Source organism: Macrotis lagotis, chromosome 6, assembly GCF_037893015.1.
Source record: "Macrotis lagotis isolate mMagLag1 chromosome 6, bilby.v1.9.chrom.fasta, whole genome shotgun sequence".
NCBI classification, from domain to species: Eukaryota; Metazoa; Chordata; class Mammalia; order Peramelemorphia; family Peramelidae; genus Macrotis; species Macrotis lagotis.
Genome location: NC_133663.1, coordinates 49,643,183 through 49,751,586, shown reverse-complemented (window position 1 = coordinate 49,751,586; position 108,404 = coordinate 49,643,183). Strand labels below are relative to the sequence as shown.

Below are 108,404 nucleotides of genomic sequence, written 5' to 3'. Positions count from 1 at the left end.
GCACCCCACCCCCCACAATACTCTCCCTTTTTCCCCACTCTGGTCTAGAGAAGCCAACTGACTGCATTTCAGGATCCTAAAAGGAACTGAATTATGAATTGCCCAGGATATACAGCTCATCTAGCCCCCACTCCCCATACCATTTCACTGGATTAAGAGTGCCTCCTCCAACTTCATTCTCCCAGAGTTCTGCTAGGATGGCTTTGGTTTTCTGACCTTCCCCTTCCTTCTACTATTGTGAGTCTGGACATGCCAAAAGGACATGGGTAATTTGAATTGATTTAATTTGAAAGCATTATGTTAATTAGGCAGTCAAGGGATTTTGTAATTTTGTTATGAATTTCTTAGGCTGGTCAGAAACTTATGTGCAGCATGAGTAGCATAGGTCAGTGTACATGTCTTAAAGAAGTTTTGTAGTTACTGGAAAGGGGTCAATGAGAAATTGGAGGTCTTTGAGGTAAGCCCCCCTATTTGGGGAAAAAAATAAGAATTTAAGGGAAATAATTGCTTTCAAAGTAGTGTGGAATTTTCTTATGTGCAATTAAAAAATATGTAAAACTTTATATGCATTTCTGAGTATTTTATAGTTTAAAAATCTTTGAAAAACTGCAAATGAAGAAAGTTAATGTAATGGAATCAGCATATTATCTGATAAATCACCACATGGAGATAAGATCTTAGTTTTTTAAGGAGTCAAATGGAGGTAAGCCACATGTTCAAACTTCTTGCTATAGTCACTCAAATAATACTAAATAATTGAAAATATCAATTGAATTTCCATAATAATTGAGAAATACAAGTCTATTTTAAGTAAAACTTAGTAGCATTACTATATTAAGAAATGATTTATTTTGGTCTCCTTTTAAATTAAATTTAGTATTTTTAGTATATTTGGAAACTTTGCGGGCTTTAAATGGTTTTAAATGAAGTTATCTGATTTGTAAAAAGGAAATAAGGGGAACCCTATCCCTGGTTCATAGTGAAAGTCACTTGACTGTATGTATATACACTTGCTGAGTTAAATGAGTTTATTATTTCATAACTCTACATAGATTTTTAAATTAGGAAATGCGATGTTTTGAGAGAATTTTCTCTAAGGAAATGCATTAATTTAGCTTGGATGTGCATTTAACAAAATTTAAACCACCTGATTTGGTAATTTAAAAAAAGGGGGTGGGTGGGTGAAATAGGTTATTCATGACCTATACAACTCTGTATAGACTGCATTTGAACAGGAATTTAAGGTTATTTGACTATTATCAAAAATGTAAAATGCTTAACTGAGTTATTATGGTTACCTTATTTGAGTTTTTACATAGCTATTATTTTTTTATTAAAGATATTATTTGGGTTTTACAATTCCTCCCCCAGTCTTACTTCCCTCCTCCACCCCCCTACAGAAAGCACTCTGTCAGTCTTTATTTTGTAACCATGTTGTACATTGATCCAAATTGAGTGTGATGAGAGAGAAATCATATCCTTAAGGAAGAGACAATAAGTCTGAGGTAACAAGATCAGACGATAAGATAGCTGTTTTTTTCTAAATTAAATTGAACTTTGTTCAAACTCTACTGCTCTTTATCTGGATACAGATGGCCCTCTCCTTTGCAGACAGCCCCAAATTGTTCCGATTGTTGCACTGATGGAATGAGCAAGTCCATCAAGGTTGATCATCACCCCCATGTTGCGGTTAGGGTGTACAGTGTTTTTCTGGTTCTGCTCATCTCACTCAGCATCAGTTCATGCAGATCCCCCCAAGCTTCCCTGAATTCCCATCCCTCCTGGTTTCTAATAGAACAATATTGTTCCATGACATACATATGCCACAGTTTGCTAAGCCATTCCCCAATTGAAGGACATTTAAATGATTTTCTTTGCCACCACAAACAGGGCTGCTATAAATAATTTTGTACAAGTGATGTTTTTACCTTTTTTCATCATCTCTTCAGGGTTTAGACCCAGTAGTGGTATTGCTGGGTCAAAGGGTATGGACATTTTTGTTGCCCTTTGGGCATAGTTCCAAATTTCTCTCCAGAAAGATTGGATGAGTTCACAGCTCCACCAGCAGTGTAATAGTGTCCCAGATTTCTCACATCCCTTCCAACAATGATCATTATCCTTTCTGGTCATATTGGCCAATCTGAGAGGTGAGAGGTGGTACCTCAGAGAAGCTGAATTTGCATTTCTCCAATAATTAATGATTTAGAGCATTTTTTTTCATAGGGCTATGGATTGCTTTGCTGTCCTCATCTGTAAATTGCCTTTGCATATCCTTTGACCATTTGTTAATTGGGGAATGGCTTTTTGTTTTAAAAATATGACTCAGTTCTCTGTATATTTTAGAAATGAGTCCTTTGTCAGAATCATTAGTTGTAAAGATTGTTTCTCAATTTACTACATTTCTTTTGATCTTGGTTACAATGGTTTTATCTGTGCAAAAGCTTTTTAATTTAATGTGATCGAATTCATCTAATTGGTTTTTGGTGATGTTCTCCAACTCTTCCTTACTCATAAACTGTTCCCCTTTCCATAGATCTGACAAGTAAACTAGTCCTTGATCTTCTAATTTGCTTATAGTATTGTTTTTTTTTTTATTACATAGCTATTATAACAGAAAATCTTATTTTAATCCTATGCAAAAGTGTCAAGTTTGTAGAATTCTGGCAGAAACCCTTGCCCAAAATGTGTAGGAATTTCTGGTGATATAGTTAAAGATAACAATATAAAGTAAATTTTAAGGATCTGATGAAATCTGTTTTATAATTGGAATTCTTTGATTAGGTAATTTTTTCTCTCTGGCTTGGAAAGTTGAGCCACCTTAAATACCTTAGTCTCCTTGCCTTCACCAAGAGAAGGTGATACTTGGAAACTTCGTGGTAAAAGACTGTAAAAGTCCCAGTCAATGAAAAATTTTCATCTGTAGGTAAATTCATTGTAATTTTAATCTGATATTGAAAACTGTGTCCAAATACATTAATTAATGAAATCATGGTACTTTATATATTTTCATTGTTAAATTTGCTGTTTTTATTTTGTTTTGAGACTAACTGGCAAATATATTGAAAGACCAAACATACTTCTCTGTGATAGGGACAGGTAAGAGGTGAGAGGTCAAAATATGCAAAAAAATGGGAGTGTTTTCTGAATAGTCAGACCAAGTTACTAGATAATGAAAGGATGAATTTTATTTCAGGGTCTTCCCAACTTTTATCAGACTATGCCTATTCCCCATACTTTGTGAAGATCTTTTAGCATAACTAATGTTGTCACTTTCAATATTCTTTTGGAGGTCTATGATGTGAGGTTTTAAATGAGAATAGTAAATTATAATGTATATACTAATACTCTGTGCAAAGGAATTTGGAAATGTCTTTAATTGAAGTCCTCTTAGAAATAATGGGTTTCATTGTGTTTTGTAACTGCCTGAATATAAGAGGAAATTATATCCATAACTATTTGGTTACCACTTATGAAAATGTAAGTTATTTGAAGCTACTGTGATAATGCTGAAACCTGTAGTTGGTAATTCATTATGGGAGCAAGGAGGGGGAAGTGTCAAAGATCATAGCCAATTTTCTTTATTTTTTAATATGATTTTTTAATTATTTGATTTTTTAAACATCAGGACAAATTCAAACTTGAAAAGAAAGACAAGAAAAATGTTACTTTTTCCCTGTAAAATCTCTTTATATCATTTCAGGACATATAATAAAATTCAATCCCTGGAAGAACCTCTTACTCCACAAAGTTAAAATGAAGAACCTCCTTTTTCTTATTGGCGTTATTTAGAAATTTGATTCTTATGACTGTTTTATTTCAATCAGAATTAGAACTGAAATTTATAATTCTATTTAGAATTAGAAATTATTTAAAAAGGATTAAGAAAGCAATGGTTTGTGTTTCTGTTTTAATCATTATTAATAACTAAGCATTTAATATAAAATTTGTTTTTTTATAAAAAATATGATTCTATATGCAATGTGGCATTATTGTATATTTATATCCCAAATGGTTCAATTTATTATATTTCATTTAAATCACATTCCTTATATGTAACAATGATAAAAATGAATTGTAATTTTATATTTATATCATCCCTGAATCTTTGGTTACAACTGAAGTTGATCTGGCAACTTTTAATAAATACATTTTGTATTAGAATCCATATTTTTTATGAAAGCTTTCTGATATTAGTTTATCAGTGGAAATTCACCCTTCAAGTATAAACTGGTTTTTAATTGAATAATTCCAATTATAAAGAATAAAGTCAATATATATTGGCAGACCAGAGTTGTACAATCACCCCCCACAACATTTAATATATATATATATATATATATATATATATATATATATATATATATATATATATATATATATATATCATATGTTAACAATACTTAAATTAACCTTTTTGTTCCTAACATTTTTTCTGGGTCAGAGTCAATTTTTTACATGCATTCTTTCATGGTTTGCCCAAACCTTTATCCAGCTACATTTTTCCCCAGCATCACTTTCAGACCATCTGTTAAAATGAACATTTTTAGGACCCTGGCCAGAAGAAGCTGTAAGATACTAGACCTTTTGCCCCTAGGATCTCTGCCAGGTATAGGGTGGTTTCTGACAAGAGGTTTGATTAGAAGTCAAGTATATTCTAAGTAAGTGGAAGGAGATGAGGATGTAATCACCTACTATCATTATAACATTCATATTCACCCTAAGTCTTATTTCTTCTTTGTTACTTAGGATTTCGATAGGGATTTAAGGCTTGGAAAGTGTTTTACATATCATTTATTTCTCATAGTAACCTTGTCACAGAGGTGCCATTATGAAGGCAAGAGAAGTTAAATAACAACCAGGGTTGTGATCTTGTGTTTCCCTATATAATTTTTTTTAACAATGTCTATAAATACCCCCTTTATATGTATTTTCAAGGTTCCTCTGAAGTTTAGAAGAACTGACATTAATTATTGTTACAAGACTATGATACACTTTGGGATCATCAGGCATTAAATAACTGTGCTTAGTCTTTTTTCTAAACTTGTCTTTTAAAAATTTGTTGATTTTCTTTTTAAAAAATCTAAATGGACCCCTATTTATCCATGTCAATTTCTTTAGGCATTTCCCCCTTTCTTTCTCATCATAATTGGTTCTGTCTTTTCAAATTTTCATTCCTGAAATATATTTTTCATTAAATTCTGAGTTGCCCTGTAGACTTTTAGTCTATTGTCTCTTGTCATTTTCTATCTGGTTTGAAAATATATTTTCTTTTTCATTTTTTTTGCAAGGCAATGGGTTAAGTGACTTATGCAAGATGAGACATCTAGGAAGTATCAAGTGTATAAGACTGAATTTGAACTCATGTCTTCTACCACTTTATCTAGCTTACCTGGTAATAATACTTTCCAAAAATAATAACAAATAACTAGTTTTTTCTCTTTTCCATCATAGATTTCAAACTTAATGTTTACATTGTTCTTATCTTGGCAATGAATTTCTTTTTGTGGATGAAAAGAATACCTAAAATATTGGTTCATTATCTTTAGAACAGTTTTTTTTTTCTTTTTAAAAAAATATTTTCTGACATGGGCCCCTCTGGCAATATAATGAAATCTATGGATAATATCTAAGAATAATGTTTTTAAATATGAAAAAGAAAATATATAAAATCACTAAGCAAATGACTTATATTTAAAACAACTGAAATATAGATATAATTTTATAGATATATAAAAAGTTCATGGATTACGATTAAGAGCCTCTACTTTAGAAGGATGACCTTAATAAAAACACAATTCAGTAAATTATTAGTTGCTTCATTTGGGGTAGAGATACTTTAGTGGGTAGCCAGATAAAACCCCAAGCTTGTGATATTTCAAAAATTTCTCATCCCCTTCCCAATTCTTCTGCTCAAAAGATTTTTTTATTATACTCTATTTTTTGATTTATGAATCTGCATCTCTTGCTCTGCAGTCAAATGCTCCCCACCATTTAATTCCTTTCTGGTTGATGAATTTTCTCATATGCTCAATTTTTTAAATAAAGTATATTCCTTTAGAGAAATATTTAGAAAGTTCAATTTCACCTGGGAGTTTCAGTTTGCTTTCTTTTATTGTAATATCTAGTTCACTTTCCTTATTAGCTATATTTTGTGCATCTATGTTTAGATGTTTACAGACAATAGACTCGGATATTATTTCCTGTGAAAATCAGAATGTATTTGTTTTTTGAGTTGCAAATTTTAAAAAAATGTTCCTCTTCTTTAAATGTGTGTGCACAAAGACACTATTAACATTTGATAAACTTTTTTCATATTTTGATAACCTTCATATTTTTCTCTTCTCCCTCTCTTCTCCCTCCCCTCCCCTCCCCTCCCTCCCTCCCTCCCTCCCTTCCTTCCTTCCTTCCTTCCTTCCTTACTTACTTCCTTCCTTCCTTCCTTCCTTCCTTCCTTCTGCTCCTTATCCTCTATTTTCTTTCTCTCCCCAACTTTCTCTCCTTTCATTCTTACAGACAGGTATGACATTAACATCCCATCCAGCCATCTATTCAGACACTTGTTCCTACCTAGGTCAGACATTTTTCCAACTAATCTGATGACACTAGAAGTATAGAACCTCTTTCTGATCCAGTCCTAAAACAAGAGGTAAAATGCTTGTTCAGGCCCTCAAATCATATCATGAATTGATTTTTTTTTAAGCATCAATCTACTGGGAGAGCACAATATTAATTGCCTCTGATTCCTATTTTGAGTCACTGTCAAAGCAGAGATTTGAATCTTTATCCTTAGCATTTCTTTTAGGTGTAGGAAATACAAATCTTCCCTGTATATGTTTTATGAGCATGGAATTTATTGAGCATGGAATAACTTTACTCCTTTTGGGGAGACCTTAGAAATGATTTGAACTTAAGTTTTAAATAACTTTCATCTAGACTCTAGCATAGAGGAATAAAGAGTCAAAGAGACTGAGTAAACGACTTTAGTTTTTGTTGTTAGAGGTCATACTATCATAAGAAAGAACTTGGTCCATCTCTATCTGTATTCAGAATAGAGAGTTCCCTTAATGGGAATAACAAATTTAACCAACTCAGGCTTAGGCTGGCATTTGTAGACAAGTTAAAAACATGCTAGAATTCAGCTTTTGGAACAATCCATATTATATGACTGCAAGCTATATAGTTAACCTTCCATTCGAATTTCATATGCAGCTAAATCTCTGTAAAAATTATGTAAATGCTTTAAGTGAAATTAAAGAAATCTCTACATTCAATATCAACACTATAGGGCATTTATATCACTTTGATTCCAGACAAGGGAAAGAGAACATTTGCAGTGAAATTTTCCTGTTAGGGATGCTGTGAATTATTAGAGATGAAATGTTGAGGTATAAATGTAATTACAAATGAGTTCTCTTTCATGTCCTGAGAGTCATGGTATCACATATTTGGAAGGGACCTCAAAGTCTATCACATCTAACCAATGCCTGAAGGTATTCTCCTCTACAATATACCTGACAGATGGCCATCCGACCTTTGTTTGAAGACCTTCCCTCAGAGGGCTTGCATGAGTCAACCCATTCCACCTTTGGATATTTTAATTTTTCCCCTTATTATTAAACTTAAATAAGTCTGCACTGGTCATTCACTTTGCAACTGCTCCTCCTTGGCAATGTCATAATAAAGCACAGATATGGAAATGAGCAATAATTTGAATCTTTGTGGATATGTTTTCAGCAAGCTTTGGTTTGTAAATTGGAGCTTTGCTGTGGAACAAATCCCTGTTTAGTCAAAGAAGGAAGGGATTAGCTCTGTTTTCAACACCCTATCCTTCAACATATATTTATGCAACTTTTAACATTTGATTTAAAAAAATACAAACAACTCAACAGTGATCAGGAAAAAGAAAAATAGAAGAAACTATGTGTGAAAAAAAAAATGGTGTGGGAATACGACCCTTTTGATTAGTAACCAGTCCCAGTACCAGAAAAACTTCAAAGTATTCTCTAAACATTGAATTTTCATCAGTGATGCTGTAAGCCTGAACTCTCATCTTTCATGCTATAACATCAAAAGAGAAAAAAGAAGAATGACCGGATTTCAAAGCAACCTTCCGCTCAGGCCAGAAACAGTGTATTTAGCCACCACACGCACACAAGTAGTTAATTACTTTGTTTAATTATTTTAATAAATTCTATAATCAATATTTTCTTTTTTAAAAAAAGAAAGAAAGGTGATGTCCAGACATTTCAGAAATGAAATGCGGAGCCCAAGGGATTTCTAGAAGAAAATGAAAAAAGAATTAAGTAGTGTCAAATGTGGACATCTTCAAAGGGAAGAGGATCATTTAAAGTCACTTTTTACTTACTGAAATATGGTCTGCATATTTTATTGTTTCTATCATCTTTCTTGTTATAGTCCAGCCAGTGAATGTTCAAAGAACATAAAGTCCTACAAATAAATAAACTGTGAATATGAAGGAAGAAACAAACAGGCAACAATTAAGATCAAACGTTTGACATGTAAACTTTGATTGTGTGAAGCAATTATGTTTTCCTGTGGTTCTCCAGAAAAGTGTCATTTAGCCAAGATAAATGTACTGCAGACAATCAGAAGTTATAAATATCACTATAAACTATAAACTAGGAGTAATTAGGAATACCTCTAAGAATAGTCCAGGTATTGAGGAGGTGTTGGTTCTTATTTTTAGTCATTTCTGCTCACAAATGTCAAATGTAATTCCTGGGCTAACTAAGGTTGCATTTTGTGAAACAATTTCTTACATGAGATATATCTTTTATGTAAGGAAAATTGAAATTTGTGCCCTCAAACCAAACATGGAAGTCTATGACATCACATACACCTCATCTTTCAGGTGGAAAAAAAAAGTTTAGAGATTGATTGTAAGCATATTTGAATTATATATTAGAATGTGCTGTCACAAACTTATTTGAAAATGAACATGGATCCTATATACAAGGAGTATGATACAGGAAAAGTCTATGATTTCAATGGAAGACCACTGATTATGACACAGGATCTGAATCCAAATTTCCATTGTGCTAGGCTATCATAGTAGCTTTGTGACCTTGTGCAAATCACTTAATCTCTGAGACTCAGTTTCTTTCTCTGTAAAATGGGATGGTTGGATTAAATTACCATTAAGGTCCCTTCCAGTTTTAGATCATAATTCAATGACCATTGTGGAAAATCGAATATTGAACCTTCTTCCACTGAGGAGGCAGAGCACAACCAATCAACCACAGAATTGTAGATCTAATGTTGTAAAAGACCCTACAGGCTGTTTAAAAGTCTAATTTCTTTATTTTATTGGTGAGAACACCAAAACCAGAGAGGCTTTCTGTCTGTTACCATATCACTCAGAACATTAATGGCACATGCAGGATTGAAACCCAAGTTTTCTAAAATCAATTCAGGAGTTTTCTGAGGTATACAGAAAATTTGACTTGCCCAGAGTCGCACAGTTAAATGACCATCTGAAGTAGGATATGAACTCAGGTTTTTCTGACTTTAAGCCCAAAACTCTACCTACTATGTCATGCTCTCTTTTTCTGTGCTTGGTTTTCTGTGTAAGGTAACAAAGCAAACAGATAAAAGGGGGCTAGTGAGATCCAGTGAATAAGATATCCCCTAATGCTTGTGGAGGAAGATAAATTAATTCAGTGAAGATCAAATGAAAAGTCTGAACAGACCCTTTCTACTTTTCTACCTTCTCTCTCTTCATATAAAGATGTGTATATATATATATATATATATACACACACACACACACACACACACACACACACACACATATATATATACACACATACAATATACACAGACTATATAAAACACTCTTAATGAGGTTACTTGCTTGAATTGGGCATCAAGTATTTAAGTGTTTATTGTGCATTATTATGCTGAGACATCAACAGAGAAAAAAGGCAAAAACCAGTCCCTGTCTTCAGGGAGCTTATATTCTAATCAAATCTAGACTGCTAATGGGGGAGACAACGTGCTTAAGATGGGGAAGGAGGAGGAAGGGAACAAGTCTTTAATTACTTTAAGTTTAACTAATTTATCTGAATGATCATCTCTTTCTCCCAGGACTGTTATAAGTGCTTTGAAATAGGCACATATAAGTGGCTACATCCAAAGTATAAACCTTAGATGAAAGTTATCTGAAAGAATCATAAATTCTGTGAGTGCTCATTATATGCTAAATGGTGGCAAATACAAAGACAACAACAAAGCAGTCTTTGTCTTAGCCTGAGCTAAGATAATATAAGGATGCTCAGAACAGTATCCATCACCAACCTTCCATTTTGATCAGTAGTAACCTGCACTAATTATTGAACACAAAAATTTAGGAATGATTGCATTGAGAATTATAAGAGGTGACCTTCTAAGTTATTGAAGCCAGTCCTTTTATAAGTGATTTTCTAAGTCATAAAAGCAGTGAATATCATAGTCATGATTTGAAGCCAGGCCCTTAAAACAGGTAAATGATTCAGGGCTCAGATCCCATAGGAGTTTTCTGTTCAGTTCCAAGTGTATCATTTTTGGAAGAGCATCAATTGACTAACAAAGTTGTAGACCAGAATGATGAATGGACTTCAAATCAAATCATATGAGCGCTGGTTGAATGACTGGATATATTTAACCTGAAGAATAAAAGACTTAGGGCCACCATGACTGCTACTTTGAGCATGTGAAAGGCTGTCACTGTAAAGGAATTAGCTTAGGCAAGATAGAATGGTGTGGTGGGAAGACTGAAACTTAGGAGAAGCCTGTATTCAAATCCAGATTTCAACATTTACATGTGCCAATCACTTAAATTCTTTGCATCTCAATTTCTGTATCTGCACAGTGAAGAAGAATAGTACTTACAGTGGGTTATTATTCACAGGGTGTCTTTTTTGTTGTTATTAACCTCAAATGAAATATTATACAATAAGAACTTTGCAAATGTAATAACATCATCTGCAGGTGAGCACAGCAGAGTAGAACTAGGAATAACTGGTGGTAGTTGCAGAGAGAAAGATTTAGTTTTACTTTTTTTTTTTTAGTGTTTTTGCAAGGCAATGGGGTTAAGTGGCTTGCCCAAGGCCACACAGCCAGGTCATTATTAAGTATCTGAGGCCGGATTTGAACTCAGGCACTCCTGACTCCAGGGCCGGTGCTCTATCCACTGTGCCACCTAGCCGCCCGAAAGATTTAGTTTTGATGGAAAGCAATACTTCCTAATAACTTAAGCCATCTAGGTAGAAAATAGAAGGTTCCCCTCACTAAAAGATAATCCAATCACAACTGTTTGGTCACTTGCTGGGTATGTTGTAAAGGAAAACTTATTCTGCTATTGATTGGATTATCAGATCTCTGAGATCTTTGTCAATTCCAAATATTCTTTGTAACTAAATCCAGATCTTTTCCCACTGATCTGCTTTTGCCTGCTAGAACTAGAAGTACATAAAAATGTGGCAGAGTTAAGATCTCTTGGAAGAATTTTTGAAGCTATTATGGCCATTGAGGAAATTCACCAAATATTTATCTTCAGATTGTTTTGAAGGAGTTGAGACAGAAACTGGGAGAGCACTTTTTCTGTGTGTATATGTGTATGGGGCAATTGAGGTTAAGTGACTTGTCCAGGGTCACTTAACAGGATTAAATTCAATGTAAAATTTGATAAACATACCTTTTCCAAATGTAAAAGTGATAGGTTAAATTGTCTTTTTTTCCCCCTTTCAAATTCAAGCTGTCATTTAAAATAGACTTATTTGGATTGTATTTTAAAATTTTATAAAACTGAAAAAGGAGGAGATAGATCTTTTCTTCTACCATGTCTACTCAGGATTTTAAACTTGATGTGAAACCCAAACTGAAGCATAAACTTAGGAAATACTCCTGGAAAAAAATGGCATGGTTTTGACTTTTTTCCCAAGCCTCTTTCCGCTTCCCCTCTAATATTTCCACATGAACAGCTTAAATAGGAATAGTAAGGGTCAAGTGCCTGAGGTCAGATTTTAACTCAATTCTTTCTGATTCTAGAGTCCAGCTCTATCCACTGGACCACCTAGCTGTCCCTGAGAGCACTTTTTAAAATTCATTTCTTAAGTCCTGTTATCAATTCAATAAAGGTCCAAACAAATAAAATTTGTCTCAGCAAAATTAGAGTTGGGAAAGAAATATGACTTGCACTTTTGATATATCAGGATCTCACATAACTCACAAGTGCCTTACTAAAATGAGACCCAAACCGTACCATATCCTTTGGAAGTAGGTTACATATTATTCTCCCCTCTCCCATATCCAATAAGTTCCTAAGGCTTGCAACTTTTTTTTCCCTTTATAACATATTTAGTATATGCCTTCTTTTCTCCTGTGATAGAATTGCCACCTGAACTATTGCAATAGCCACCTGGTTAGTCTCCCTGACTCAAGTCTTTGCCATCCTTCACTCAACTGTCAAGATGATCTTCCTAAAATAGCATATTTTACTCAATCTGTATTCTGTTCAGTAAATGCCAGTGGCTCCCTATCAATTCTAGGATCTAATATAAAATCTTTAATTTGGCTTCCAAATTCCTCCATCACCTGGTTCTTTCCTAACATCCCATTCCTCTTGTACCTCACTCCTCTCCATGCACTTGGTGATGCAGGGACACTGGACTCTTTGCTGTTCTTTTCATAAAAACCTTCATTCTTCTGACTCTGACAGTTTCTTTGCCTAGAATTAATGGGCTTCCTTCAAGCCTGAGCATCAGAAGTCCCTTGTGCAAAGAAGTCTTCCTTTATCATAACACCTTCTCTCTGAGTGATCTCTAATTTAACCTGGTTATATCTTTTTTATTTTGTTGTTTACATGTCATCTCCCCCATTAGACTGTGAGCTCCTTGAGGTATTTTTTTTCCAGTTCTTTTTTCTGTTCATTGCTAAGCATAGTCTCTTACACATATTAAGGTCTTAAGAAATGCTTATTGACTTGATTTCTCTTGAGGAAAAGGCAGGGCAGAAGAGCTGTCTTATTCATGTTCTGTTTCACATGGAGATATTCTGGGCAGCAAATTAAGTCAAAACATGTTTTCCATGTTTTATTGGGGAAAGGGGAAAGGAGAGGAACTCTGAATTAGTGATTTCATCTGTATGGTGAATACCCTAAGAGAAAACTCCCCTCTACCAATGTAGAGAGGCGACTGTTCCACTAATCACACTTGCTTGGGGACATCGAGAGGTGAGGGAACTTGCCAATAGACATATAGGTGTCAGGAAAGGACTTGAACTCAGGGTTTTTTGTCTACCACACCACATCATCAATAATTTATATTTAAGGCAGATCCCAAATCTGAGATTTCCATGATTCAGATCACCAACTCTTCTATAGTTTGTTTGCTTGTTTTTGGCTTCAACTTCTGTGGTACTGAAAGATTAAGTGATTTCCATACGGTTAGTCAACCATTAGAAATATGCCCTATTATGCTCCATGTAGTTTATCTAGAAAACATGACTGTACTTACAAAGAGAAAACAGGCCCCAATCAAGGCTGCTTTGATTTTCACATCTAGATCTACAGGAACATGAATCCCAAAGTTATCAGCATTTGTGAAGACATCATTTACAAATCCTGACCAATACTTTGAAATCTTCCCAATTGTGATCTTTTCATTAATGGTTTTCACCTGTGGAAATCAAATTAAAATTTAAAAAAATGAGAATAAGAAAAGGAAAAGCCATTTGGAAACTCTGTTAAATTTTCCTTTGATAAGTATGGATTTTGTAATCATAGGATCTTAGAGAAAAATCAAGACTAAAGAAGGAAGCAAGATGGTAGAGTGGAAAGTAAAATGCATGGCAACCTGTCAGTGTCTTGATTTCCTTATCCCTTATTTGAGAGAATTGAACTATATTATTTTTAAAGTCTTTTCTACCGAAAAAAAACCCAAACAAAAAAAAGAATTATGAAAAAACTCTTGTATTTTTTCTTTCTTCTATTTATCCATTAATATTGGAGAGTCTACTCTCCAACTTTAAACATATTTATATTTATAAAGTAGTTATATTCATATTTGTAAAGTAATTATTCTATGCAATTCATAAAAATATTTATCATTAAGAAATTTAAGTCATATTTTTCTTGTATGGGAGTATTCCTCATAGCTCTCAGTAAACAACTTCCAGTTTCTGGAATTGAACTGGTGTAGATAGTCTGCCTGGAAGGTGAATAAAGCCTAACTCTGAGGGTTAGCAAATTTAGCATCCTGGTCCCTTTGATCTTACAATCTTTAGATCTTCTTTAGTTGAGTCAGCATTCCTTCATCTGAATCTGATTTAGTTAAGCCCTTCTGGATGACCATTGGCAGCCTTCCTATTGAGCAGTAGGCCCCATAAAATGGCAAGTGTTGACCCCTCAGGTCCTTGACTGATTTCTGACTCTTCTAATTTCTGATTCATTGCACTTACAAATTTATTAGTTATGTTCTTCTTATATTACCCGTAGACCACTCTATTGTCCCCCTCTCCCCCACCCCACATCCTCTCAGTTGGAGAGAACAAAGGCTAAATAGTTTCTTAGAATGGTTTTAGAATGAGATTTTGAATGTTTTTAAAATTTTTTTTTGGCCACGGCTAAAGAGCAGCATATAACATTCAACATTTTCAAGTTTGTTATTCATCCTTCAAAAACTTGATTGGGAAATTTGATTAGAAATACTTGGCCCAACCTGTCTGTTATGTCCTTAACCTGATTCCTACTTTGAGCTTTGTATTTTCCACTAAAATGTCACATTATCTATATCTATATAAATATATACATGATGCATAAATATATATTATGTAATTTTATTGAATTATAGAGAGAGTGGAAAATATAGTAGTTATCTTTAGAAGAAGCTTTAAAAGAAATAATTATCTTTTTATAACTTGATTTATTAAGTTGTTTCCAATTCCAAAATATTATTCCTTGCTCTTAAGTTTTATTGATGACCATTAGTTGCATCTTTATCCCTAGATTTTGGTTAAGATAATATTATTAAGACAATATTACTTACTTATCTTTACTTGTGTCTTAGATATAAATCCATATTTTGAGGCAGATACATGATTTTTAAAAGACTGAGGCCAGCTTATGATGTAGAAACTCTAGTAGCTACACCTAGTTTCAAGTCATCAAAAATATTTTAAACTAGACTCAGGTTCAAACTAAGTGAAGGTATTTCAGTTTAAACTCTTTCTCAGACTTGCTGAAGTCTGCTTTCCATCATTTCTCTTTTCTACGTAACAGTGACTACATCTAAGTATGACATGTCCCTATAAGAAAAATATTAGGATACTAAAGATCAGAATGAATGGGAATTGTGATGAAAGCTTAGAAAAACAAAATCTAAGAATCTTTTTTTTAGGTTATTGCAAGGCAACTGGGGTTAAGTGGCTTGCCAAAGGCCACACAGCTAGGTAATTATTAAGTGTCTGAGACCGGATCTGAACCCAGGTACTCCTGACTCCAGGGTCATTGCTTTATCCATTGCGCCACCTGAATCTTTTTTTTTTTTAAGGTATGTTAAGATCAAGAGGAAGATCAAAGATCTTTTCTTGTTTTGGAGAGAATGGTGATATATGCTAGAAAGGAGCTTTTCAACTCCTATTTTGTATATATATTTAAGAGCCAGAAAGAATGATTTCCAGCCAGGAAAATAGGATAAAATAGTAAATGGGTAACTGAAATACAAAGCAAAGGAAGAGATGATGTAAGTTCAACTTGTCGCTCTCAATAAGTTCCAATCACAATGTCAAAATGGTTCAGTTTTAAAAAAAAGGCACTACTATGATTGCTGCTGTGTGATTTGGGGGGAAATTGTGAAGACATTCTCTACCCTCATAGAAGTCATTTTCTATTATATGTCATCTTTATCATAATAGCAATAAAAATAGCCAGCATTTTCATATTCCCTTATATATTCCATATATATATATATATATATATATATACATATATATATGTATACACACATACATGCTGTCTCATTTGATCTTCACAATAACCCTATGGATAGATGCCTTTTTTTTTTGACTGATGAGGAAACTGAGGTTGAGTGGCTAAATGACTTGCCCTAGTTACATAACTGGGAAGGGCATTTGAGGCAGGATTCAAACTCAGGTCTTACTCATGTAGAATACAGAATTCTATCCACTGAACTACCTATCACATGGACATCATATCAATTTTTCAAGTGATATAAAGGAGAGCGAATAGGTAGCATCTTGGATAAAATAATAAATATCAAAAATTCTCAACAGGTTTGTGAAATAAGCAGAAATTAATAAGCTGAAAGTTAAAGAAGATGTTAGGTATACTTAGTTTTTTAAAAAAATCATACTTTATGGGCGGCTAGGTGGCATAATGGATAAAGCACCGGCCCTGGAGTCAGGAGTACCTGGGTTCAGATCTGGTCTCAGACACTTAATAATTGCCTAGCTGTGTGGCCTTAGGCAAGCCACTTAACCCCGTTTGCCTTGCAAAAACCTAAAAAAAATTGATACTTTAAAACTGGAACTTATATATCATTTTAAATTTATAAATTTACTTTTTTAAGCATCATTGCCCGTAATCCTTAAAAAATCCAAGCAAGGCAGGAAATGAATATTTGATTATCTCCATTTTACAGTTTGAAATATTGAGTCTCAGAGAGATTAAGTGGCATAGTCACATGACTAAGCACTTGCATGATTTTTGGTTCAAATTCAAGTTTCTCTCGACTCTCAACAAAAGTTCTATGTGGTCCAGGGTCTAACATTGTAGTAAGTTTATCAGGAGTCAATAGCAGGAAATTAATTACCAAATCATCTGTCTAATGATTTGAATTGTACAAAAATGGAACAAAATTTCCTTGGGAGACAGCAGATTGTCATTTTTTGGAGGTCTTCTATCAGAGCCTGGACTCCTTATGAGTTTCAGGTATGTTATAAAAAATTTTCCTGTATGAGCTGGATTATGTGCAGTCTGATTTCCTTCCCTTTCAATTCAGAAATTCTATGATTCCTTTCTCCCTATACCTCCCCCCCCCTTAAGAAAAAAAAATGATAAGAGCTTAGAGTTCTAGAAATGACCACTGTGACTTATTTGATTCTGAGTACATGGTCTGATTTAAAAAAAAATAAACTTACAAATAACTTACAAATAACCTTGATTATAGGGCTTTCTATCAACTAAAAATTGGGAATTATATTTAAAATATCAGAATTTTTACTCAAAGATTCTTATATAACTGTTTAGCAACATTTGTTATTAATACATGTGTTAATAGACATGAAGTGTTAACTTCTAAAACACTAAACTATGATAAAGAAAACTGGGCTCTAAAGTAAGGATCGCCCCCCCCCAAATTAAAAAATCATACCTCAAAGTCAACATCTCCAAAACAGCCACATGTTGCATAGGGACCCACAATTTTCAAAATATCTTCTTTGCTTTCATTTTGAATTGTAAACTTTGGCAGGAAAGGGTCCCACTTCTGTACAACATAACCAACTATTGTGCCAGGAGGGGCTTGGATTTCTAACTGTAAGATGACACAAGAAAAGAATCCAGTGAATTAATTCTAACAAAAATATTTTTGGTTGTAACAATGGTAATTTGATATGCAGCATAAGGATTATTATAAAATAATGTTTATTCTTGTTTGAATTATTCTTTTTTTTTCCTTTTTCGCCAAGCTGGGTCTCTCTGTCTTACATAGGCTAGCAGTGTCACATATGGTACTCATTAGCACAGTCACTTTGACTTCTTCATTTTTTCGAGTTCAGTTAGTTTACCCCTTCTTATGTAAACTGGTAATATATCCACTTCTAAGACCTTACCACTGATACCACTTTCTTAGTTCAAACCACTGATAGATTTTAGTCCTACTGAAGTTCAGGACTCCAGAGCTCAAACAATCCACTAAACTTAGTGCCCCCGCCCCAACCCAGTATCAGCATTTATAGGATGCATCATTCTAAGTAAGAATTTTAAAGAAAATAGTTCTTTTTGAATACTTTAAGGATATCATTAGATTCAGGTAATCAATTAATTAACAAGAATTATTAAATACTTACTAAGTTCCAGGCACTCCATTAGTGATACAAAGATTAAAAAAGACAATAGTCCCTGCCCTCAAGGAGCTTCCATTCTATTTGGGAAGCAATATGTTACTAAAATAATTAAAAACTTTTACAAAGGAAATGCAAAGTTTTGAAGCTGAGAAAGTGGGAAATACTAGCTTCTAAGTTTCAAGAAGAAAGTAATGACTAATGGCCAAGATTAAACTTTAATGTTCATATTAAATAATAAATATTAAGTAAATATTCAATATTAAATGGGTTAACAAGGTTCAGGGATTTTAAAATGAAGTTATTTGAAAATGGACAATAGAAAGAACCTTTACCTCTTCTTCTTTAATACCATGATCCCAGACCAGTATATTCCAAATAGAATAAGAATAATAAAAAATCAAATGAGATAATATATGTAAAGTATTTTGAAAATGTTAAGGAACTATATAAACACTAGCAACTAGTAAGTGCCTTGGAGGTATTTAGACAATGATTCAAATACCTTATAAAAATACTTCCCAAAACACAATATAACAAATTATATACAGAGATCAAATTTAATTATTTCTTTGGCCTTCTACCTAAACACTTTTAATTAGGAAAAACAAAATCAGTATGACACACTCTTGCCATCACAAGAACTCTGACACACTAAATTAATGCTTTGAGTTTCACTATCATCTTTCTAGTGTTATTTATACACAATTGTTGAGCTATGGATATATATGAATGAGAAAATAATGGGTTACAAAGCAAAGCAAAGAAGTATCACTTGTTGATTACATTGTAAGGTAATTAATAAATGTTTATTGATTTATTGAATTATTCTTCCAAGATGAAACATGGAAAAATGGAGAGTAAATTCATATCACCTAAAACCACTATGTACTGCACAATTATTTTTATATTAGGAAAAATAATAAATTCAAAGATTTTACTGTGTATAAATTTTAAGATTTCATTAAGATTATTTTTAAACACAATATCCCTGGATATTATTTTTATTATTATTAACAGTATTATTATTATTATTATCATTATTATTATTAGTAGTATGTTTTACAGCTTGCCAATTCAGCAATTATTTATTAAATACTTTCTAAATTCAAGGCATAGTGTGGTAGGTACTGGATATACATTCTATAATCCAAGCCCTTACTTTTTTACAAACTGCTTGGAATCCTCTCTCTCTCATCACCTTTCCTTTGGAATAATTTAGATTCTTCAAAGTTCAATTCAAAAATCAGCTCTTCCTGACTCCAGGACTGGTGCTCTATCCACTCTGCCAAGTATACGCCCCCTAAAGTTTTCTTTTTCTTTTTGTTAGATGTTTTCTTTTATCATCAATGATGGTTGTTCTCCCTATCCTTAAAGTCATTTTGTATCTATTTTATATATTTATATGTATTTTATATATTTTGTATTTATCTGTAGTTTACAAATTATTTCTCCTTGGTAGAACATAAGCTCCTTGAAGGTAGGAACATTTTTATTTTAATCTAACACAGGACTTGGTGCATAGTAAATGCTGTATATTTAATTGAAATAGATAAAAAGTAAAGAACTTTTGCCCACAAAACTTTGACATTCAACTAGAGGGGGGAGGAACTCTTTACCTGTATGATCTCATTTGAATATTTATCTGATAATCTTTCTCTTTTTAATTCAATAATTAAACAATGATTCATATAATGGACCAAAATATCCTCAACTTGTCTGCTAATTTGGAGAAAAACATGGATTAAAAATCAGGAATCTTACAATTAAAATACTAAAAAAAATTTAAAATGTTATTTTTAAAAATATCTTTACCTTGCCAATGACTATTTCCATCTTTTCATTGAGCATCTGAGTGTATTAATACACATCTAGCAAAAGGTAATTTAGCAGTATCCACACAATGTAACAAGAGGACAAATGAAAATTTCTGCCAACTTCTTGCAAATCAGTGTTCATCTCTCTACTGTGAATGTTGATACGGAACCAAAAAAGAATACCACACAAAAAACAAAACACCAACAAAAATCAAGACCAAAATTGCAGACTTTATGCTGGTGAAATAAAAAAAAAAGAGGCCCTGGTCATCACTGTGAATATAGAGGGCAAAAAAAAAAATCAACCCAAAGTCTAAGGAATCCAGAACAGACAGCATGATGAACAATATGGAGTGTTGTTCGGTCATTTTCAGTCATGTCTGACTCTTCATGATCCTATGCGAGGTTTTCTTGACAAAGATACTGGTTAGCCATTTGGTTTTCTAACTCATTTTACAGATGACAAAACTGAGTCAAATAGGGAGAAGTGACTTAAGGCCACACAACTAGTAACCATCTAAAAACCAGATTGGAACTCAGGAAGATGAGTCTTCTTGATTGGAGGCCTGCTACTCTATCTAGTACCTAGCTGCTCTAGTTTATAGGTCTCAAAATTGGTCTCAAAACTCCAAAGAGCTTAATTCTCTGACATTGACTTGTGTTGTTCTGTGCAAAACACCTAGTATCTTGGAGCTTCAGTACACTGATGTCAAGGTCAAATAGACATGGGGACCACTGATATAGTCTGAATGCTGATTTATAAAAGTATATATGTTTATATATATTTTTAAAAATTAATACATCAATATATTAAAATCAGAAAAGATTTACATTTTGATTTGGTTAGACCCAGCAAGGGTGTGGGCTGTCTATATAGTATTTGAAATTTCTGCTGTAGGTAATACTCTATGACCATAAATTGCAAGAGATTACTGCCCATCATTGCTAGAGGAAGTTTTCTCACATGTAAGATTCTCACCCATGAAATTATAGGGTTTTTAAAGGATCTATGGAGAAGTAAAATTATTTATAATGGAATTTTACTATACATTTGGTTGGACTAATATACCATATATATATATATATACATATATGCATATATATATATATATATATAGTTGGACTAATCACTATGATTTCAGAGTTAGTACATGTAAGCTCTACTGAGTTAAAGTATCTTTTTATTTTTTTATTTTTTTTTGCAAGGCAATGGGGTTAAGTGACTTGCCCAAGGACACACAGGTAATTATTAAGTATCTGAGGTCACATATGAACTCAGCTTTTCCTGACTCCAGGACTGGTGCTTTATCCACTATGCCACCTAGCTTCCCCCTAATGTTTTTTTTTTCTTTTTCAAAAGTTTATTTTGAGTTTTGTGTTTTATAATTTTCCCCCAATCTTACTTCCCTCCCCCACCCCCCACAGAAGGCAATTTGTCAGTCTTTACATTGTTTCCATGGTATACATTGATCCAAATTGAATGTGATGAGAGAGAAATCATATCCTTAAGGAAGAAACATAAAGTATAAGAGATAGCAAGATCAGACAATAAGATATCAGTTTTTTCCCACTAAATTAAAGGTAAAAGTCTTTGGTCTTTGTTCAAACTCCACAGTTCTTTCTCTGGATACAGACGGTATTCTCCATTGCAGACAGCCCCAAATTGTCCCTGATTGTTGCACTGATGGAATGAGCGAGTCTATCAAGTTTGATCATCACCCCCATGTTGCTGTTAGGTTTTACAATATTCTTCTGGTTCTTCTCATCGCACTCAGCATCAGTTCATGCAAATCCCTCCAGGCTTCTCTGAATTCCCATTCCTCCTGGTTTCTAACAGAACAATAGTGTTGCATGACATACATATACTACAGTTTGCTAAGCCATTCCCCAATTGAAGGACATTTACTTGATTTCCAATTCTTTGCCATCACAAAAAGGGCTGCTATGAATATTTTTGTACTAGTGATGTTTTTAACCTTTTTCATCATCTCTTCAGGGTATAGACCCAGTAGTGGTATTGCTGGATCAAAGAGTATGCTCATTTTTGTTGCCCTTTGGGCATAGTTCCAAATTCCAGAAATGTTAGATAATTTCACAGCTCCATCAACAATGTATTAGTGTCTCAGATTTCCCACAACCCTTGCAACAATGATCATTATCCTTTCTGGTCATATTGGCCAGTCTGAGAAGTGTGAGGTAGTACCTTAGAGAAGGTTTAATTTGCATTTCTCTAATAAGTATTGATTTAGAGCAATTTTTCATGTGACTATGGATTGCTTTAATCTCCTCATCTGTAAATTGCCTTTGCATATCCTTTGACAATTTGTCACTTGGTAAATGGATTTTTTTTAAAAAATTTGACTCAGTTCTCTATATCTTAGAAATGAGTCCTTTGTCAGAAACATTTGTAAAGATTGTTTCCCAGTTTACTACATTTCTTTTGATCTTGGTTACAGTGGTTTTGTCTGTGCAAAAACCTTGTAATTCAATGTAATCGAAATCATCTAGTTTGTCTTTAGTGATGTTCTCCATCTTTTCCTTCGTCATAAACTGCTCCCCTTTCCATAGGTCTGAAGGTAAACTAGTCCTTGATCTTCATCTTCTAGTTTGCTTATAGGATTTTTTTTTATGTCTCAATCCTATATCCATTTGGATCTTATCTTGGTAAAGGGTGTGAGGTGTTGGTCTAATCTAAGTTTCTTCCATACTGACTTCCAATTTTCCCAACAGTTTTTGTCAAAGAGAGAGTTTTTATCCCAATAGCTGGACTCTTTGTGTTTATCAAACAGCTGATTACTATAATCATTTCCTGCTATTGCACCTAGTCTATTCCGCTGATCCATGACTCTATTTCTTAGCCAATAGCAGACAGTTTTATGACTGATGCTTTATAATATAATTTTAGATCAGGTAGGGCTAAGGCACCTTCTTTTGCACTTTTTTCCATTAAATCCTGGAAATTCTCGACTTTTTATTTCTCCATATGAATTTACTTACAACTTTTTCTAATTCATTAAAATATTTTTTTGGAATTTTGATAGGGCACTATAAACAGGTAGTTTAGTTTTGGTAGAATTGCCATTTTCATTATATTATCTCTACCTATTAATGAGCAGTTGATATTTGCCCAGTTATTTAAATCTGATTTAATTTGAGTCACATGTATTCTTTAAATACTTATTCATTACATATCAGCTTGACTAATATCTAGTCTTTCAAATTATTTTAGTGATTCCCGACTATTTTCTCCAAAAATTTCCCACCCCTTAATTTGAAGTTTCCTTCATTTCTGATTCTGTTTTCGTATAACCACTCTGCATATTTATTTCTATTTTTTCCTATATATATTTTGGTAATTACTTTTTTCTAGTTGACTGAACAAAGTGAGACTTCAATTCAACTGTTTAGGACATTATGCCTTGGTTGATTTGCTCTATTAAAAATGTGGCAGGAGATGGAAGAATTTGAACAAAAGTAGTTTATTATTAATGAATATTAAAACAGAGTGTTTGATTTGTGGGGAAGCAGGAAACATCATGGTATAGTGGAAAACAATTGGTTCTAGAAAGAAAGAACCTAGATTTGATTCATTTTCTCTGAAGTGACACAACCTCTCCTGGCCCCAGTTTCCCATTATTTAAAATGAGTATGATGGGTGAGATGGCCTTTGAGATCCCTTTTAGCTCTAGGTCTATCATCCTAATAGTCTCTCTTAAAGCAAGAAGGAAGCAAACAACATTTATTTTTTCAGATGGATACTATATTTTGTGATCTCCCTGAAGGAATTTTCAAAGTTTATTTTATTACGTTTGTATATTTTATAGTTTATAGAAAAAGAACTCACCAAAATTAGAGAAACTCAGCATTGTAAGTAATATTACAAGCCATGAGCCCAATTATACTTGAACAGAAATTCCTTCTATAACAATCCTGACCAAAGTTAATCCCCACTTCGAGTGAAGGATGGAACCATTAAAGCCAGATGCATTCCCTTTCATTTTTGAGTAACTCTTATCACTTGAGTGGTTATTTTGTTTGTTTTCTTACTGAACCAAATTTCATCTTTCTACACCTTTCCTCCATTAATCCTAGATCTATCTTTTAGGAACAACAACAATAAAAAAAAAAACAAAACAAAACAAGACGGTTTCCACCTACCCTTCACATTCTTTCTAAAGAATTGCTGTATACAACTACTTAGCAGATAATTAAACAGAGGTTCTCCTGACAAAGCCATTATAATAATGAGGTAATATATTTGGTGGGCAGAAATATGAGTGAATGTACTAACAAGTAGTTTTGCAAGCATTATTCTTTATTGATATAAATAGAAAAGCAGCGTAATTCCATCCTCACGGAGCTCATATACTAATGGAGGAGCTTCAAGGTGGATTGGAGAATGTAGTGGTAGGAATGCAGGGAGTGGAGGTGGCCCTTAAGCTCTGAGAGTAGGTCAAATGGGAGCACCGTCTTAGGATGCAATAGCAGCATATACCAAAGAGTGGTCCTCCATCTCACCATAATGATTGCAATAGGGGACTAGAGATTTGAAGAGATGGGCCTTTCTAGTCATCAACTATTCCCAAAGGATTCTGTAGCTATTCTCTCTGTCTCTGTCACTGTCTCTGTCTGTCTGTCTGTCTGTCTGTCTGTCTGTCTCTCTCTCTCTCTCTCTCTCTCTCTCTATATATATATATATATATATAATATATGCATTTTATGATTTCTTTCCCTCCCATCTATATATTTACATAAAGATATAGATATTTATATAATTTATTTCTATGTTTTGATGATATATATATATATATATATATATATATCATATAAATGGGGTAAAACTTTCTAACCTGACTGAAATGATCATCTTTTAAAAGCTGTAACTGACATCATTGACAATCTGTTATTAAAGTCTCTTCTTTATACATAAAAGGACAAAGTTATTACAGGATATAGTAGTCTATACATACAATGTGTATATATATGCATACCTTTTACATGAAATGTGAAATGGAGAAATACAAAAATGTGTGGGGCAGCTGTAGCTTTGACATTGGGTGCCAAATTCAGATATAGATCTGAGAATACTTCACCACTGTACAGTTAAACACTTAGCGAGAAGAATCACTTAAAATGGGAAACAATCATATGTTGATTTGTGTAAGTTCCTCCTTCATATACCTTTCTCCTTTCTTTTTCCCTAACTAAGCACATTAGCTGTCATTTGCCTCTGGTGCAATTTATGGTACTTGCTTTGACTACATAACGTTCCCTTCCCACCAATCTACTATAACTTTGGTTGGAAATAAAAATTCTTAAATACTAATCAGTTTCTCAAATTAGTATGCTCTTCTGTAAACTCATTCAACCTTTCTGGAGAGAAATTTGGAACTAAACCCAAAGGGCAACAAAAATGTGCATATCCTTTGATCCAGCAATACCACTCTTAGGTCTATCTATACCCTGAGGAGATGATGAAAAAAGGTAAAAACATCACTAGTACAAAAATATTCATAGCAGCCATGTTTGTGATGGCAAAGAATGGGAAATTAAGTGAATGTCCTTTAATTGTGGAATGGCTTAACAAACTGTGGTATATGTATGTCATGGAACACTATTGTTCTATTAGAAACCAGAAGGGATGGGAATTCAGTGAAGCCTGGAGGGATTTGCATGAAGTGATGCTGAGCAAGATGAGCAGAACCAGAAAAACATTGTATACCCTAACAGCAACATGGGGGTGATGATCAACCTTAATGGACTTGCTCATTCCTTTGATGCAATAATCAGGGACAAATTTAGGGTAACTGCTATTTAGAATACCATCAGTATCCAGAGAAAGAATTATGGAATTTCAACAATGACCAAAGACAATTACCTTTAATTTAAAAAAAAATCTGATATCTTATTATATAACCAATACAATTTGGTTGTCCAGGGTTCAGTTTGAACTATTTAAAGCTATTTAAATGGGAATATTTTATTTTATTTTTAAAAAAGAAAAAAATGCTTAAATGATGTTGAAGAAGACTAACCTCTTGTAGATAGCAAGGGCACCAGCAGCTGGTACATCTCAGTGGTCTGTGCACTGTTATCACTTCTCTACCAGTGTTATCAGTGACCCTCAGGGTGCAGGATCTTAATGGTGAACAGAAATTACGGTTAAAGCAGATGTTTTCCTCAACCGCAAAGTACACTCTTTGTCCCAAACGGTTTTTAATCTCATATTTGTTGGAAGATTCAGTGCCAAGTATCACTGAGAGAGGGAGAAAAAGTAATCAAAATATTATAATTTAGTATTAACTATATGTAAATAGGAAATCAATTTAATACTTATCTAAAATTAAAAGAAACAAGCTTCTAACTACATCTTTAAATTTCTAATACTTATTTCATATAACCTGAGATTTATGACTTCAATAATGTTTTCTTTATATTGATTCCATCCCTTGACTTACAAGGATACTTTGTAGGTAATGATATGGGATGAGATTATTCATTTGCTTTCCAGATCTATGCTAAATTGGCAATTCCTATAAACCTCTCACACCATTTCACCTTAACTAATAACCAAGAATCTATATATTTTCTAATTCCAATAATAAATAATATACAATGAAGTTAATAATCAATAATAATCAATAGTTTAAATTATTTTCCACTTTTAAAGATTAACAAAGTGATTTTAATCTAACTCTTTTAATGATGAAATTTCTGTTTGGATGACCCCTATGTTTCAGTATGCATTGTAATTATATTTTGGTCATATATTAGGAAACATCTAGGAAAGTGGGAATGGAAACTATTTATTGAGAAAGTCCAATCAGTAGCAGATCTTTTTGTGCATTTTTGAATTGTTAAATCGTTTGTAGATTAATTTACAAACTGATGGGACCATGACATTCCAGAATGATAGCTCTTCAACATAATCAATGATACAACCTTCCATTACTGAAAATATATTCAATTACTAACAAGTCTCAACTTATACTGAAAGAAATGAGTAAATGCCTTATTAAAAAAAAATGACTTTGTTTTGATACATACACCTTTACCACTATAAGGTTTGATGATTTTTCAAATGATACTTCCCAATTCATAATTATTTTTATTAGGTGGAATATGTATATGCATATCAATCAGATTAAAAATTAAATTCTAAGTAGGAAAAACAAGGTGTAGAGGATAGGGAATGACAATCAGGTCAGTTTGGGCTCAGAACTCCCCAGAGTCATTTACAAGATAGTAATGTGACACTGACGAAGTCACTGCAACTAGATTTCAGACAGTGCTTGGGATTGACCTATTATTAGGTCATTGATTACTGAGGATCTATATTTGATGGAGGAAATTCACACATAAGAGTATCCTACATTTAGGAAATCATCATCTCTATATAGGTTTGCATTGAACTCTTTGCATTATCTTAAGAGAAATTTAATAACTAAATTTCTCATCCTATTATTAACAAGTGCCCCTTTCCAAGCAAAAGGAACTTGATATCTTAAATTTCAAGGGGTATAGCATGTCTCATACTTACTTTCAAGTAGTTCCACCTGCTGGTGTATAATGATCAGGTCTAGCTGTTAAAGGATGACATAAAGGAGATACCAGGTTTGTTTACATTGTGCATCTTAGGAAAGTGGGAGATGTTAAAGAAACCATCAACACAAATCACAATGTACATGACATTCATTTTCTTGATTTCCTATTAAAAAATGTTTGGGGAAATCCCTCCTTTTGAGACAAATAAAAGACACAATGAATGTTGTAATCAATTAACAACCTACAAGGTTATTGAAGGTTTCCATGAAATAATTGCTAAGGGGGCAGCTAGGTGGTGCAGTAGATAGAGCAATGGTCCTGGAGTAAAGAGCACCTGAGTTCAAATCCGGCCTCAAACACTTAATAATTACCTAGCTCTGTGGCCTTGGGCAATCCACTTAACCCCATTGCCTTGCAAAAACCTAAAAAAAAAGAATTGCTAGGAATAACAACTTCAATAAACTCTGAATTATGAGAACTAAGGAAAAGAGAGCTTCTGGACAGTACAATTTTTAAAGAACTAATTCATTTTTGAATTTAAAATGAATATATAACTTATATGTAATTGTTGATGTCTCAGATATCCTGAAAGTTCCCACTGCTTTCCATAAAGTTCTGAAACCACATTTTAAAAGTATGATTGTCAGATTTCTTTATTATGACATTCATGGATGAACTCATGACTATTCTCTTCTATTTATTGTTGGAACTCATCTCTCATAGATTTGAAAGGACTTAAACAAGTTAGACTAGTCAGTTTTTGTAAACTTTCTGGTTCATACCTTCCAATGGATAGGAAAGCAATTGATTTAAGTTAAGATGGTCTTTTCACTCTAGTTGATTCATAGTGTGATCCTAGTCATAACAATAAAGAACACAAAGAGAGGAAAAAACAGCCAGAATGGGAAAAAAGTCTGAGATCAGGTACAAGGAGCCATCTGGGTTTATAATATGGCCGCCCCTCACTAATTGTTTGATCATGGGCAAATCATTAAACAAATTTGAGTTTATTCTCCAACTGGTAAATGGAAATAGAAATACCTAGACTATCTAGCTCAATTTTTAAAGGAACAAATGAAATAATTTATTTGAACATATAAAATAATAGCAATAATACTTATTATTATCATTTATCTGATAATTTAGGCTTGTGAAATAATATACATTATCTCATTAGAGCTCGTTTGTAAAACTAAAGGTCCTATATAAAAATAAATATTGTTATTATTGTGGCTGATTGTTGATGTCTCAGATATTCTGAAAGTTCCCACTGCTTCCAATAAAGTCATGCAACCACACTGAAAAAGTATGATGGTCAGATTTCTTTATTCTGACACTCATAGGTGAACTCATGACTATTCTTTGCTATTCATTGTTGGGATACATCTCTCATTTATTTTAGTAAACATTTCCTGATAAAGGGAATTGCCAATAATATAATGTGAATGTATGACTGTATGATTAAGCTCATGAGACAAATAGGTGGCATAGTGGATAGAGTGCTATGTTTGGAGTTAGGAAGATGTGTTAAATCCATCCTCAAATGCTTATAAGCCATATGACCCTGGGCAAATCATTGAGTATCTGTTTGCCTTAGTATATTCTTCTGTAAGGTAAAGATAATAACAGCTCTTACTTCACAGTTGCTGTGAGGATAAAATGAAGAAAACATTGTTTTGCAACCTTTAAAGATCTAGATAAATGCTAATATTATTATGCGTATCATACAGAAATCACCATGACTCTCAGTTCCCCAGACAACTCCCTACAATTATGCAGATGTATAATAAATGTTGAACTGAAATGAAGGGAATTTCCTGTGAGTTTCTTCTGCTTATGAATTTAGAGTTCCAAAATGCACATATGTACTCACATAGAAACAAAAGAACATTTAAAAGATCTGAGACTTTATAAAAGTAGGGAGATCCTGATAAGGAATTTCTCTTAAAAATACAAATCACAATCAATAACTTTAAAAGATTAAGTGACTTTCCAACGGTCACATGCCAGTATCAGTCAGAAATAAGACTTAAAGTCAGAATTTCTGTCTCAGAGAAGATGCTTTCAATGTCATACCATGTGTGTGTATATGTGTCCATGCATTTGTATGTGAATATGTTAATGTATATGAATATGACTCTATGCAAGTCACTTAATCCTGTTTACCCATGTTCTTCATCTGTACAATGAGAAAAGGAAAACAGCAAATCACTCCAGTAACTTGGCCAAGAAAACCCCAGAAAGAGTCAAATGTTTCTGAAACAGTTCAACAGAAACAAAACCATGTGTGTGTATGTATACATACATGCACATGCATGTTCATGCATGTATATACAGATTCAAAATTCACATAAATATATAAACTACAGTCCATATAAACTATATCTGTATATATGTGTGTATGCAAGTTTATATGTAAGTGATGTGCCACAAATATGGTCTATAGTCTCTGTATACAATATGGGTAGATATGAAACTATTGACATATATACACATACATACATATAAAATTTATTGGACACATTGTATTTAATACACATATATAATATACAGTTCAATATAATGTATATCCATATTTATCTACATGTATATCCCACATTCATATAAAAATGTAGGTGTTCAAAAGCACTCAGTGTAATTTTAAGGTACTAAAGATTAAAACTGAACTAAATTTTTTAGGTCATCCTTTATTGCAGAAAAGGACAGTTAAGTGGCTCAGTGGATAGAGCACTGGCCTGGGAGTCAGGAAGACAGGAGTTCAAAACTGGCCTCAGACACTTAAAATACTAACTGTATGGACCTTGGGCAAGTCATTTATCCTTGATCACTCCACATCCAGACCATCTCTAATCATCCTGATTCATATCTGGCCACTGGACCCAGATAGCTCTGATGGAGAAAATGAGGCTGATAGCTTAGCACAGCCCCTCCAACTCAATTCATGTGCTACTCATGGCATCAGCTCCATGATGTCATGGTCTTCAAAAATGAAGGACAAACATAATTATCATCTATTGCAGATCTGTGATTTTGTTAATATAGAGAATTCACATTGAGGAAACTGGATATTCTTCTATCAATGAAGATTAGCAACTGTTCTACACCTTATATTTCATCTTAAGAGAGCTATTTAGCTAACTAAGATAAGTGACTTTCACAGGGCCACACACACAGCCAGTATGTGGCAAAAATGAAGCAAACCATCTATATATATTATACATATATATATATATATATATATATATACCTCTCTCTCTCTCTATATATATATATATATATATATATATACATATTCCATGAAAGCAATAAAGTTAATCTTCTTACATAAATTAAATAAATGCACTATTCCATGTAAATAAGCTCCTCATTTATTTGAGGCAAAACTTCCTTTTTTCAGAGAGATCTGGATAAGGGAAGCATCAAAGACATATGTCTTGACAACTTACTCTGCTTTGACTGAGATGCCTGTGCTTTCATGTCTCAGGGTGGACTTTCTCTCTCTCTTGTACACAGCTTAAAAAGCCTCTGTGTCTTGCCAAGCATGAGAAGTCTGATCAATCCTGAATGGAGGAAGATATGGGATGACCATATGTGGTTATTCAATCCCAGTCCTCTGGCGCTGGCATTCCACTTCTATATTTGGCAAAGCCCTATCTGACAACATCCTCTAACAGCTTGCAGCAGTTAATCAACTCTAGTCAGCTTTTACAGCTGATCCACTTTGCAGATGGAAGCTGGTAGACTGGTTTCCCTAGCTCTTTTACATATCTCCATGTGCTATTCAGTCTCTGAAGTGCATTTGTCTGCCAGTGGGTTCCTGGATAAGGCATCTGCAATTATAAACATTTTCCCAGGAACATATGCTGCTTCCTGCTTAAACCCTATTAGGCATAACAGAAATCTCTTGTACCTTGAGGGAATTGAAACAGAGATTTGATTTTGATAAAGGAGATAGACTTTATGTTTTGAAAGAATGCCAAACAGTCTGGAAACTATAGCAGATGTGCTGATAACTCAATATTAGTGTTAACGTGTGTTCTTTGTAGACTCAGATGTAAGAACTTCCAAAAAAAAAAAAACCCCAAGCTCAGAGGTTGATTGCAGTTTGGGACTTAGGTTCAAATCCCACTTGGACCCTCATTAACTGAGTGATCCTTGCTAAATCGCTTAACCTCTTAAAGCCTTCTTTTCTAATCTGTAAAACTGGTGATAAGAATAAAGGAACAATCAGGCAGCTAGGTGGTGTAGTGGATATAGCATGGATCCTGGAGTCAGGGGGACCTGAATTCAAATCTGGCCTCAGACACATAATAATTTCCTAGCTGTGTGAAATTGGGCAAGTCACCTAACCCCATTACCTTATTTATTAAAAAATAATTCATTTTTTGTGAGCAAAGAACATCGAACATTACATAAATGTGGATCATTATTGCTATTACCATTGCACAAATGAAAGCCAATAAATATTCAAGAACTAGCTAATATGAGACCAAGGTCAATGACCAGTATTGTCTCCTCTTCATCTGTTAAATGATGGACTTCACGGCCTTTCATTTCTAAATCTATGCAACTGCATTATCAGTGTTACTGAGACTAACATTACTACCACTAGTCTGAGCCTAAGAGTATAATAGCCCCAGAAATGTATTTTCACTCTACTAGGAAAAGGGGCACTTCGAGAGAAACAACATTTATAATGTGTTTGCCATGTGCAAAATATTATGCAGCTATTAATTCCTGCCCTCAAGAAGCTTACTTCTATTACATGGGAGAGATACAATATATATAATTATAGGAGCACAGAATTAAAGTTGGAAACAACCTCAGAGCTCAAATTATAGCTGTTCATTTTATACTTAAAAAGTTGAGGTTGCTGGAGATTATGTTAGCAATAGCTAGACTTTTTTGTAGATATGATATAATTTGATTCACACAACCACCTGGAGAAGTAGATGATATTCTTATCCTCATTTTAGAGATGAGGAAACCGAGACTGAGTAAAGAAATTTGCCCAGACAGTTAGATAGCACAGTGAATAGAGCACTAGTTTTGGAGTCAGGAGGAGAGGGATTTGAATACAGTCTCAGACATTTACTAGTTGTGTGACCTTGGGCAAGTCAGTTTACCCTGATAGCCTCACATCCAGATCCATCTCCAGTCATCCTGATTCATATCTGTCCATTGGATCCAGATGGCTCTGGAGGAGAAAGTGAAGCTGATAACAAAGCACAACACCCCTCACTCAAATCCAGTTCTTATGTTTGTCATGACATCACCTCCCTGATGTCGTGTTCTTCTTTGGAAATGATGGACAAACATTAATAATTTGCCCAGGGGGAAGATAGCTAGAAAGCATGGGAGGCAAGACTTCAGCAGAGGTCCCACAATGTTGTATCAACTATATCATGTTATTTCTCACTTTATAATTACATGCAAGGTAGTGTAATGAAGAGGGAAAGAACATATGCAATTAGGGGTGGGATCAGGATAGACTTGAGGGTGAAATGAGACTGAAGTGAGTCATGAAGGAAGACAAAGATTCAATGAGGCGATGTTATTCTGGTTATTGGGAAGGGCTTCTACAAATTCAGGGAGGCAGAAAATGGGATGGTGATTTTGGGAATTAGTTTTCATCCCCCTTAGAATTCTTTTCTCATTCCTTTATACTTATTTTTTTCTGATCCTTGAGATTCAGTTCAAGTTTCATATCCTTGAAGAAACCTTCCCTAGACTATCTATGCCAGAGTTGTCAAATGATATGCAGTAACATTGAAATGCATTGGCTGAACAAAATTAAAATGTAATTGGGAAGTATTTGATAAAGTCAATAAAATATAATGGAACATAGATAACACTAATATGTGGTTTTCTAAGGTAATATGTAGAATGAAGCAACCTTTATTATGGTTTAGTTGCCTTTATTTCTATTTCAGTTTGTTGCACTATGTCATAGAAATTTTCCCTCTCTGATCTCCAATAGCATATAATGTCTATCTGCTACTTTCATTGTTTTATGTCATCTCTCTTTTCTTCTAAAAAAGATCATAAAGTTATTTGAAATCAGAACCAGTGTTTTGAAAATGTTCATATGGAACTAAAATTCTTTCACCTAATAACTATTGAATTTATTCTTGTTTGTGTGAGCTAGTTAATAACTGCAGTAACTAATAAGCTTTATAGTCCAAACATTATGACAGTCAATGTCTCAATTGCTTTACCATACGATTATCATTACTGCTCTGAAAGGGAAAAATAAAAATTCATGTTTTTATTTTAGGGAATTTCAAAGACTCACATCATTGGTAGATTTGCAAAATTGTGGGAGTTGGGATAGTTTTTTGTTTGTATTGGCTTTTTGTTTGTTTATTTTTTGATAGAGCATTCTGACATAGAAGAAAAGTTTTAAAAATCTTACCCTTTGAGACATTAATTGCATTGTTAGAAACATGTTCTAATTATTATTATGATGATTATTATTAATTTGAAGCTACCTCTGCAAAGATTTTTAAATAGTATTTTTTTCTTTAATTAAAAATAAAATTGCAACCAATCTAAATGTCTGATAATAAAGAAGAGGCTAGATAACTTTTTGGGAAGTCTTATAAAAGTATACTATAATGAAACTAATCCCAACTAGTCTGGGAAATATATTTTTAAAAGGAAATAACAACATAACATAAAGCAAAGCAGAAATGACAACAAGAAAAAGAGACCCAAAACAAAACAGAATATAGTAAGAGTAAACAGAAAATAAAGTTCTCACTAAATATGACTAGATAATAGCAAAAAAAAATGAACAGACAAAGAATTCTAATGGAAACCTATAATGATAAAAAGAAACCTATGTAATACTTCAGTTGTATATTGGAAAGGAGTAGCAAGTTGTACACCATAGATTTGCAGTTTCATGTGCAATCACCTTTTTTGTCTTACTATGATATGGAAATCCTTGTGTTATTCCATAAATTAAAAATAAAATTTCACAATCTAAAAAAAGAAAATGCAGCACAACAAAACAAAAAAATGTACTATTTTACACATGAATATTAATTCATTTACATTTAAATGCAAAGAATGCTTAACTATTTTTATATTTAAGACTGTCAACTATATAGCTTGAATTTATCACAATATGTACTGAAATCTTCTCACATTTACAACCTTTCTTAAGTTCTCATAACATTAATTCTCATAAAAATCTATATTTTGATCATTTAATTACTTTTTCCCTTTATGTATTAGTCGATGAAAATATCAATGATTTTGTAAATTATATGTATGGGACTGATATAGAATATCTTATGCTTTAACAATTGGACCATTGATACCTGCATCTGTTTTCTTTTATATGTGGCTAAAATAGAAATTTCTATTTAGTTCTGAGAACAGATCATAAAATTAATTACCCTCAAAGTAATATTGATTTAATAGATTGAAAGACCAATGTACAAATATATTTTCACCTGTCAACCAAAATAAACCAGGAGCAAATGAAAAATAGAAAATAAATTTGATCTGAAATATACTTTCAGAATTAATATTCTATAGTGAAATCAAAAGCACAAACCAAGAATTTGTAGGAAAAAAGATCCCACAAAATTGTATGATTTTTAGGGAAGAATTAAGGAAAACCAAAATATTTGCACTCATTTTATAATGTGAAACTGATTTTTTTCATGGAACATCAAATAAGCTATTGAATCTTTTTTCAATGTCTTAAGCATCAATTCATTCTGGGATGTTGGGGCATGGGGGAATGGAAATCATAGAAGCAGAAAAATAAAACACCTGACTCAAGTATTCTAGACCAGGAGGGAGATTGACAGGTGGTGGGAGAGGCGGTAGTGATACTTGCTTCCTTGAATTCGAAGACACCATGGGACGACCGTGATCTGGGTCAGGATAGCCCGGAAGAAAACCAGGAAGGCCTTGACTTTTCTGATTCTTATCATCTGCAAGAGATGTGAAGTCATATATAATTTTTAAAAGTCAGGACCTTTTTTTTGAGGTTGCTCTTTGTTTTGATTTTCATTTAAATTTTAATGTGTTTGTTATATTAATCTATAAAAGAAATCTCTTGTTGCTTTCCCTCCTCATTAGAACTTCTATCAGGGATCAAAGAAGTACCATAGAGGAGATGAGGCCTGAATTGGTTAACTATACTCTCATTTTTAGTAATTGGATAAAAGGTAAATTTTGTGGTCAGATTACTGTAGAATATTCTCTTGGAAGTCAGAAGTGGCTGAAAAGCTTTGGTTGAAGAGGTATAGACAAATGTAGAGATTATATTGTACCAGTCTTTGGATTGTCTACCTAGTTGTATGGACCAGCTGTCTCTGTTTTCTATCCATGCTCTAGTCCCTTCCCAATTTAGAAAAGCATTTTCTTCCATTCCTTCAAATCTGTTATCATCATCATTGGCAAATTTCATTCCTCTTGGAATTTGCATGTAAAATTTAAAATCAGTATAGTGCCATACAAATGACAAAGAACTTTCATGTGTATTATCTTTGAATTGTCAATGACCAGGTAGACAAGTTGACAGGACAGCCCTGACTTATACCTCTCTCTGGGTGCCTCTTTTTCCCTGTCTTCATCTTCCCATACTGGAGAACTCTCCTATCCTGAGGAAATGCTCTCCTGAATGGTGGCTCTTTCCTAGAATTACCATTTCAGGAAGAACACCAGATTCTTTACCTTCTTTCTGCACTCCTCCTTTTCCTCATCTGCTACATTGCCTACATCCCCCCCTTACCTCTCCTAATTTCCAATTCCTCCTTGTGCATTGTCTTCTTCCATTACTTGTAAGCTCCTTGAATAAAAGAATTCTACTCAAGAAGTAGTATTCTTGCCATGCTCTTTCTACTCTACAGATTTTTTTTTTATCTTCATCAATGGCAAATTTCATTTCTCTATCATGCCACAAGCATATCCTCTTAGAATTTACATATAAAATTTAAAATTCTGTCATTGACTCTACAATGTAATGAATGTTTAAGATTGGAAGGCTCAAGAAAGATATTCTCAGGTGCCATATACTAGTATCTATCAAGGAGCTAAATTCAGCCAGGGAACAATGGGTAGAAGAAGTAAAGAGGCAACTTTAGGCTTTTGGTTAGGAGGAAGTAGAACAAAACAAAATAAAACTCAGCCTCCTAATAATTGGAACTTCCCCAAAGTGTCTCAATAAGTTACTCAAGCAAAGACTAGATAACCATTTGTTGACAATGTCTTTTTGAGATCTTGCTTGGACTAAGTGGGTCTACATTAAAGTACTTTGTAAAGGGCAATAGAAATGCTGCTATTGTTGCTAACATACTCAAAACTGAAGTCACCTCTCTCCAATAACAATACAAATTCTATTCTATTTTCCAAATTTTCTTATTGTCTGTGAACGCTATTACTATTGTCCCATTCAGTCAGCTTTGAAGTCTCTCATGTTTCATTTTGGGCCCTCTTCCCCACCACCTCCCCAATCTGGTCTGACTCTATCTTTATAGCATCTCTGTGATCTGACCCTGCTATTTTTCACTATACTATTATAATAGACCACCTGGCTTGCCTACCTCCAGTCTTCTTTGCAATTCTTCCTTCATTTGGATGTCACCATCATTTTTGTATAACTCAGGTCGGAAAAGTGCCTGTTCCAAAAACATTGGTAACTCCTACTTGACAGTAAGTTAAAATACCATCATACCCTATTTAGCATTTAAGGTCCCCCCCTCAATATCACTTTGCTTTCTTTCATGTCTGCTATGTTTTAGACAAACCTCTGGACACACACTGTTTGTCATTCTCCATGGACTTATGTAGCCCCCTTTCCATTCCTGGAATTCAGTCCTTTCCTATCTCAACCTTTCAGAACCATCCAAACTCATCCTTTCTTCAAAATCTCCATGAATTCTTTCTTGACTAATCTATCTCTTTTATTTCCTGTCCTTGAGGGTTTACTATGGAACTCTCCTTTGCCCCATTACTCCCTAGTTTATATTATATTTATAGCCATCAGAGACCATTGTGAGTATTAGCAATTTGTCTGTTTTTTCCCAGGGGCCTTGGGCTAACTGGTTGTCATTCACTGACTAGCTCTAACCCTAGCAAGAGGTATATTTTAGTTCTAATGTCAATCTACAGGTGTGTGTATATCTATCCATCAAATCACTTGGCTGCTCTTACAGTTGTCAACTAAGTGGCTCTGTACAAAGGATCACTACTTTAATAAGCAGTTTAAATGGATTAAAGTAAAAAGTAATAACATGGGAGGAAATATTTCATATGTAACATTAACTGTATAGTCCATTGTAGTATGACCCACTAGAAGCAAAAATTCTACTTGAATTGACATTCTTTTTTTTTTTAGATTTTTCAAGGTAATAGGGTTAAGTGACTTGCCCAAGGCCACATGGCTAGGTAATTATTAAGTGTCTGAGGTCAGATTTGAACCCAGGTACTCCTGACTCCAAGACCAGTGCTCTATCCATTGTACCACCTAGCCACCCCAAATTGACATTCATTTTCCTGAGGTTTGAGTTACAAGATCAAGGAATTTACCTCTCTTGGCTTCAGTGTCCTAGTTCAGTGGAAGGTATTGGAGTTAACTTCTGTTCCTGTCATTTAACTAACTCTGTGTCCTTAGGTATATACATACATACCATTTTTTGGTCCTCAGTTTCCTCATCTGTAAAATGGACTACATAACCTTTACATTTGCTTTCACCTCTAAGTCCTTTAATCCTATAATGATTATGGGCTTTTAAGTCCTTTTAAATTTAAAATATTGTGATACTATCATTAAGTTAAATTACTCCCAAGAAAGATATAAATTTGTCTCCTAAAAATGCAGGAGCAAATAAAGTCAATAATGTAACCTAAATTCTCAGTTGTAAATATTTAATTAATCTAAGATATTCTATTATTCTAAACCATTTCAGTTGAACAGGGGTCCTCAAGTCTCTAAATAGATTTAGATACTTTCCATGTGCTACAAAATTTCGGCACAATGCAATGTGTTACCAATACTAGAATATCCATTTTCAATTGGAAAGCTTCCCTTTAAGCCTGGAACCTTGAGTTAGATCATTTCCATTTATTTGAATATTCTAGCTTTTTTCCTGGTGGATTGATGATATTTTGATCTTAATCTTCCTTTCTAGTCCCTGCTTCCTTCAAAGTCTTAGACCACCAGAAGAAGAAGGAAATTCTTTGAATTTCCATCTTGCTTTGAATTTCTATCTACTCTTTTAAAAATGTATAACTACCTTATAAATATTTTATAAACTAGGCAACACTTTACCTCACAGGCTATAGCCGTTCCTCTAACTTGTGTTTTATGAAGTTGAGAAGTGTTGGGGACCAAATGTGAATGTCAGCCTTGAATAAAAGTAAAAACCCTTGTTACATCTCCTCCCACTGCTATCCAATACCCCACTCCCTTGTTTGGTTTAAAATATATAAAACTGAAGCACAAACATATTAAAAAATTCATGGTTTCTCTGGTTCACGAGTGTTTTACATTTTGTTTAGTTCTGCAAGTGCCACTTGAGAAGCAAGACTGTTCTAAACTTTGAAGGAAAAGGAAAACTTACTTCAGACATTTGATGTCTAATTCACAAAAGTGATTATTTGATTAGGAATCAAATATAAACAATCAGTAAATAGGTTTTAAGTCAGACTTGGGTGTTGATCAAATTGTGGGTCTGATCATCTCATTTGTAATTAGGTTAGAAATTTCTTACCAAGAATGCTAATTGTACCCTGTCATGATAAAACTTTTCATTAGAGCCTGAGTTTAATAGCTTCTCTTGATAATGAAATGCAAGTTTCTTATAATTTCCATAGGGGGCATAAGCAAAAATATACCTTGTGACTTTACTACCAGAAAAAAATAAGAGCATCCCTTGTTATTTGAAAGGTGCTTCAAAGTCAGAAGACACTAATGATATTTCTATAGTATTTCAGGGACAATGAGGACAAACTTTATTGGTGTGGGAAGGAAAGGGGAAGAAGTTATAAGAGGAGGCCATTCAACACTATTTATCAGTTTGCTTAAAATAAGATAAAAATTTCACTTTGCCTATAATATTTGATGTGTGGCAAAAGTGACAAAAGCTTCTTACACTATACTTTGCCAGCATTATCTGTAGCTTATCAAATGCAGTTGTCACTACCAAAAGGCAACAACACACTGACTTCATAAAATGAACTAAGTCAGTTCTAATGAGGACTTCTTTTTCCTAAAAGAAGTTTCTGTGGTTATTTTTAAAGGATCATTGTTCTTATATTAAAGGCCCAAAAGGATATATAATATATATATTTTTCAAAATTGGAGAATACTCTCAGTCCCACCCTTTAACACTTTCTAACCTCTACATAGAAGGCAGTCTATGAATCCCTATAACCTGGGAACTTCTAAATAATTGGATGTCTTTTAATGTCATGTCATCTAAGTGTTTCTGTGAGAAATCCTTCTTATTAATTCAATACTCAAACCAGTGAAAATATTATTTGAATCTGAACATTTTTCATTTTACCAGGACCAATTTTAGATAACATTGGAACCATTCTAAAGATGAAACAGCAGCTATTTTTTAAAAAAAAGTACCTGTTTCCTCTCTGACTAGCTATAGAAATCTGATCAATTTAAAGAAATCAGGATAGGAGGAGGAATATTTGCTAGAACTATATATATATATATATATATATATATATATATATATATATATGTACATGCATAGATACACATATATCTACACATACACATGTATATATGTACATGCACATATACACATATATCTACATCTACATATGTATATATGTGTATGTGTATCTATATCTATATCTATATCTATATCTATATCTATATCTATATATAACTATACATGTATGTGTATAAATAATCTTCCCCCATACTCTTACCTTGAGAGGCCATGAAGACGTCTGAGTCACCTCTTCAAAGGGAGCCAGGTTAAAAGGAATGGCTTTTCTTGTTGCAGCAATGAGAGAAAACACAGCATGTGTAAAACTTCAGAAGGTGCCTGTCTACCTCTTGTCAGCTTACAAAATAACTGAAGAAGTGAGAGCCTTGCTACAGTTCCCATACGCTGTACTTGATGAACGTGGACAACAGGGGGAGATGATGATGCTATCTTATACAGTAAACATGACTGAAAGTCAGTCATCTGATACCTTGGTTGCAGAGGAAAGAATTCAAAACCCATATAAATGAGGAAATAGTAGAGCACAAGCTACTTCTCAGTAAAAGATTCCATCTTGCCCCACTATTCTTCTAATAATTACATGATGTGTGTGTATTTGTGCATGTGTCTGTATGTGCATTTTTTTCACATTATGAGACTGGAACAATTTTTTTTCTTTCTAATTGTTGGGCTACATAGCTTCCGTTCACAAGCCTGCTTCTTTTTATAAAGGATATAAATGACTCTCCAGTTTTAAAAGCAAATTTAAAATAACAGAGAACAAAAAAAACTGTCAAATTGCCCATATTCTTTTGAATTTTGTTTTATTATGAACTAAATAATTACTCAGAGGCCATCTAATCTCAGTTATACCTCACTAAGAAGTTTATGAACTTCAACCTTAATTTTTTCCCTTTAGAGGAAGATACCATTTCTACTATTTTTAGATTCAGAAACACAGTCTACTTTTTTAAAAATGGCTCATTTGAGACAATAGCAGACACATTATAAAATACAGAACTCTAGTCAATTTACAAATCAATATGTAAATACTCTAATTACCTATATTGTACATCGAAAAAAAAGGGACTATAACCTTGACCTGGAAGCTCATATTTCTTCTATCACAGGTGACTAAGTCACCATGAAGATGATGCTCACCTGGTTTGTTGTACTGAGTAATATGATTTACAGCTGTTGGACTGGGAGGACCCACTGCAATATCTGCAAAATTTTAACCCAGATATATTTCAGGCCATCACTTCAAATAATGTAAGTCAAATTGATATTCCCATATTCTCTCTCTCTCTCTCTCTCTCTCTCTCTCTCTCTCTCTCTCTCTCTCTGTGTATGTGTGTGTGTGTGTGTGTGTGTGTGTGTGTGTGTGTGTACTGTCTCCCTTACATTTAAATGATTTAAATGTAAGGGCAATAACTTGTAGAAAATGCAGAAATTTTACTTCCAAATGAAGAAAAGCAAACTAAAAAGAAGTAATTATAACGATTTATATTTGTTTGAAAGTTTAGAATATAGTATAGAACTTTGCAAATATACATACTTTCATTCAAATACTCTTGAGTAGTTTTAGGCAACCTTGAGTATTGTTTATCATGGGTTGTTGTTTGTTTTTGAAGGAGCATGTCACAACTAAGAAGGCTTATGACTTGTTTTAAGTAGAATTAGTCTTTTAATACCTAGTATATATTGAAGATTAATCAATTCTTGTTGATTAACTGGGCTAATCAACAAGAAATTTTGAATACAAATCAGAGGCTTGTCAACTTTTCTGATGCCAGTACAAAGTAACAGTTCAATTTCTACTGTAAATATTAAAAATTCAATTAATTTCCTTTGAATTCATTTTAATTTAACAAGTGCATATTAACTTTATTATATGAGTAAAGTACTAGCTCTATTGATATTTCTATTACATTGGGCTTAGGCTTTCCTAGGAAAAACTAAAATTGAGTTCAAGGAGCATTAACATAGAGCCAGGAAATATGGAAGCCACAACTCTGGTTCCTGCCCAGTCTCTATCTAGGCTTTGGCAGGTTCATTACCCAGGAAGCCATTCCTGTCAAAAACCCAGAAGGGGCATCTGGTTTCATGTTATCACCTTCCTTGGCAGAATAGGATTCTCTCTCTCTCTCTCTCTCTCTCTCTCTCTCTCTCTCTCTCTCTCTCTCTCTCTCTCTCTCCCCTCCTGCCATGTTCCACTGCGCCACTTGGCTTCAATACTCAAAGGGTAAATTATTTCTTTTGCTGCCTCTTTCTCTTTCTTTCTTTTTTTCTTTTTTCTTTTTTTTTCTTTCTTTCTTTCTTTCTTTCTTTCTTTCTTTCTTTCTTTCTTCTTCCTTCCTTCCTTTCTTTCTCTCTTTCACCTTTTTTCTTTTCTCTCTTTTTCTTTCTCCTTTTCTTTCTCTTTCCTCTACTTTTCTTTCCTCCCTTCTTTTTCTTTTTTCTCTCTTTTCCTTATTTCTTTCCTTATTTCTTTTCCTTTCTTCCTCCCTCTCTCTTCCTTTTTCTTTTCCTTCCCTCCCTCCCTCCTTCCTTCCTTCCCTCCTTCCCCCAGGAACAATGCAACAAAAATTTACTGAATGTAAGTGCCTACTGTGTGCAAGACTCTCATCTTTTTGACTTCCGATTGAAAGAAGATGGGGTCTGCCAAAAAGTCCGTAAGTATTGTGTGACTATGGGAGAAACCCTTGCTCCAAAAACTTGAGTGACTCCGCAGCCTCTAGGCTAAATTACTGATTGGCATTTAAAGACATTTAAAAAAACGACATGATTCCAATCTCCTATTCTTTACTGATACCCTAGTTTTCCTTTATACACCACCTCAATTTATTTTGATTTATTTTGTTCTACGAGTTGTTCTCTGCCCATAAACCTCCACGAGCATAGGAAAGTCTTCATGCTTAGAGCACTCTTCCCTCTCTTTAAGAAGTTATTTTTGGTCAATCTCAACCCGACCCTCCCTTTTAGTAAACTTTCCTCAAATTATTTTTTTTAAAATCCTGAATTTACATATAGACTCGTTACAAACCTCCTACCCTCCCATACCATAACAGATCAGAAAAGATTTAAGGACATGGATTTTCGCTTTTATATTTGCATTCCCATTGCTTTACATAGTTGCTGTAGTTGTTTGTCCTTCACATAGAAGGGGACCAAAATGATATCAATCGTTTATGGTATCAAATGGGACTTAATACAGTCTTTTTTAATTTATCATTTGTGGTAGACTTTGACTGCCAGGCTAAAAGGTATGTATTTCTTTCTATGGGTAGTGGAAAGCCACTGAAGATGTTTAAACTGGAGAGTAATGACTTGTAGGAAAATTAATCTTGATGGGTTTTTTTTGTTTCTTTTGTCTTAGGAGACTTGGATGTAAGAGAAATGAGCAGCAGAGGAAACATTTAGGAGGCTATTGTAATAGTTCATGTGCCTAGAAAGCACCTCCTTTATTCTAATAGCCCCTAGGGAAAAATTATTATAGACTTGTAGATTTAGGGTTACAGGGACACTAGAGACCATTGACTTTCAGTCTCTTATTTTACATACTAGAAAATTAAGGTCCAGGTTTTGACTTGCCCAGGGTCACACAGCTGGCAAATATCTCTGTTATATACTACTTGCAATGAACTAATACTAATATATTAATGAAAGTCATTTAACTTCTTTGAACCTCAGGTCATATAAACAGAATGAACTGAACTTCAGTGGAGGATCTCTATGGTCCTTTCCAGTTTGAAAATAATATGATTCCAAGGGAAATTCATCATTCCCTCCCTCTTGCCCCCTTACCCCACCCTGCCATGATCTCCCTACATAGATTAAAAGAGCAAGTTTATTGGATTTCTTATCCAACAGCATACCATTGCCATACATTCTAGATAAACACTTGTATCTTGTTTATCAGTACTTCCCCCTTGAACTTGAATCCTTACACTGGCTTTCTTTGTTTTTTTTGCTGTTGGTTTTTTTCCCATGTATTCCTAGAAATCATAAAGTTTATCGCACTTGCCAATGGAAACAGTGCTTTAATTGTTAACCATTCTTAACCAAAGACCTGGCAATAATTCTTCATTTTAATAAAAGCTGATATTTTTAAAGTGGTACAGTTTAAAAGGGGTTTCCAAACTCTAGTTCATTTGTACATCATAGGAATGCCGATGATGTAAACACATAGCTGTTATTACCTAAAACCATTTAAAATAGTAAAAATTTAGTGGGCAGCTAGGTGGATAAAGCACTGGCCCTGGAGTCAGGAGGATCTGAGTTTCAAAGCCACCCTCAGACACTTAAAAATTGCCTAGATGCGTGACCTTGAGCAAGTCACTTAGCCTCGTTTCCTTACCAAAAAAAGCAAAAATAAATTGTAAAATTTTTGAAATGACTTGAGAGGCTATCTGGTTTAACCTAAAACAGAACCCCACCACCCCACAATATACCCAGTGGTGTGGTCATCCTTCCTTTGCCATAAAAACCCAGGGGAGGATCTCATTCTACTTTAATAATTATGAGTATTGGGAAATAATTCTTGATGACAAGCATATTTTTTCTCTTTGTAATTTAGACTCACTGTTCTTTGGTTTTCTTTCCTTGTTTTAACAAAACAAGAGGCAACTCTCTTTCAAGTGATAATCTTTCAAATACTTGAACACCTTTATAGATTTTTTTTTCAGGTCTTTTTTGACCCAGACTAAACATTTCCCAGATTATTCAATTGAATCTTTTTTGGCTTGAACTAAAAACCCTTAACCAGTATGGGACATCAGAGAGAAGGCTGAAGTTGGAGTTGGAGAATCTGAGTTTTAATTCAGACTCTGATCATTACAATTTTTGTGACCTTAAACAAATCAAAGTAACCCTTCTGTGCCTTGATTTCTTCAGTTTGTAAAAATGAGGGAGTTAGACAAGGTGACTTGTAACTTAAGGTTTTATGTTTCCTTGATCCTATGACCATCCTAATTCTCCATAAGATACCCTTCAGCTTATAAACATCTTTCCTAAAAAAAGGAGCAGCCAACTGGACAGTATATGGCAGTAGATTCTGACAATGTCAGTGTTAGGATAGTTTATGAAATCGTCATCGCTGTAATACAAAATACACAGATGCTTTAATACTTGACTAACATTCCATGCTACAGTTAATGGCTTCATGAGTTTCTGTGCACAGCCAGATTCATTAGCTAGCATCTGATTGCTGTAAATTTCTCTTCAAATTTAGCCCATCTGGACTTTGCCTAACAAAAATTGAGTTTATCATTGGGTCTATCCTGGCAGCCTTTGCCATATGGATGAGAAGACCCAGTAGAGCTATTGCTTCTTCAAGACAATCTCACTGAAAATGAAATCAAAAAGCATAAAACTGTAACACACCTCCCCACCTGCGTCTACCAATATTTCCTTCTCAAAGTGGTGAATAAAGGAGTGGCTGAATCTGAATTGTATTTCCAAAAGTAGTGCGAAATCTTTCATGGAATTTTTGACTATCTCTCCATGCCATATCTGCAGAATCCTAAACTGAAAGGGATGCCATATATGTCTAAAAAAATCATATATGCCTAAGAACTTGACTTGCCATCTCTCAGATTTATTAATTTGTATGGACTAGCCCTCCATTCCTGGGGCTCTTGACCCTCATCTCTCCCTCTTGATATCCTTTTTTCCTTCAAAGCTAAATCAAGTGCCATTTTCTCAATGATACTTTTCTCATTCCCCTCTTCTGACCTCCCCCCACCACAAAATCTCAAGCTGTTAGATTCTTTCCTGGATTCTGACATTTACTATTTGGAACAAATCAATGAATTATTTAATCCTAGGTTTCTCATTTACCAAACTTTCCAACTTTTGGTCTTTATTATTATTATTATCATCATCATTATTATTATTCATGATGATGATAATGGTGTTATGCAATCATCTATTATTACTATTATTTATGATAATGATGATGTTGATGATGATGATGTCATGCAATTCTCATCCTGGCAATGGGAGGTAAACTTCCGGAGGACAAGGACTTTGTTGTTTTTATCTTTATATTTCCAAACTTAGAACATTGTATAGGAGCTTTAAAAAATATCATGGAATTTGAAACCCAGGTCACCTTCATGCTCAGGGAAGACTCACACAGTGGGGAAAACATGCCAGGGGAGAAAAGTGTTTCTTTAATGGTAAATTTTGCAAATCTTAATATCATAAACTAAAAGATCAAGAATAATCCTCAGGTTTTTAATTAACTTTGAAATTAATTAAATTATTTTTTTAGAATAGAATTGTAATGGACTTCAATTTGGAAAGTCCAGGTCTCCTATAATGATGTTCAAGGAATTACAACTTCAAATAGGTTATCATTATTTTCCATCCAGATTTGTGAATTTATTTGGTGCAAGACTCTCCTAGTAAGGAAACCCCCTTTAGCAATGCAGACTATTCTAGAGAATTATCTAAACATTAAGAATTCAAATGATTTGTCCAGGGTCTGAGTTAATATGTATCAAAGGTGAGACTTGAATCCAGGTCTTTCTGACTCTAAAGTTGACTGAATATCATTCAGTAATTTCCATTTTTAAAGTTAAGGGGGCTCAGTAAAAATTCTTATTCTTGAAGATGGTAACAATAACATTCAAAATGATGGCATCTATCCTAGTGAAAATCATCTAGAAAAGAAAGATCAGATTCAGCATTTTCCCCTTTTCCCTTTCCCTCTTGCCTCAATTGATTAATACTTACAGATGCAGTCACATGTACAGTATCAGACAAAAATAGAGTCACTAAGAAACAAGGGCTGTTAAATCATCCTTAGTTTTCACTGCACAAGGAAATGACACATTGACTTTCCACTTCAACAGGAAAGGCAAAAACAACTGACAGGTTATTATCAAGGACTTTTTATAGTGAAGTTTCCAGATTCCTCTCCTACAATTTATAAAGCAAGCAAAAAATGATTCTTAAAAAAAACAGGTCTAGTCATTTTGATATTCATTTGTATAACCTTGTGCATTATCCTCTTTGTAGCTTATTGTCATCTTTGATTTTTACTACCTTAACAAAACTACTGTCAGTCATGATATTTATAAAGATGCTAAGTAAAATTGAGCTCATCTCTAAACTTGGATTAGGGGGCAGAGTATCCAAGTATCCTATGGACTTATGTTTAAATATTCCTACTTTTATTGCTAGTTAAAACCAAATGTGGCATGACAAAAAAAAATTGGATTTAGTTTTTGTTTTGAACGTAAGCTCAGTCACTTATTACCTGTGTGGCCCTGGACAAATCATTTACCTTCTTAGGACTTAGTTTATTCATTTGTAAAATGAGAGTAATGGATTAAGAGAATCTATAAAATGATGATCTCAGAGTAAATTGTGAAGACGACTTCTATGCAATAGTCTTCCCTCCACTTCAAGTACTACTCCCCTTCTAACATCTAAGATGTTCACAAATATACCAGGCACCAAATGTGTTGTGTTTTACTCAAACTTTTGTTGCCAAGGTGGTGGTGATACCATTCTTTCAACAAATATTTAAATATTTTTATGTTCCAATTTTTTTACTAGGTTTTGTAAGGAAGTACAAAGCCAAAGAATTCATCATTCCTATGTTCCAAGAGCTTGACATTTTGTGGGAAAATAAAGGCTTATGTCTACATCATGAACAAAAGGGAAAAAATGAAACTATTGCTTCTCTAATGTTTTTTTTTTTCATGAAATTATTAGATACCCTTGCTACTAAGCAACAAGCTTCAGCATGAACAATTAGTTCATTAGCCTGCAAGCTCCATGGAGGCAGGAACAATTTTTTTGCCTTCTTAGGAGAATGTCTGACACATAACAGATGATAAATCTGTGTTTTTTTGAGTGACTTTTGAAGTATATAATTTACAACAAAGTTTATTTGACACATTTAAAAGAAAGGTTTTCTTTTTCTTTTGGGTCAATAGTGTCAGTGATATTCTGCAAATGAACTCCCTTTACCAATGAAGAACTGCAAATGTTTTGGAACTTGAAGTTTTAGAAAATTATCTGGAAACATTATGAGCATCACTAATTCAACCAGGGACTCATCCACACCAAGTATATCTGTAAACTAGAACATGAATCCAAGATTTCGTTTTTTGAGACTGGATCACAATCCATTTCTTCATAACCCCTCTTATTTTTGACTATTTCTCAATTCCACATATATTTAATAGTATCCATAATCTTTTTTTAATATTGTATGGCAATAAGTTACGCATGCTACTTGAAAATGAATCTTTCATGAATAAACCTGGTAGTGTCATTGCTCTATTTAAAGTCTACTTTTGTTGTTAACTGAGTAAGATTCAAACTCTTGAGCTTAGTCTTCAAGTCTTTTCAGAAGGTGACATGGCCCTGTTAAATTTATCTCCTTTGTTTCTCTTTTAAGGTTCTTTATAACCTGATCCCAGCCTATTTGTCTAGCCTCATTTTGCTACCCACCTCCTCAAACTCTCCAATGAAGCCAAACCGGATGCCTTTCATATCATACTCCCTTTCCCCTCCCTACTGATTTAATATTTGCCATCCTCTATGCTCACTGTTCTCTTTTAGAATTCCTAGATTCCTTTAATACGCAGCTCAATTACCACAATCTAAATGAAGCCTTTCCTGACAGCCGCCAACACCTCCCAACTCCTACTGCTCTAATTCTCTGAACTATTTTTTCTATTTATTTTTCATTTATTCAATGTGTTCGTATGTCATGGGACTGTTTAGTGTTACTCTTCTGAGGTCACCGTAAGACTCAATCCCTCTCATTCCTAAAATATCTAGAGGAAAAGAAACCCATTAATAGAGAGAACACAGACATTTTTCAGAGTCCTGGTAGAAACTGCCTCATATTGCTGTGGTCATAACTATTACTACAAATACAGGGAGAAAAAATTCAAGATCCTACTTGAGCTATTTAGAAGTCCTAAAGATAAAGATATAGAGGGCATGCCCCATTCCTATGGCTAAGAATAAATACACAAGATTACTATATTTTCCATTACTTGTTCTACTCAGACTTGGATTTTCTTGGCAGAATTGTGAATCTGCTTCTCCAATGCTCGTTTCCTTTAAGTTAGTTTATGGTTCATCACCATTTGGTCTAAAGAAATTAGTTTCTCTGAAGTAATGTGTTTGCTTATTATATTCCTGGCTTAAGTATATTTGGAGGGTAAATGCTGCTGAAAGAGAAGGGCAATAAGTGGCAATCTCTCCCAGAAGGAAAAGATTAGGGAGGTATGCCCAACAAAATAAGACGGCTGGAAGCTAAACTGATGAATCATTTTATTCCTTCATATTTTATAACATCCCAAAGTGGGGAAAGACCAAATGAGTATGGATCAAGCATAATCTAGGCTAAATGACTCTGAATCTAAAGTAGGTTATGTTGGGGGAAAAAAAAGAAAGTGAGATCATCCCTGAAGCAAGTTGCCTTATAAGGGTGTCTTTGATTTTCTATTCATTAATCCTAGTAGACCTAAGATAACCCCTTCCCTTTGAAATGGACTGACAAAATTATTACTGAATTTATTTTCTGGGGTACTAGTTATCTCATGGGTAAGATCTTTAAAAAGGGAATAACCAATCTCCTGCATACAACCTAATCATCTTGTACCCATTTTAACTTCTTTACTTTAAATATGTAGAGTTCTCATTTATTTTTAAAGACTGTAAAATCCTTGAGGGAATGGACTTTCTCTTTTTCCATTGTTTTAACTGTGTCAAGTGTAAAGATTAGTTAGCCATTTATAGCCTGACTTCATCTGGAATATATCATTTCCACCACCACCCTTCACTCCCTCCTTCCCACATTTCTGCCTATCAAAATTCTTATCATTCTAAAAGTTTCAGTCCAAAGGGACCTTCTTTGGAAGTCTATTCTTATTAGTCAGTCAGGAACAGACTTTTCCCCTTCATACATCCATAAGTCATTATACTTTTTTCTATATATTTCTATGTATCATTTAATATTTTAATTAGCTAAGTGTGCATCTTGTCCCTCCTATTAGAATTTAACCCAGATGTATATGAGAACAGACAATATCTTATTTACATTATCTCTTCCAATGACTGGTAGTGTTCTAGGCTTAATAAATGCATATTAAAATGGATCTTCCTTTAGAGTTTTGTTTTGTTTTTAGTTTTTTCAAGGCAGTGGGGTTAAGTGGCTTGCCCAAGGCCACACAGCTAGGTAATTATTAAGTGTCTGAGGCTGGATTTGAACTCAGTTCCTTCTGACTCCAGGGCCGATGCTCTATCCACTGGGCCACCTAGCCACCCCTTCCTTTAGAGTTTTATGTTTGTTAGATGTACTATCATTTAAGATTAGAGATTTAGACCTGGAAAAGATCTCAAAGGTTATCTGATCTAATCTCATTTGAATCCATATTTGACTTCAAATCTAGTTTTTCTTCCTTTGTACCATACTAAGTTTTCTTATCCTATTCTGGTGTTATATTTTCATTTAGGTATTGGTCATTTGGGGCTAGTTTTTTTGATATTTTAATTGTGATTTATTTTTTGTTTGTTTTTTATATAACTCTCATGCCCAAAGGTATCTTTACTAAGGGCTAATTGTTTTAAACTAATATTACACTAAAGTGTAAGAAATAGATTCCTTGGGATGGCTAGGTGGCGCAGTGGATAGAGCACCGGCCCTGGAGTCAGGAGTACCTGAGTTCAAATGTGACCTCAGACACTTAATAATTACCTAGCTGTGTGGCCTTGGGCAAGCCACTTAACCCCATTGCCTTGCAAAAAAAAAGAAGGAAAGAAAGAAATAGATTCCTCCTTCCCCAACCAAAAGGAGAATTGGAATCTGAAAGACATCAATATAGTAGCAAAACTCTTCTGTCTTCCCTCTGTTGCTAGGTGCTTGAAAATTATCATTAATAGAGAGTTCTATTTAAAAAAAGAAAAAATAAGTTCAAGATTTTATTTGCCCTTCTGTTGTCAGAGGTGCAGTGCTTATTGCCAACTCCTTATGCCTACAAAAAAAAGATATTAATTCCAGATACAGGACAACATCAGGGTGAAACTGAGAGAAGGAGAGGGTTCTGGAACAAATATGTCTGGAGGAGTCCCCCATCTACCTAAAGCCCACAGGAGAAACTTGACCTAGAAGGCACTCCCCATATTGAGAATCCACTGAGCAAATGACATCTCCCAGATTCCAGGTCAGTTGGAACTGAGGCAAAGGCAAAGAGCCATGGTTTGTCGAAATTCTCTTTCAATTTAAGATTTATAAATTTCCCTCAGGGGGAATAAAATAAGTTGAATTAGTAGTGTTGAAGTAATCTCTACTTATTGTATTTCTCTCATTTGACATTTGCTTAATTTAACCCACCTAATGCATAACTGTCAGAGTTCCCAACAGTCTTTATTTCCAAAGATAATAGAAAAGAGAGAGAAAATTCTTATATTTGTTGACTAATGTGCATGTACTAGGGAAGTAGAAACAAACAAACAGACAAACAAATAAAGCCATTATTCTGAAAGTCAATGATGAAAGCATATGGTGTTAAGGAATGGAACCCTGAACCATGAGTCAGGTAAAGGAAGATATCTTTTTTCTCTCTCTAGCTCCGCTCTCAGCCAGATTTCTAACCATGGATAAGTCATTTTACATCAGTGGACCTCTTTCCTTATCTTTATACTGAGGAGTCAGATTAGATGGCTGCTAAATTCCCTTTTAGTCATATTGTTATGTCTAAATGTTTAAAGACTCAAAGACATCTTATATGACTGATGTGACTATTTGAAATTCTGAATTAAAAAGTGAGTGAGAAGAATAAAACCATAGATATAGAACAGAAAAGTACTACTAATCAAGTCCTTCATTTTATTATTGAGTAAACTGAGGTTCAAAGGGATCAAGGGACTTGTCCAAGGTCCCAGTAGTAGGAAGCAGTAGAGTCAGGAGTCCTCTCCATCACACCTACTCTTTCTTAGGGAGAAACCTCAGTTCTCTCTCCATCTCTTTCTTGGAACTACTCCTACATTCAGTTCTTTGTGCTACAGCTAAGAAGCAGACTAAAGGAGAATAGAAAACAAGCAAAAAGAAAATTCCCAAGACCCCAGAGCTCCTTATTATCCCCCATTAATGAAAATCTTTTGGGTTTGGAATGTGGCTTAAACCTACTACCATCAGCTGAAACCCATCTCACCTTGGACTTTGGCTCTTGGAGTGCCTTGCTTGCCTGTGGGGGAACTGTGGTCACTGTCCTCCAGACATCTGCCAGGGTCTGCCGGTCTCCCTGAAAGACTGCAGCCAGCCCCTAGCTGGCTCACTGCAGCTCAGTACAGTAGAGAATACAGTGGCTCTCTGCATGAAACTGCCTCCCTCCCTCGCAGCAGCCATATCACACACACAATTCAGATTGCTGCATTAGCCAGACAACTCACAGCCCAGCCCCAAGGACCCCAGGTGCTGGATGCAAAAGGGGTGAATGAGCATGCCAGCCTTCCCTAACACATTGTCCTGGGAGTGGTGACTGAGTCCAGGCTCAGGCTAGTAGCCTTGCATAACTCAGTGGTTTGCACTTTAATTTATAATCTACCTGTTTTTTTTTTAATGGTTCAGTGGATGCTCTATTGGCTGATGGGTATCTCCCCTGGGCTTTGTTTTATCCCTCTATGAGTGGGGCTAGCTTAGTACTCTGAACTCTATGGGTGTCTGGGGAATGCTTATTAAGATGTACTGAGTTGGATATTTTATCATGAAAATACATATTTGAAACTAAGATTTGTGATATTTGGCTTGGGGTGAGCACATAGGATAGAAAAATCTGACTTGATGAAGTGAGGAAAACTCAATCTCCATTTGCAGCTCTTTGAATTCAACTTCATGGTAAAAAGATGCTCCCTTGACCTATATCTCCCGCACCTCTTTCCAGCACCATTTTGTGTTGTCTTCCCCATTTAGATTGTAAACTCATTGAGGATGGAGACTGTCTTTCTCTTTCTTATTTATATCACCAGGGTACTACTTATTTTTTTTATTGTGTTTATTGAATTGGGGGAAACAAATGACTTGGAGCACCCTTGGTACCTGGTCCTCCTTCTTTTCTAGGTCTTTCATCTTCTCATTCCTCCTTTTTTCATTCTTTCACTCCTTTTTCTTCTTTCAACTTCCTCCTCCCTATTCTGCCTTCCTTCATCTTTCCCATGTCTCACACATTCAGTTCAGTCCAATTGGTCAACTTCCCCACCCCCATTCCATCTCCTACCTAGGTACCTTTGTAATGGTGGTTTTTTTTTGTTACTTAGAAAGCAATACTTTCTCTAACTTTGGAAATCTAAATTTTTTTTAGGTTTTTACAAGGCAAATGGCTTTAAGTGGCTTGCCCAAGGCCTCACAGCTAGGGAATTATTGTCTGAGACCAGATTTGATATGTTGTCTATCTACTTGAATATGTTATGTGAGAAAAAGGATTTTTCAGTTTTGTATTTCTATCTCTGGAGGAATTAGGATGATACCCTCCACAATAAGCTTTTTGTCACACTGAAGTCAATAGAATTCTTATTTTCCTTTTCCTCCTCTCCTTTGTATATTTCTTTTGTTGCCTAATGAAGAAATTAATAGTTATTAATGCAAACAAAAACTAATTCCAGGTTGGATAGTTCATCTTCCAAAGATGGCTCTGTTTCAATGCCTACAAAGAAATTAATGAACTCTGAAAATTGATTTAAAAAATGGAGATATTGCTTTTGGCATTAGAGAGGAACCACTCATTCATAGAATAGGTTAGTATAAGGAAAAATACTAGCTCTGGGATTTCAGTGACATAGGGTACTCCCTGATGAGAGGGTTAAGTGCTTTGAATGCAATTTGAGTTTTTTTTTTTTTTTAAAAGAAGACATTTCGTCTCCTAATTGTGCATTTTCATTGACTGTCTCCCATTCCTGGAACTTTTTCCTTCTGCATCTCTGCCTTCTGTATTCCCTGGCTCCTTTCCTGTCCCCTTCTACATGAAAACTTTCCTGATAACTCTTAATGCTTGCACCTTCTTTCTATTTATTGTCTCTATTATTCTGTACATATAGACACACACACATACACACACACACACACACACACACACTGAGTTTGAAAATAATTGTTCCCAAGTCGCCTTCTTCTCTTAGATTATCAGTTACTAAAGAGGTGACATTGTCTTTTCCCTTTCTTGTTTCCATAGTGCTTAATAAATTCTTGTTTCCCAACAAATCAAGTGACTGATGCATTGTTGCTCAAACTTCATTTTCAAAGACAGTCAATTACATCTTGGAGTTGATGAGTTGACTTGTATGTGAATTGGATTAAAGTGAGGCAGAAATGCCCAATGGTCAGCCTCACTTTCCCATTTTTATCAAAGTCAAGTGATAAGATAAAATTCGTAATGATTGGTAATGGTCCAGAGTACAATGGATGACCTTGTTCTAAGTCTGACCTAGCTCTAAAGACTATACCACATCTGCTTCAGCTGCCTTCATAACTATTGAAACAAATTGTGTTCATGCATCTACTACACCAGTAGAAGTCTTCACATACTTGGAGTAGACATCCCTGCAACTCACCCATGTATTTGAGGACCATTAGTTGCTCGCAATGTGGTTTAGGTCATCTGTTGAGACACCAGAGAATGAATACGGTACCACCTGCAGCTTCTTCTTAAAGTTGCAGGAGAGATGCTGGGTGACAAGTGGACACCAAAGGTAGATGAGATATTTAACATCTTTCAGTTTCTGTTTCTTCATTGCAAGATGAGGAAAATAATCATCCTCATTAAAGGTTTCCTCCTTGGAATATTATAATTAGGCTCATTAGTCATCACCCTAAATTTATACTTGGAAATGAGTATTTGGTTTATATCTAGATTTTACAAAAATCCTTCAACCAACCCAATCTGAAGAAAAAACTTACCAATGGGGAAATTTAAGACAAGGCAAGGAATTCATATCTTATAATGGTGTTTCCTAAGGGAATTTCTCATTTTAATTAATTAATTAAAAAGCCATCTTATTGTCTCTAGGATAATATACAATTCCATTTGTTTTTTGAAGTTCCTCACAACCTGACTCTAACTTACATTTCTGTGATTACTGCATGTTACTCTAAATGCAGTTCATTCTTCATAACTGCCATTTTATCTACTGTCTCCTTGCCACTAAACCAACTATTTCCCACAGAATGCCTATTTATCTTACCATTTTATCTTACTATCTCTACTTTTCCTAAGGTCTTTCTTGATCCTCTTAGAAGGTGTTCTGTCCTCCTCAATAAATAACTTTCTCTAAATTTTCATTTATTTTTACTTGTTATTTGCCTCAAATAGACTATAAGCATCAAGAAGGTTGGACTTATTTCATTTTTGTCTGTATCCCCAGAAGCTAGCATAATGCTTGACTTTCAGTAGCTGCTCCATGAATGCTTACTGAAATGATATTTCATCAGTACTGTAACAATGTTTTTTTTGTTATCACTGGGCACATTTGAAAACTTTTACTTTTTTGTATGGAGGGAGATCACAAATATTCAAAAAAGACCTTAACAATGAAGTGACAAGTACCAATCACAATGCACTGGGTCATTCATTAATTACTTATTCATTAATGTTGTTGATGTAATAATAATTTTAGATAATATAGAAGGATAGAGTTGTCGAGAGTTGACCTTAGAGACATGAAAGCCTCTACTCAATGCCCATCTCTGACATATATACCAATGGTTAAACCACTTAACCTATTTGTGATTCAGGAAACTAATAATCAGTTGTGGAGCAGGTGCCATCTGCACTGGTATAGAGAATAACATCACTCTAAGTTCTCTGTACTGATGAAATCACAGATCCACCCACCAAAATAGTCATATGATACATCAGAAGCATAAAATTTAGAGAACAGGTTATTGTTAACTTATTATTCCTGTCACAAGAAAGAAAACTTTTCTATTCCAAAGAACTGTGTGGTTGTTTCCCTTAGGTACCTCTTCTTAGTAAATAAAGGATAGAATCCTTTAAAATATATTCTCTTGCTCTAAAACTTTCCAAATCATCATTAGATACTCTGCAATAAGAGAACTTGTGCTTGATATACCACCCAGATCCAATTTTAGTTTCCATAGAAACAGACAACCTTACCCAAGGTTATCAGGTCTAATCCATTGAGTTCACTGTCATTTGAGTCTGTCTAGGTTTAATAAATTCATTGGATCAACAAAAGTAATTACTTCTCTGTGATTATTTAATTCTTGAAATGCTGGTGTAGTCAATATTCATTACCAAATCAAGGCATATGTGTGAATATAACAGGATGCTTCTGAAAGTGATTGGACATAAGATTTGTAACAAAAATAAAACTTTTCATTGTCTCCACTTTTAACAAAATGCTATTTATGGCTGTGGTACATGAATATATCAGAATGTTACTGCTCCATGAAGAAAAACAAGTAAACCAAAACAAAGCAAAAATAAAGAAACCCATATGAAGTGATGATGGACGAATAAATTAGAACCAAAATGATAAGGAATAAAATTCTTTCATTTATGTAAGTGAAGACAGTTTTAAACAATGATAATACCTGGAGACAATAAAAAAAATTAGTACTAATTTGTAAAACACAAATCTACCTTGCCTCATAACACAAATAAGATATGTTTAAGTGTAAGGTTTTATTATGAATGCAATCAACCATAAACATTCTTTTGTTAAAATGTTTGAAAGAGGGGCAGCTAGGTGGTGCAGTGGATAGAGCTTGGCCCTGGAGTCAGGAGTACTTGAGTTCAAATCCAACCTCAGACACTGATTAATTACCTAGCCGTGTGGTCTTGGGCAAGCCACTTAACCCCATTGCCTTGCAAAAAAAACCCCAAGCAAACAAAAAAACAAAAACTAAAATGTTTGAAAGGATTGGTTCAATGTAATAGATTGAAACATTTTTTACCTTTTATTTAAAAATTGAGTTTCACAGTCTTTCACTTCTTCCTTCCTCTAATCCACCTATTGAGAAGGCAAGTAATATATCACTTATACATGAGAAGTCATGCAAAATACATTTATATATAAGCTATGTTGATAAAAAAAGAAGCAAAAGGAGGCAATAAAAATTAAGTGAAAAAACAAGCTTCAATCTGCACTTAGAAATAATTCCTTCCCTCAAGGGGGATGGTATTTTTTTCATCACGAGTCCTTTAGAATGGTCTTAGATTGTTGTCTTGATTAGAGAAGCTAAATTTTTCATAAGTGATAATTGTACCATATTTCTGTTACTGTGTATAATATTTTCCTGGTACTGCTCACTTCACTTTGTACCAAAACATTTCATAAAGGACTTCCTAGGTTTTTCAACAAACATCCTTCACATCATTTATTATAACACAATAATTTTCCATCACAATTATCTACCACACCTTGTGATGGTCAGCCCCTTAGTTACCCAGTTTTTGTCACCACAAAAAGAGCTATTATAAAAAAAATTTTGGTAAAAATAAATCTCTTTCCTTTTATTTTTATCTTTTTCAGTTAAAGAAATAGCAGTGGTATTGCTGGATCAAAGAGTGTCATCAAAAAATTAATATTCAAACTTTTAAACAGAACATAGTATATTCTCTTTTAAATTATTATCTATTCACTTTGTTTTGATAATAAATAATTTGCCTTTAAAATTATATTTCACAAAAAAATACAATATTAAAGGTGGATGTGTTTTCATTTTTAAAATATGTTGTTAAATTTTCTTCTTTCATCTCTATATTTGTCTCTGCAGAATTCCCTTTGTGTTTTTGAATTTTTCATATCCACCATTCTCTAGGACGTAATAATATTCCATTATTCTTATCTACCAAAATTTTTTAGTCATATCACAATTGTTAAACACACAATTTCTAGTCACTTAGTATCAATAATTAGGTTGTATTTTATAAAATTGATAATTTTTATGTATTTTTTCTACATGAATCTTCTTTTTTTAGGTTTTTTTTGCAAGGCAAATGGTGTTAAGTGGCTTGCCCAAGGCCACATGGCTAGGTAATTATTAAGTGTCTGAGGCCGGATTTGAAATCAGGAACCCCTGACTCCAGGGCTGGTGCTTTATCCACTACACCACCTAGCTTCCCCATGAATCATCTTTTCTTGAAGTCAACAACCTTCCTAGGATCCAAAAGGTCAGAATTCTGGGGCAACTATTTTTTAAGAAGAATAACCAATCCATAACTCCAGTAGCATTGTATTAACTTGCTTATGTTTCCCCAGTCACTTCAACACTATTTCCCTATCTGCTTGATAGAAATTAATTTCTATTTGACTTTCTCTTATATTTCATAATTTTGGATATTTCAGATCATTATGGATAATTTGGATTTTTTGTAAAACTATTCATTTAAAAATTGTAACCCTTTAATTTAACAAGGAATGATGCTTAAGAGTTCTTCCTTCTCATTAAAATGGCAAATTTAATTCCTCATCTCTTTAGTTCTTTTGTTAGACCTTATAATTTGTGTGCTTGTGTGTGGCTTATGTGTCTCCCCATCTTTTCTTTTTCTTGAGTTCTGATTACAGTTTTAACAGAATTATGGAATTTGTCCTGGAATGAACTTATCCCATAGTATGCCTTCATTATATTAGGAAATACTCTCCACCTTTTAACAGATTTATCTCGAATTTAAAAAAAATCATAGTAATTTACATAAAATCTCTCCATCCCAGCCTTCACTCTTAGTTATCTTTAATGACACAAAAATAAAATTCAGGTAAGAAATCTGCCCTGTGGACTCTGGATGTGGATGCAGCACTTGCATCATTCCACACCCATCAATTCTTGCTTCATCAAAGGGAAAAATAAGAAATTTTCCATCTCTTTTCTACAATATTACTCATAATCTTGTAGAACAGGATGGGTAAGGAAAAAACCTGGAAAACTTAAAATGGAATTATTTGATGTGAAGTAAAGAGAGCAGAACCAGGAGAATACAGTACATAATAATAGCACTATTGCATGTTTATCAATTGAAAAAGACTTAGCTAATCAATCAAGACAACAATCCAAGACAATTCCAAAGCCATAAATTTCCTTTAATTTTTATTTTCCTTTTTATTGTAATAATCATATTTTATTTCTTCTCCCCTCCATGGATTTATTTATGGGAATATTCATGATATTTAAAAAAGCAAAGAAGACTTCTAAACAGTATGTTGATTAGGAACCTCCTACCTCACTCTCTACCATGACTTTATGAGAAGGCTTGAAGAAAAGTCATGCACGGTGGACAGTTTAGACAATGAATTTAATAGTTCTGCCAATGATGTTTCTGACAATCATTGTAGCTTTATTATAGAGGTCACTAGCAGAAACATCAAATTGAATGATATTAAAGATTCATCTTTATAATTATCCTATATGCCATTTTACTTACTTTATTCTGCATCAGTTGATGTGATATCTTCCTATATTTCTAGAATTTTTTTTCTGCCAGTAGAGTAATAAAATTTTCCATTCACATAGCATAATTTATATAGATGTTCTCATGTTATATAGATGTGATGAGCCACATCATAAATGGAAACAATTAAAACAAGCAAAAATGGAAAATGCATTTTGCTAAGAGATACATTAGAATGTATTATTTTCAATACAAAATACAAACCATGCAGACTGAATGGCATAGCATCTAAATAGAAGAAAAGCTAAATAAATTATAGAGAAATTGATAACAAAATTATAATAGTAGAAGATCTCAATGTATGCCTCCAAAAATATAATTCTACCCCACCCACCCCCAAATAAAAAATGTTAAAGTTCTGAAAATAATTTTATAAAAGTCATATGCTATGAACTGTTAGTGATTATCGAATGAGAATTGAAATGTGTGTATGTATTTCTCAGTCATATATGGTGTATTTACAAAAATTACCCACTTGTGAGGGCATAAAATATCACAAATAAATAAAGAAAATCAGTAATGGCAATGTATCTTATCTAGTCCATAATGACATAAAATTATATTTAATAAATAATCACTAATTAAAATAAATTGAAGAGTAAATAACTTATTCCAATATAATGGGTTGGTGAAAGAATAAAACAGATAGAAAATGAATAAATCCATTAAAGATGAAGACCACAATGAATAAATAAAATGTAATTTGGAGATTGTAACCAGAACAATACTTGGGTGATAGAAATTCATACCGCTAAGCACTTTGATAAATAAAAGAGAATGAAAATCAACAAATTGGACATGTAACTAATAAATGTAGAAACTCCAATCTTAAAATGCCAAATGAAAACCTAAATAAATATCCTGAAAACCAACGAAAACATTAGCAAAATTGAAAGTAAGGAAATCCCAACATTGAATCTGCATTTAAAAAAAAAAGGTGGGGGTGGCTAGGATTGCCAGTGGATAGAGCACTGACCCTGGAGTCTGAAGGACCTGAGTTCAAATCTGACCCAGACACTTAATCATTATCTAGCTGTGGGGCCTTGGGCAAGCCACTTAACACCATTATCTTGCAAAAAAAAAAAAAACCCTAAAAAATACCACCAAAACAATACAGGAAATAGGAAAAATATATTTCATTATATTTTTATAGAGGAAAACCAAATTGCCAGTATAAAAATGAAAAAAGGTAAATTTACAGTATGTTAAAATCAAATATATGAAATTATTAGAAACTATTTTGTCAAATAATTCAATAAAATTTATTGCCTAACTGAAATGAATACCAAAACTAAGACATACCACAAATAAAAGAAACAGAAATAAAAGACACATAATCTAATCTGATAAAGAAATCAAACTACACTTGAGCTCCCAAAGGGAAAAAAAGAATAATATTGACTTTCAAATGAATTCTCAGACATTTTAAGAATGATCAATTCAATATATAAATTACTCAAAAACTGCGAAGAGAAAGGGTTCTACCAAATTCTTTCCATGATATGAATTTTGTTTTAATACCTAATAAAGGGACAATCAAATAGAAAATAAAAGATATCTCTCTAATGAATATTGCTTCAAAATTTTTAAATGAAATAGTAATAACACGACTAAAAACACATTACAAAGAAAATGCACTATAATTTAGTTGGATTTGTACCAGGAATGCTGGGTTTGGTTAGCTGAGAAATTGTCATATTAATAACAAGAACAGCAAAAATCATATGATTATATCAATAAATTCAGGAAAAAATCTTTTAGACAAGATGCCATAGATATTGCTGTTAATAATTACTGGATAAACTGGAAAGCATACTGGTTACTTAATAATGATAATGATGATAGAATAATAATAATAATGATAATAAGGATGATAATAATATAATAATAATACAAATAGGAAAAAGAAAGCACCCTTACCCTCATGGAATTTACAATCTAAAGGGGAAAGACAAGACATGAAGCGAAACAGGAAAGGTAGTGTGGGTGGGCAGGAACGGAACACCACTCTCCACCTTCTATGCAGTTAACATCAAACAAAACTGGAAAATCTAATCCTGCCCTCCCTAAAGGAAAGTGTTGGGAAGACTTGAATGTGCCACCTTATACCCCTCCATTCAGGGAGAATGATTAAGTTGGGAAGATGTTTAGTATCTGAGACTCACTTAGCAGTGTGGTGATGAGAATAAAAGATCAATTTATCCTGGAAGGGACATCTTGTTTCTGACTGAAAACGAATTGTGGTACAAAATTCAATTCTGCCCTCTATAAAACATTTCATACCATATACAAAGATCAGCTCCAAATCGGTACATAACAGACATAATTTATTATATCATAAATATAATAGAAGAGGAGAAAAGAAAATGCCTTTCACATTCATAGGTAGGGGAAGAATTAATGAATAGTCAATATTATAGAAGAATGAGAATGGATAATTTAAAAAATCTCCTACAAACAAAATGAATGCAAAGAAAACTAGAAGAGAGGCAACTCGGGAAAATATTTCCAGTAAGTTTTTCTGACTAAGGTTTCAATAAATTGATTCAAAATTATCCTGAGTTATTGCACAACTGATAAATGGTCCACAGGCCTGAATATACTATATTCAAAGGAAGAAATACAAGCTATCAAAAGACATTTGAAAAACACTCAAAATCATCAATAATAGAAAAATGAAAATTAAAGGAATTCAGATGTTCTACTTCATCCCCATTAGATTGACAAAGTTAAAAAAGTAAGATAACAAATACTGGAGGGTCTGTGAAAAAGTAAATGCTTTTATGCACTTTTGTTACAACTATGAACTGATATAGTTATTATGGTAAGTAATTTGGAACTAACCTGCCTCCCTCCATCCACCGTCACTATTCATCTCTTCTGACTCAGAGATATTGCTGACAGAATTATATCCAAAGAGGAAAATGACTCATCTGTTTACAGGTATTTTAGTGGTGACAAAGATTTAGAAATTATGGGAATACTCATCAACTGGGAGAGTGACTCAATAAATATGAATGTAATGGAAGTTTATTGTACTGTAAAAAGTAATGAAGGCAACAATTTCAAAGAAACTTGTGAAGGCTTTTAGGAATTGATATAGTTATACTTCCTTGACTAAGTTATGTATGCTAATTTTCTAAACAGACCCTATGGAGTTTATGTCATTTTGCTAAAATTCTCAATACTATATTTTTTCCAAACACGAAGTGAGATGAGAATAAATAGGAGAGCAGTAGAGGTGATATATGTTAGATTTCAGGGAGGAACATAACTGATATTTAAAGCCAGAGGTTAATAAACTGTTCAAATTCTCTAATTAAGTCATTTTATGCCTGTAGCCTCATTTTACTTGAACTGTTTATTTAGTAGCATTGAACAAGGTAATGAGACTTGAGTTGATGACTGAAATGATAAAATTTAACTCATTGGGTTTATCAGTTATTGGTTACAACAGTCAAGTTGACTCTTCAGGAGTTGAATAATTACTTGATAGAGTACCTTAATCATGAACTGGTCCTTTTTCTCCTTTCTTCCAACTTTTGACATTTTCTTGTTCCCATTCATCAAGTTAAAGAGGGAAAAAATCTAGACTATTATTGAGAGAAAAAAATCTAGACTATTACTGAGATTGTCCTTAGGAAGAACAGTGAAGTTTCTGTAGATCTCCTTTGTGGGAATAACATATAAGATTGCTTGAGTTGTTGGTTCATGTGTATTTTTATGCTTTTCTTTGACTTTTCATTTTAACACTAGTTAAACTTGCTTCAAAATACAAAAGTAGACCTCTACTAAGAAGGCTGAATGAGAGATTATGTTTAAATCCAATTCCTTGAACTATTTATCAATGTTAGAAATGCACCAAATAAACTTAAATGGACGTAGAAAGAGGTTCACTTAAGGAAATACTTAAGTCTTAGGAAATCAATGAGAAAAGACAAATATTTGGAAGATATTTACTGTTCATGTCTCCCCCAATGTTATAAAAATTAAAGTATAGAAGATATTTAATTCCATCCTATTCATACTACCAAAGAAGAAGGTTTCTTGCTTCCAGTTTTCTTTTCCCACAGAAGGGTAAAGTGTTTAGAACATTTTTCAAAATTTAGAAGGTACTTTTAGCATTTGTACTTCTTCCAGCGATAGAAGTAATTGATTGTAGCAATTAATTGTGAAGAATAAGCAAAGTAGGAAGGTGCTGCACAATATGCCTTGTCCCACCTGATGGTCATATCCGTGCTCTATCCCCCATCTGTAAACCAATTAATTCACAATTATTAATCCTCTATTAGTGTGAGGTACTTTGCTAAGACATGGAGACATGGACATGGTAAAAGGCCTCCTTGCCTTCAAGGAATTTTCAAACTAATGGGAGAAGACCACACTGAAAAGGAATAAAAAAGAGGGGAGAGGCAAGAGGAACATTTCTAAAGGGATAAGTGGGGAATGAAGGGTTGGCTAATTTGGGCACTATCCTTAAATTAGGTTTTGGGAGAAGTTTTCTGTTTTGCCCTTCAATTATATGGTGAAGCACTATTCCTTGCCCTCCATAAGAGAAATACTAGGGTCAAAATCTCCCTAGGGGAAAAATAGCCAAGGCTGGTGTGATCTTGCAATATGATTATCTTCCTGAAAGCATGATGGAGTCTAAAAGAGTGCAACTGAAAAGGAACTGAGGAGCCTTCTATGATGGGTCATTCCTTGAGTCTTTTTCCTCTCTTGAAACAACTTAATTTTTTTTTGAAAATGAATTTGAAGAATCCTTTCATACTCTTTTGTTTTGTCTCATAAGTTAAGCAGACTTTTGTTTCCCAGACACTAGAACCACGAGTTCTGGTTCTGTTCCTTTCTGGTATACAACTAATACATCCATTCCTCCCAGAGAAGAAGCCTACACAATGTACTGTCAGAGTTTGATGGATTATTCCTGTCAGGAATATTTTCAGGGAAATAAAAAAAATCTTAAAATCATAGATCCTGGACTTGGAAGGATCCCAAAGACATCCTCATCCAACCTTATTTTAGAGATAAGAAAACTGTCACAGACATTCTGAGTGACTTGGTTGGATTGATGGAGCATTCCTGATGAAAAGGCTACAGTTGATAGAAAAATATGACATTTAAACTCAAGAGAAGAAAACAGGGTAAGCACAGAAGAATAATCATAGGGGACTCAGTGGAGTTAAAGTGTTTATATTTTATATAAGAAGATGATACACAACTCTGAACAGTTAAAAATAATTTCCCTAGGGTGGCTAGGTGGTGCAGTGGATAGAGCCCAGGCCCTGGAGTTAGGAGTACCTGGGTTCAAATCTGACCTCAGACACTTAATAATTACCTAGCTGTGTGGCCTTGGGCAAGCCACTTAATCCCATTGCCTTGCCAAAAAAAAATTCCCTTGCCGGAGAGAATGAGTATGATTCAGTCAAGATGATTGTTCTTGAAAAAGAAGAATGCACTGGGGGTAGCAGGATAGACAGAGTGAGGCAAATTCTCTCACAGAAAAGATGCATGCAAGGAAGTGATTTTTTTTTCTGAAGGGGAAACTAGAGGTATGGCTATTTGGGGAAGTAGTGGACAGAAGATAGACATTTGAGGAGGGTCAGGATAGAGAGAGAGAGATGGAGAGAGAGAGAGAGACAGAGAGACAGAGAGACACAGAGAGAGAGTGAGAGAGAAAGACAGAGACAGAGAAACAAAGGGGATAGAGAGAGACAGAGACAGAGAGACGGGGGAAAGACAGAGACAGAAACACAGAAAGAGACAAACACACACAGAGACAGAGACATAGACAAAGAGACAGAGAGACAGAGAGACAGAAACACAGAGAGAGATACACACACAGAGACAGGGAGAGAGAGAGAGACAGAGGGGGAGAGAGAGATGGAGAGACAGAGACAAAGAGAGAGACAGAAACAGAGACACAGAGAGACAGAGAGAGAGAGAGAGAGAGAGAGAGAGAGAGAGAGAGAGAGAGAACAAGCCTCTCAATTATCTTTGCCAAGAAAACTCCACAGAGTGACATAAAGTATCAGACACAACTGAATGACTGAACATAAGTCAAATTTATGGGGTTAAAAGTAAGAGTGATTCCTCTGGTAAATGGTCAAAGGACTTTTCAGGAGAAACCAATGTTCTCCATAGTTATATGAAAAAAAAATTGCTCTAAATCTGTTAGGGGAAGCCAAATCAAAATAGGGGATGAAAAAATAATACTAATGAACTGTTTGTGAATGACCCAATGATCTGGAGAACAAAGTCTATAAGCCTGTGAATATTCATTCATCTAGCAATACCACTTTTATCCCAAAGAGATGAAAGAAATGGAAAATGATCTATTTTGTACAAAAATGTTTATAGCAACTCATTTTTCTGGTGTCAAAGAAACGGAAATTGAGGAAATAGATATCACTTGAGAAAAAGCTGAACAAATGATGGCATATGATTATTATAAATTATGACATACTATGAGAAATGACTAATGGAGTGGTTTTGAAAAACATCATGGCAAGACCTATAGGAATTGATACAAAGATCTGTGAAAGATCTGTCTACTCCGATCAAGAGATATAAACCAGTTACAAAAGACTTGAGATAAAAAGAGCTAACCACAGTGAGAACTGATGAACTTTGAATGCAAATTAAAGTATAATGTTCTCATTCCCCCCCCTTTTTGTGATAGAGCTAATAAGAAAATAAAATTTGCATGATTTCACATATGTAATTGATATATTATTTTCCTTCTTAATGAATAAGGGAAAGGTAGAGAATCTGGAACTCAGTATAAAAAGAAGAGGATGCTAAAAGTAAATAATAAATATTTTAAAATAAAATTTAAAAAATCTACAAAATAAACCTAATATAATTGAGGTGGTACCCTATGAGAGGATCCAGTTAGGCTTTGTTTCAAAGGTGGTGGTTGAGCTAAGCTTTGAAGAAAACAAGAATTTCTAAGAGAAGATAAGAAAGAGCTGATTCTTGTCATGAAGATAGATTGTGTGAAGATTAATTGAGTGACTTGTGTGTGGAACTGCAAGAAGTCTAGTTTGACCTTATTATACTTCTTTGTATTTTGTTTTGGAGAACTAATTCAGTTTTTTACATGTGTGCTTGTTCGTTAGACAAGATCTCCAAAATCATTTAAAGTTATTTAAGTTTTGGATTCTTAGCATGCTTATGATAAGGTTAGTAACTATTAGGTTTTATTTGGTTTTTATCTACAAAGTCCTCAATCTCTTGGTTGTCTTGAATATTTTATATACATATAGTCTGATTTTCCTCCCTACCTGAACTATATTGTTCATGTCGTCTTTACATTTGCCAAACTACATTGGCATTAATCCAATTTGACCCTTAGGAGCAAGACACCCCTAGGTGCAAACAGGATAAAAATAAAGAATGAAAAAAATAATTTTCTTGGTATACATCAGTGAAGCATCATTCACCCTTTAAAGACCTCACTGTCTTTAATTTATTTTTTTCTTTTTTAGATTTTTCAAGGCAATGGGGTTAAGTGGCATGCCCAAGGCCACATGGCTAGGTAATTATTTAAGTGTTTGAGGTTGGATTTGAACCCAGGTACTCCTGATTCCAAGGCCGGTGCTCTCTCCACTATGTCACCTAGCCACCCCTAATTTAGCTTTTGATGATAATTAATTAATTAATAATAATTTTGATGGACATATGAAAAAGCATATGAAAGTGGAAGTAGATTATAATGGGTAAAATGCTTGGGTTGTATTCAGGAAGATATTGGTTGAAACCCTTTCTCAAGAGTTTATTAACCACGTGACCCTGGACAAATCATGTAGCCTGTGTATCCGTTACACCATCAGTAAAACTAGCACCACAATGGTCTCTTTTTCATAGGTTGTTGTGAGAACACATGAAATAAAATATGTAAATCACACTCTAGAAATGCCAGATATTATTGTCATTGATATCACATTATACTTATTCTATCTTGATCTAAAAAACACAGTGTATTTTTCATATTTCCTTTTGCAAAATCATATTTTGACATTTATTTATCGTCCTGCTCCTAATTTCAAAATGGAGGGAATTCTTATATGGATTTTGGTCTTATTTTCAAAAGGTTAGCCTAGATTGGAATAGCAAACTTTGCTTGTTTTTGTCCTTCCTATAATCCTCATGTCTCTTTCAGTATTATGGAAGTTAAAACTGATTTCTGAGAGAAAGAACAGTATTCATGGGAAATGCCAGATGAACACTGTGGACAACAAAATCCTTTTTCATTTATACAGCATAGATGCACAAGCTCCCTTTATGCTGACCCCACTAGGGCATTTCCATTTGGATCAGAATGGGATCATTTCTGAATTTGGAGCCTAGCCCAGCTTCCATTACTGTGCAACCCTCAACATAGTGGTGATTGCTAATTGGGTGCAAATTGTGGTGGTGTTGCTGGTGACCTGGACATGTGTTCAATAGAAACTGAAATGAGCCCCTCAACTCATTTCCCATAGACCCGAAAACATCTGCCAGATGGTGATAGCTTTCCATTACTATTGAGCTGGATCACATTGGAACAAATGACTTAGATTTACAGCATTCAAAAGCTCTCTCTGAAATTTCTAAGATATCCATAGAGATTAGCCTTAATGAAAAACCACATTAATCTACATTGGGCATTGTGATTAGTTCTAAAATGAGTAATTCTTTGTCCCTCCCCCCCTCCAAATTCAGGCTGAAAACATCCTTTATTCACTTTTCTATAATGTGGGCAAAATGTCTGGAAAATTTATTGGTATAAAGCTAACTATTAGGACATCAAAATTAATTTTGATTCCCTGAGGTATCTAATTTTAATTAACAAATTCAAGCTTCTGCTCTATTAATTAGCAGGGTGAACGAATAAGTTTTAAATGAGTTTAATTCCAATAAAGCATTTATCCTCTAAAAATCATAAAAAAGGATTTAAGAATCCCAATCTAATTTCTTTTCCTCACTTAATAGCATCACTGAGAAATCCTAGTCAAAGGAGTTGAGCAACTATTATTTGTTATTTTTAATTTAAAGTTTTATTTTGAATACATCTATTTTTCAAATACTCTCTTTATTAGTGGCACCATAGCTTTTTCATAATGTCCTTGAAGAATTATTAACTTAATTATATATTCATTTATTTTTTCACAATATTACTTCTGTCCTTAACAAGACTATTTATCTGCCTCTCCACCAGGGCCCTGCTACTTTTTCACTCTACTGACTAGAAAATGCGACCAGTTCTTTTGGCCATCCAAACAAGAAAACCCCATTCTTTATAGTCTTGATACAATTGAACCGTGCATCTTTCTACCTTTAAAAGAAGACTGCTTAAAATGGGCTTGTTTCCTATTGCCTGATCTCTAACTTAAGAATTTGTTACTGGGTGTCTTGCTGCATTTGGCAAAGTTGAAAATTTTTATCGTGGTCTCACCTCCCACAGAGCCAGTAAATGATGGCTGCAGGCCATGTAGAACGAAGAAACCCATTCTGAAAATCTTCATGTAGGCATATCAAAACCCTCAACGGACTTTTCTACTTATAAATGAGTATGGATGTAAGTAGGTTAGAAATTACAGGTATTCTGGTATCTGCTCAAGGGCTGACTTTGGAATGGGTTTATCTTACATCAGTTGTACATCCAGAAAAAAAAGCTTAGTTTTGCCTATGGATTTTGTCTTCCAATTTCTAATATGCTTGCATTGATTTCTAATGCACTACCCATGATTTTAAGCTACACAACCAATTCCTCACTGGACAAATGCTGGGGTTAGGAAGATCTGTATTCAGCTTCCTTCTCATATTCTAATTATCAATGTGACTCTTGGGCAAGTAACTTACCCAGAAAGATCCAGTTTCAATAATAGTCCCTATCTCACAACATTGGTGTGAGGATCAAAGCAGATAAAATGAATATAACATTTTGAAAGAAAACTTAAATGTTAGTTTATCCAAAATATAAACAAAAAAGAAAATATCAATATTTTAATCATTTTTAAATTTGGAATTTCAAATCAATCTAAATGATTCAATTATTTTCAGCTCAAGTTGGTTACTGATTGTTATCACAGGAAAGAAGGTTTAATATTTATTCTTACTATACCACTAACTTATTATATCACTAACAAACTCAAACCATTTCATTTGTAAAGCATCTAAGCATCTCCTGTCCTGTTCCCTCTAATGGAACAGTTGCCAAGTATATTGACCAGATAAAGATTATTACATTATTTTCATCATTATTGGATTTCTAGTATATGCTTTTGTGATCTCTCTGCAGTCATCTATCTGTCCACTGGTAGAGATGACTATCTATCATTGCCTCTCTTCCCGTGTAATTCTTGCTCATGAATTCTCTATAGAGGATTTAGCAGTATCAGGACACTTTGGGGAATTCTGCTATACCACAGTGACCGTGCAACTGTTGCTTTTTTCCAGTCATACCTCTCCTGGATGGCACTTTAGCCTCTTCTAATTGCAAATCATCTGTGATATGCTATAACCTACTTACCTCCAACAAAAAATTTTCCATTAATGTATTTTGGGGCAGGAGTGACCTGCAGATATAACCCTTTTGAGATAAGAATTTTCCTTGGTTTATAATCATAGGTCACATTAAGAGAATGGCACTGTTAAAGATATGAACTGTTCCAGAAGTCAGCAGCTTAGTTTCACTGAAAGCTCAAAATAATCCCCCACTGGTTATAATGTCTAATCTCATCTGATTTAATTGTTCAGTTTATTGTCCAACTTTGTGAGATAGGACATAAGTTAGGATGTAGATAGAGATATAGCTATAGGCAAAGCAAGGTAATAAATATCTAGTAGGTCTTACTATGTACAAGTTTGAATGATTAAACCTTGAAATACAAATATAAGCAAAACAGAGTCAATCTTGCCATCAAGGAATATACATCTTAATGGAAAAAGCAACACATAAAAGAGAAATAGTAAGAGAAACTATGGGGATGGAGGTAGGGAATAGTGGAGAAGTCTTATCAGTCATCAGAATAACTGTTAGGAGAACTGAGGATGACCAATCTGGGTCCTTTCTCAAAATGTGAACCCAAGTAGAAACTCAACAGATAAGAAGGCAGGATGGAGAAATCCAGAGAATAAGAATCTACTTAATTATAAGTGTTAATATGGTTATCTCTATCTCTATCCATCCAGTGAATCATAATAGAAGACATGAGTTAAGTCCTCCCTTAGACACATAGCAGCAGGTCACTCATCTTTCTTAGACTGTTTGCTGCACCATCCTGTAGACCTATTATGAGGATCAAATGACATCAAAATATCATATAAACACTATTATTTTACCCTATACAAATGGATCATCTCAACAGAGTTTAGAATCCTATCATTTGTAGCAACAAGTTTATTTTGAGTACTTCCATTTTGAAAACTGTCCTTTTCATAAGACTTGAATGGATATGTATTCTAGTTTCCTCCTAACTTCTTCCCTTATATATCCTCAAATTTATACCCTATTCTGTCCAGAAAAATATTACTCAACTGTTTAAACTAGTCTAATCTATGACTCTTAAATGACCCTTAAATTGATGCCTTTGTCCCATTAAACTTCTGTGTTTTAGAACACGATTTATCTCACATTGTGGAGAAATCTAACATTCAAAAAGATTTTTTTTCTTGGTAATCTCAACAACTCCCATGGATTCAGTTTTCATGCAAATAATTCTATTCTATTTGTACAGATCTTTCCCCTTCCCTGATTTCTAATCTCTCATTTCTAACTTCCTATTGAATATTTCAAACAAGATGTACTGTGAAAATCCTGCATTCAACATGACCAAAAATGAACTCATTATCTGTTCTCCCAATGCTCTTGTCTTTCTAATTTTGAGGACACGGCTATTTTCACAGTCATCAAGATATATAAATACCCAAGTGCCACATTCAACTCTCTCTCTCTCTCTCTCTCTCTCTCTCTCTCTCTCTCTCTCTCTCTCTCTCTCTCTCTCTCTCTCTCTCTCTCACACACACACACACACACACACACAGATTCTCCTCACCTCATCTTAACCATAATCAGTCAATTACTATATCCTTCCTCCTCTCCTCTGCTAACACCATGATGCAGACACTTATTACCTCATACTTAGAAATTTGTAGTATCTGGTAGCTGAACTTTTTTCCTTGTTTTCCCTATGTATATTCATTCTTAGTCACGTATCAAATTGATCTTTCTTAAGCATAATGTGACCATATCAACAATAAGATTCAGTGGCCCCTTACCACTTTCAGGATCAGATCTAGAATCTGTTTTTTAACAGCCTTCATAACCTGCACCCTTCCTACCTTTTCAATGTTGTTTTTTAAAATTAATTTTATCCCTAATCTGACTTCTTTTTCTTGTCACACCCTTCTCAAGAATAAAGGAAAAAGCAAAAATCTTATTATAAAATTAAGTAGTCAAATAAAACAGATTTTTTCATTGACCATGTCAAAAGGATATTATATGTATATATATATATATATATATATATATATATGTATATATATATATACCCCTATACTGTATTTATGTACTCATGTATGTGTATCATATATATGGACTATTATCTTTTTTTTTTAGATTTTTTTTTGCAAGGCAAATGTGGTTAAATGGCTTGCCCAAGGCCACACGGCTAGGTAATTATTAAGTGTCTGAGACTGGATTTGAACCCAGGTACTTCTGACTCCAGGGCCGGTGCTCTATCTACTACGCCACCTAGCCGCCCCCTGGACTATTATCTTTTAAGATATCTTGCCTTTCCTCTAATTTCAAATTCTCCCTTCTACCTCTTTATTCCTATTTTCTTATTGATGGAAATGAATTTCTATACTCAATATTTACACATATATATGTGTGTATATATATGTGTGTGTGTGTGTGTGTGTGTGTGTGTGTGTGTTTATATTATTTATCTCTTTTATCTGTAAGATTCTAACACATTTCATCATTAATTCCCTAAAATTGTGGTTGGTCAAAACATTGGTCAGAATTTCTACATCTTTCAAATTTGTTTGCTTTTCTAATATTGCTATCCTTGTATAAAGTTTTCTCCAAGTTCTGATTACTTTGTGAGCAGTTATCATCAGTTCAAACCAATCTTGCAGGTTTCTTTAGGCTATCATCTTCATAATTTCTTACAGCAAAAGAATATTTCATCATATTTAAATATAGCATAACATGTTCTTCCATTCTCCAATTGATGGGCATCACCTTCAGATTCCCATGTTTTTTACATCAACTAAAGAGCTAAGCTATTTTATGCATCCTTAGAGTTTGTTTCAATAACAACTAATCCCTTCCTTGATTACCCTGCCTCTAATTTCCAATTCTCCCTTCTCCCCCTTCCTTCCTAATCTCTTATTGATTGAAATAGGTTTCTACACACAATACTATGTTTATATGTATGTGTGTCTTTGTGTGCTTTCTCCTTTATTAGTAACTGTGTTTACCTTTCCAATGTTTCTCTTAACCTCTGAATTTGAACTTCGAAGTCCCTATTCAGTTCTGCTCTTTTTATATGAAATACTTGGAAGTTCTTTTTCTTTACCAATCTATTTTTTTCTCTTTAGGAGTTTTCCACGTACTAAGCTGTTTTCTCCTAATAAATTTCTCCTTGGATAAGTTGTTCTCAACTGTAAACTTATATATTGTGCCTGGAATACAACATTCCAAGTTCTACAGTCTGCTTTGTTGGTAGCTCCTAAATCATATGTGATTCTAAATGATGACTCATTCCTCAGTCCTTGAATTCTTTATTTCTGACTATTTTTTTAACTTTAGCTTTGGCTGCAACATTTCTGGGAATTTTCATTTTGGGAAGTCTTTTAGGAGACAAAACAGTGAATTTTTTGTATTTTCACTTTGCTTTGAGAAACCTGGGTGGTTTTCTTTAGATATCGTGAAATAGGATGTTCAGGTTCTTTTGAAGGTTATGACTTTTAGGAAGTACAATGATCAGCTGCTGCTGTTTCTACTATTTACTACTACTTCCACTACTACTACTACTACTACTACTACTACTACTACTACTACTACTACCACTACTACCACTACTATCACTACTACTACACACTACTACTACAACTACTACTACTTTCACTACTACCACTACTACCATTACCACTACTACCACTACTACCACTACTACCATTACTACCACTACTACCACTATTACTGCAACTGCTACTACTTTCACTATTACCACTACTACCACTACTTTCACTACTACCACTACTACTACTAATACTACTACTACCACTGCTACCACTGCTACCACTGCTACTACTACTACCACTATTACCACTACTACTATCACTACTACAGCGACCACTACTTTACTACTAATGCTACTACTACTACTACTACTACTACTACTACTACTACTACTACTGTGGCTGCTGCTGCTGCTGCTACTATTGCTACTACTGTCACTTCACCCCCATCTCATTTATTGCTCCTGCTGTTGCTGCTCCTATTTTCATTTCAGTCAATGCTGGTCCTAAATGAGGAATATGATTGAATGAAATGCACCTTTTCTAGGAGTCCAAATTCCATGGCCAGTGGATGTACTAGATGTCATCAGGACCATATAAATACTCTCACACAAAGTAGAGTTTAATCATTTCTTATTGCTATAACTTTCCTAGTCATATGAGCCACTTACATAGAGGGTCTGAGGCAAGCACATTTTGAGATCACCAACACTAAATGTGCCAAAGGAGAAATAGCCATTTCTAATTATTTAGGCTTAGACCTATTCTTCATTGTTAGATGGCAAGGATAGTTCTGCTATCAAGACACCAGATTTTAAGTATATCTAATCCCTGATCTTGAGCATAAGCTACCTGAACATCTCCAGCTTCAGTGTAATAATGGGTTCAAAAGTCCTGAATGAAAGATCAGCTTTCTCAGGAAAACTTTTCTTTTATAACATATTCTGAAGAGTAGAGACATTGCATGATATAATGGTAAAAGGCTGCCAGTCAGGACAATTGGGACCAAGCCTTGGCTCTTCCATTAATTGGTTAACTGAACCCAAGCAAGTCATATAATTTAAGTCTGATTTTTTTACTTTGTAAAAAGAAGCCCCAGGGAAGGAATTTGAGTTGAGATCCCTTTTAGCTCTAAATTTGTGGGTTGGGTATATATTTTTATCTTTTTACAACTTCATTGACAGTATGGTGTTTAATGTATTCAAATGATTATCTTTGGATAACCTAAAAGTTTTTTTTTTTCCTTATACTAAATAGAGAACTCTACTTCTCTCATATCCAACAGAGTGTTGAATCTACAAAGACCTCAGCTTTTGCCTTTCTGCTGGGTGAATATAGTTTTAGCAACATTCACTGTGATATATTAGTTCGCAAATAACTCTCTGAAAGATTTTTTTGATGACATTTGTAGTTTGATTATCCAGAAGAGTTTCCCCAGTGGTCTGAAAACACATTGTCTTATAATGAAGCAGCTAGATGTTTCAGTGGATAGTACAATGGCTCTGCAATCAGAAAAAAAAACAAAACAACCTGACTTCAAATCTAACCTTAGATACCTCTTGTACTCTGTGATTCTGGGCGTGTCATTTAGTCTCTATTTGCTTTAGTTTTCTCAACTATAAAATGGGAGTAATATCATCTGCATCACAGGGCTATTGTAATTATTAAATAAGATAACCCTTTTTGGGGGGGCAGCTAGGTGGCACAGTAGATAAAGCACTGGCCCTGTAGTCAGGAGTACCTGGGTTCAAGTCCGGTCTCAGACACTTAATAATTACCTAGGTGTGTGGCCTTGGGCAGGCCGCTTAACCCCATTTGCCTTGCAAAAAATTATTAAATAAGACACTACTTGTAAAGTATTTAGCAGTACCCTAATACATATTAAGAGCTTTATAAAGTCTTATTCCCATCCTTTCCCCTTTTAGGTTCTTTCCTATATTATGTATTAAAAATATGAATTAAAAGTGGATTTGACAAGCATGATTAACTTCATTTGCTTTGAGATTGACATTTACCCAATTCATTTGAAAATACAATATCATAATGACATTTATTAAATTTCCTTAAGCAAATAGGGATGTTTAGAAGTTATTAAAACCCAATCTCATTTTTTAGGTTAATCAATAGAGAGGTTGATGTTGTTCCCTGAGTCTCTCCTGTATCTAACTTCAACAGAAATCTTGTCCACTACCACATATTAATATAGGTAGCCAGTTTTGTTGTTTAATTGTTTCAGTCATACATGATTCTTTGTGTAGCCATTTTGGGTTTTCATGGAAAAGACACTGGAATGTTTTGCAATTTCTTTCCATTCTCTCTGTTTCCAAATAAGGAAACTGAGAGAAACAGACTTAAGAGACTTCCCCAAGATCACACAGCTAGGAAGTATCTGAAACAAAATTTGAATTTCAGGAAGATGTTTTCCTAACTCTAGGACCAGTGCCCTATCCAATTTGCCACCTGGTTGCCTTGTACTCAGTTTAGAATGTTGAGAAAATAGCATTCTCTGGAATTCCCACTAATGGGAAGTGTTAATACCTCTGAATATTGTCCACAGTCTTTCTTTTCAATTCTGCCTCTGGAAAACCATAGGTATTAGCCAAGAACAATTTGAAAACTGAGATAATATGAAGTTAATACAGAATTATAACTAATTAATTAGTTTTTCCTCATATAGGTCAATTTTTTAAGATGCAAGAATTACAGAAGAGCATTAAAACCTTGGTTTTTATTTATTTTGTCATTCTAATAATTCTTTCTGACTTCATTTTAATTTAGTAGCTGATGCTCTTTGGATTTGCCAATTGACACAGTTATTCTATATTTTATGTAGAAAAATGATTGCTATTTTATTTAATTCAGATGGCATACTTTTGAAAAATTAGGTTTTTATTTTATTGCTTCTTTTTCCCTCCAAAATGAATCATTCTTTATTTAAAAATTTAATAAAAAGTGGAAAAATTATAACAACTCTATCATATTTTTCTCTCCTATCTTTCTTGTCTCTCTTCTCCCTTTGTGCCCTTTGTGTACATCTCTATATCTTTCTCTATCTCCATCTATATCTACCTATTTCTATCTCTATCTCCATCTCTACCTACCTCTACATCTATCTCTCCATCTACATCTCCAACTACATGTATATCTTTATCTATACATCTGCATTTATATCAATATCTATTGATATGGATGGATAGATAGATAGAGAGATAGAGAGATAGATAGAGAGATATTGAGAAAGGCAATTGGGACCCAGAGTCACATTGCTAGTAAGTGTTAAATATCTAAGGTCATATTTGAACTCAAGCTCTCTTAACTCTAGGGCCAGTTTTCTATTCATTTTACCATTTAGTTGCCTATATATTGATATATTTTTAAAAAAATCTTACATCATACTCAAGATGCCATACTTATTAAACAAACCCTTCACCTATCTAGATGGCAGATTTTTAATAGCAAACTGAAATGCTATAAAACATTTTTGCAGCACAATTATTATTGATATAAGCACATTGTACTGGGTTACTATAAACCAGACATTTAATAAAAAAAATGTCACTTCAACTTATCAGAAGCAGAACTTTATTTAATTTCTGATAAGGAACTTATCCTCAGTAACTAAAGTAATCTTTGGCAGAGAGCAGTTAGTTCCTACTAAATTAGAAAATTACCATCATCTTATTATACAAAGGATAGGCAGGACCTCAGGGCCTTCTCATCAAATTGCCTTAGTTGTGCAATCTTGACAAGAATATCAAAATTTATTGTCAAATTAATCAATCAGGAAGCATTTATTAAACTGTCCCACTGACCGGTAGAATAATAAGAATTACAAAAAATGAAATGATCCTTATTTGCAAGGCGCTAACCTCCTAATGGGGAAGGCAAATAATCACACACAGATACATGCACATGAACATGCATGGTTATTAAATGAATAAATACAAAGAAATTCCATTTAGTTAAATATAAAGCAGTTTGGGAAGAAGACTTTATGTTGAAGAAGATATTTTAATTAAATAGTAAAGAAAGAGGAGCTTTATGATAATATAAGGATTAAATGAATCCTATTTTTCTAAGAAGAAATAGATGAATTTTAAACTAATTTTTGTAATCAAAACAAGAGTATTCCTGTTCTGCCATATTTAATGATTTATTTTTTAAAAGACAATTGGGGGAAGAATATCTGGAGTAGGAAAATGAGGGCAAGACTAAGAATAAGGAGTCCTTGATTCAAGTTCCAATATGAACCTCTAGTTTCCTAATTTATAAGATCAAGTGAATCTCTAGAGTCTCTTCCATGTCTAGAATTCTACTTAAAAGTGGTTGGCATATTTTATTAAATGAATTTCAGAAGTACTGTTTTCAGCAAGTAGAAAAAATAGGGTGATTAAAACTATAAGTCTTTTCATACTGGTCTTTCCAAATGTAGGTAAAATTCAAATGAACTATGTTAGCATTCAATATTTTGTGTGAATTTTTCATTGGCATTAAATCTAAAATAAAGTTTTCTTTCTCAAAAATATGTTGTGTTTTTTTTTTTTACTTTTAATATAATGGCTTCATTTCTTTTTTCTTCTTTTCTTCTCCTGTTCCCATTTGATTTATCTGACATAAAAAGCAAAAGAATAATGCAAGTTCTTGGAGCTGAAGTGTGATCCTGCTTTTAAAAATGCAGCAATAGTATAAACATGAAATACGTTTAAAATGTTAATAAGACAAGACCAATCTGTTCCATGATTTCTGACATTTTCTGTGTTCCTTCATTAAATATAGAGGAGACAGGAATATACAGTAAGTGCAGAGTTACTTCAGAAAATTTAGTTAACAAGTATATGTTGCTGAAGAATTTCAAAGTTTATTACTAATTAACTATCATGGTTGATTGTGGGGAGAAGGGGAGGTATGCATCCTTGAAAGTGGATGGCATATTGCTACCAAAGAAAAATGTTTACGCTGTAGTCAATAGTCTTCAGAAAATGATTCTGTTCCAATGATACCTAGGATGAATATTTGATCATTCAAGAGAGTTTAGGAAGATGTTACACGAGTTGGGTTGTTTCTTATTAGGGTTATATTCTGGATTGAAGAATGGAAGAATATTAACTCAAATGAAACAATATTTTCCCCTGTCTGCACATATGGAGAAATCCTAATATTTTAAATATCATTAATGAGTTTTGTGTAAGGGATGAAATTCATGATTGTGTTACATGATTGATTTTTTCCTTCCACCCTCCCCACCATTAAGTTTTACTTTGCTGAGGTTTTGTGTCCTCCCTAAGTTACAACATCTCAGCTTCAATGAATTGAATCACTATACATTTATGCCTCAGTTGCTAAATTCTAAATTAGGAACATTTTTTTCTTCCCAGAGAAATAAGGAGTGATTGCAATGTTGCTTCAAGCTTTTAATTACATCCTTAAGGTATTTAAGTAGTGGGGCAAAGTTCTAATGTAAAACACAAGGAAAAAGGGGAACTTTTCAAAACTGCAGAAGGATTTATTATTCTTTATTTGGGATTCACATTTCAATTAATGATCATTATGTTGGCATTGCATTCTATGCATTCTATTTAATCAGTAGATGAAAAATGAAAACACCTGCAATAAGTCAATGACTATGTGCCAGTCAACATATAACATTAGTATCTGGGTTCTAAAATTCTGTTTTAAACTGGTTTAAGTCTTGCATTTGAATGGTAAACAATTCACACATGTTACTTTAAGGAATTTCTTGGTTATGAGAATTATGATGTCCAGGACCTTAGTTCTATTTTTTTAGAGGATTTCCCTGGTCCTGATGCCTAGACCTTATAATTGATATAGGAATTGTTCTTCCTCCTCCCTCAGTCACAGCACCTCAAGCTTTCAGATCTGAATTACTGCATAGTTTATGCTTGTTGCCAAATTTCTAAATGAGGGACAATTTTTTTTCTTCCTAGAAAAGTAATTGAGCAATTGAACAGTTCCTTTTAAGCCCTTAAACAATCTCCAAAATATTTAAGTACCTACTATGTGCAAAACAACATTATAGGCACCAGAAAATATAGAAAAAGTGAAAAATATTCCCTCTCTTTAACATTTTAAAACCCAGTCGTTGGTCACTTGGGGGTAAGGAAGGGCTTAAGTGTTGTGGTAACTCAGAGCAGTAGTTAATAAGAAAATCTTTGATTAGAAAATGTTATTAATTCCATATTTCATATAATTTTATATTAGGAGAGGAAATTTACTCTGTACTCAAACAATATACATAGCAACAAGAGGATGTGTATTTAAAATAATAAAATAATTACTTGACCTCTGTGAACCTCAGTTAATCTAATCTATATTTGGTCACATAGGGGAAAAAAGTGACAGAATTGAAATGTAATCCTGGTCCTCTGCTAAGAAATTCAAACTCCTCTCACATTGTGCCAGATTCTAATCCATCCATCCATCCATCTATCCATCCATCCATCCATCCATCCATCCATCCATTTATCTCCCTTCTCTCTCTCTCTCTCTCTCTCTCCATCATTTATTATCTACCTATCTATCCATCTATCTACATATATGTACATACATACTTGTGTAATCCTTTATATTATATATGTTAAATATATGATTCACAAGGTACTTTAAATGTACGTACATACATACATGTGTAAGCCTTTATATTATATTATATATGTTAAATATATATATGATTCACAAGGTACTTTAAGTAACTTAATAAGTAGAGCATTTGTTAGGTGCCTATGTATCCTATACATTGTGTTTAGGTTTAAAAGTTAGTTGCATCCTCATAAAAAAACTGAAAGGTGATATTATCTCTGTTTTGCTGATGAGGAAAATTAGTTTGGAAGTGTTTAAGTAAACTGTGCAGAATTAGACAATAATTGTGTCCATTTGAGGAAATCCAGGTATCCTTTGAGTTAAGTCCAGCATTTTATTTATTGTTTTGTTTATTTGTTTTGCATTCAGTCCTGTCTGACTCTTATGACCCTGTGGACACACTGTCCATAGGGTTCTCTTTGCAAAGTGGTTTGCCCTTTCATTCTCCTGTAGATTAATACAAATAGAGGTTAAGGGACTTGCCCAGGGTGATACAGCTAACAAGTATCAGTGGCCAATTTGGATTCAGGTCTTCCTGACTTCAGGACCAGAACTCTATCCACTGAACCATCCACTTACCTCTTCAAGTTCGACATCCAAACTCTCATATTGATCTTTCATACACACCTCATGCTTATATGCATATATGTATGAATATGTTTGTATCTGTGGAGGTATGATTGTACCAATTGTTATTAATTACTAGATTCTGTTCTAATCATCCCTCTGAATCTATCACACACACACACACACACACACACAAATATATGTATGTGTATGTATATATATATATATATACATACACATACATACATATTTGTTTACTAAGTCCCCATCATCCCCATCTGGGACTAAGGATGCAAACTAGAAGCTTACCTTGCTTGTCCAATCCAAGGATGAAATCTTTAGTTTTGGTTGATTTTGCTAACCAAGCAAACCAAACAGCTCCTTCATTCCTGTTTAAGTATTTCTTGAGGGAATGTCTACTTAAATATTCTATTGAGCTTGTAAGGCATGGATCATTGAGTCTCTATTGCAGCTACAAAACATCCCTATAACCTGAGGAAATTGTTTTTATAGTGAAGCTATTCTTTATTTGTGCCTTTATTACTGTTAATAATTTAATGGAAAATGTCGCTCTTGGTTCTCTTAACTAATGGTGACCTTGTTTCTAAATTTCCCACCATTTCTGAAGATAGTGAAAAATTCTCCAGAAGAGGAAACTTACATGGAATCTATAGTTCCTTTATTCTCTCCTCCTGTTTTTTTTTAAATTCTTTACTATCCTCTAGTTAGGTTTCCTTTCCATGGTGTCATTTCCCCCCACTATTTTCTCCCCCCTCCAAATCTTTTATTACAATGACTTTTTTTCAAACCAGGTTATTTTGGTTAAAAAGTCTAGAGTCAATGACCTGGGTCTCTCACAATGATTGAGTTAAAGTTAGCAATGATTTATCCAAAGATCCACTCAAGTTGTAGGAACATCTTTGCATATAGTACTCATGCTACATTTTAAAAAACTGAATTATCTCATACTATGCTAATATTATTCTTAATACAAAGCAATAAAGGATCAGTAGACATTATATTTTTTTTTAGGTTTTTGCAAGGCAAATGGGGTTAAGTGGCTTGCCCAAGGCCACACAGCTAGGTAATTATTAAGTGTCTGAGACCAGATTTGAACCCAGGTACTCCTGACTCCAGGGCCGGTGCCTTATCCACTGGGCCACCTAGCTGCCCCTAGTAGACATTATTTTTGAGGATTGGCAGCATTATAAAACCCAAGCTCAGTTTTTCCATAAATGTAGACACATATAATGGAAAGAATATAAATTGAAGTTCCCTTTTATTAAGGGGAACAATAAAATGGTGGTTTTTTAAAAATATAATTTCCATTTTGAGTATTTTCTTTAAGCTTCTAAGATTTCTACTGTCAAATGTTGGCTTATTTGCATTTGGATGGTGAGATGCCGCCATCACGTGGCCATTGGAGTCATCACAGTTTTCCAGTTCCTCAGGGATGCCCTGGATTCTGTCTAGTTGCTATTTCACCTCCTTTGAGAAAATGTGTCATTTTTAATGGGAAATAGCATGTTTCTGTTAACATGTAACTTTAAAGTGGATACTGAAATAATCTCAATGTTGCAGCTGGAAAATCTTGTTGGAAATCAATTGCTTTGCCATATTTCTCTTTGTCAAAGGTAAATGATTTAAGGTAGAAATCTTAGAATTCCTTTCCAGAGAATGCAGTGAAATTTTATATTATACTTTTGCTATGCTCCAAGGGGCAGCTTAATCTCTACCAAAAAATAGATACCCCCTGCTCTGAATATTAGGAACTCTTTATAGAGTGCTATCTGGACAATTTCGCCCTCTTGGTTTTGTCACCAAAGGCAACACTTTTTATTTTAATAGTGATAGCAGAAGTGTTTTTCTGAAAGCTAGGCAGGCTTAGATATATATTCTATATTTTTTCTTAAAAATCTGGTCAGGAGTAACTATATATGTATATGTATATATAAATGTATTCAGCATTGATTTACTGATATATTCATATTTTTATTTATTCATTTATTCAACTTTGAGTACTTACATACATGAATGTATATTTAAACATATGTGTGAATACATATACATACAATTAGAAAGTATGTAGTTCCAAGGGGAAACGAACCTGTCAATTGAATGCTTTTAAAATGATTCTCTTGGCAATAATTTGATACAAAATATATAAATACATGTTATTAAAAAGGTAAAATACTTAGTTTTCTATGTTAAAATAAGAATGTCATTGATAATTTTTGGATTGAACCTGAATAGGTACAGTAATGATATACAGAAGCAAAATTCAATTTAAACCATTTTTTTCTCTAACTTACTCATGAATTTATAATAATTTCCTTTTAAGTATGAAAATTAAAGTAACTAAAATTACTTTAGCCTTTTTTATATTTGGTCTATCAGTCTCCTCAGGATAGTGAAATTCCTATTATTCATCAGGAGAGAATAGATGCTTTATGAGCACTTTCTAACTCTATAGAATAATTTTGATGTATAATTATGGTGCTGCATCTCTGTATTTGATGTTTAACTTAATTTCTCTTCTATAGAGTTCATTTTTGCTTTCAGTACAAAGTGGGATGTAATGAAGTAGTATCAAGGAGAGAAAAATAAATTTAAAAGAAAGGGGAAGGGGGAATAGCTCTCTTAATTCCCATTAGAGAAGAAATGTGTAAGTATATATCTAACAGCAGATTGATAGATTGGATGGATGGATGGATGGATGGATGGATGGATGGATGGATGGATGGATGGATGGATAGATGGATGGATAGATGGATGGATGGATGGATAGATGGATGGGTGGATGATGCATTTATGAAATAACTAGAAAATAATATGAAAGCACAAATTCTAAGGGATAAGGTACAGACTAAAGGAGAGGCAAGAACTGATGCTGAAGGGATTAGTAACATTGAGATGGACAAAAAACAGAAGAGGGGAAACTCAGGAGGAATGGACAGCATAAAAATCATGAAAAATAGTAATAAGTAAAGAATGCACATGTGTAGGGAGATATGTACGTGCATTTGTAAATATTCAAGAGGCTAAGCTGAGTAGAATGTTCATCTTATAGACTCATAGATAAGTCTGGATGTGTGACCAGTTGGTAGAGAGACTCAAATGCTGATTGAGGAATTTGAACTTGAAACAGTTGGATATGGACGTTGTTATTAGATTCATTGAACAGAATTGATTAGATTCATTGAACAGAGAATGATAAACGTTTTATTTTACAAAGGTTAATGTAGCATTTAGGTGCACTGTAGAACTCAAGCCAATTTATTGATGACTGTGTTGTCAACCAATCCTTTTAGCCTATGGTTTCTCCTGGATGACTCTTGATTCCAGCCTTGTGCTTTACATTCATATACCATCCAAGCACTGAGCAATATATCCATATCATTTTATCATCTATCTTCTAGTTTCTTCTTTTCTCCCTCCTCCATGTTACCCCTTTGTAATTCTTCTTTCCAGAACTGGATTGTCATCTGCTATTAGAAGTTAAGATCCTTGGAAGCAGGGATTACACACACACACACACACACACACACACACACACACACACACACAAACAGACACGGACAAACACACGCCCATGTTTATGTATTCTTGCATCCCTCATTACAATGCCTAAAATATCTTTGATAAATGTTTATTCCATTCATTTTTGCATACACCAAAAATAAATAACTAAACCCAACAGATACTCCTCTTAACTCCTTACAAAATGATGTATGCTAAGAGAAAAATTTCATGTTCTTTTAGAATCCTTTTTGCACAAAATAGTTACACTATTTAATTAACTGGCAAACTAGACTATTCCAGAGCTCTCCAATTGAGTGATTTTATTTTAAGTTTGACTAAGCATTTTAAAGAGGATTGATATTCACTGACATAACAAAAAACACAGAGGTGATTTTCAGTGAGAATTTTAAGAAAGTTAGAATGTATTTTTATATCTGCATTCCCTTTGTCACCAAATTGATTGTTCTTTATTTTTTTTACCCTAATTAAAAATTCCCTTCTCATGAGTGACATGAATGCTTTTTTGGATTTTAATGAACATAAACAAAATCTGAAAGTTACCTAAGAAAATAAAAAAACTGACTTCATTAAAATTGTTAAAAATAAATATGATCTCATCTTTATATATTAAATGCACATTGCATGTGCCTAGATCATCTGCTTCTAAAAGGACTTTTTGTTTCTCATGAATATTAAATATGTTTCATTTAGCTGATTAATTTGATTTCTTTAATATTGATAAAAATATACATAAAATGAAAGTAAATTATTTTCTTCATATTGGATTTTGATAGCAGAAAACATATTCCTCTCCTTATAAAACAATAACATTTCCCAGATCAAAGAATCATAGATCACAGAATAATAGTTGAGAACTGAAGGGGTTTCTGAGCTCATCTGGCCCTCCACTCATTTTACAGAACAGGAAACTGAGGCTCAGAAGGAATTAATTTAATTATTTAAGGCTACAGAGATAGGAAGCATCAGAATTGGGATTTCAACACAGGTTTTTTGTTTTCAGAGTCAGGCTGATGGCAATTAATGTGTACAACTGTCATTGGAAAAAAGCATGGAAGACCATTAGATTTTTCGCCATCACTGTACGAACACTTTGTTGGGTGGAGGACGAGAGTTATAATTGTACCAACATTTGATATTGATTCATGATTTTGAGATGAGCTGAATCATTTAATTATAAATTATATTTTCATAACTTAAGATCCCAAATATTTCACTGGGCATTATTTTATTCTTTTTTTAAAGTGATTTTGAGTCCTGGCTTCCTTTGTTTTTATTACTGCCTATGTCTTGGAAAAGGAAATAGAATTCCATTTAAAGATCTTAAAGGATAAGACAGTTATCTAATTCCTATTACCAGACTAGATCACTTCCTTTGAAAAGATGAAAAGATTTGTAAATATTTCTTGACTCAATTCATATTAGAATCCCTTAGAATGATGTCATGTTGAACAATGGAACTGAAAGTTGGGAAGGAATTCAACTTGATAAAATAACTTATCTCTTTCTCACATTTTATTTGATGGAAATGAACTGAATTCAGGAAATTTTCCTTGCCCTGATAGAAAACTTTAGAAATATTTTGAAACCAATGTTGAAATTCTCAAGGAATAAACCATTAGAGATGACACTTCTAACATGACCAAGCAGTGAAAAACTGATTTTTTTTTCTGCTGAGGTACAAAGATTTGAGTAGAGTTCAATGCTCTTGACAATAACAAAAATATTTTCTAGTGGAAGAGAGATAGGACTATCTAATTGTATAATAGTGGAAGGATACTTATGTAATTACAGAGCTCCAGTGACAGCTGCTTACGATGTCCTCTATCATACAATCTGGGTGATAATTTACCCATGTGCTTCCCATTCATTTGAATGGAAAACAGCAGGAGGTGGTCTCTCTGAATCTCATATAATTGTAGACATTTTAATCATCTAACACTGAAGATCCTTCCTTTAATATTTTGTAAGATATGGCCTCTTTTTTCTGTGTGGAACTGCCCTTCCCAACCTCTATGGCAAGGACTGAGTTGGCAACATTATTTTCCCCTTCTTCCTTTTCTTTAGTGATTGCTAACATTTTTATTATTTTCATAGACATATCCAAAGGGTAAAAAAACCACCTCTGCAGTTAGCAAGAGTCAGTTAGGTGGTGAAGTGGATAGAATAACAGACCTGGAGGAAGGAAGATTCATCTCCTGAGTGCAAATCTGTGTGATTCTGGTCAAGTCACTTTAAACCTCTTTGCCTCAGTTTCCTTTTCTACAAAATTAGCTTAAGAAGGAAATGACAAACCACTCTAGTATCTTTGCCAACTCCCAAATGGGGTCAATGAGGAGTTAGATACACTTGAAAAACAATTCAACAAGCACAGGTAAGAAACCATCCTTTTGGAAATACATATAAAACTTGCTGTTTCAGTAATATTCCATGATAGAGTGAAATAGTTAGATCTAAATAAAATCAAATATCGGTACTTTATAACACCTGTTCATTTAAGAGAAATGATTTTAGAAATTCTTTTCTTTTCACAAAAGAGGTGCTGTGGGATAAAACACAGAGAGTTTCCCAAAGTTAGGAAGACCTCCATTCAACTCGTATTTCTATCCTCTGTTCAAATCCTATGCCACCTTCTGTCACACATCTATTGACCAGTTCTCTAGATTCTCAGAGTTCCAGACAACTCTCTAAGATTGCAAACTATAGAAGAGTTTATCAGTGACACTGAGAGAAGGGATGTTCCTACCAAAGAAATCATGCAAAGGCCACAAAAAGCAAAGAAAACCAACTTTCATCAAACAAGCCAAAATGACTTTTATCTCTAATATGAGGATAATAATAGTCTATATTGGAGGTGTTGTAGAAAGGTAGTTGTACTATTGAAGGCTGCAAATAAGTCCAGTTACTTTGAAAAACATGTTGAAGTTAGGTGAGTAAAATGACTAAAATGTTTCTCTTTTAACCATAAATTCATTTTATACATCAAACTATACTCTCAGTGAATGAATTAAAAAAAAAAGAAAAGAAAGGTCCCCTATGGACCAAATGTATATAATACATTTCTGTGTAAAAAGAACTGAAAGCCAAGAAACTATCTTCTACATGGGGAATGGATTAACAAATTATATTAGATGAATATGGTAGAATACCTAGAAAAAAACATGAGAAGACATATGAACTGATGCAAGACAATGACCAAATCAAGAAAATTATATATATATATATATATATATATATATATATATATATATATATATATAATGTGATGATTATAGCAATGTAAATGAAAAGAACAGCAATAATAACAAAGCAAGCAAAATTGAATGATAAAAACTTTTAATGAACACATCTTACCCTAGAAAAGAGATATGAGAAGACAGCTTCTCCTGATTTTTTGCAGATTTGGGGGCCTATGGATTGGAACTATACAAAATGTTAAACTTTCCCAATGTATTGCTTAGTTTTCCTAAACTCTTTTTATTTCTCTAATTTTTTATATTTTGACTAAAGTAGTGGGAGGGATATATTGAGAAATGTCCATGATATGAAGAGTTTTTAAATATATGTATATATTACATTATTATTATTATTATTATTATTATTATTATCTCTGAGGAATAAAAATCTCAATTATCTAGTCATTAAATAACTTTCAACATCGGAAATACAGACTTTGCAGTTGGAACCAAGAAAAGATCTCTAAGCACCAGAGACTGTCAACAGAGAGACCCAGAAATAATATTTGTAAATGAACACTTGTATAATGTGGTATAGTCAGTTGGTCATTCAACCAGCTCCTGCATTTATTATGCAGCTACAAAGTGGTAGGTATACTACTAAACTTAATGGAAAACACGCTGAACTTTTTCTCAGAGATTCTTCAGGACCCTCATTATCTGTGTGTGACCTTCTTGAGTCTAAAATTCTTTGTCTGTAAAATAGAAATATATTCTCTGTACCTTTGAATTCACTGGGTCTTGTGTGGAAAATGTCCCAATAACTCTAAATCACTTTACAAATGGATTCTTGGGTCTTCCTTTAAGTTTTCTTTTTTTTAAATAAGATTTCAATATTCTGTTTCCCAAACCCTAGCATTTTTGAAAGATTAGAGAGTTAATGTAGAAAAAACCAGCACACTAAGAGCAAAGACAGATGGGAATTTTCAAATTGGTAGTGGAAGGTACAATGAAGTAACTAAAAGATGACAAAACTTTGCTATAAGTAGCACCATAAAATGAAAGATGGAAATTATCTCATTTACATCTCGTATTATTTTCATGTGTCATATTCTTCAACCAGATTAGGTTCCAATTCTGACTCAGATACTCCCTAGCTGTGGAACACTGAGAAAATCACTTTTTAGCCCCAGTTTCCTTCTCTGTAAAATGGGAATAATAATAACACCCATCTTGGGTTTGTTGTGAGAAAATAAGAACATAAAAAAAAAACTTTGAAAATTTCAAATCACTAAATCAATTATTGTTTTGTTATATTATTATAATTGTTGCTATTATTGCAGGAATTTTATTTGGTCTAAACTATGTATATCTTCCAGCACCTAAAACAATATACTACATGTACTGGGCAATTGTTGAATTCACATTGTTAACCACAATTCATCAATGCTTTATTTTATTTTTTTAGTTTTTTGTTTTAGATTTTTGCAAGGCAAACGGGGTTAAGTGGCTTGCCCAAGGCCGTACAGCTAGGGAATTATTAAGTGTCTGAGACCGGATTTGAACCCAGGTACTCCTGACTCCAAGGCCGGTGCTTTATCCACTACGCCACCTAGCCGCTTACACTTTAAAGTCCTATTATAAGTAGGTGATTTCTAGCATCCCTTTCATCTCTTAGGTCTCTGATCTGAGTAAGGGGTTCAATTATATTTGGAACATTCTATTGACATCAATAAGAGTTCAATTCTAGTGTCTTATTGTTGCATACAGGTGAACTGAGAGTCAAATGAAGGCTTTGGCAGTTCCAAAGTGGAACAAACTTCTGTTTTTCAGCCCAGAATTCAATTGCATGTACGTCATCTGAGGACCGATTTTTAGAGGTCATCACTAAGCTCGCTGTGGGGTAATTATTTCCTCAGTCACAGACTCTTGAAAACCATTAACCAAATTGTAGTGGGTGTGCATGTATTGTAATTTACATTGGCAGATGGAAAGTAAAATTTGAAAAGATTTCCATCATGAATGTTTTAAATTAACATAATTTCAGCACTTGAAGATATAAGATTCTGTTTTTTGGAAAAGTGAAGACCATCTTATTCTCTTAGTGTAACTATTAAGTAAGATGATACTGTGTCTAAAGAGAAAAAGTAAAAAATGCCTTAATATTAAACATTAGTTTTGGAAGAGTGTATACTTTGAGGATTGCAGGTGCAATGTAATAGCAAAGACTGGGAGCTGAGATATTGTATTGTTTCAGTTTTGCCAATACCTCCTTCTGTAACCATTTCTGGATGTCATTGTCCTATGTTATTAAATGAAAAGTATGGACCAGATGATATCTAACATCACTCTCAGAAATTAAAATTCTTGAAAACACACAATAATGGAGAAAAATATTTAAATTATTTTCATGTGTTTTTTAATGATTTAAGAGATTTAAATAAGCATAAGATCACAACATTGTTTCAGAGGTGGAAGGAACCCTAGAGTCCAGCTAAACATGAATCCCCTGAATAACATATTCAGCCTGTAATCTAACTTTTGCCAGAAACCCTCCACTGAGGTGGAATCAGGGATGGCTCATGAGAACTGATTATCATATTTTCAGTGTGAGGAATTACACCTTGGCAATTGACAAATGCTACAAATTTGGACTGTATTTATTGTTTTGTTGATTGTCTAGACAGATTAAACTCAAAAGTTTGGCATGCATCCCCTACCCCCATCCCCATCCCTTCTTCCTCCCAGAGTCAGTTGTTAAACTTTTACCAGCAGACCACTGGATGGAGCCCACTACCTCCCAATGAAGCCTATTCCAGTTTTTGGTAAATCTCATTATCTAGTGTATATGTTTTCCCCTTCCTTCTTGCTAATTTTATTCCTTTTCAGTTTCTAAACATTTCTTCCATTTCTACCCTATGGTAGGAGCAAGTCTAATTCTTCTTTGATTTGATAATCCCTTCAAACTTGAAGATAGAGGGAATGGGCCCATTATCTTTTCTTTTCCAGGGTAAACATTCCAAGTTACTTCAATTTCTTCACATGTCAAAATTTCAAGATTCTTCACCATCCTGGTTGCTTTATCTGGACACATTTCAACTTATCTCTATTTTTTCAGTTTTATTTCTTGTTCTATTTCCCAATCCATAGCATATTTGAAAGATCCGAAGTGGAGTTCATGGTAGAAACAGGCACCCTGAGAGCAGGGGCGGGTGGAAATGTTCAGATTGGTCAGGGTAGAATACAGTATGATTCTGTCTCTAGGCACTATTTTTATGCAGTATTGCTTTAGTTTTCTTGGCTGAATATCATAGTTCGATAATATTTATCTTGCAGTTCTTTAAAACATCCAGACTTCTTCCTGAAAAACTTGTGTCCACCTTATCTCATACTTTGGCTCCAAGATGACTTTTTGAATTCATATATAAGATTTTATATTTATCCCTTATCAGATCATCTCATTTGATTGTTAGCAATATTAGCTACCTGTTTCATCTTTGAGAGAGTATAGAACTTAATAACTTTCTCTCTATGTTTTTTTCCCCTTGATAACAATATTTAACGCAGCAGAACTAAACAGAAACTACCTGGACAGTTGAACTGGAGCCCTCCTTCCGAGTTGACATTAAACCATTGATGACTACTCCATGGCTTCAGCAGTTCAACTAGATATATGCCCACTATTAATTGTATTTTAATCTCACTCCCATCTCTGGACATCCTCTGACTTTTACTAGCCATGTGATTTTGGGCAAAGTTCTGAAATTCTATGCCTCAGACTTTTCTATGTTTTATTTTTTATTTTATTTTATTTTGTTTTTGCAAGGCAAATGGGGTTAAGTGACTTGCCCAAGGCCACACAGCTAGGTAATTATTAAGTGGCTGAGGTCAGATTTGAACTCAGATTCTCCTGACCCCAGGGCCAGTGCTCGATCCACTTTGCCACCTAGCTGCCCCTTTTCCATCTTTTATTTACCAAGTCATAGACTTGTCCTGCAAGTTAATTTACCATACCAGACTATACACATATCTGGGAAACTTTGATAAGAGTTTTCACAGTGCCTATATGCTTGTTGAAATATTGTTTTCATCTTCCCATTCTACCCAAGGAAGCTTTCACTGCTTGGGTTTGACATTCCCTAATTCCCTGATAGGCTTAAAGTCTGTCTGTTACCTTCAAACTGGTTCAGCCCATCTGCTGAGAACCTTTTACTGTGGGTTGGCCACTGGGCATGCTATAGCTTCTTAGAACCATGGATGAGAGCTGGATGAAAAGGAAAGGGCATTCATCTCCACCAGTAAGGAGGGAATCCCAAACCAATTGCTTTGGGATGGGAGTGGCATATAGATAAAAGTAATAAAAGGCTAGTCTACCACACAGACTTCCTTAGATACTGCTATATGATACTTCTAGTTTATTTTATTATATTACAGGAGGGATGATTCATATACTTAGAACTTGGAAGGGTGGGTTAGGTAAACTGAGAATTTACATTTTAATTGTGGTAATCATAGGTATGTTTTTTTTTTCACTGTATATTACATTAAGTTAATGAACTTTGGGGAGCGGCACATGAACAGATCATCATTTTTAGCCCAATTCATTATAAATTGTATGCCTCATTTACATGGCTTCCCATTCTACTTTACTTGTCGGGTGGGGGCATAGAGCTCCCTTTTGCAATCAACTCGACTTGTTTCTTCTGAATGTAAATGATCACCTCTGCATTTGAAGTTAGAGGGATGCATTCAATTTGAGGTTCTCTTAAATTAAGATTATTTCAGGTGCAGCTGTGTTCAAGGCCATCCATTTGAATCTCAAGTCATTGCTACTTCTATTCTTCCTTTCTTATTCCTATTCTAATAATGTTCTGAGTGGTTGGCCTTTGGGAAGTAAAAATAAATCTTTTTATGTTCCTTTTTAAAAAAGTATTTTTGGACTTTTATTTTGGCAAATAACTTTGACATATCAATTTATAAGATCCCACATATACATAATAAATAAATGCAAGAAGCCCTCAGACAAAATATTTTTTAAATGAGCAGATAAATTCGCTATCTGTTGGAGTAAAACACAAAATAAAGATAAAATCAATAGAAAAATATGAAATTTATGAAATTAAAAGAAGATATACAAATTGTATAGTAATTGTGTTTCAATGTTTTAGTTTAAGTAACTGGCCATGGCAAGTTACTTGGTAATATCAGGATAAGAAATTTCTGGAAACCTGACCAAAGGGGAAAAAATGCAGAACTTCAAGTTTACAGACTTAAAAAACATCTAGAAGGGATCCCAGCCTCAAGATTCATAGTGATATAATTAAAGTCAATATTTGCTTTTATTTTTTTCTAGTGTAAAAAAAATCTACACATGATTTTATTTAGAGTTTCATTCTATACAGTCTTCATTTTGCCTAGTGATTATTTAGCATCCATAAGTAGTTGGCTTCTTTTTTCTTTTCTTTTATATACTTAATGAGAGAAACTTTTTTAGGTAACACCCTAATTTAAGAATGAAAAGTTAAGGATCTTATTTCTCTATTTCATTGCACTAATTGTGTGAACCGATTTCCAAGAGACCTTAATTGCCTTTTTTTTAAAGTTTTTTCAAGGCAATGGGGTTAAGTGGCTTGCCCAAGGCCACACAGCTAGGTAATTAAGTGTCTGAAGACAGATTTGAACTCAGGTACTCCTGACTCCAAGGCCAGTGCTCTATCCACTGTGCCACCTAGCCACCCTCCCAATTGCCTTTTGCTAGTGAAGCTTACTTTGGATTCTTGTAGAAGATGAAGAGGAAAAATTAAAGCTACCTATATGTCCTGGCACATGCATAATGAGGTATAGTGAGAGGATAGAGCAAAAATGTCTTCCATCCAACAACTTCCACTTTTTTCAAAAGAAGGAAAAAATACTTTGTCTCTAGGTTTTTGTTTCTGACTTGGAACTAGATAAGGAAGAAAAGATTTGTCCTTTTATCTTCTTGAATCCTAAGGGTTGAAACTACTCTCCCCTGAATACAAAGAAGAGACTAGAACTAAATAGCTGCCCCCCCTTTCTCATGAAACATGGTAGAATCAGTAAAGAAACACCTATATGGTATGTAAGGAAGTTATGGAATCTGAGATTATGAGCTTTATTACATCAAAACATTTAATCACTCTGAGTTTCAATGTCATTTGTTAAATGACTTTAGATTAGATGACCTTTGAAGTCCCTTTCTTATTTCTATCTTTTTTAAGGTGGGACTACTTTTCTTGCCCTCCTTTATATGTTCAGGGTTTATCACAATGTATGCTTTGTGGGATGAAGCAAAGTTGGGTGTTTTTTAATTTCTCCAGTTCAAGATGACTTTAGGGTTATTTGAATTCTGCTGCCCATTGAATCTAAACAGGCAAAATACAAATACCCTTCCCATTGTCCTTGCCTTTCAAAAGATGAGCATTGATTTCCTGTGCCTGGTCAATACTTTCTCTTCCTTAGTTTGGTAAAGCAGGAGTTATAGTGTTGTAGTCATAGAATCATTGGGATATAAAGCTGAGGCTGCCAGGGACCTGAGAGGTCATTGGGTTTATTCTCCCTTTCCATTATCCAATTTAGTCACGAATGAACTATGGTTATTAGGGTCAACTAGTACATAACTGAAGTGGGATTTGAATCCAGATCATTCTATCATACAGCATTTCCTGCTGTCAAGTTCTCTAATATTGCACTAAATCAGGCCATAACCTTTTAAAACCCAACCAAAGGGTCAGCTAGGTGGCAGAATGGATAGAGCATCAACCCTGGGGTCAGGAGGACCTGAGTTCAAATCTGAACTCAGACACTTAATAATTACTTAACTGTGTAACCTTAGGCAAGTCACTTAACCCCATTGCCTTGCAAACAAAAAAAAAAAAAACAACCACCCCCCAAAAAACATTTTTGGATCAATCATGGAACCTAAGAGTACTCCAGATGAATTTCTTCTTTTCTTGCATATCTCTTCTGCCTTAAAATACCCCCCCCAACAATATTATGTTGCTTTAAATGCAAGAATATTATTTTTATTTTTCTGGTGTTTATTGAAAAGTTATTTAAAATATTTGAAATATCTAGGGTAGGTGATTTCTAGTAGAAAATATTTCTAAAGCTAACTGGCCCAAAAAAGTAACTTTTAAAAGGTTATACAAAAACATACTCCAGAAAGTACATTTATTTTGTATGTCAATAGGTAATATGTAGTCTCCTAAGCACTGGAGACACAGAACCTGAATTGGGTCCAGAATTGCATAGGGGATGAAAAGTTGGCTAAAACACTTGTGGAAAGCTGCATGGCACTGTTCCCATCCTCAGAAGTCCATCTCTACCTAAACTGAAAAGATTTCAAGCCCATCTAGTCATCAAATTATAATATAATTTGAGGGGTGGTGAGTATGTGTCCTTGACCAAAGATATATTCCTCTTATCATCTGTTATAATGCATAAGATTCCACCATGGCAAATTCATTCCTTGAATTTTGAAGGTTTTCAAGTCCTTGGTAGTCCCTCATTAAAATTCAAATCGCCTAAAGGAAGAAAAAATCTTAAGTCAATATGCCTAACTTATCATCATTTGACATATGTCATACATTCATATATATTTAAAAGGCTCTTCAGGAAGGAGACAGAAGAGGGTGTCTGATGAGAAGGTAATTGTTGTTCATCAAGAGATCAATGACATCACAGGGTGATGACTTGTACATGGATTGAATTTGAGAGGAGCAACGTCATCTCTCTTCCAGAGTCATCAAAGTCCAGAGGTAAGACAAAAAGTCAGGATAATTGACAATAACCTGGGTTGTAGTGGGTGTCTTTGGTATCTTTTGATGTCTGTCCAAGTTATAGGAGCTCCACATGAATGAAATGAATTTCTTTCTTCTGCCCATTTTTGGGAGGTTGGATGGGCATTCTTCTCATACTTGGAGCAGCCATTTCCCTAACTCAGCAATGGCTTTGAGTCCTATCAGCAAGCTTCAACCTGGTTTAGTCTACCACTGAGACCTTTACTGTGGTGTGCTATGCAAGTGATATCTTTTTGGAGCCACAGATGTCAAAAGGCCAGAATATTCTTCATACTATAGCCACATAAGAGGAAAAATAATTAGTTTGAATAAATGATAAAACCTCCTTTAAAGAAGAGATTTTTTCCTTTTGATTTTATATTTTCTAACAGTTCTTGGAATAAGGTAGATGCTTAATAAATGTTAAATGAATTCATGAATAACAAAGCAGATAAAGAATCCTGATAAAGAAAATAGAATGAAGGATTGAAATGTTAAGACATTTTCCTCACTAAAGTCCATTTTTATGCAAATAATCTTTAAGTAATATTATTTCATTGTGCTCACTCAAGCAAACATTTATTAAGTATTTCTGGTTTAGCTACTCTCTGAGTTCTAGGGAATACAAATAAGCAAAAGCAAGCTAATATCAGGCTTTTAAACTGAATCATTTAATAAATATCAATGACTGAAACAAATGAAAAGCAAACCATTTGCTTGGTATTGATACTTTTAATTCATGATTAAAACAATTTTTTTATTGAGGGGAAAGTCACATGGAATTTGCTGTTCTTTTAACTTTAAATTGAAACACAATTATTTTTAAGATGCTGTAAATAAGATTTTTTTTCTATTTTTAGCATTTTATCTGTTTGGAATTCTCCCCCATGTCAATTTCCTCAATTTTATAAATTTATTTTAAATCTTTAGCAGATAGCATCTTTTAAAAATGTTAAACTTGTGTTTTCAACTCATTTATTGACACGATTCTGTTTATTATTCCCAGAAATCTTTGGTAGAAAGTTTTTAATCATTGATTAATACATATTAATAGAAGTATAAGGTGCTTGTTCTTCTACTCCAAGACAAATATTACTTAGTTGTGCAATCTAACTGTAAGATATTTCTTTTACACTGTATCACTGGTGCGGCTAGGTGGTGCAGTGGATAGAGCATTGGCCCTGGAGTCACGAAATCCTGAGTTCAAATTTGACCTCAGACACTTAATAATTATTTAGCTGTGTGGCCTTGGGCAAATCTCTTAAACCCCCATTTCCTTGCAAGCAAAAAAAAATGAATTTGAGCTACTAAACTATATCATTGAAATAATAATCATTAACATAAGGTGATATGGGAATAAGATCTAGTTACCAATTTATTCTTCAAATCTCTTTAGTTGATCATGATGAGAGAGTTCAAATTAATTTGTTTCATATTTCTTTTGTGAATGATGACCTTGAAACTACTTTTTTGCAATAAAATATATAATGCTCTTAAAACAGCAGGTTGATGGTACAAATTAAGCTACCTCATTTTTTGAAAAATAATTCCATTTTGAAAGCTACCTTGGCACTGAGCCCTTGAACACCTCACTGATTCTCACTAGTACATCTTGAGTTCATCACATTTGTAAACAGTGGAGTTTGTGATCTCCATGACACAACTATTTGGGTCAAGGAGTCATTGACTGGGCTAGCACAGATTGTTCTACTTTCTTATAATATCTACAATTTTAAAAAAAGAGAGAACAAATTTTTAGGGATACCTTTTGGTTTTATATGAATTTAATTTCTAAAACTTTCTTTTCCTACTTCCTTAAACACTAATCAAAACTGATGTCAAAGAATAAAAAAAAAGTAAAAAAGCACACCAAAAATCTCATCAAGCATGTGATTTAAACTAAGTCTTTGATATTTCAAAAGTAGCAAAGTCAAATTTGGTTCATATTGTTGATAAGGAAGTTTACAAAAAACAAAAACAAAAACAAAACCCCCAAAACCTTGACTTTATTTACAAGGATAAAATGTTTATTGTGATTTTTTTTGAATTCTTAAAATTATGGATACTTTTTGGTCAGAAGGAGTTAGGAGGAAACTGATTAATTAAGGAACTTTTCCAAGGTCACTTGGTAAAGGGCCAAAATTCGGGTTTAAACCCAGATCCTGTGACTTAAATTCAACAATCTTTCCACTTAATCCATAATGATCAAAAGACAATGTGCTCAGTTCTTCTTCTTAATCTTTTAGCTCAGTTGATTTTAAATTTTCTTATTTCGTTTTTCCTCATTTCAACAATTCCTTGATCTCTTCAGTTTCTGTTGGAACAAGGTGATGATGACGTTGATGCTTGTCCTTCATTCTGGAAGAAGACTTTGATATCAGGGAAGTGATACCATGACAAGTAAATGATTGGACTTGAGTAAGGAGGACTCCAGTGCTAAGTCACCAGTCTCACTTTCTCTGGAGTCCCATGGCCAGATTTAAATCAGGACCTGAGTTTGGAGTCTTTGGAATCTCAGTAGCTATGTGACCGTGGACAAGTTGTTTAGTTCTGATTGCCTCACATCTAGGGCTATGTGAGGACAAGAAATGAGGATTTGAAAGTCATTATTTTCCCCACTAACCTAGAGAAAGGCACAATTAATTTCTGATATGATGAATATTAATAGAATTCAGCATCTTTCTTTGGAGAACACTGTAATAAATACAAACCAAGCTATGTGATCTACAATACTGAGTTCATCTGGCCATTTGTCATAGAAAAAAACTTTTTGCTTTGCATGTTTAGGAGTCAGTGCAATGGGGTGGATAGACTTTATGGTTTTGGAGACAAAGGGTCCAGAGGTGAAACCCAGCATGTTTAGGCTTTTGAATTTCTCTAGGGCTCAGTTTTCTCACCTGTAAAATGAAGGGTTTGTATAAATGGTCCTTGCAGTTCTAAAACAATTTTTTGGTGGGTGGTGGAGTTCTTTGTTAATGATTCAACTTTTCCCTTTCTCTTCAATGATCACAATCACTACTACTGTAAAATTTTAAGCCCCAGATCAATGGATTCCAGTACAATTAAAAATAAAGAGATTGACAAAAATATATTAGAAGGGTTATGTTGGCATTCAGTTAGAACAGGGATCATTCAGTGTTGGAAGGGGTGTAGGAAATCTGGGACACTAATATATTGTTGTTGGTGTTGGGAACTCATCCAATCTTTCTGAAGAGCAATTTGTAATTATTCCCAAAGGGCAACAAAAATGTGCATACCCTTTGATCCAGGTATACCACTACTGGGACTATACCTTGAAAAGATGATGAAAATGGGTAAAAACATCAATTGTACAAAAATATTCATAACAGCCCTGTTTGTGGAGGCAGAGAATTGGAAATTAAGTAAATATCCTTCATTTGGGGAATGGCTTAACAAACTGTGGTATATGTATGTCATGGAACACTATTGTTGTATTAGAAACCAGGAGGGAAGGGAATTCAGGGAAGCCTGGAGGGATTTGCATGAACTGATGTTGAGTGAGATGAGCAGAACCAGAAAATACTGTACACCCTAACAGCAACATGGGAATGATGATCAAACTTGATGGACTTGCTCATTCCATCAGTGCAACAATCAGGGATAATTTGGGGCTCTCTTCGATGGAACCAATGTAAAGACTAACAGATTGCCTCCTGAGAGGCATGGGGGGGGGGAAAGCAAGATTAGGGGAAAAATTGTAAAACACAAAATCTTTCTTAAAAAAAGAACAGGGACTATTAGTTCCCCCTCTCTTTTCTTTTTTTTTTTTTGCAAGGCAATGGGGTTAAGTGGCTTGCCCAAGGCCACACAGCTATGTAATTATTAAGTGTCTGAGACTGGATTTGAACCTGGGTACTCCTGACTCCAAGGCCGGTGCTTTATCCACTATGCCACCTAGCCGCCCTTTGTGAATAGTCTTATAGGCAAACAGAGACATGGCCATTCCAGTGGAGGTGGTGTCTCTGCAGTAGAGTTTGAAAGCTCCATAGTTCTCCTTGAGAAAGGACTTCAGTGTCTGCTTTCTTCTCCTGCCAGATAATCTTCTGAATCTTCCTAAGATAATTTAAATGGAAGCGATTCATTTTCCTGATATGTTGCTGGTAGATTATCCAGCTTTCACTGGCATGCACCAATGAGGTGAGCACAATGGCTCTGTAGACCTTTAGTATGGTGGGCAATCTATACATCTTTTCCCCACGTTTTCCTTCAGAGCCTCCCAAACACTCATCTAGCTTTGGCAATGTGTCCATCAACCTCACCATTCTGTGTACATCCCAGAAAGGTATATTGCCAAATTAAGTCAACATCCATAGCATTCAATATTTTTCCATTTGCTGTAAAACCTACATTCTGCTTGAAGCCTTTGTTCTGCCTGATTGTTCCATATAATTTCTTCTTCCCTGGAGAAGTATAATACATTTGCAGCAAGTGGATTCCACATTTTGAAAGTGAAAGCCAAATATGCCTAAACCACCACTACCTTCCTACCCCAATCTGCCTATTTCTGCATCTTCAAAGGCCTTGACACAGTCTGTTGTTGTTCAGTTGTTTTGGTCCTTTAGGGTTTTCTTGACAACAATACTGGGATAGTTTGCCATTTCCTTCACCAGTTCATTTTACAGATGAGGAAACTGAGGCAACAGGGTTTAGTGACTTGCCCAGAATCACTGGGCTAGTTAAGTGTCTGAAACTGGATTAGAATTCAGGTCTTTCTGACATCAGATCTGGTACTCTATCCACTGTATCACCAACTGCCCTAAGGGGATATCCAGAAACAACATATATCATCTGGTGACTAAATTATACAGACTATCCTTGTTCTGGGGATCACCTCACAAGAATTCTGCCTTGCTGAGACCTATATTTCACTTCTCATCTCATTCTAGGGATTGCTATATCTGACCTGCTGAGTCTATTCCTTGAACCCTACTGTTGCTCCTACCTAGCTCTACCTTCTCTAGGTGGGTAGCCAGTATCCTTTCATCTAACCAGAGAACATTATCTTATACCCTCACGCTGCCTCTCCTTCAGAGATCTTAGGACAAGGGAAACCATTTTGGAGGTGTTCTTTTTCCATTCTCCTGAATTTTTTTCCAGTCATTGGTAAGTGTCTCTACAAACTCACCCATCCTGCCTTCCATCTTTGATCCAGGCCCTAGGATATCTAAATTCAGTTCTATTTCTAAAATAATTTCTAGCTCAAAGCATGGGACTAATCTCAATTTGATACCCACTCACTTTGTGACCTTGAACAAATCCATTCACTTCTCAGGTCTCAGTTTTTCTATCTTTTCAATAAAGAAGCTGGGTTCAGTGATAGCTTAGTTGCCTCCTAGCTCTATGGTTATGATTTCTTTAAGTACACTATTGCATACTACTTGGTTAGCCTATTTTAGTAAGAAATTGTTCCAACATTCAACCTCTATTTGAAAAAAATATTCATAGATCAACCAAGCATAGGTTTTTTTGAAACTTTCCCTGCTCTTTAGAATCTAGAAATATTTCAACAAAGTTATCGTATATCAAAGACAAATGTAAATCTTTGAACCACAACAGTGCAGTAGTTAAGAAGTAAGACTAGGTAGGATATAATGAACCCTGAAATTTAGATTTTTTGCCTATTCTTTTATCTTTACCTATTCACACTCTTGTTTTTACATTCTATGTCATCCTCTGGGAACTCTTCACATCCAACAGTGGCTGATCACTTTTGGAATCATTTCTTAAGATTTGGCAGACTTTTTCATTTCTTTTAATATCTTTGTAGGAACAAAACATGTCCCTCCTTATATTTTATGATTCTCAAAAGTTCAATTCTTCTATATAAACCTCAAATTATATTTTCTAAAGCAGTAGTTCTCAAACTTTTTGTTCTCAGGGTCCTTTTTCATACTTAAAAATTGAAAACCCACCCACCTTGCCAAGAGTTTTTGTTTAAGTAGGTTAAATCTATGGATATTTAATGTATTAGAAAATAAAACATTTTAGTATTTATATAAGGAGAGTTTTGATCCCACAGATGCCATGAAAAGATCTTGGACTTTTCTAGAGATCCTTAAGCCACACTTTTAAGTACTATTGCTTTAAAGAATACATTAGGTAGATGAATCCTATTTTCTATGGACTTCTGTTATAAAATAAAGACACAATCCTATGTGTTTGCAGATTCTGAACAAACAAATGGGTTTTGAGGAATTGTTATTCTCCATTTTGGTGCTACCTTAAATTCAAAGTAAATGTTACCTATAATCACATAAATGCATCTTACTAAGCTGACCTTTTCTCAAATTTTACAACAATTTTTTTTTGCAAGGCAATGGGGTTAAGTGGCTTGTCCAAGGCACACAGCTAGGTAATTATTAAGCATCTGAGGTCGGATTTGAACTCAGGTACTCCTGACTTCAGGGACAGGGCTCTATCCACTGCACCACCTAGCCATCTCCCCATTTTTGTTTAACATATTTTAATTTATTCACTTAATTTTGATGCAAGAATTATTTATTGGCTATTCACAAGGTTCTTGACATTGTTCTAAGTACTAGCTTAGTCTAGCTAAGTTTAACTCTTGAGGCACTTATCTACTGCTGAGAGAAATATCACATTCACTATATATATACAATTATATATATATATTATATATATATACATATATATATATATTGCAAGGAGTTACATTTCATTAATTAAAGGAACAATCAAGAAGATATTGGTACAAAATATAGAGACAAGAAAATTATTCCAAACACCAACTCATAAGAATGCAGACAAGATAAAAATGCCAAAAGGTTCTGTCTCTCATAAGAATGAACTGTGTACCTTTTCAGCTGTCAGTTCCTGGAAGAATTTCACTAACCTAACTGGTAGCCTTCTAAGACTTTTGGGGATTTGGAGAGGGAGAGGGGACACACGAAGGAAATTCTGAAATAATAAGGCCATGAGGTGAGAATGATAGAGCAGGAGAAAGAAATGAAAAAGAGTAAGATCAGTTGTTGAGAACAAGGCTTAATTAAAAACACTTTTCCATCTCTTAAGAAGCATGAAATGCTCATAGATGAAAGCAGAATGGCTTGTTTTATTAGTTGCCTAACCAATCAATACCATCCCCTCAGCAACAACTGTATAAACATGTAGCCTTCCAGTCAAAGCTTTGTGGAGCCACCTGCACTCTGATCTAAACTGAACCAAAGTGATATTTCAAACATTCTCATGAGAAATTTCCGACTTTCTCAGAATGTAACATTCCAGATTGCCCATCCGATTACAGGAATATATTCAAAGCAAGGACATTTTCTTATCTTAAAATTGGCAGCACATTTTTCAAGTCACAGCTGAAATCACATTTCCCCCCTTGATTTGAACATATATACTTTCAACTTGATACTGGTAATATTTCCAAAGGACATTTTCAAAAATTCTATTTTAGACCTTATAATTATTATTTCGTGTGTTGGGTTAGCTTATATTTATTGTTCTTTTGGATTTGCTTCCTCCCCTCCTTCTTCAGATGCAATAGGAACAGAGGTTTTTGTTGTCATACCAGATAGCAAACTGTAAGTAACTATTCTCTTCAAAATAGTTGATCTTATGATCAGCAATGTTGCTATATAGCAAATCATCTCTGATAGCAATTATTACTTAGGGATAAATAAGGACAAAAGAAGATCTGTGTGTTAATTACTCTAAATTTATATCTTTAATTATTGTATCCTCATTTATTAATTCAAAAAGAATTTACTATATTTTCCCATGCCCCAAGTACTCAAATGGGCACTGAAGATTAAAAAATTAACACAGTAAAATCTACCTTCACGGAGTTTACATACTGGTGGAAAAGGAAGGGCAACATGAACCCAGAAAAGTTAATTCAAAATACACACAAAGTAATTTTGGGATGGAGGAGGTATTTAATCACTGAACAGAAAAATTATGAGATATTATCTAAACTGGATCTTGAAGAAAACTTGAGATTCTGAGATGTGAAGGTGAGGAAAGAATGAATTCTTGGGTATGGGAGTGGGGAGACTGGATAAAATTACATAGAAGAGAAATATTTAGTATGAGAGACATTCAAGAGATCAATTGTTTTCTATATTTTGTTGTGCATAAAGGAGAGTAATGTACAGTTAGCCTAGAAAGGTGGGCTAGAGCCATATTGTGGAGGGATTTAAATGCCAAATGAAAGAAGGATTTTTTTAAATCTTAGAAGCAAGTGGGAAATCACTGGAGCCTCTTGAGTCAAAATGGATGAGTATTAAAGAAAAGTCATCAGATAAAATACTGATAATGTTGGTAAGAACTCTTTCAGTTGAAGGATTGTGAGGGATTTCCCTATGAATGAGAGAAAAGGAAGCAAAGACAAATAATATAGATGGCATATTCTAAGATCTCTGTGAAAGAGAGGAAAGGTTGAGACACTAGCTTGAGGAGTTTGAGACTGTAACATACAATGAAAAACATATATATTATTCATTTGGTATTATCACATTTACTATTGCTAACTCAGATGTTTTTACATCAGCCTTGAAAATGAAATTCTAGAAGTTGTCTTAAAGGATTAGAGATGATTGCTTAAAGAAGAAATATGACTGAGACTTGTGGTGCTTTAGAAGACTGGTTTCAGAATGTGAAAGATTTTGGCTCTAGTTCTAACTCCAACATCCATTGACTCTGTGACCCTGAGTAAGTCACTGCACTTCTCAGTCTCAGACATTTTTGTAAGATTCTAGATTTCAAAGAAAACCTCTGATGTCCCTTTGTAGTTCTATGATCCTAAACTACTGATCAGTTTTATAGGAGGAATTTCATCCCCTAGAGTTTCTACACTGAAGAAAACACAAATTGACATCTAGTTCCAGATTAGTGTCAATGAAAAGTCCTCTGAAGTAGTCATATTATTCAAAGTCATACAGGGTGGTTTTATTGGACTGGAACCAATGACCATAGTTTAAACAATTATACCTCAAATATAGCATGAATTTAACCAGTTCAAGGGACTAACTATACTATTTGGGTCATAGTTATAGTCTAAATAAAGATAGAAATATTGTTAAAAGCCAGTTGAAATTCTAATAACATTAATTTGGAAGTCTACCGTAGAAAAACATGAATGAACACATTTTAATCTTTATTAAAATGTGAAAAAATACAAACACATGGAGATGACAAAAATCCAGTATTTCTAAGCATACAAAAATCAGAAAGAGTACCTGAACCTTTATAAAATAAAATAAGTATATTTCAAGCATATAGTATGCCTATATATGCCACATAAGGGTCAAAGAATGAAAAAGGTCTATTGGAACAAAAAAAGATATTTATGTCAATCCTTTAAGTAATGACAAAGAAAGTAAGGTGACACCTAAAAGCTGAAGAATGGAAACAAATTATATTAATCAAAGAACATTATTGTGATATAAGTGATGATTTAAAAGATAGAGTCTGAGAAATCAGGGAAGATTTTCATGAACTGATCAGAATAAAGGGAGAAGAACCAAAATAAAAAGTATTCAGCAAAAATATTATAAGGACTAAAAAAAACCCTTTGAAAAAACATAATTCTGATCTGATTTCAGTGGTCCAGTAATTTATGCTAAAGATGATGAATTCAAGATGAGGCTTAGATTTTCCTCCAATGACAAGGCAGGAATTTATTTTATTTAAAAAAGCATTTTTAATGGGATGTTGTGGGTTAGAAAGAAAAAAAATTTGTTAATATTAATGAAGGGAATTCATTCCAATAACACCATTGGATTTTAGCAACTTTACAAAGCAAAAGTGAAAGTAATATTGTTAATTTAAAGATAAATTTCAGGTTCATCAGAAAAAGGGAGTGATTTATGGAATTGAATACCATTAAATATAACACTGATATAATTATTAAAAATATTGTGATGACTAGCATAAATTCATTTGGAAAAGTTGAGGCAGATGGAATAAAGCAATTAGAGTTTGAGAAGAAAGAGATCCTGTTTATATCCAGTTAGGTAAGCCAAGGAGCACAGATCTAAAATTTAAAGGATCCTAAAATGCCACCTAATAATACCCCCATCTGATGAAATTTAGGCCTTGAAAAATAAAGTGATTTAACCACAACCAGACAGGTAGATGATAATAATAATAATAATAATAATAATAATAATAATAATAATAATAATAATAATATCCTTGTTTTCTAATTTAATGAATGCTTTATTGTGCTACACGGGATGAGAGAGGCAGATTTTTTTTAAGAAAAGGAGATGATTCTTGGCTAGAATGGAGAGACCTCATTTCAAAACCTAGAAATAAGCCAGTGATAATGGAATAAATACTTCCACTTCCCCAATAGCTGGAGCCAGCTCATTCCTCAGTTGTTTCCCACATTTGAAGGGGGAGAGACGGAGGATCATCCCTTTTGATCCCTAAAAGGATGAAATCAAATTCACTCTCCAAGCCTGGTCTTACAAGAAAATGCAGCATGATTACTTTAGGGGCTGGTTGACAATGCCCCTCCCTTCGACAAATCTCTTCCCCTGCTTCTTGGGGCCTAGAATTCTTTTAACAGGAGAAAATGCTTGATGTTCCATGATTAGAGATAAAGGGCCGAAAATGCCAGAGACGGTTTGAGGCGAGGCTTTGATTGAAAGTCAAGCACAGTCAAATGTAATCAGGAAGCGTAAATGACTGTTCTAAGAGCTTTTCCCATTTTAACGGGTGAGGAGATTTAACAGCAAAGAGGCAGCGGGTGCGCACCTAAGGAGCAACTCTGGAAGGTCAGAAAAGCACAGAAAAGAAGGATGCTGAGGTCAGAGACAAACTTGGCAATAATACCAACAGTCCCCCATGTTCATCTTCAATAAGCAAATGAAAGATGCCTCATTTCCATGTTCACAGATTAGTAGCAATGCTTGTCTGTCGGTCTGTCGATCTGTTTATCTTTTTTTTCTTTCTATCATCTATCTTTTATCTTTTATCTTTTGATCTCTATCATCTATCTTTCTATCTTCTTTCTCTTTCTCTCTTTCTTTCTTTTCTATTTTTCCATCTATCTCTATTTGTGGTCCATCCATTCTATCTATCTGATTTATCCATTCACGTTTATTCATTTAACTAATTTATCCATTTATGTATTCATTTACTTATTCATATGCCTTTTTAATCTCTCCTATCTATCATCTATCATCTATGATCTATTTATTTAACTATCTATCTCTTACCCAAATTCATGAACTCCCTGAAATCTATCCATAGAGTCCTTTGGGATATGAACACTTACCTTAAGCAAATCCCAAATGAATATTCATTTAATTATCCTCATTTGTATATCTGTCCTGGCCATTTTCCAAATTGGCTAATTATGTTTCAACCTCCCTGTCCACAAAAAATTAAAAAAAAAAATAAAACCAAAACAACTGCGCCAAAATCCCTCAACACAAAACAAACACCTCCACCCTAAAACTTTCTTGATAATTTCTGCTAGAAAAGTTACACATACACACATGCGTGCACACACACACACACACACACACACACACACACACGCACATACACAAACACATACACTTTCCCTTATATAGGAACCCAGTTCCTCCACGCCTACTCTGGGTAAGTAAAGCAAAGGAACTCCCCCATTCTATTTATGAAATTGCATTCTTACACTAGTAAGAGGATTCTATTTTCCATTTACACATGTCTCTTAGGTTAGGTTTCCCAAATATTGCAGAGGATTATTTTTGTGACCTTCTGTTCATGCCAAGAACTAAAGTAATAGAAATCTTCAGGTACACTTTTTAACATGTTAAATCTTAGGCTAAACAAGTGGCAATACTCTACAGTTGTCACATGGACTATATAATGTCTTTTTTTTATTAATATTAGATTATGAGTCTTGGTAGTAACACAATTACAAAAGTAACCAAAAGTGCATAGTATATAGATATATGGGCTTAAGGTTAGCACAACCTGAGTTTGAATCCTGCCTCAGACACTTAATTCTTGGTATGCTGAGCAAGTTTCTTAATCTCTTAAATACAATTTCATTATGTATAAAATGGGAAAAATAATGGAACTTAACTCACAGATTTGTTATAAAGATCAAACAAGATGAGAAAACATTTAACACATTTAAACACTGCATAAAATGCTATTACTTTATTTGTTAACATTACTATAATAACAAAAACCATTATTACTATCCACATGCCTTAAACAAATATGAAAAAAATTGAAAGTCTAGATTCTAAAACAAAAGCAGGCCAGGATGAAAGGAAATTAGGCAGTGGATCTGCCATCTGCCTGAAATGAAGTCTTGTCTGTCTTGAATTTCTCTTCCCTTTGTGGAAGGAAATCTGTGTGTGGGGGTAAAATATGTTCTCTACTGTGTTGTGTTTGTGTTCTTTTGGCCTGATGGTATGGAAAACATTAGGAGAAGGAAGAGACTGTCGTGGCTTGCATAGTTGTTCAACGCAGCTGTATTTTCATATATTTTTATGTATTTTGAATTCTGGAAACTGTGAGATGTTGATAGATCTGTGTTCTCAAAATTCTTTGTACTCCTGTCAATATTTCAAGAAACAGAACATCAGCACCTCATCTTTATGGAACACCTGCCTATGTTTCATTTAATGTTCCCCCAAAGTTCCATTTAGGATGTTCCACTTAGGATGGTTGGACCTTCCTTTCTTGAAATTTCATGGATATCAAAGCCCTCATCAATTAAGTTACACAACCCATCACCTTTTCTAGTAAAACATTCTCTTAGCTCTATTTCTTTTTGAATAATTCTTCATTGATAATATCTTATGGGTTCTAAAAGCTTCTCTGAGAAAGTTTTAAATATTAAATATCAAAGCTTAATCTGCATTTTTTCAATCACTTTTTAAATATTGACAATCAATAAAACAACAAATCAAGCCCTAAATTGTAGCTGATTTCTGTGGTATGAAGGCTCTCACTGAACATTTAATGTTTGACTCTGGTGAACCATTCATCACTTCCCTCTTCCAACCTACTCATATCATCTTCTTCATCTTTATCATTATTATCACTATTATCATTATCATCATTACTGATTTTTACAAAATCTAAAACTTTGCCAATAGTGCATGCATTCATTTTTGTACTTAACTGTATA

At 34.0% G+C, this 108,404-nt stretch overlaps 1 protein-coding gene and 1 long non-coding RNA gene across 2 annotated transcripts; one reads left to right on the top strand and one right to left on the bottom strand.

The window, feature by feature from the left end:
• Window positions 1-8,094: 8,094 nt before the first annotated feature.
• PLSCR5 (phospholipid scramblase family member 5) lies at window positions 8,095-40,574 on the bottom strand. The gene is made up of 8 exons (XM_074191120.1): window positions 40,359-40,574; window positions 35,232-35,395; window positions 27,439-27,481; window positions 25,934-26,154; window positions 17,391-17,552; window positions 13,515-13,676; window positions 8,366-8,448; window positions 8,095-8,277 (listed from the first exon to the last, which is right to left on the bottom strand). The coding sequence occupies exons 1-7, from the start codon at window positions 40,369-40,371 to the stop codon at window positions 8,410-8,412; spliced, it is 804 nt and encodes a 267-aa protein (XP_074047221.1). The 5' UTR covers window positions 40,372-40,574; the 3' UTR covers window positions 8,095-8,277; window positions 8,366-8,409.
• A 1,766-nt stretch (window positions 40,575-42,340) lies between these two features.
• Window positions 42,341-95,961, top strand: LOC141491643 (uncharacterized). Its single transcript, XR_012469690.1, has 3 exons — window positions 42,341-42,383; window positions 42,711-42,813; window positions 95,100-95,961. It is a non-coding gene; the product is annotated as an uncharacterized LOC141491643 (long non-coding RNA).
• Window positions 95,962-108,404: the final 12,443 nt, after the last annotated feature.

Excerpts from the sequence above, each read along its gene's own strand:
- PLSCR5 (XM_074191120.1), bottom strand. Across the intron at positions 17,553-25,933 it reads GCCCTTGCTATCTACAAGAG|TTAGAAATCCAAGCCCCTCC; the intron begins GTTAGTCTTCTT and ends GTCATCTTACAG. Across the intron at positions 8,449-13,514 it reads TTGGGGCCTGTTTTCTCTTT|GACTTTATGTTCTTTGAACA; the intron begins GTAAGTACAGTC and ends ATTTATTTGTAG.